Below are 130,259 nucleotides of genomic sequence, written 5' to 3'. Positions count from 1 at the left end.
GTCTTGGAGATAGATTTCTACCAGGGTGCTGGTGTGGGAGTGTGGCTTCAAGTTCCAGGGAACTACACAAAGGAATGCTCAAGCCTGTACATACCCAGCTGCCCCCGAACCATGCTGGGTGCTCTCATGGTTGTGCCTGAGTACCCCTGGCTGTGCCCTACTCTGCACCCCACTCCTCTACCCCCACGGCCCACGCTCTGACTCCAGAACAGTCCCTGGGAAGGGCTGGCTCGGTGGGATTCACATTTGCCACTGGGTTCAGAGCAGCTGGGCGCAGTGGGCCCTGCAGGAGATCAACAGCTTCCAGGCGGGCAGCAGTGGGGTGGCATGTTCTTTCCGCCTGCAAGCATGAGTTTCTTTCCCCCTCCCCTGGCACCCGGCCGTGCAATCACTTGTTCACTTGCTGACCACTCCCTTCACTGTGCCAAGCTGTGCCTGTCTCCCAGCAGCTGCGGGCAGAGCAGTGACCCAGTCTCACGTTCACCTCCTGACCCTTACTTGCTTCATCCCTGCTCCCTGTGGTGTCCTCCCTGCACTTTATTGGTGGATTGGACAAGTTCCAGGAGCTGGCCTGTCCAGCTGAGCCTATGCCTGTTCCCGCCACCCCCATCCCAGCTCTCTTTCAGGAGTGGCCATCACCACGTTGACCAGCCCCTCAACCCACGATTTAATGATTGGAGCTCATGAAGTGCGGTGGGGGGTGTGTGAGGGGGAAGGCTGCCCCTTTATAAGAAAAAGGATCCATGAGGATACTTGGTAAGAGTTCTGCACCCAATTACAATGTGGGTGGGGGTTCCCACACCACCAAGCAATTCTCTGATACCAGCGGGGTGTCCTACAATTCAACTCAATTCTGACACATTCTACCCAGAGGTAGTGTCAGATCCTACAGGTTAAGGGTTCAGTCCCACAAGACTGCCCCCACCCTGCTCCCCACTTCAGATGTCAATCCCAAATCCAGGTTGTTACCTGTGTTTCTGAACAACCGGCTGTAAATCAGAGGTTCCCACGACCCCCTCCTTGGGTTTGATTAATGTGCTACAGTGGCTCACAGAACTCTGGAAACCCACTTACTCACTAGATTACCAGCTTATTATAAAAAGCTATAACTCAGGGACAGCCAGATGGAAGAGCTGCGTAAGGCAATGTATAGGGAAAGGGCTTGGACCTCCCATGCCCTCTCCAGGTGCCATTCTCCCCAAAGTCCACGTGTTCAACAACCTGGGAGCTCCAGAGTCCTGTCCTTTTGAGTTTTTATAAAGGCTTCATTACAGAGGCATGACAGATGAAACCATTGGCCATTAGCAATTGAGCTCAACCTCCAGCCCCTCTACCCTCCCCGGAGGTTGGGGGACCAGTGGGACTGAAAGTTCTAACCCTCTAGTCACTTGGTTGGTTCCCCTGGCAACCAGTCACCATCTTTAGGTGGGGTCCAAAAATCACCTGATTAACAAACAAAAGACACCCTCAGGGCTCTTATCACTTAGGAAATTCCAAGGATTTTAGGAGCTCTGTGCCAGAAATGGGAAGACCAAACAAACATTTCTTATTATAAATCACAGCATCACACTTGGTTTCTCCTGAGAAGGATGCAGCCAGTTTGTGGGGGAGCCAGGATGCCAGGGTCCCTTTGGCATTCACTGGCGGTGTGACCTGGGGCACTTCCCATCCTCTCCGAGCTGCAGACTCCCCAGCTATATTTAAGAGGTGTTGTGGAGTGTGGCTTTTCCAGCTCAGGCCTCATGTGATTCTCACAGAAACCCAGCTCCAGGGTCTGAACCTTCCTCTCTACAGTCCTAGGGGGGACCCCTGTGAGGCTCTGCTCCCAGAAAACGGGCAAGGGCTTGGCAAGAGTCAGATCATCAACCACCCTTCCCCTCCCCACTCCAGAGTCCAGCAGCTGGGGAGAAAGATCAGAAACCTCCTTTGTGCCAGTTCTAGAAACATGTCTTATTGGTATCAGTGGGCGCCCATCTTGGTGTCAGGCAGGGAATCTGACTGCAGCCTTGCCCTTGGGCCTCACAACCCAAGATAGGACAGGGAAACACTTGGTGGGCCAAGTGAGGCACACTTATAGGCAGGGGAAGGGATTACATCCCTCAGAAGCCTTTGGGGAAGTGGCCAAGGAGCTGGTAAATAGCACAAGGAGGAATAGGGGAAGCGAATTCCCAGTGGAAGGAACAGGACAGGCCAAGGTAGAGGAGAGCGGAGCAGAAGATCAGTGATGAATTATGGAGGATTATGGTTTGGCTGGAGAGGAGAGAGAGTGTGTGTGTGTGTGTGTGTGTGTGTGTGTGTGTGTAAGAGGAGGCAGGAGAGACTAGCTGGGACCAGAGGGGCTCAGATGCCAGCTGAGGAGCTGGGGCTTGAATCCTGTAAGCTGGGATAGTTCTTTTGACTCCAGCGTAGTCTGGTATTTCAGTTGCTGGGAAGGGCAGGGTGGTGCTTCATAGGCCTGAGCGAGACAAACTGCTTAGCCAGGAGTTTGTAGGATGTTTCCGTGCAGAATGTTCTGAAGCAGAGTCGGAGCACCGGGGCTGGTGGACTCTGGGAGCGAGACCAGCACCTGCTCTGCAGCGAACTCAGGCCCCAGCTTTCCTCAGCTCCCACTCCTTGCCCCACCGGCGCCAGTTCCTCAGGCCTCACCGGGCTGAGGTCACAGGTGCAGGTCTGTGACAGCCCAGCCACTAGGCTAGAGCAGAACAGTGGCCACCAGAACCCACCTTTCTGGCCTACAGCGCACTTGCAGGGTAACCCCGGTCCCTGATACTCTGGGCTTGTTTGTTGGGAATGTCAAGAAGAGGACATGCAGCTCAGCAGGTCGCCCTGCTCACTTAATGTGTTAATTGCTCTTCCCAAACACATGCTGCATTCCAGGTTCCAGGTGTCACTCTGGCACGCGGTGTGTGTGTGTGTGTGTGTGTGTGTGTGTGTGTGTGTGTGTGCCCCTGTGCGTGCTCACTTCTGCGTTGGTGTGTGAGCACGTGAGGGTGTATTTATAGGGTATTGATACAAGCTCTTCTTCCACCCTGACCTCGGGCTTGAAGGGTTGAACACATGCATTAAAATGATCTTCCCAACCCTGGCTTGTTCCCCTGCAACACCGGACATCGGTCTGTCTGTTTTACTCCCTGAAGTGTCTGTCTTTCCTCCATGTCGGGGCAAGCCTGTGAAGTTGTTTGGTTTAATGCAGCCTCTACAGACAGGGTGGGCAGGAGGCAGCCAGAGGTTGCTGGAGCCAAGCTTTGTCCAACGTAGGGAGCTATGTGAGTATATGTGCTGCTTCTGTGTGGCTATATCAGTTAGGTTTGTAGGGTCGTGTGCAACAGAAACTGACGGACTATCTTAAGAAAACAATTTGCTGGAAACACATTAGGAGTTCACATAATCCAAGGGAAGATTGGAGATTCAGGAGCCACGGCTCCCTGGGCCATCTTACTGGGGGGCTTTCAAGCTCCAGACAAATTTTCCTTCTCTTTTTGCCACCCTACTCAAGATTGAAAGCACTGGGCGAGAGTGTTTGGTTGGATCCTATGCCTGTGTCTGGTTTATAGCTCCGTTAAGACCAGGAAACCAGGGTGCTGTTAGGAAGTAGGGTGGACTCTGAGCATCAAAACAAAACAGCAATGAAAGGAAAAGACAAAAGACAAAAGCAAAGATGGTGTCCATTACAATGATGTCGGGCAGGCCACTGCCCCTCTCAGATGGGGTCTCTCCATGAGAAAGGGAAAAGGCTGGACTCATGTCCTTCAAGGGAGTCTTCATTTCTGATGGTCTGAGTTTCCATGATCAAAGGAAGCTGACGCTTCTGTAATTTAGAAAGTGTTAAAAATATTCAAATGACAGAACAGGAACTTCTGTGTTACTGGGGACTCAGAGCCATCTATTCTGAGCAGGAGAGAGGCAGAGATGAGGCATTCTGAACAAAACCTGTGAGGCAGGCTGGGGCTGTAGGATAGAGGGGCTGCAGCAAATCCCCAGCTTGGCAACAGCAGGAGCAGAGAGGAGGTGCCTTTCCCCCCTCTCGTGGGTGGGGACGTGTGGAGAAGGTAATCAAAGGGTGGAGGCAAATGGCACATGGAAGCTAATGGAGGGTGGAGTCAATCAAGGAGAAAATGCCTTTTCCAAAGGGGCCAGGAAAGGAATCGGGCTGGTTTCTGAGTCACTCAGCAATAGACACGTGATGCAAATCAACACAGACTTCCTGAGCACCTGCTAAATGTCATTTACTCATTCAATCAACAAACATTCTCTGAACACCTCCTCTGTACTGGACTGCAGAGATGAATCAGACAGGGTATTGGTCCTTGAGGCTCACAGTCTGTTGTGAGGTGGGTGTGTGTGGGTTAGACTCATGTACAAACCTAATTAGCACAATGTTTTTGGTATGATGAATGAAGGGATACATAAGTTACTCAAGTAGCCCAAAGGAGGAAATGACAATTGTTTAGGCTGGTCAGGGAGGGCTTCCTGGAGGAAGTCGTGTCTGTGCTGGGTTTCTGAAGGATAAGTGGGAGGGGTGAACTGGGTAGACAGCATAAGCAGGGCATGACTAAAGGGCCTGGGGAGGTGGGTTGCCCATGTGACGCTCTCCGTGGTACTGAATCATCATGGCATTAGTAGGACAAAAGCTTTTGTGTTGAGGGGAGAGCAGGGACTGTACACAAGTGCCCTCAATTCCTGCTCCAGGAAGTATAATAACTGTCAGTGAGTTCAGGGAGCTCCGTTTTCAGTGTGGTGGAACGTAATCTTGAGAGATGGGCAGTAGGATCTGAGGGTGAAGATTCACATGAGTCATGCAGGGTTATGAAGGGTCTTGGAAATCACGTTAAGGAACGTCGATATTTTTGATCCTATAGGCAGTAAGGAGCCATGGAAAGGTTTCGTGCAAGGTAGTGATGGTGTCATATGTGTGATTTAGAAAATAATGGTAAAAAAGTGTGGAGAAAAGACGAAGGGAAAGTTGGGGCCCGTGGTGTTGAATTTTAAAAGGGTCCAAGTGAGAGAAGAGAGTTGTGAACTAGGTCAGTGAGCAATGGGGACATTGGGAGATAGTAACGAGAAAAACTGGACAGCACCTACAAGGTGAGAGTTGAGGGAGAAGAAGGAGTCCCAAATGACTCCCTGGTTTCCTGCTTGGTGACAATGTGGATGATGGTGCTCTTTGTCCAGAAATAAATGATACCAGGGTGGGAGAGGTTTAGGGGAAAGATGATGAGGTCATTTTTGTATGTGCTGAATTCAAGGTGCTGTGGGATATCTACAGGGGAATGTGCGGGAGATTGCATGTGGACCTAGTGCTGGGAGGTGAGGCCACGTCTAGAGATGGAGATCGGGGTGTTACGGGCATGCAGTGATTGCTGAAAGCCCACACCTGGATGAGAGGCTGCTAAGGGAGAGTGTAGCAAGTGAGAGGGAAGAGACTGCGGCCCACGTCCTGGAGACACTCCTGTATGAGGGGATGGGTAAAGGGGAGTGGACTGAGCTCCCAGGTATCAGCCTTGGGGGAGCTGGTCTCCTCTCTCTCTCTCTCTCTCTCTCTCTCTCTCTCTCTCTCTCTCTCTTCCTTTCTTCCTTTCTTCCTTCCTTCCTTTCTTCTCTCTCTCTCTCTCTCTCTCTCTCTCTCTTTTTCTTTTTGTTCTTTATTTTTTAAGTACTGTAAGAGTTTTTTTTTTGGGCCAAACAAGATATACCTCGAAATAAGATCTCAGCAGACAGGAAAATGCCACCGGGAGCTGGTGTTTCTTAGAGTGTGTTCTGCAAAGCTCTAGACCTCTTACAAGATGTTCTGTGGTTTAGTACACGTGGGGACATGACAACCTACACCTGCCCCCTGGGAGACTCACAGGGTAAGAGTCTCATGGACTCTCAGATTAAAGGCTCTGAAAAGTCCCCCGGTAAGGACACCTACGTCTCTGTGTTTACCTACCATTTCCCAAATGTACTTGCCCTTGGAATACTGGCCACTAATGTCCCATTTGTTTTGAAGTTGTGGTCTGGACCTAATGAATGAATATCAGAAAGTCCTTTAGCCGTCATTGAGTTCAGCCTCCCATTATGCCATTGAAGAAATGGTGTCCTAGAAAAGCTAAGAGCAGCATTGTGGGGCAGTAGAGGAAACGCTGGATTAGGGGGTAGACACACCTGGGCTTAGTTGCAGCCCTGCCGTTTACTGGGTATGTGGGCAGATTACTTCTCTTCCCTGGGCCTCAGTTTCATCAGTGGTGAGATGGAGATAAGAACCCTAGAAGTCCTATGGCTAATCGTGCCATGATACCGCCAGATGCTCTCAGAAGGTCACTGCTGTGACTTGCTCAGGGCCACACAGCCAGAAAGGGCTTATTGTTTTCCCTGCTGCTCTGCCCTAAGTGGTCCCTTATTCCACTCAAAGACTTACTCTAGAGAGTGCCTTTGAGATAAATCCCAGAAAAACCCACACAGTGGGAATAGCTGGCTTGCTTGGTGGCAGCTCAGAGGTTCCCCAAATTTCAAAGGCTCAGAACTGCCATCTTCCCCTGCTCTGGGGCCTACTCAGCAGGGGAAAGGGAGAGCCATGGAAAGGGAATGCTCCCCTTTCTGGTCATGGGCTAAAACTGTCTCCCTGGGCATGGCTGTGGCTGAAAGGTTGAGGAATTGAGGGGAGTGGAAAGGGGACCTTGGGGCTGAGTTTAGAGCCACGGTTGTGCCTCCTTCGCAGCTGAACGGTCTCACAGCCAGACACTGCTCTAGCTGGCACCGTCACATGTGATGGTCATTGCTGGGGCTTAGGACCAGCGCCATGGAACTCCTAGGCCTGTTAATCTCCTGTCATCCTAGACCACCTAGAGGGACTTTCCTATCTGGCTTTGCAGGCCTGAGCTCAGCAAGCTGGAAAGAGGCAGCAAGGCAACTTTCAGAATGAAATCTGTTCCTAACCTTTCCGTCACATTCATTCATACCCAACCTCCCGAAGCATATTTTTAGTCACTTTGCAGAATTTAAGATACACCTTGAAGGCAGCAAGAAACACCAGCTTGGGAATTAACTCTGCTCACAGGAGACAGTGGGGCGGGTGTGTGTGTGTGTGTGTGTGGGGGGGGGGGGGTGCCTCGTGCTGTGTCACCCATTTGCTATGTCATGACTCAGTGTGGCTGACACCCTCACGAAATGCACCTACCCATGGATGTCAGGTCCGGGGCAACCTGCTGTGGGAACTGAGCTTCCAGCCCAGGGGGTTGGTATCAGAGCCCTGGGTCAGCCCCCCCCCCCCCCCGCCACCTGCCACTGACCAGCTCGCATGTCCATGATAGGGTCATTTCTGGGCCCTGGGACCTGTCTGTGAAACACGGGGTAATTCTGTGTTCCCAGGCTCGTCTAGTTTTACCATTCTGTCTTCAGCACTTTGCACAGGATTTTAATTTCAATCAAAGCCTCAGACTGATGAATGGGAGAGGGAGAAGGGGGGCATCACAAAACTACAGCACCTCTGAGATGGGTGATAATGGTGATTGTGGCTCTGAACACAGAAGCTACCCAACCACACTCTCCATGGGAGACAGGACTCCCCTCTCCCCTGACCATTTGTAGACTTCCAGACCATCTGGAGTTTATCCTTCTATCTACCCTCAGAGAGAGAAACTGAGACCCAGAGAGAATTAGGGGTATAGTCCAGGATCATGCCACCCTTCCGGGCAGAGGTGGGCTAGGACCCAGCCTCCTGTCTTCCATTCAAGACTTTGCTCCCTACCTAGTGCTCAGCTGGAAGCCTGATGCTTGGGGATGCCACGCCCTCAGGGGAGGAGGCCCCTTCTTTTTTTTTTTTTTTTTTAAATTAAAGTCTATTGGGGTGACAATTGTTAGTAAAGTTACATAGATTTCAGGTGTACAATTCTGTATTACATCATCTATAAATCCCATTGTGTGTTCACCACACAGAGTCAGTTATTCTTCTATCACCATATATTTGGAGGAGGCCCCTTCTTAATGCCCTGATTTTGGTGGGCCCCAATTGGAGTTCTGGCCCTCCCTGCCAGGGGCTGCCTTTCTGTGAGACAGGGGTAGGGTCTTGGTGCGCACACAGGAATGGGGGCAGGGAGGTTGAGGGCTGGATTTGGGTTTTCCTGGGGAGGTGGCCAACATAGACTTCTGTGCCTCGTGGAGGCCTGGGTCCTGGGCCAAACCCCCACCGGTCATGCTTCGTGGTTCTTAACGCAGCTCTCCCTAAACTGATTAAATCAGGGCGGGTGAGGAGCTGCTGGAGCGGCCACAGGCTCTCCTACAGGCGCCCCCGACTTACCCGAGACCCTCTCTCCAGGATGTCCATATGCCTTGAGCTGGAGCCTTCAGCTGTCTCCCAGAGTCTCCGCCAAGAGCCCACTCCTGTGTTAGGGAGTGGGGACGGAGGGCATTGAGTGAGTGCTGGGGAGTCCTGCCCCCTGCACCCTATTGATAGCTCCACAGCTCCCACAAACCCCCTCCCGGTCCTTGCCCGCCTAGTTAGCCGCGAGGCTCCGGCGTGACTGCGCCCTCGTCGGGCGGGAGGGACTCTGCGGCACCCCCCCCACCGCCCCCCGGGGCAGCACGTGCGGGGCGGGGCTTTGCTGGAGCTGGGAGCTGATTGGGCGTGACCTGTGGGCGGGGCTGGACTTCAGCTGTCAGAGGGGCCCGGCTGCGACGGTGCAGCGGGCTGAACCTTGGCCGCGCCACAGCCGGGCCAGAGCGCAGCAGCCGACGGGGTCCGGCCGGGATGGTGCAGCGGCGGTTCCAAGGCGCACACACGCCCTGAGTGGGCCCAAGCTGGGCGGTGCGCCCCCCGCGCCCCCCGCCGCCCCGATCCCGACCGGCATGATGTGCCTGGAATGCGCCTCGGCGGCGGCGGGCGGCGCGGAGGAGGAGGAGGCGGACGCGGAGCGGCGGCGCCGGCGCCGGGGGTCGCAGCTAGGGGCTGGCGGTGGTGTTTGCTGCGGAGCACGGGCAGCGGGTGCCGCTGGAGTCGCGGCCGTGGACGATGAGGTTCAGACGCTGTCAGGCAGCGTGAGGCGAGTCCCGTCCGGACCCCCTAGCACCCCCAGCACCCCCAGCTGCGCAGCTGCTGCCAAGGGCCCCGGCTCGCAGCAGCCCAAACCCGCCAGCTTGGGCCGCGGGCGGGTGGCAGCCGCCGCCATCCTCAGCTTGGGCAACGTGCTCAACTACCTGGACAGGTACACCGTAGCAGGTGAGCTAGTGCCCCACCCAGGCCGAGAACCAGGACCCCCTGTCTCGAGGTACCCCGGGGAGCCTTTGGTCCCAGGCCCTCTATATCCAAACCTTATGTGGGGTCCCTAAAGGCCCTCCACTCAGGCACAACTGGGTAAGTGAGGCCCCGTGATCCACGGGTCCAGTCTAGGGACAGCCCCCCACCCGGGGCCAGAGGTTGGGGGAGTCCCCACCCCTGGAGTAGCCTGCGCGTCCTCGCCAGCCCTTGAGGTCCCATCCGTTGTCCTCTTTTCCGCGAGTCTCCTCTGCGTCTGTGCGTTCTCGCCTCTGCGCCCCCTTCCGCCCCCGCCTCAGGTTCCCCGGCCTCTCCTCCCCTCCCCCCAGCGCAGGCGGTTTGTCGGTCCGTAGCTGTCAGTTCCTTCCTTCCTCCGCCGCCTCCACTCCCCTGCGTGCGTGCGGCGAGTGCGCGCACCCCTTGCTGGTGTGCGCCAGAGGAGACCGAGTGTGTGCGCGCAGGCGGCGCGGATGTGTGTGTGAGCGTGTGAGCGCGTGGCTGACAAAGGCTCCCGGCTGCGGGGTGCGGAGGGAGGGGCGGGGCGGGGCCGTGGCGCCCGGGGACCCAGGATGCGGTTTGCAGCTGGCCCTGGCTAGAGGCCTGAAGATGTCTTCTCCTGCTCTATGGCGCCTGGGGCCTGGGGTACGGCTCAGGCCACTGGCTAGAGAGAGGTTGCCTGATCCTCTGTGAGCATCTCTGAGAACCAGCCTTGGGGATGGGTTGGGGGGGTCCATAGAACAACTGGGTTCTAGTCCCAGACTTCCCTTCCTGTGCTTGGTGTGTGACCTTGGGCCAGTTTCAGCTTGTGTTTAGGTCTGTTTCCCGTTTGTGAAGTGGTTGGTCCCTGGGCCCTTTGGGGATGGACAGGGTCCTGGAATTCTGGTGTGCTCACTTCATCCCTCAGTTCTCAGGGGTCTGCCAGGAGGGACTTTGCCTAGACGGAGCTGCTCCTACATGGGAACGGTGCAGCATTGAGAGAAAAGGACTGTGGCCAGGCTGGCATAGGTGAGGGCTCCCTGCAGAAGGAAAGCAGTGACTGTGTACCTGGCATGCTGTCCCAGAACCTGCCTAACCACAGCTTTGTAAAATGGAACTACAAAAAAGAAAAAGAAAGAGAATGAATTTTGGACAGACGCTACAGAGAACTTTGTGGTGATTGAGAGGAAAGCCCTGGCATAAACCGGATGCCACCTGGGTCCTCTTCTCCTGGCCTCAGTCTCCTCCTCTGTTGATTGGGGTTTTGTGAAGGGAAGAACTCTGATGGGAGTGCAGAGTCTTCCCATTCTCGCTTTCAAAACCCTTGGCTCTATTTCTCTGTTACGGGAAGTTGGAATCGGGTACCAGTGGCACCAGTCTCTGAGGTGGGCTGTCCCCAACAGTCTCTTACTTTGGTCTGGTGAGCAGGAATACCCCATACAGGCCAAGTGCACCATCATGCATGTGCCTGCCTGGGACCAGGGAGCTCAGGTACCACCCTAAGGTGGGGGAGAAGTCAGAGAACATCAGGGACCTGTCGTCAGTACAAAATAGACTTCTGTATACAGATAGGGAAAGCAAGGCGCCTGTACAACCCTTGTCCAAGATGGCCAGGAGAGTGCAGAAGGCTGGCGTTAGATCTACCAGGAAGCCTTGCCTGGGAAGAGGTTTCCCACCCTCTCTCAGCAATGAATGGTGCTGCTTCTGGCACTGTAGCACTTTCCAACTTGTTTTTTCCGGCCCCAGACCACCCCCTCTGATAGTCTCAGGGAAGCGGACTCTGGCAGGGACTGAGGAGGAGAGGGTGGGATCAGGGAGGTCGGGTGCTTTCTGATCCAACCCTGACTTGGGTCCCAGAGTCAGAATGTCAGAATGGGGGAAGGAGATGGGAAATTTCTGGTGAATTGGTAAGTGGGGGGTGGAGAGCTCTGGCTAAGAGGGGCGTGGGGCAGTAGGGAGGAAGGCCCGGAAAGCCCTGTGCAAACACCCTCCTGGGTTGTGCATCCCTCCCTGTCCTGGCTGGAGCTGGAGCTCATGCACTGCCCCGCCCCCAACATACAACATACACAGATTTCCTCTCCGGATAAGCCTGGTTCCCTCTCCCTCTGCCCCTACATGCCCTTGTCCCCAACTTCAGTTTTTAGGAAGATTTGCTGTCTCTATGGCAACTACTATGGCTTGATGGGTCAAGCAGGGGAATGGTTATTCCAGGCCTGAGTCCACCTGTTGCTGGCTGGCCCAGCTAAGAGAGAGCAGGTGACATTCCACTGCATAGTCACCTTTGATGTTCCCACCCACCTGGCCTCTGAGAACCTCCCAATCTGGCCCTGACTCCCCTCTCAAAGAATGAGGGGAGTTCCCACCCTCTTCCTTTAAATCTGTCTTGTGCATTTCTGTCTTCATGAAATGGATCAGCTCTGTCCAAAAGGAATATAACGCAAGCCCCATATATAATTTAAAATTTTCTAGTAGCTACATTAAAAAAGTAAAAAGAAAGAAGTGAAATGAATTCATATATTTTATTCAACTCAATATACCCAACATATTTCAATATAATCAATATAAAAGCTATGAATTAAATATTTTACCTTCTTTTTCATACTAAGTTGTGAAACCCGGTGTGTGTTTGACATTTATAGCACATGTCAGTTTAGATGAGCTGTATTTCAGGTGCTCAGCAGCCACTGTGGCTGGGGCCACTGCAGTGGGTAGATCACGCAGGTCTAGAGCTTTGATGCCAGAGTTTGAGTCCAGGTTTTTCAACTACCAGCTGTGTAACCTTGGTGATGTCGCCTGAGACTTCTGGGGGCTCATTTCCTGCTCTCCACCTTCCAGGTTGTATAGAATAAATGGGAATGTCTCTTAAGCACCTGGGACAAGGCCCGACTCCTAGGAGAGCTTCACAAATGTCAGCTGCCTTCTCTTCCATGCCTCTGTTCAAGCTGTGCCCCAGCCATGGTGCTCTGCCCAATTTTCTCTGTTTTGGGCAGTCTCATTCCGGACACCTTTGCAAACCCCTCCCTTCTCCATCGGGGCTGGTCTCCATCCTGGGAACTCCAGTAGGTTCTGCCTCTGCCCTGGCATTCCCAGAGCCACTGGGTGATCCAGCTAATTATGGCCTCTCCTCCTGCCATGGGAACCCCCTGAGGGCCGCAGACCTCGGGAGCTCTTGCTCTTGCTTTCCTTACTGAGCCTTGCTTCCACTGGATGAAATTGAGGTTGCCCAGAAACCAACGGCCTCTAAACCCTCTTTCCCTCTGCCTCCTTGTGTGGATGGGGGCGCTGACACCTGGAGAATGCAGACACTTATCCAAGGTCCCACGGCAGGGCAGAGCAGGACCAGAACCCCCCAGTTCAGTGTTCTCTTGGTAGAAGCAGGGACATGGCCCCCGCTTCTGGCCTAGAAACCCAGAGACTGCTGGCCAGGATAAGCGTCCCCTGGGCAGATGAATTTTAGCTCAATATAACAAAGGCAGTTTGAGCTCCCTTAGGGCACATGGTTCCCGCTCCTGTGGGCCCTACCACTCTGGCAGCCACCCCCTCTCCATTCTGAGCCCGCTCGTGGCTGCCAGGTCAGGAGAAGGAGGGAGCCCCTCAGGCAAGGGTCCTGGGTCCCCTCTTCCCAGCTCTGCTTCTTGGTGCCAGAGCTGCCTCTGCCCCATCTGTAGAATGGAAGCAGAGCGGAGGGTGTAGGTGGCAGCCTTCTGCTCCTGGAACCAGGCTCAGTAAGAAGGAGGTGGCGCCAGCTCTGTTCATGGTTGGAGAATGACTATTTGAGAGCTGAGATCCTTCCCCAACTTCTCTGGAATACCTGGCCTTTCCTGATACCTGTGCCTTTTCCCTTTGATCCAGCTCGTGGCAGACTGGGTCCTTGAAATTAAGCAAGGCGGGGGCTGGTGAGGAGAGGCAGAGCCCTGCCCTGGGGGAGTCCTTTTCTGCCAAAGAAGCTGAGACCAGTATCCGTGGCAACTGCTCACTAACACAAACCCAGAAGGGCATCTGAGCATAGGGACCCAGCCAAGAACACAGGCCTGGCAGGGACTCGGAGCTTCCCCACACACCTGAGCTGGGTGCCGGAGGGGGCGGCTAGGTTGGGGCTCTTGGCTCTTTTTGTGTCTGCCTGGTTGAATCTGTCCAGAGCTGACAGATGGGGAAATGGAGGCCCAGGGCCTTTTACAGGGTCACTTGGGTGGGTGGAGGACAAGCCAAGCCCCAAGCTCTGTGGCTGTCTTTATGGATAAAGATAGTCAATACCACCTCTGCCCCACCTCCTCAGGTAGTCTTGTCTCTGTGGGTGGCCCTGTCCTAGCCACCACCACACCAAATCTGTAGGATGGAGAGTCCCAGGGCCACATTCCAGAGCGGCTTTCTGGCAGGTCAGCACCCAGGTGAACCACCAGCTGGCCTGGAATGCTGGCATCCTAATGACTAACTGCCAGCTGCCCATTTCCTTCATCCTTCTTCCTCCTCAGGCACCTTCCAATTGGTTCTATCAGCACCTCGGGTGTGCTGTTAACTTGTTAGAGGAAGTACCTTGAAACTCACCGCCTTAGTCTGAGACTCAGGGCCTTTTAATGCCGCAGTCTGTGACTTAGTGTCTCATTTTGTGAATGGGGCAGGAAGGCTGCAGGGTGACAGGTTACAGCTGGATCAGAGCTGCCCAGACAGGAAGTGGCTTTTGTTTCTGCCTGGGTGCAGGGGCCTGAAATCCTGAGGGTAGAAAGGGGGTAAGAATGAGGGAGGCAAAGAGGACACTGACTTGATCCCCAGGCTTCTAGGGCTGGGCTTCCTATTGGGCCCTGTATGTCTTCTGGGCTGAGTTTCTTGCTGCTGGCTTTGCCAGACTTGCTGTGTGACCTGAGGCAGATCCTGACCCTCTCTGAGCCCTGAATCCGCAATAGATGATTTTGCTCCGCTCTTTCCATTGTCAGGCTCTTGCTCCCAAGTGTAGTGTGGGAGTAACTCTTGTTTGCTGGCCCCTGGCTCTGCCTGCACCTCCCTGGCCCAGGACAACCAGGTCTGTTCCCTAGCCGTTGCAGCAGCCAACCTGTTTCCCTGGGTGGGTCTCAGCTGTGCCTCTGTCCTCCTAGGAAGTCTTGCCCTACTCTCTGGGCTGAGCCAGGCACCTAACTCCTGCTTTTCAACTGTACTCTATCCCATATCCATCACAGCATCTACCCCCATTTGGGTGGCCATCTCCCTCTAGCCTCAAGGGGCTGAGCCTGGTCATCTCTTGACCCCAATATGCGAGGGGGGGCTGGCACAGGCTTGGCCCTTGTTGACTAACTGAGTGGCAGAGTTGGGGGAACCCAGATGTCCCTGAGCCCAAAGCCCATCCTTATGGGCTGAAGGGGCCTTGCTAGGTTTGGATGACCGTCGATAAGGACCAGGCCCCTATTGTTGAGGCCAGGGCTTCTGTCACAGTGGCTGGTTCTACCTGTTTGTCCTGACCAGGGCATACAATGAGTTGCGGGGCCTCGCACCCCCAGGAAGGAAATTGGGGAAGTGGTCAGCACAATCCCTGTTTGTCCAGCCCTCAGCCCTGACAGTGGGGCCCCCTCACCCCCACACTGGGCAGAATGGTTTCTGTACATTCAAGAGGGTTCTGTGGTGGCTTTGCCCAGTCTCTTCTGTAGAGAGGGCACTCGAGGAGAAGGGCTGGCCCCAAGTCACACAGTGAGGCTGTCTGCTCTGGGCCTGGCCCTCTCTTGATAGCTGAGAGGTTGGTGAAAGGAGTCCTAGGGGAGATGTGGCCGAGGGCAGAGCAGTTACATTAGAGCAAGAAAGAAGAGGAACAATGCACTCGTCAGAACTTGTGGGCTAGGACTGGGGCCTGGTCTCCTATCTCCTCTCAGTCCTCTGCTGTCATGGAGACCTTGCTAGGGTCTCCCCACAACTGGAAGCTCCATGAGGTCTTTATGGTCCCGTCACTGTCAAGCATGGATTTGCTGAATGGGGACCCGGGAGGCAAGGAACATGATTAGGCTTTGTAAACTGTAAAGCACTGTGCCTAGGGATGGATGGTGTTACTTGGTCACACACTGTTTTTAGCACCCATGTGAGGGCTGTTGGTGTGGATGTGGCGACAGGGCTGGTTGCACCTTCTTTTCTGGGGTGAGGTGGGGGAACACAGGCCAGGTCTGCAGCTTGGAGGCCAGTTCAGCCTCGTTCCTGCCTGGTTCTGCGGCCTTTGTCTCATTTACTTTCTGAATCTCAATTTTCTACCCAAGAAATGGGAGCAGAAGTCGCTGGTCACTGAACAGCACACCAGGAGAAGCTGGGAATTTGTGGGCTTCAGCTGCACCATTCTGGGGTCACTTATCTCTCCCTCAACAACCAACAACCCCGCCCCCAGCCCCGTTTTATCCTATGTCTGTGGTCACACAGGCCATGCCCTCCAAGGGTCATGATAAGGGTGTGGCCACCTTATCTCCTCCCCGGTGGTCTTGGGAGCCCCTGAGGTAGGATAGGGCCTGGGAGGCTCAGCTGGGAAAGGAGTGGCTCTGCAAAGCCCCTAAATTGCTAAGGCTGAGTCTGGTTCCAGGAAAGCTGGCCCCAAATGATAGGCTAGAACCACAGGACAGAGGCCAGGCTGCCTGTCCCCGCCCACTCTGGGCATAGAGACTTGGTGGGAAGAAGGGAGGGCTCTCTGCGCTCTGGGGGTGGTTCCTCTCTAGGGCTGGTGGGGTCTGTGGGCAGAGCTCTTCGGAGGGAGGCGTGTTATGGTCTCCCGCTGGAGTGCTCTTTAGAGGGACAAGTTCAGAGTCTAGGTTCTCTAGGGAGAGGGGAGGGCCTCTTTGAGGGGCTGGGGACTTGCCGAGATGACCACATCCCCGTGGTCCCTGCAGAGATGACTACTAAGCTGTCTGGACATTAATGACCCAGACATGTAGGGCGACCCTAAGGGAAGAGGGTCAGCATATATAGAGCAAATGCAATTGAGATTTCGGATGGACCCAGCAGGGATGTATGGGGATCCTGAATCCCTCTCAGATGGGCAACCTGAGGCGTACAGTAGGGGCCAGAGATCCTGGAGGACACTCAGCTTGTCCCTGGGGGACGGGAAGTTCTGGGGCAGGTAGAAGGGTGTGTACCTGAGAGCCTGGGTCCCCAGCTCGGAAAGCCTTAGCCAGTCCCCTTAGGCTAGGGGCAGGGGGAGGGTTGTCAGCGGGGACAGGCTGTGGTTTCCCAGCCTTAGCCATCCAGAGCCAGGTCAGCAGAGCCAGGCCCTCAGGCCCCTATAATTACTAGAGCGGGACCTGTGGCCTAGCGTTGAAGCAGGAGCAAGACTTCTGGAGTGAGCCAGCTCTGAGGCCTCCACAGGGGGACCAGTATCCTTACTAGAGGGACTGGCCAATGGCAGGCATGGCCCATCCCTTCAGATCCCTATACCCTGTCTTTCCAGCCATCTGCCCCTATTTTGGAGAAAAGGTGATGAGGTGGGAGTTTCCATTGTTCTCTGTCTTGGCCAGGGCTCCTCATGCCTGAGTTAATGATCTATGATAACATTTATTGACTATGTACTATGTGCCAGGCACCTTCTAAGCAGTTTACATGTATTAACCCATTTAAGCCTCACAACAACCATAGGAAGCAGATCTTAAAATTAAGTCACATTATAGGTGAGGAAACTTGCACAGAGAGGTTAAGTAACTTGCCTAGGGTCACACAGCAGGAAGGTAGAAAAGCTAAGATTCGAAATCAGATGGTCTGGCTCTGGAGCCCATGCTCTTTGGAATTCAGCTAAGTTGCTTGCTGCTCTGAGAGGCCAGGTGAACGTAAGGTGATGATGACTGCTTGGGGGACTGAGCTTGAGCGCCAGGTAGCCTTCCCCGGCTGACTAGGCAAGAAGAAACCTCAGGATCATGTTGTTCCAACCTTGCATCTGAGGCTGGTCAAAGTGGGGGCTCCCAAGGTCAGTGTGGGTGTCTTCTTCCATCTTCAGCTCTTTGAGGACTCTGTGATATCAGCAGGTTAGGGTCTGGACCTGTCTCCTCTCGGGGCTTCTGAGGGACCAACAGTGATGAGGGATCACCGTATCTGTGACCAGCCAGCGGGGTGAGTCAGGCCAGAGTCCATCCAGCTCTGGGGTGCCTTCAAGCTTATAGGCACCTCTTCAACAAGAGCCACAGAGGAGGGAGTTGACGACGGAGGAGGGGGCATCCTGGCAGATGTGACCTTGGATCTGAGCTCTGAACGAGATGGATTTTAATAAGTGGAGATGGACACCCCAGGAAGAGGACATGACTGCGGTCAAGGCTTGGAGGCCTGCAGGCAGTGATGGGGGACTCACAGGGGCCTCAGACGAGTCAGGCCAATGGTTTCCGGTTTCCAATTCCCTGGGCTGTGTGTTAATAGATCCCTGGGTCTTACCTTTAGAGAGGCTGATTGTGCAGACGTGGTCATGGAGGCCTCAAATGCTAGGAGAAACCTCGGCTCAATTTGAGTGCCAATGGGGAGCCGCTAAGCACTAACTGGGCAGCCATACCAAAGAGCTAATAAAGGTAACACTCTTAGAACAGTGTCTGGCACTTAGTAAGCACACAGCACATGTTAGTACCCAGAGTATTGTTGTTGTTAGTAGTAATATTACTGACCCAGTGGCCTGGGCCATGGATTTTGAAGAACTTATGGGTGACTTGAGCCTTAGCCAGAGGTGACAACCACTGGGCCATGGATTTAGCTCCTTGAATCTGGACACTGTCTTTGGTCTCTGAAGTCCAGCGCAGGACTTAGTAGTAGGAGATCGGTAAGTGCTTGTGAGCTCAGCTGCAGGAAGGAGGCTGGATGGGCCGGCAGGGTCTGGTGGCAGGGAGCCTGGGGAGGAGGCTGGGTGGTGAAGAAGACAGAGAATTGTTAGGGCCTATTCATGGGGCTGTGGGGGAAGGGAGGGTGCCATGGCCGAGTCCTAAGTGTCTGGCCTGGGTAGTGCAATGGAACCACTCAGGGAATGGGGAGCAGCTGGTGGTGGAGCCATGGACTCGGAGTCCAGGTGGCCGGGACACTGAGGGATGAGAGTCTGTGGGACTGAGCCACCGGGGGTGGTTGATTTCAGGGGAGTGATGGAGTGGGGGAGGGGAGAGAACTCTTCTAAGAACTTCACCTGTGAAGGGGGAGCGAGAAGGAGCGGCTGGCAGAGGGGACGAGTCAGGATTGCTTTCACCACCAGGCTGAGAGATGTGAGCACTTTTGTGGGCTGATGTGCAGGGGACAGAGTGAGGGAGATGCTGAGGGAGAAGCTCAAGCCAAGGGGGGACCCAGGGCACGATCCCTGGGAGGCTGGAGAGACACCGGCCTAGAGCTGGGGACAGTTGCCCTTAGACAAGAGGCAACACCCTTGGGGGGGTGTAGCTGGGGTCAATGCATGAGAAAATTCAGATGCTCTTGTTGTTCCAGAGTGTTTTCTTGGCCCTGGGGTGAGGACCCTATGGGCAGAGGGTGATTCTGGCTGTGGATTTGGGGTGACTGCCTAGAAAGGCCTGGATTGGGAGCTGTGGCCGTGGGATGGCTGGGGGCTGAGTGTGGTGTGGGAGCCCCACCTTGCATGCCTCTGGCCTGTGGGGCTGGTGCAGTGGGCTTGGCTTGAACTATAGGGTGCTGCTCCTGGGCATGAGGCCCATCCTGTGACCCACCAAACCTCAGCCTCCAGGAAAGAGGCTAAAAATAAAGCTGTGGTGAAGAAGGGAGGGGCTGTGTGGGCCCAAGCCAGGCTGGAGCCCAGAGGAAAATCTGAGACGACCGGCTGGGCTTCCGTGACACACGCTTCCCGTGCCAGTGGCCGGCAGGATCTCACCCACTTGTGGCCATAGCCCCTTCCAGGCCTATAAGAGGGCAAACAACCCAGAAAGGCTTAGGCAGGGCCTGACCTAGGGTCTATGGCCTGCACGAGGCCCTGTTCCCTGGAAAGGTTTTCTCTAGCCTTCTACCTGGAGCTCAGGCCTTGGCTCCAAGACTGAGCTCCAGGGTTTGCCAGGGTTTGGGCATCCAAAGCTTCCTGTGTCTTGGGGTCTAGGCTGCCTGGGAGTTCCCAGGGGCCCTGGATGCCCATCTGATGTAGAGAAATATTCCTCCGCCTTACCAGGAGCCCTGTGTTATAGAGAAGGTCAGGGGAGGCTTCCTGGAGGCAGAGGCAAATGCTGGGCCTTGAAATAATGGGATGGGGAGCGTGTCCAGTCAGGTGGCTAGACCGTGCTTTGGGAGGAAACAAGCGTGTTTTGATTTGCTGTGCACACAGGCCATCTTCACGATGACCCTTCTGATATGGCCTCCTTCCCAGGAAGTGAGCCACAACCTCCATCTGGCTGTGGAGAGGGACCCACTGTTTAGGGACCAGAGGAAGTTTTACCCTCCCACCGCCTGCCAGCTCCACCCATCCTAGACAGTCCCTGTCCTGGGTTCTGGAGATGACTTGCTATGTCCCCCGCCCTCAAGGGGCTTATGGCCTAGTGGGGGTGATGTGGACCCTCACCCATCCATCAGTGTGTCCAGTCCACAAGCAGTCACTGTGGGCTGGCTGTGTGCTGGGCCCTGGGCTGGGGGACAAGGGTGAAGCAAGCAGAAGCAGTGTGGTAGAAGAACACGCTTTGGTTTAGGCAATAGACCTGGTTTCAGATCTTACCTCTAATACCTGAAGTGCTGTATGACAATTGATTGCACTTCTGGGAGTCTCGGTTTCCTCATGTGTAAAATGGGGGTGACAGTCATAGATACCAGCATACGTAGCAGGGGTAGACATACCACGTGAAGAGCCTCACATGGTACCTGGCACTTAGCAGGAACCAATAACTGGTGGCTCTTAGCTCCTGGACATAGTGGGTCCAAGGAGCTCATATCCATGTCCCTATGTATTTTCCCTGTAGAACTAAGTCTAGTGTGACACATGCTAAAATAAGGAAGGACAGGGACAACTAACTTATTAAGGGTGGTGGTAGGGGAAGAAATCAGGGAAGACTTCCCAGAAAAGGAGGCACCTGAACTAGTCTTAAAGGAGTGGCAGGAATTAGCAGAGCCAACAAAGTAGGGTAGGAGAGGGTAGCATGTATAGTTGGGGAGCCATGCGTAGTTTGGGGTTGCTAAGGTACGGGGTGGAGGGGTGGTGTCCTAAGACGTGACGCTGGTGAGCGGGGTTGGCAGGGCTGAACCTGCATCCCTGTGGCCTGGTGAAGGGCTTGGGTCCTCCCCCGAGGCACTGGGGAGCCACAGTTGATGATGACTCTGCAAGAGAGGGGTGTAATCAGACCCGCACGTCAGGAGGGGAACAGGATTTGGTTCAGGGGTGGGAATGGACTGTGGAGTGGGAAGTAAGGATGGGTGGTCCTCCCAAGGTCAGGCCCAATCATGCCACCCATAGGCCCCAGTGGAACTCTGAGCGTCTGAGGTCATATTGGGGCACTTTGGAGGTCCCACTTGGTGGCCCTGCCCTCTGCAGGCCCAAGACCGGTCCCTGGCTTCTGCCTTCAAGGCAAAGCCACAGCCTGTCTTGGTTATTAAGTCATTAACTGGGCCTCACACAGCCTCTTCATTACGGGTAATTATGGGAAATCCACTGTGTGCATTAACAAGGCGGAGGCCAGCTTTTCCAGGCTGTCTGGCTGCTAGGACAGCTGCAGGGTCTGACCCACATCCCAGGAAACTGCTCAGCATCCTAGCCCTGGGTCTTAGGAGGAACAGTGACACGCTACTTTCTCCACTTCTCCACCTTCAGCCATCAGACAGGACCCTCAGACAGTGCTTGGAGATCCGACTGTCACCCACTTTCCCGTTGTATGACTAAGCATGTGGCTTACCTCAGTTTCCTCATCTTTCCAGTGGGATAATAGTACCAGCTGCATAGGGTGGTGTGAGGGTTGAACTAGCAAAGCACTTAATGCTCAGCGATTTGAACCATCATCATTTCATCATCATCATCATCATCGTCATCATGAAGAGCTCTGGGAGTCCCCTGAAGGCAGGGACCAGTCCCTTCCTCTGAGGCAGGCCCCGTCTCCTCTTCCTTTCCCCCTGCTCCTTCTCAGTGCACATATGCAGTGGTTGGGGGGGCTCTGGCCTGCGGCCCAGCCTCCTGCTGTCCTCAGACATAAGCCAAGGTGAGGGCCCCTGGGCCCTCGGGGCTGGGGGTTGTGCTTACCCAGGGCCCTGGTTAAGTGCTCTGAAAGGCGCCAGGGGCTCAGGAGTTTGCTGACCCCCACATAGCCATGGCTGTGTCTGTCCACATGTGGGGGTGGTTTCTGGTTGTTCTGGTTGCCCCGCTCCTTGACATGCAAAGCCCTAATGGGAGAGCAGAAGTGGCTGGGGCATGGGAGAAGGGATCCCCTTCCCCCAGGAAAGCAGGCCTGGAGCCCTGCCTGCTTCTCTGTGCACCTCAGCCCCTGCATTGGAAAATTGAGGGTCCTGGTTAAAATCCTGAGGACAGCTGGGTGGAGTGTATGCTGTGTTTGCTTGTGTGTGCACCTGTGCTTGTGTACACGTGCAGCTGAGCAAGTGTGAGCATTACCTGGGAGCACCCTCAGCCCCCTCCCAGCCAGAGGGTTTTCCCTGCAGCTTTTAGTGGCTGCCCACCCACTCTCTGGGCTTCAGACTTGGTGGTCTCCCGTGAGGGCGGAGCCCATGTCTGTTCCTCAGGTGCCAGCACCCAGTCGGAGGCTGGGCCACAGGTGGGCCAGAGGCCCAGGGTAGCAGATAGAAGGCTTGGCTGCCGCACTGAGCCGAGCAACCATGAGGAGCCTGGCCTGTCTGACCTCAGGCCCCTGCAGTGGCCAAGGGAGGGTGTGGGACCCTATCCCCAGGGTGAGCACGGAGGCCCAGTTGGGCAGGATAGAAACTTGGCCTCCGAGGTGCCCAGTGGCCTAACTAAACTGGGCAGGGTGGAGCTGTGTAGATGGGGCCAGGCTGGGCCCTGCGAGGTGGAAAGAGGGCTGGACTGGGAGTGGAGTCCCCTAGGTGGGGTTGGGGAGTTGGGGTACCAGGCGTCGGATGTCGCAGTAAGTACCCTCTGTCTTCCCCTCCAGGAGTCCTTCTGGACATCCAGCAGCACTTCGGGGTCAAGGACCAAGGCGCAGGCTTGCTGCAGTCAGGTGAGGCACACCACCGCTGCCAGGTCCTGGCACTCCCTGCTGGGTCTCTGCCAGGGCCCGACTCACTTTGCATCCAAATCCCACTGTTGCCCCTCACAAATCACCCCTTCTCCAGCCTCTGCTTCTCTTCTTAGAAAACTATAAATCACACCTGCCCTAAGGGGCTGTGAGAGATATGCCAGCCTGGAGGCCAAGGGGTCAGGCACTTGGGGGTGACCCTTCTTTGGGGTCCTGGGGCCTCATCAGGACCCAGGGATCCAGGTTCCGTCTTGAGGCTGGTGAGAGAGCAAGTGCTTATTTCAGTAACTTGGGCAATGTTGACGGAGCCTTATCAATACTGTTTCCATGTTGTCCTCTAGCCCCAGTTCCTTCTACTGCCATCAACCCGGGCATCACCTTCAAAGTCAAAGCACCTGACCAGCCTCAGAGCTGCTCGTGTTCCCAGACTCAGGGCAGGAGCCTGAGGATCTGAGTCCTGGGCTCTTCTGGGGCCTGAGGTCCTCGGCCCTGTCTCCCTTGGGATCCTGGCCTCCTGACTGGCGAGGAGGCTGGAGACCCCTGAGCTAGGGCAACACGGCAGGTCATTACGCAGTTATTCCAGCCTGTCTGGCCCTCCCTCCAGGGTCCATGTCTCCCTCGTCCCTGCCCTGCCCACTACATGGCCCCAGTGGACCTGAGCTCCTGGCGCCCTGGCCCTCCCACTAGCTGTGGCCATGCTGGCCGTGCCCTCAGCAGGCCCCTTAGATCTGGGCAGAGACCCAGAACTAGTGGTGCATGCCAGGGTTGGTCTGCCTTGGCCCAAACCTTGCTCTATGGCTGGGCCTGGTCCCCTTGGCCCTGATTCCCCTGGGCTCTCCTGGGAGGGAGTGGTAGCGATAGCTGGCTCTGTCCAGGAACCTGCCTGACCTGTCTAGGTGGCATTCCACTATGCACAGTGCCAGGCCTCCACGATGAGTCCATAGAGCGCAGCTGCCTGTGTCATTTCCCACATGGGGTCTTTGGGGCTCAGAGAGAGGGATGTGATAGCTCTGGGGCTTAGCCCTAATATGACAGAGTTGATGGACCTAGGACTGGGGCAAGCCTGTGTGGGCCAGCACCTCCTAAGGGTGGCCAGGTTCCTGCCATGCTGTGTGTCATGCTGCACGTCACCTCCATCCAGGACGTGAGCCCAAACCCCTCCCCTGGCCTCTGCACCCTTGCTGGGCCTCCCTGGCTGGGCCAGAGCAAGTCATCCCACCTTGGGGCCTGGGACAGGTCCCTCCAGCCTCCTGGGTTCTGCACTCACAGTGCCCAGCTCTGACCATGGGGAAGAGAGAGTTCGAGCTAGATGGGAGCGTGGGAGGGAGCAGGCTGCTGGGCTGGTGGACGACGGGGAGGAGAGAGCCTAGCCACCGAGCAGCCACCCTCTGTGGCCCCTGAGTTACTGAGAACCGGCTGAGCTTTATCCTCTCCTGGTCCTGGCCGGCTGAGTGACGTAGAGCAAGGCTCTACCTCAGCCTCTTCCATTAAACCCTCCCCGAGTGAGATCAGGGCCAGCACAGCCCCCCAGGGAGAGGGTGGGAGGGTCGTGAGGGTCGTAGCACTGCCACAGTTGTGTCCCAGGCTGCCTTCCGGGCTGAGCAAGGTCATGGCAATCCCTACTGATGCCTGTCCCCTGGGCCGGAGGTGGACAAATACCCCACGGGCATCATCTTGTTTGATTCTTTCTCCTACAAGCTCCCTTTGGTCAGCTTCACTTTCCAGATGAAGGGATAGAGGTCAAGAGAGGGGAAATGACTTGCTTAAGATCTCATGGTAAGAGGCTAGCGGATCTGGTTCTGTGTATGCTGTCCTCTTGCCCTGGGGAAGGGCACCAATGGCCACTGGATTGGTGAGGCTTGTCCCAGGTGTCTGAGAGTCACAGCTCAGTGTTCTCAGCGTGGGTGCCTCTGGGCCATGGTGAGAGTCCCAGCACTTTCAGAGACGCCCCCCTAGTCCTGACTCCCTGGCCCTCACCCTATCACCTACCCCTGGCACAGCTGGGATGGCTCCCCAGAGTGTCCTCACACCTTTGGCCATCTGAGCCAAGAAGCTAGGCAAGCTAGACCAGGATATGATTCAGGGGACACCCAGGCAAATCACCTAATTGGCCTGGGCCGCAGGCACCTGTGTCTTCCCTAAGCCCTGATAAGGTCAGAGCCAGATGGAGGGCGCCAGCCAGGTGTTGGTTCTTGCCTAGATCAAAGGGTCGGGGCTGAGAGCAAAGCTGTCTGCTTATTTCTGGGCACCGGTTCTGCGGGGCCAGGAGACAGGGTCGGGGGTGGCTAAGGGTTAGGCCTGGGCCTGCCCCTGCTGTTCCCCTTGGGACCGGAATTTGAGTGCTGGTTTGGGAAGAGCTTGCTTTCTGTAGCCCCTTTGTAGCTTGCTGCCGCCTCACAGCTGCCCCCAAAGTCTCCTGCAGCAGCCATAGCTCAGCCTCTGTGAAAGCCCACAGCAGAATTATAGCTCTTGGGTCTTGCTGTTTGGGAAATCAGGAGCCCCCATAGCCTACATCTAAAGGGCCAGCTGCGTCTGAACTTGCTGCTCAGCAGGTCCTGTGCTGTGCTCTGCCATAGACTCCGTCCCTGAACTCAGGAAGACTCCCTCTCTGGATGGGAACAGAAAAGGTATCCCGTTCCCACCCAGGCACAGGGGGACTGTGGGAGCCCGGGAGCAAATGGCAGTGAGTGCACACCTACCTCTGCCTGGTGGCAGGTGGAGAAGACTTCCCCAGGAGGGGACATTTGAGTGGGGCTTTGAAGGATGAGTTAGAGTTTATTCAGGGAAAAGGACTTCCAGTCAGTTTGTCAGAATGAGTAGATGTGAGAAGCCCTCCTTCCCCCTCCACGCTGGATAAGATATGCCAAGACACATTTAAACGACATAGCTGAGCTTGAAAGCTAAAGCTAGCAGGGAAATTTCCAGATGCCAGAAGCAAAGATTTGAACTTAAAACCAGGAGTGGGAGCTGGTATTGAAGTCAAGTGATACAGAGTGTTTGGGGACCAGTATATGTCTTAGAAGCTTGTTACAGTATTTTTAATATAAACATTTTTTATGATGAAGAAAAGTTAAATATCCATAAAAAGTAAAGAGAACAATACAGTGACCTCCATATAGCCATCACCCAGATTCATCCAAGTGTCACCAGTCTGGTCCAGTTTCCAGGCTTGGGGATTTCTTTGTTCTGAGGATTGGACAGTGCAGGAGTTGTAGTGTTACGTGGGTGACTCGGTTTCCACTCAGAGCCCAGGGCAAGCTCCCTGATTTCAAGCTGTGGCCCCAGGCCAGTAGGCAGTTTTTCCATCTGTGACAGGACATCTCCTTCCTAGTCCCAGCTTTATGCGGAGAGCCTAGTCCAACCCCTGCTTTGTACAGGTCTGAGACTTCCTTTCCCTTCCCCATGTAGGCCTTATGTTTCCAGAGACCCCAGCAAAAGCAAATCCAGAACTGCTCCTTAGGGAAGCCTGCATGGGACACAGACGACAATTCCCACTGAATACAAACTCAAATTCAAAACGAGTAGAGCACACAAGGAAACCCACCTTTGTGGGAGGGAGTCAGTCAGCCCAGAGAAATGGGAAAACCAACTCCGGAAGAGACTTTACATTAGGTGTACTTATTTTTCAAAGCTCTACAGGGAAGAGTAAAATTTACAAGACAGGTACAGCACCTTATTAAAAAAAGAACAGGGAGATGTTTAAAAGACTTAACTTTCAGTTTTCACTAGTGAAACATAAGTATTAAAATTAAAATGTGATAATTAGGGGAGTTAACAAGTAGACTAGACCCAGTGGAAGAGAAAATAAGCAAGTTAGAGGATGGGTCTGAGGAAATCAGCACAAATATAGCTCAGGGGAGGGGGGGCAAGAGTGAAGGTTGTGATACTGGCTCTGGTGACCTGTAGTTCATCAGCCATGGGCTGAAGTGTGGGGAGAAGGGAGGGAGAGGAGGCTGGACAATAAGCAGGGTCTGACTGTGAAAGGCTTTTGTCTTGGGGCAGCGGGGAGCTGGAGAAAGTTTCAGAGCAGGACAGGTCCCTGTGTCATGTATGCATCAGGACGTTTACTCTGGGGCCCAGTGTGGGAATGGATGACAGAGGAGGCTGGAAGGCAGTTCAGCTCTGGGGTTTGTGGGGTCATGAGGAAGTGCCAGGATGGGGAGTGGGGAACGGGGGATGAGGGGAGGGACAGAGGAAGAGCCAGCTCAGATTGAAACTAGACAGTGCCTCTGCTTTGGGGCTGAGTCTCCTTCTGGCCTTGCTCCCTTCCCTGCTTCCGCCAGCCCAGCGACATCCTCCACTTCGGTTCTGAAGGCAAAGCTGGGCGGTCCCTGTGGCTACTCCTCCGGGGCCTTCCGGCAGCCTGAGAGGCCTACCCAGGGCTTAGATCCCGAGCAGACTATAAAGGAGGAGTGGTTCCTGCAGGAAGTCTGGGCATGGTGGCTTTCAGGCACAGATGGGTTCTCCCCATCATCTTGGCTGGCCTGGGCTGCCATGTTCTACCTCCTGTGGGCAGGGCGGGTACTCAGGCAGAACCTGACCCCTGCCTACCTCATGCCTGCCCAAGTACTCTCCCTGCCCACAGGATGTGGAAAGTGGCAGATCTTTTCCAAATAACAGGTCGCCCAGATCTGGACTATGTAAAAATAGTCCTGGTTCAGCCCAGGCGAGTGGAGGCTGGACATGGACTCACGGCCACAGCGTGGGAGCCCAGGGCGCCCCCAGCTCAGACCTCACCCAGTCCTGCTCCAGGACCACCTTCTGGGGTCAAACAGCACCACATGTGCACTGAGGGTGACACAGCAGCCCCATGGTGAGGGTGGTGGGACTGCCTGCCCAGGTACAGAGTGCTTAGCAGGGGCTATTCTGATCTCCTGGGTGCTGGCCTCTCTGTGAGCCCACCAGGGGAAGGCCTGCAGCCAATACCCTGAGCCCTTGCACTGCCATGGGAGGTGGACAGCCCTTACTGAAGCTGTCTAAGCCCTGTCTTACTGGTGACTCTCGCCAGTCCTGAGGGGAGGGGCATGGCCCGTCTCACAGAGGAGAGCATGACACTCAGCCCAGGTTCTGTTGGTGAGCCCAGGGCCCTGACTTCTCCCACTCTGCCATCCAGGCCCCGCTCCTCCCCCAGCCCTTCCCCCACCCTGGCTCCTTGCCTGCTGCTCCATTGTCCCAGACCTGTGGGCTCAGCACACATGAGCTGAGCGAGGGCTTCCCCACACCCCGGCCACAGGATGTCCTCATGTGGGAGCTGCTGGGAAAGCCACCCCTACCGAGATCAGGGGTGGGGCAGCCAGGCCGTCCAGAAAGCTCTTCTCAAACAAACAAAGACTATGGGGTAGGTGTGAGTGCGGGGGTGGGGTGTCCAGTGAAGCTTCTAGCCCGGCTGGTCTTTATTTTCAGCAGAGCTGCCTGTTGGCCAGATCGGCCCTTGTGCCCTGGTTGGGACAGGTTCACACATCCCAGCCTTTGCCGGTGCTGCTCCTTCTGCCAGCAGATTTTTCCTCCTGTCCCTACCCTGATTGTGTTCAGGCCCCTCCGCTGGCCTGTGACATCCCTGAGGGCCAGGACAGGTCCTCTCTCTTGTCTGTCCCTAGCAGAGCAGAGGGGAGGGCTGCAAAGATGGATCGAGTCCCTCTCCTGACCCTGGACTCCCTTGTCCCCAATGGGACGGCACTGAGGGACAGGGGAGTCCAGGGTCAGGAGGGTCACTGCACCATCTTGGGTAAGCTCCCCCAGCTATCAGTTTCCTCAGCTGTAAAATGGGACAGGCACGGTGCAGCTCAGGGTGCTTGGTGACCTTCAGCAGGCTGGGACTAGGGACGGGGATGGGGTGTGCCTGCTCCAGTCAGGAGTTCACCTACAGGCCAGGATGCCTCTGCCCGCCCAGATGAACCAGGGGTGAAAGACCCAGGAGCTGCCTTCCTGCTCTGCTGCAGGCCGGCAGGTGGGGATGGCCCAGGAGGGCCAAGGTGTGGCCAAAGCCAGGCTTGCCTCCTTCAGCCCCTCTCCACCCACGCAGCGGGGGCTTTTCCAGTGCTCCCCCTCGAAGGAGGAGAACAGAGCAGGCTGTGGTTCTCCACTGCCCTCTAACCAAATGCCAAACGTGCTCCTCCTCGTGTTTAGGGCCCAACTTCCCTCCACCGCCTCGTCTCGCACTGCTTTCCTCATTGCCTTTGCATGCTGCTGTCTGACCTGCTTTCTTGCTGTCCCCAACGCACCCTGAACTTTCTCTGACCTTGGGAACATCAGCTGGGTCCTCCCCCCTTCCCAGCCTGGCAGTCTCTAGTGTGATTTAGAGCAAGGAATCTGGAGTTAGACAAATGGGGGTTTAAATTCTGGCTCCGCCTCACACTCGTTTCAGCCTCTATTGTCCCCTCAGTGAGATGAAGATAATCGTGAGAATCAAATGAGAGTACCTGTGCTGATTATGTCCGGGGCACATCCTTGGGCCTTGCCTATAATACGTATTCCATAAATGATACCTGAGGTTATTATTACCAACAAGCATTGTGCCTCCTTAACCATTACATGGGATTGCTGATAAAATTTGTAATTGATATTTTAGTATATATTTTTGACTTTAGGTATTATCACCGTGGTAAAGTCCGGTGTATCCTTTAATACCCAGCTCTGGCATCACTGTCTTCATGAAGCTTCCCTTCACTGTCCTGGCAGGAGTTGGCCCTCCTGGCTGGTTCCCTGCTGGTTTCGCCCTTTAATCTGGACAACCCATGGATAGGGTCTGCCCCCTGACTAGACAGGGGGCAACTCCCACTCTGATTCTTTTTTCCCATTTCCCACCTGGCACGGGGCGTCGCAGAGGGAACAATTCTTCCTCCTCCCCTGAACTTGTGTAAGTCCTAAAGAGACCAAAATCTCTTTCCTGTTCATAATATCCTGGTCTGATCTCAGGTAGGTCCTGGGAGGCAGGCCCAACAGGAAAAATTCTTTTGCTAGTTATGAGGAAATCATTTCTATCTTGATGAACCTAAACAAGGGCTCAGTGTTGCCTGTGGCTGACCCACTCTTGGCAGGGCGTGGCATTAAGCACCTTACAAGCGTGATTTCATCCAATGCTGAGAGCAACTGGAGAGTTGCTATTTTTGTCTTCATTTTCCAGATGAGGAAGCTTGTACGCCGGAGCTGGCTTAGACCTGCTCGTGAGAGTCTGTTGTTAGGTTTTCAGGAATGGTGTAAGCTGGTTGTTCAACACAACCATTATTAAAAACTAAAGTATGTAAACTTACCATTAAACGACTTATATTAAAAGAAAGGGAATAAGTACAATTCATCCTTTCTGAATTGTTTTACTACGTCTTACTATTATCTATGTTCTTAAGGTCATATACGTCCATTATATCTGGTAGAAATACTGTATATACAATGCTGCGTGCAGTAGAAACATGATTGGAAGCTTGAAATCAGCCATGGAAGGAGTATTTACACCACGAAATGGGCAAACACTATACATCAGGAGAGCCAGTTGTTAGCCATTTATCAGCGCACCACTGATGGAAGCACAGAGAGGCTGTGACCTGGTCAAGGTCACCCAGCAGGGATGGGACAGAGCTGAATTGGAGCCCAGGCAGTGTGTCCCTGGTGCCCAAATCTATGCTGATTCTGCCTGAGGTTCCAGTCACACAGAGTTGGGCTTAACAAGTCCCCCCGACACCTGTGTACACTCACTGCTCTCGCTAGGATACGAGAGAGGCAGCCACACTCCTCCGGCCCAGCCCTCTCTCCCCTGGTCCACCTCCTCCCCACCGTCCTCCCCTCCCTCCTTCTCTCCTCCCAATCCTGCCTCCCCTGGGGACTCAGGTCTGTGAGGGAGCAGCTGAGCCCATGTGCACATTCAGCCTGGCGGTCAGAGGCCGGTCACTGGCCACTTTGCCCACCCCGGCCTTTGTCTGGCCATCTGCCCGTCAGCTGTGGAACTGCCTTCCAGAGGGAGGAGTGGAGGGGCTGCCTCGCCTGTGACCCAGGGCCTATCCAGGCCTGCCGGCCTCTTCATCCCCCTGGGACCTCCAAGGGCCCCCACCCCCATCACTGGCAGTGGCATCCTCACAGAGTCCTCCAAGACTCTGCCATTCTCTTATTCTGAAAGAACAAAACCACGTCATGTCACTCCTCTGCTCAGTGTCTTCCAGTGTTTTCCTTTCTCATCACAGAAGCCACAGGCGTCACAGTGGGCCACAAAGCCCGACCCCATCTGGCCTTTCCCTCTCCGCTCCTCTTCTCCAGCCACTCTGGCCTCTTCGCTGTTCCTCAAAGATGCTAAGCACACTCCTGCCCGGACCTTTGTACTTGCTGTTCTTGCCCCAATATTTGCATGATTTGTTTCCTCACCTCCTCCAGGTCTTTGCTGAAATGTCACCTTCCCTGACCCTTCCATTTAAAATTATAACATCTGCTTTACACATTTCCTATCTCTTGTTTCTGCCTTTTACCCTCCTTAGCACTTGTCACCACTGACACACCATATATATATATATATTTAACTTTTTATTTATTTTAAGTGTGTTTTCCCAGGACCCATCAGCTCCAAGTAGTCATTTCAATCTAGTTGTGGAGGGCACAGCTCACACTGGCTCAGGCGGGGATCAAACCCGCCACCCTGGTGTTACGAGCATCGCACTTGAACCAACTGAGCCAACTGGCTGCCCCTATATTTTTTATTTTATTTTCTGTTTCTGCTCAGTAGAATGAAAGCTCCAAGAGGGCAGAAATTTTTGTCTGTTTTGTTGAATGGATAAATAGATGGATGGATGGATAATGGATGGATGGATGGATGGATGGATGGATGGATGGATGGATGATGGATGGATGGATGGATGGATGGATGGACAAACAAATGAACGACAATGTTTCCAAATGTAAGGAAAGCCTCTGCAGCCTGCCGGGAGTGAGGGTGTCTGTGTGATCTGTCAGGTATGAGACCTGGAGTTCCAGGCCTAGTTCTACCCTGATTTGCTGTGTGACCTTGGGTAGTTCCCTTCTCTCTGAACCTCCTTCCCAAGTATAATGAGGAGAGCAGTGTGGCAAAGTATCGGAAACACTGGCTCTGGAATCAAGGAGACAGGTCACACCGTCACTGGGAAGGATTACTGATGGTGAGGCCTTGGTCCAGTCACTTCTCCCTGAGCTTGTCTCCCCTCTGCGAGGTGGGATGGGTTGGAAGGATAGACACGATGCTTTGTGGTGAGCCCTAGCACAGCTTCTGGCGTGTAATAACTGTTCAGTGAGTAAGTCTTTACTGTTTTAAAAGTGCTGAAACTGGACAAATGTGGGCCTGCACTGAAGAGGATGGTGTCACCCTAACTCAGGGCGCCTTTCCTGTCTCCCGGGGGCCCAGGCCTGGCTGAGGTCACCCTCTCTGGGGCTGCTTTTTCAGTGTCTGGCCCAGGCTGAGTTTTGTCTCCTGGGCACTTGGCCTCAAGTTGGGGTGGTCTGGGCAGGTGGGCTCAGCCCAGGGACCCTGCACGGCCCCTCAGGCTCTCCTCTCCTTGCACAGTGTTTATCTGCAGCTTCATGGTGGCTGCCCCCATCTTTGGTTACCTGGGCGACCGCTTCAACAGGAAAGTGATCCTCAGCTGCGGCATTTTCTTCTGGTCGGCAGTCACGTTCTCCAGCTCCTTCATCCCCCAGCAGGTGAGGCCTGTCCAGACTTCCTGCCCAGTAACCCTGCATATCCCACCTGTTCCTCCAGTGGGCAGCCAGTCTGACCTGTCCTAGTGTAGACTGGGGAGTTTCCAGCCCCTTTGCTCAAACCCCAGACAGTAGCTTCCAAATGCAGTGGGATGAGGGGGTCTTTGGGGTACTTTTGTCCACTGGCTCTGCAAATAGGGACTCGCAGCCCATTGTGGTATCCTGACTCTTTTTGAGCTGTCTCTGATTTGGGGAGGATGCAAGCAACGGGGAACTAGTCTGGCCTAGGAGTCACAACTCTTTGGTTCTAGTCCTGGCTCTGCCATCATCTTACTGTGGGACCCTAGGTGAGTCGCTACCCCTCTCTGGGCCTTCCACAGTTTGCTCTTTGTTCAATGGCCAGCTAACTTGTTGGGTCAAAGTCCTAGGGAGGCAAACATCACCTCAACATAAGGAAGATATTTCTTACTTGGCTCCCACAGTTCTGGGTTTGAATATCCTAACTCTGTTGCCCACTCAGCCTTGTGATCTGGAGAAATTTACTTAACTTCTCTGAGCCTCAGTTTCTTCATCTTTAAAATGGGGATAATACTTCTCAGCTTGAAGATTTATTGTGAGAAATAACTGAGTTAATAGTAACTGGAACATGGCAAGTGTTCAACAAATCATTATTTCTATTATTTCTTCCAAAAAGGAGATATGTTGCTTTGAGAGGTAGTGAGTTTGCCATCACTAGGGATGTTCAAGCAGAGGAAGGACAATCACTGGATGACTACTGTAGAGGGAGATAGAGGAAGAAGGGGAGAAGACCAGGATCTGTCCTCAAGGAGTGTTCAGGCGAGGTGACAAAGGAGATGCTGGCCCTGTCCTGTCCTTGGGAGCACGCAGGACGGGGGTGGGAAGATGTGAAAGGAGCTCCCACATAAAGAGCCTTCAAAATGTGCAAAGTGCTAAGGATCCTTACTGTAGAGAGAACAGTCTCTTAAAATCCATAAGTCAGGGAAGGTAGGTAGCATTTGAGCTGGGCAGGCAGGACAGGGAGATTAGGCCTTTTGGTGAAGACAGCATGGGCAGAGGAAGGAAACCCATCGGTGCAAAGATGGTGGAGTGTGTTGAGAGATTAAGGAGAAGAGTGTTTTGGCCGGAAAGGAAGGCAGGGACCAGGTTGGAGGGCCTGGGCTTCCTCCTGAGGACTGTGCAGGACCCTGGGAGAGTCTGAAGAAGGGTAGTGGTGAGTCCAATTTACGTTGATAGAGAGGAGGTTGGAGGGCAGAAAGAATCAGCAGGTTTCGGGGTAAAACTTTGCTTCATGGAGCAGCTTCAGAGGAGGGTCAGGCTCAGGTAAACTCCAGGCCCAGAGTGTCAGGTAGAGCCTGATGCGATGCCCACAGTCAAAAATGGGGCCTGGACCAGCAGCCTCTAGGTTCCCTCTGGGCTTTGTCCTGTCCCTGGCCAGGCGCCTGCTCTTCTGACCTCTGGGGCTACTTCTGGGGTTGAACGGTGAGTTCAGGCTCCCAATGCCAGTGCTGGGCCCTGTTCCGGGTGTGTAGAAGGGAGTGAGGGTTGGGGAGAGAAGATGAGGAGAGGCAGAGAGAGAAACATCACCCCCAACCTATCCATAAATTCATTGCAATCACAATCCGAGTCCCATAGGAGTTTTTGGTGGACCTTGGCAATGTGATTCTGCAGTTAGTTTGGCAGAGAAAACACCCAGCAACAGCCAAGAACATTGTGAAAAATAGCAGTGAAAGCGGACTTGCCCTATCAGTTACCACAATATGGCTATTCTAACTCCAAGAGCACAGATAGACTAAGAGATCAATGAAACAAGGTCCTCCTTTCTATGGGAATTGAGTGTAGGATGAAAGTTGCATCTCAAATGGTTTTGGAAGAATTCACGACCCATCTGGTTTCTTGAAAAAAATATAGTCTGTATTTCCAAACACACAGCAAAATAAATTCCAGATAGGTGAAAGTAGAGTAAAAAGCAAACTACAAAAATCTAGAACTGTAAATCAACAAGAAAAAGACAAATAACCCAGAGAAAAATGGGCAAAGGATAGTGACAGTCAATTCTGGGAGAAGATACCGCATGGGCAATAAAAGTATTAAGAGAGGGTGCTTGGTTTTGAGTAATCAGGGAAATGCAAATTAAAATAACAATGAGATACCATTTCACACCCATCAGATTGGCACCAATTAAAAAGGCTGACAATACCAAGTGTTACTACAGCTGCTAGTAGGAGTGTAAATTGATAAAGACTCTTTGGAGAGCAAAATGGAAGGATTTTGTAGAATTCTAGCTGTTACGTTCCACGGCCACGCCTTCTACTGCGAGGTGTATGCCCAAGGAGAAACTCCAACTCACAGATACAGAGTGGGCTGTGCAGGCAAGGATGTTTGTTGCAGTCTTGTAATAGAAAAAAAGGGACACGATCTAAATGACCGTGACTGAGGGATCAGATAAAATGGGGTGTCTTCATCCTAGGATGAGACTCTTGACGGCAAAAGTTGAACTAGATCTATATTAACCATCAAAAATGGGTTTCCAAAAGATTAGAATGAGGGGGGAAAAGCAAGTATGGGACAAGAGCAAGGAATGGTCCCTTTTATGTTAATTTTTTCAAAGCACACGGGATACCAAGTGTTCACTGAGACATGGGTGTACCATGGATGTACAGGTAACACACAAAATAGTGGGTGACTGGGGGACGAGTGGGGAGCAACAGGATTCCATCAGAGATGTCTCATCTGCCTGCGCTTGTACCGAGGAGCATGACTGAGGAAATCCCTCCCATTCTCTTTCTCTGTCTCTAAAATATGACAAACAAAACGTTAAAGAGTATTTTAAAAATCATTTTGGGATGGAGTAGGCCTTGCTGAAAAGGACATGAAATCCAGAAGCCATTAAGGGAAAATCAACAGATTGGAAAGCATCAAATTAACACAAAATAAAGCTTCTGTGCGGTGGAATTCCCCATATACATTGTGGAAGGAAAGATGATGGAAAATATTTGTGACATACGTAATAAAGGATCAATGCTCACGATATGTATATATAAAAAGCTAATAGAAATCGAGACAAGAAAGATAAACAATCCAACAGAAAAGTAGGCAAAGGCTGTGCGGGGATGATTCCCCAGAAGAAGAAGCAGTGGCAGGGAGCTAGGAAAAGACTCGGAGACGGAGAGAGTGAACGAGCTACAGAAATGAGAGGCAGAGAGATGGCTGTGCAGGACCAGTGACACAGAGAGAGAGGGCCAGGAAAGAGCTGGGCAGATGGAGAGGGAAGCAGGAAGCCCAGAGGAGGGCTGAATGTGGGCGATGCTGGCTGGATGGGTGGTAGGGTGGGGCCGGGGAAAGATGACCAGGCTGGGTTCTCAGGCGCTGGGCAGCTGGGGGGATGGAAGGGCTGGGTCCACATCAAAGGGGTAGTACCACTGGCAGCTGGCATGGTCCCACCCTTCCCAGCTCAGCGGGGCTCTGCTCTTTGATGTGTGAATGGAGGAGGGGTGCTGGGCCTACTGGGCGGCCCTGCCCACTCCCCACTCACACTGGGTCCTCAGTGCTGCCAAGGTCAGTCCAGCTGCCCTGCTTGGGGGTGGGACACAGACTGGGGGTCACTCGAGGCTCCCAAGGTGGGGCCAGAACCCAGGGAAGAAGTCTCCCAACTTTGGGGGGATACAGACACCAGTTTATGTCCCTCATGCTTATGGGGACAGAGGGGTCTGTCTAGGCCATACCTACAATTCTCAACTTGGGAAAGTCTGGTCCCATCCTAGCACGGGGCCAACTAGGCCCAGTCAGACCCACTATATGGAGTGGGGAACTGAGGCCCAGAGTGGCCTGGGGGTGTAGTTGTTGCTGAGGCAGAGGTTGGGCTCCATCCTCTCCTCTGGCTCCTGCACCCTTCGGGCGGTTGGGATAAAATGGGGACCAAGGATGAGCAGGACAGCCCCCCAGCATTCTCTGCCCCTCTCCCACAGTACTTCTGGCTGCTGGTCCTGTCCCGGGGGCTGGTGGGCATCGGCGAGGCCAGCTACTCCACCATCGCGCCCACCATCATTGGAGACCTTTTCACCAAGAACACGCGCACACTCATGCTGTCTGTCTTCTACTTTGCCATCCCACTGGGCAGGTAAGGATCTGGGCAAGGTCCCTCAGACTTCTGACCACTCCCTCTGCCTGGGGTTCAGCCCTCTGTGACCTACACATGTGGGTGGGCAGCCTTGGAGAAGTGCCTGGACCTGCTCCCCAGCCGGCAGGCTGGGTGGTTGGGGTGGACAGCAAGCATCCCCTTCACCCCTCACCCCTCCAAGGCCTGTCCCTGCCTGACTGTGCCCATCTTCTCTGCAGTGGCCTGGGCTACATCACTGGCTCCAGTGTGAAGCAGGCGGCTGGAGACTGGCATTGGGCCTTGCGGGTAAGGACACCCCCAGACTAGCCTGTGCCCAGGTCACCCAGAGATTCAGGAACAGAGCCTGGCTCAGGACACAAGCCTCAGCCTCCAGGCTTCCCACCTCACTGGCCTGGGCTCCTCTCGATTAATAGGCATCGTGGTGCCAGGGAGCCCAGGGATGAGCAGAGCCTGACTCAGCCCTGCAGCCCTCAGGGGCCCCCAGGCTGAGAGGATGAAGGACTCTCCCACCATGTCAGGAAATTCCAGGTCCACGATGGTGCTTCCTGCTTTGAGCCCTGCCCCTGTGCTAGGGTGAGGCCTAGACAAGACCTCTGTGGGGGGCCCCCGGGGTCTGCAGCCACTTCCTGTCCCCTGGGAGGATTCGGGGCAAGTCTGCCAAGGCCCCTGGACAGTGCAATCAGAGGAAACAGAGATCCCTAGTCTCGAGGAGGAGAGGAAGCTTAAGACAAAGTGTTTTTTCCTCAAAAGCAGGAAGGAAGCAGCCTCCGTGGAATTTCTTGATGGGGGAAGGGGCTAGAAGAGAGGAACTCCCCAGCCCATGGGCTCCCAAGCTTGGTGGGGGTGGGGATAGAGTTCTCTGCTCTCATGAGCTGATGCAGGAGCTGGTATCTTGGAATCCAGGCTACTGAGATGCCCCCTGCCCTCCCCCCTGCCTCCCCACTATTTGGAGAGAGGCCTGGGGCCTTGGACACTGTTCTTCACACTGGGCTGAACACAGGGAAGACCCAAAGGGGCCCCACGCCTCTTCTCCTGGGGCCCATGTGGGCCACTCCCAAATGATAACCTACATGATCCATTTGCTGGAAGTTTCCAGCCAGTCCCCTCCCAGTGCCCTCCAGGGTGAGGAGCTGGCATGGGGAACTTTCCCAGACCCGGGTATCTGGTACTTGGCTCCCTGTCCACAGGAAGGAACACTCTTTCCTCTCCCGCTCATCATTCTATATGTTTAATATCTACCTGTCTTCCTCTATCCATCCATCCATCCATCCATCCATCCATCCATCCATCCATCCTCCAGCCAGCCAGACAGCCATCTTCCTGTTTTTCCATGTGTTGATTTGCCCATCCAGTGATCCATCGATCCATCCATCTTCCTGTCTGTTTTTTCATCAGTCAGTTCATCCATCTATCTTTCCATCCATCTGTCCACCTCTCTGTCCATCTACCCAGCCATCTGCCCTCCCTCCTCCATCCATCTGACCATGCATCCCTCCCTTCTTTCTTCAGCCCCCACTCCCATCCTACCCCTGGTCTGGACACTCCAGTTTGAGCCCCAATCCCTTTTAGCTGACCTCACTCTTAGTGGCTTTGCTCAGCAGCCCAGTCAGCAAGCCCAGGGGAGGAACGTGGAGCCCAGAGAAGGTTCCGCTTGCATGCACCCCTTCTCCTGGTGTAGCAGAGACAAAGCCACCTCGGCCCTGGTGTCCTCACTTGGTGCTCCCTGCCCCATCAGGTGTCCCCCATAGTGGGCATGATCACAGGAACACTCATCCTCGTCCTGGTCCCGGCCACTAAGAGAGGCCATGCCGACCAGCTCGGGGGACAGCTCAAGGCACGGACCTCATGGCTCCGAGACATGAGAGCCCTGATCCACAAGTGAGTACTGCCGGGAGGGGTCTAGTGGGAAGAGGGAGATGTGCTGAGGTGGGAGGACACCCCTGCCAGGCAGCCCACCCAGCACCCTTGGCCAGACTCCCTACTGTCTGTGCTGCCCACAGTGCTGGGAGCGACATGTTGGCCACTAGGGTTTATTATTCCTTCGGCCATAGGCTTCTTGCCTGGAACCCGTAAGGGAAGACATTAGAGGCCTCCCGTCCCTGGGGAAGGAGTGGGGGAGAGAAGGCTGCCTCCTGGGCCAGCTGCAGGGGTCCTGGTCCCCACTCAGTGTCGCTGTCCTGGCCTCTCCCCAGCCGCAGCTACGTCTTCTCCTCCCTGGCCACGTCAGCCGTGTCCTTCGCCACAGGGGCCCTGGGCATGTGGATCCCGCTCTACCTGCACCGCGCCCAAGTCGTGCAGAAGACGGTGGAGACATGCAGCAGCCCGCCCTGTGGGGCCAAGGACAGGTGGGGCCAGGCCGTGGTGATGGGAGGTGTGGTGGTGAGGACGCAGGACACAAGCGTCAGCCCCTCTGCCCCAGCCTTGGCCTTCCTCTCAACCCATCCCCCACTGTCTTCTGTCCCCACAGCCTCATCTTTGGGGCCATCACCTGCTTTACGGGCTTTCTGGGTGTAGTCACGGGGGCAGGAGCCACACGCTGGTGCCGCCTACGGACCCAGCGGGCTGACCCACTGGTGTGTGCTGTGGGCATGCTGGGCTCTGCCATCTTCATCTGCCTCATCTTCGTGGCCGCCAAGAGCAGCATCGTGGGGGCCTATGTGAGTGCAGTGGTGGGTGCAAGGGTGGTGGGGGAAGCGGGCCTGGCAGGAAATGCAGTTCGACTTATGGGGCCCTCCGTCCCCGTGGGGCGGTTCCTGTCTGCCTGCCCCTGCTCTTTCGGGGGCCTGTGCATGGCTCTGGTGCCCTCTAGGGCTGTGGGCATGGCTTGATAAGCCACACGTTCCTCATGAGCCAGACTGCCAGGAGATGCAGGTCCCAGGGAGGGCTGTGAGATTCCCTACCAGAAGCCAGAGGGTGCAGGGAGCAGCCTCAGGCTGCTGGTGGGTCGAGGGCCTCCTGACGGTTGCTCTCCTCTCCTGGGCAGATCTGCATCTTTGTAGGGGAGACACTGCTGTTTTCTAATTGGGCCATCACCGCAGACATCCTCATGGTAAGACCGGCCTCTTGACCTCTTGGGGCAGCTGGGGAGGGTGAAGGAAGGCATACTGGGAAGGTGAGCCTGGAGGCAAGGAAGGGATCGGAGATGTCTGCATGGGGCAGGGCATGAAATCAGAGGGTTGAGCAGGCAGAAGGATTGGCTATGGGGACTGGGTGGGGAGGGGGATGTCTGAAGGCTCAGGTCTGTGGCCAGGAGGCTGGCAGTGCCAGGCTGGCACCGAGGGGGTGCTGCCTGCCAGCACTCCTCCCCCAGTGTCTGAGCTTCCATGGCTCTGTCCTGCCTGAGTGCCCGTGGCTGGGGCCTGCTGGACAGAGGCTGTCTTCACAGGGCCAACAATGGGCTCCAGACCAGCCAGCCAGGGACAAAGGGCTGTCTGAGCATGGCAGGGGCTTGTGTCCCTGGGCGGGGTTGGGCGCAGCCTGGGAGGAACCGGGAGGCAGCTGTGGCCCTGGTAACTAGTAGCGGTCTGAGGGGTGGTGAGGGCTGGGGGGTAGGGTGACCCCTGGCCCTTCTCAGGAATCCTCCAGGTCAGTGTCAGGAGAGGATTGGGAGAGGGGGATGCAGGGGACCAGGAGGGTGGGGAGTGGGGAGAGTGTCTGAGAGCCGCCAGGACAGGCCCTGGGGGCAGGAGGCTGAAGGGCTTCTCATTGGTGGACCTTCAGGGCACTTAGGGTTTGGTGCCACAGTATGAGACAGCTCAGGAGATCAGAGTCTGCCTGGAGGTGGGGCCCCTGCCATCTCCTCTCCTCGGGGAAGGCTGCCTTGCCCCTCCAGAGCGCCCCTGTATATCTGCTTCACCAGGGGCAATCTCTTGCCCACACCAATCCTGGGCTGCGGGAGGTTGGGGGAGGTGTGACTCAGCTCTGTGCCTCAGCGTGAAGTCAGGAGGGCTGGCAGGGGTGGGGCAGGGATAACTGCACAGACCTGGAGTGAGGGGGGAGGAGTCTGTCAGAATGAAGTGCCCTTGGTGCTGGGCAGGACCCCCATCCCTGCCTCGGCCTCCAGAGGCAGCCTCAGCTGCTGACAGGATTTGGGTCCCAAAATGGGAAATCATGTCCCATTTTATTAAGTGTCACAGCCATGTGACTAATTATTGTTGGAAATGGGGTCACACAATTCCATCAGATCCAGGTCTCTCCCCCACCCCCTGTAATTGAGAGCCCAGTGGGCACTGGCTGCTCTCAGACTGTCCAAAGGCTGGCATTCTGACTAGATGAGGCAGCTGGAGCTTGGGGGCAGGAGGCTTCCCGGGGGGGCCCCCACTGAGCTGGCTGCCGCCTGCCCCAGGGCTGCTCTGCTGACCTTGGCCCCCCCAGCTTTGGAGCTATAGGCCCTGTGGTTAGGGCTGCTTGGTCTCACGGGGGCTCCTGGGGCACAGCAGCGCCTGGCAGTGGTGCTGTGGGTACCCATGGGTAGAAGTGGAAGCTCTTCCAGGCAGGGTCCTGCTCCCCACCTACTCTGCAATCCAACTTAGACCTTTCCAGGTCCTCACGGAGGGAGAACCGAGATGGGCCCTTAGCTTGTGGGGAGGTGAGAGCAGGAGGCTGCGTTCAGGGTTCTGGGCCCAGTGCTGCCTGACTCCATGTGTGATTTGTGTCTCTCTGGGCCTCAGTGTCCCATGACCGCTGCGCTTGGCTCCCTACTAACAGTCCAGTGCAGAACCTCAAGCAGCCTGGTCTCCTGAGCTGGAGATGAGCAGAGAGCCTTGCTGGATGCAGGAGAGGGGCTGGGAGGAGGGAAGGGCCCAGGGGAGTGAGGTGTTAAGATACCAGAGCAGAAGCTGTCTGGGGGTGCGGGGTCTTCAGAAGTGTCCTGACTCCAGGAATGAGGCCAGGTGGGTGGGCCTGGCTCCGCTGGCCTCTGACCTGCCACCTCTTCCACAGTATGTGGTCATCCCCACGAGACGGGCCACCGCCGTGGCCCTTCAGAGCTTCACCTCTCACCTGCTGGGGGATGCCGGCAGCCCCTACCTCATCGGCTACGTGAGTCCTCGGGCCCACGGGCAGTGGTGGGTGACGGGCTTCGGGAGGTGGGCCTACCCTGACGTGTCCCCCCTCCTCGCAGATCTCTGACCTGATCCGCCAGAGCACCAAGGACTCCCCGCTCTGGGAGTTCCTGAGTCTGGGCTACGCTCTCATGCTCTGCCCCTTCGTCGTCGTCCTGGGGGGCATGTTCTTCCTGGCCACTGCTCTCTTCTTCCTCAGTGACCGTGCCAAGGCCGAGCAGCAGTGAGTGGGGGTAGGGTGGGCCTGTTGCGTCTGTTGCCACAGCCCTGCCTGGGGTCGTGGGAAGGGGATTCGGGTGGGTCGTCTGGTGCCCCAGGGTTCTGGCCCAGCCCCTAAACCTTCCTGTCCCTGTGACGGTGCCTCCAATGCACAAGCCTCCATCCCACACGCACCATGGGCCTGGGAGCTGTGGGAGCCCATGGTGAACCAGGCTGTTCTCTGGTTCTCGACGGGTTTTTCTCTGGAGTGAACGGTTTGCAGAGCTGGGACCTCTCTCCTTCCTTTTCCTCTCATTTTCTGACTTCTTTCTCCTCTCCTCTTTACTCTTCTTTCTCTCTCCTCTCCCCACCCCTGGGCTCTCCCACCTCCCCCTGGGGCTGACGAGGTCCCTGCCCAGCACCTCCGGGCAGCTGGCCCCCGTGATGCGATGTGCCAGAGCAGTGCCTGGGCCCGGCCCCCGCTGACCGGCCACCTCGACCCCCACCCGTCTCTCCCCCAGGGTGAACGAACTGGTGATGCCACCTGCATCCGTGAAGGTCTGAGGAGGTGAGTGCAGACTGGGGGCCTGAGGGTAGGCTCCTTGTGGGCAGGGAAGCGCGGAGCTTAGGGGAGAGGGAGCCCTCATGGGAGCACTTTGCTCTTCCTGAAATGTTGCCCAAATGGACTGGAGGATCCGTAGGAAGGGGGGCAGTCTCCCCCTTCCAGTAAATCAGCCCACCCTCTTCCTTCCTCAGAAGGGCTGGGGGCAGAGGTCAGGGCTGCACTGGCCAGGACTCCCTGCTCTGTCCTGGATTCGGTCATCCCTAATCTTCCTAGAGGTGCCAGGGCCTGACTCCTACTTTGACCTTCCTCTGAGCCTGGTCTCTGGGGGCTGCACTTCCCAGCATTGCAAGACCCAAGGTCACTACCCCCAAGCCCTGACACCAGGAGACTCACAGCCCTTTCATACCCCCAGAGCCCAGAGCAAGGAGTTTCTCCAAACAGCAAGGAAAATGGAGGGAAGCTGGAGGATGGCCCCTCCCGAAACCTCTCACCTCTAATGACACTCTCTCTAGGTGCCTCGGGGACTACGAAGAAAATCCAGTCCCACCTAATCTGGGTGTCCTACAGCACCTTGGCCCTGCTGTGCTGTCCAGCTTCCCGTGTGACCTTCGGCTGGGCGCCCACCCGCTCTGGTCTGGGACTGCTGAGTGGCCATGGCTCCAAGAGGAGGCCATGTCCTCAACTAACCTGGAAGGCTGTGTGTGCTGGGGCCATGTGGTTGGACAGACCCCCAACCCTGGGTTTGGGCTGCAAGGCCCCTGGGGGCCAGGGAGAAGACAGCCCCCATTGGGTGTGTGGAGAGAGCCTGGCCTGTCACCAGCATATATGATCCTGGGCAATTCCCTGCCTTCTTCAGACCGTGGGGCCAGGAGGCTGGACTGTCCCACGCAGCTTGCTGGACAAGGCACTATCTGTAGCTTTGAAGACCAGACAGCTCCTGGATGGCACAGAGAGGAGGAAGCCCAGGCCTCAGGGTGGCAGTTCAGGCTCTGAAGGGCCTGGAGTGTGGGGACCACAGCCTTTCAGCTGGGCCTCTGACCTCGGTGACATTAGACTCATCCTGGCAGCCGGGCACCTGTCACTGGGCACTTCCCAACCTGGCGGGTCACTCTGGAGGGTACTTGTCTCTACTGCCTTGGGCTGGCTCTCAGCCTGAAGATCTCTCAGGTGGGGACCATCCCAACAGGGAGCTGGCATCACCAGGGGTGAAGGCCCTGGTGACTGCTACACACCATCCGTGCCCCCAGGTCTGAGATATTTGGGGAGCAGCCCCTGGAGACCCTCTGCTGTTCATCTCGTCCTGGACCCCTCCCGCCCCCCCCAAAGCCAGAAGGACTCCTATACCAGGCTGGGTCCTCTCCAGGGGCAGGGCCCAGAGGACTATTCCCAGAATCCACGGGGCAGTAGCCAGGGCTCTGGCTGCCAGCGGCAGCAGCCACCCACTAAGCTTCCTGACCCAGGGAACAACCTGGGGGAGGCCGAGGCCCAGAGACCAACACCCCAGAGCCACCTGTACCCAAAAGGCGGCAGCAGCTGTTGCTCACACGCATTTATTTCCACATAGCCCACTGCTGCCCTCGGCCTCTGACCACCCCTGTAGTCCCGTCTGCATACACCAACCCATCCTCATAGCCACGCAGGGTGTAGCTGCCAGCTCCACACCAGGCCCCTGGCCCCCAGCGTGGAGCTTCTCATACCCTCTGCTCCACACTCCCTCCCTGCACACTTGCTGGAATCAAGGTGGTTATGGTCTGGGGGCCACTTGTGGCCAGTAGGAGCCCCTAAGAGCCAGCTTAGACAATGCCCTTTGCCCTGTAGTTACTGGCTGGTGTGGCTTTAGTGGTGTGTAAGCTAGTGGAATACCCACTCCCCACCAAGCTCTGGGGCACCCTGGGGGGGCCTAAGCAGGGGGTGGGATCCCCCAAAGACCAGCTTGGCCTCTACCCTCAACCCCAACTGGGGCCCCAACAATGTTTTCTTGTTGTACAAGAACCAGGTCCAAGTGTTGCCTCCTCTTCCTTCCGGAAGCCAAACTGCTCCTTTATTTTTTAGAGCTGCTGATTGTGAATCTCAAGAGTCTTAAGAGAGAAGCCAAATATATTCCTCTTGTAAATGAAGAAATAAACCTATTTAAATCATGCCCTGGTGCCTCCCACAGGACAGCAGCCCAGGGGTGGGGGGTACAAGGAGTGGTCACACCTGTGCTCAGGCAGGGTGGTGGCAGCACTGCACTGGTGGCATCTACCTGCGCTGACTCACTGAACGCGAGCCCTGGACCTGGCGCACACTGCTGGGAGCCAAGTGCCCAGCCCTGTACAGGTCAAGTGTGTTCTGGGCTAAGAAACAGGCCCGCCCAGGGCCGGGGTCTCTGCACCTCCCTGGGACCATGTGGAAAAGGACTCGGCTTGCGCTTGCTGCAGCAGGACGTCCCGGCAGGCTGGTGACAGACCCTCTCCCCCCAGTGCCAGAAGTCAGCACCTCACACAGTGGCTTGTTTATTAAAATCATGGTGAAAAACCAGGAGTCTCTGGGGCTGGCGGGGACGGGCTGAGGGGCACAGCCTGAGCTCAGGGTTTGCTCCCCTTCCTCAGCTGTGCTTTCTTTTTCTTGGCCCCGCTCTGGAAGAGGCTGGGGCTCCTGCTGCCCAGGGACAATCTTGCCTTTTTCCGCGGCAGCGCCGACTGCAGCGCCGGCTGTGGCGACTTGCCTGAGACCTCCTTTGTGGGCAGCTCCTCCTGATGCTGCTTTTCAACAGCAGGCTCCGTGGGGGACACGGGAGTGGCTCCATTCACCTGGGACAGCTTCCGGTTTTTCTTGTGTCGCTTTGGGGTCTTGGCAGGGGTGCTGGGGCTAGTGGTGGGGGGCTTTGGGGCTGGACTCTGGGCTGCAGGACTTTTGGCCTCAGGTATCCCATTGACCTGGGCTTCCGCTGCAACCTTAGCCTTCCTCCTTTTCCTCTTCCTCTTGCCTGTGCTGGGGGGCTGGTCCCCACTGGTGGCTGCAGGCGTGGCATCCTCCTTTTGCGTGGTGCCCTCCGACTTGCGTTTCTTGCGCTTCTTGGTCTCTGGCAAGAATCCCTTTTTCTTGCGCTTATTGCTAACGGGGCTCTGCGTGGGGCCTTCCTTGGAATCCTTCTTCTCCAACTTGGGGCGCCTGGGAGGAAGTGAGCAAAATAAGGAAGTGTCCAGCAAGGGCAGGAGTGGCCTTCACGTCTGTGGTCCCATGGGACCCAAGCTGCCCAAAGCTCCCACACTGGGGCACACACATCAGAACGTGGGCAGCGTGAGGCCCTCCCCAAACCTACTGGACTCCGAGGATCCTCATGGCCTGCCAGTAGAGGTCATAGAGGCGGCAGGAGCCGGTCGAGTGCTCCCCCTGCTGCACCCTCTGCTGCAGCTTCTGCTGTTGGCTCTGCAGCACGCCCCGGACACCGCTCAGGTCCACGGTGAGCTTCTGCAGGGGTGGGAAAGCAGTGGCTGCAGTGGGGAGGGGAAGCAGGGCCTCTTCCCAGTATTTGGTCCCCAGTCCTCCCACCCTTGCCCAGTAAGTACCTCTCCAGTAACCCCATGCCCCCTTCTGGACCCCCAGCCACTCCTTCCGCCTGTAAAGCACCAGTTTATCTTGCCTTGGGAGGAAAAACAGAGCCCCAGGTGCCACGTTCGTTCCCTCTTCCCACAGACAGAAGGCCCGATCTCCTCTTCCTCACCTCCTACTCAATCCCCCCCTTGGTGGCTCTGGCCCACCCACCTCTGAGGAGACCATGCAGTGACCTCAGGGTAGCCAAAGCCTTTCTTCCCATCCCGTCCTCCCTGCCACATACTGAATGGGTTGTTTTTGAAATCCACTGGCTTCCAGAACACCCTTCTTTCTGGCTTTGTACTACCACGCAGCATCGCTTCTCTGCCTGCTGTTCTATCAGGCCCGAGCCCAGGCTGTCTCCTCCCTCTAATACCCTCTCAGCAAGCTCGCTCTGCACGTGGGCTTTGACCAGTGTCTATGCTGAGGCCTCCCAGACTTTTCCCTCTGGGCCAGCCTGAGGCAACCAGACGTTCATCCACAGCTGCCTTCTGGCCCCCACTCTGAGGGCCCCCTGCCTCCTCTCTGCAGGCCTGGAAACCTCTCTCCTTCTTACTAGCTGCCCACCAGGAATCTCCTTCACTTCCTCCCATGGTCCCCCGCCCTCCCAGCCTCTTCTCAGCTTTCCTACTGGAACATGACAACAGCACACCCTCTCACCCTGACTGACCCTGGCCAGGCACAGGTATGGCACTCTCCTCTCCCAAGTCAATCACCTGTGTCCACGGCTCTCAAACCACCATAAAAACAGCCCTGATTCCTCCCCTGGCATCCAGAACCTTCCGCCTGCCTGCTGACCTCCCTCCTGAGCCCAAGGGCTCACCTCATGATTAATGATCCGGAAAAGAGTGTTGAGCAGCTCCAAGGAGGACCGCTCCTTCAGGTTCTCTGACTTGGTCTGCGTCTCACCCAGCGCCCGCAGGTTCTACGGAGAAAGCGGCCCCCAAACCATTTCCCACACCAGAGACTAAAGCCCCAAGGGAAGAAACGTCTCCTGGGGCAGCCACAAACCCACCCTGAGGCATAGGATCCCAGGAACCCTTGCTCCTTGGGTCCCAGAGAAGCGCCCCTGATGGGGGTGTGGGAGGAGCTGTGGCATTACCTCAGTGACCTTTGTCAGGATCTGGCCAATCAGCTGCTCCCACTCAGGGTCCTCAAAGCACAGTCTCAGCTCCCGAATGGGCAGGGCCTTCTGGAGCAGCAGGCAGGCCTGCGCCTGGGGTGGGGGAATGGTATCACCAGGAGCCTCGGCATGCTGGGCCAAGGCTCAGGTACCCACAGGGGACCCCATGAGCTCGGGAGTCTGCTGGGCACGCTAAGGCCACAACAACTCTAGGCTGTGTGTAAGGGACTGCCTGCTGCTCTGGGTCCAACCTGCATAGGCTGTCACAACAGCAGCTCTGGGCTCAGTCATCAGCTGCTCCTGTGCCCAATTCTCAAGTAGGTGCGGGGGAAGCAAGGGCTCCCAGCTCAGTAAGAGACGGCAACCGGGATGGACAGTTCCTGACCTTCTTACTGCTCAGTACCATCTTCCTCTAGCTTCCTTGTCCCCCTTCCAGCCCCCCACACCTCACCCCGAGCCTGCCTGTCAGCCCAGCACCTGAGCAGACAGCCAGGGGCTTCTTCTGTGCAGGTCCAAGTGTGAGCGCTAAGGAGCCAAACGGCTTAGGCCACATGGGATGTGGCAGCAGTGGGGACAGCGCTGCCCCCACCCCCACAGCTACTCTGTGCTTACAGTGGGGGAGGGGCAGGGAGGTCAGAGAAGGAGGGGTGGGGTGGGCTCATCCCACCCTCACCCTCACAGGGGCAGCACTCCTAGGCCTCACAAATATTCATTCACAAATGAGTCAAGTGAGTAATTCAGATCTGGGAAGGCGCTTACCTGGTGGCGGGGCCGCGTTTGGCCTGTCACATGCTGGACCACAGTGGGGAGCAGGCTCTTACAGAGCATCTAGGGAGGGAAAGACAGGGCTATGAGATGGGGGACTGGGCTGAGCAGGGGCCCTGAGGTGGGCCAGCCTCTACACTCACCGGGTGCCGGGAGAAGAGGCTGAGGAACATGGGAACGGTGAGCGGGCTGTTGCGCTTGGTCAGGAAGGATATCAGTGCTGATGAGTAGATTGGGGTCACGAGGCTTAAATCCAAGCAGCTGGTAGCCTGGGCCACCTGAGAGAAAGTTGGTGTGATACCAGGGAGAAGACTCTCTGGTTGCCTTCAGAAGGCTGAAAGCTGGGACCTTGGGAAGTCATGGCCTCAACTCCCCATCTGTGAAATGGGCGGATGGTCCCAGCCTGCTGCCTGGGACTTGCTCCTATCTATCAGCACTGGACTTTCTAGGTTGAGCCTTCTTGGGCAAGGGCCTGCTCACCTTGGGGACCTTGGCCTTGGTGCTGGTGTCAGTGCCTGCCTTCTCCTTCTTCGGGGTCTTGCAGATGGACCTTTCAGAAGTGTTCCCCTTCAAGACCCGGAGCAGGTAGAGAGAAGCGTTGAAATAGTAGAGGGAGATGGAGGAGTCGGCCTGGCGGCCAGCCTGCTGCACCAGTCGCTCCACCTGGGTATACAGGGTCTCCACACAGTTGCCCACGTCACGGCAGTAATGCCGGGAGCGGCACAGGTGATGCCTGTTGGGCAGTAAGGGGTAGAGCCTGTTACAACATTCTCTTTCCACTCCTGCTCCCTGCCAAGCAGAACCAACCCCACGAGTAAGGGTCCCAAGTCCCATTTCATGGGGAAACATACACCTAGAGAAGAAAAGGGATTTGACTAAGGCCGCAGAGGGAGGCCCAGGGCCATTTGCAGATTTGCTCTGAGGACAAGCCAAAGGGGAAACCGGCTTCCTAGGCTGAGGCTACACCATTGGCCGAACACCCGACCTGGGTCATGTCTCTTATCTACCCGTCTCTTGTGGGACAGTGGCTTCTGAGACCTTTGTAAAGCAAGACGAGGGTCTGTGTGCTCAGAATCCTATGTGGCCCTGCAGGGCTGGAAACAGAGTAGGGCTGAGGCAGGACACTCAACAAGCCCAACAATGCCCAGGCAGGTGGTGGGGAGAGCTAGCTGAGAAGGGGCAGCGTGGGGCTTGCATGGGAGATGAGTTGGGGGTGCACTGTCTGTCATTCTCTCCCCACCCCCTCTACGCTGTGCACTTGGGATCTCAACTTCCTAGTCTTTCAACTTCTCCAGCATCTCAGTACTCCGGAAAGCAGGTCTGTATTTGCCATCTGCATCATCCCTCTTGCTGGGCTCTCTGCTCTAGTGCAGCCCACACTGCCGCCCATTTCCTAAAAGGCAAAGCACGCCCCCTGCCACGCTCTGAGGACTCTTACGTTCCAGCTCCATCTGACCAGCTCCCCTTTGGACCTTTTCTGCCCTGCCTGCAGCCTACAGGCCGGGTGTACTCTACAGCTCCCAGCACTGTCTTCACCTTCCCAGGGGTCTTCCTTGGCTCCTCCAGACGCGTTAGTGCCCCCACCACTTTGTGCTCCCACTAACTTCTACCTACTCCCAGCCACAGCCCCAGGACAGCACTGCCAGACGACCAGTCTGGGTTCCCAACCGCAGTGACCCTGAGGCCATGGATGGGACTGGGGACCGGCACAGAGCTGGTGCACTAAGTGTTGGAGAAAAGATGGCAGAATCGAGGACTGTGCTAGTGAGTGACTGTGCCCCCGAGGCCGAGCAGTGAGCGGGGAGAGCCAAGTGGGCCGCTGGGGGGGGGGGGGGGCTGGCCCCGCCCCGCGCTCACGTGAAGATGCGCGCCGTCTTGTGAAGCAGGTCCTGCTCCTGCTTGGTGCTGCTCGTGCGCATGCTGCGCCGGATGATGTTCAGCAGCGGCTCGAGCAGCTCCAGGACCAGCGGGTTCGCGGGCTGCTTGGTCACCAGCACCTCGATCAGGTCCAGGACCTGTGGCCGGGACGGGTGGGCTCAGCCAGGCGTAGGGGCGCGTGCAGAGGCGGGGAGGCTGGACCGGGCCTCGGGCTCACCCTGATCTGGAAGTCCCTCCGGAGCGCCTTCTCCTTCTGCAGCTTGTTCTTCTCGTCCCTCCGGGCCTGGATGCGCAACTTCTGCTCAGCAAAGAGGCTGGCGAGGTTCTGGTCCAGCGCCATCATGGCCTCATCCCCCAGCTCCTCGTCGTCGTCGTCGTCGTCCTCTCCACCCTGTGGGACGGGTGCCAGTGAGCAGCCTGGCCTCGCGCAGGCACAGGCAGACAGACAGATAGGTGCAGGAGCCCTCCCCGCTTCCGCTCACCAGCGCCTTCCCTGCCTGCAGCACTGCCATCAGCTGCTCCCGGAAGCAAGGGTCCACGTCCCCGTCCCGGTCCTCCTCGTCGCTTTCCTCCTCGTCACTCTCCTCCTCACTTGCGGAGTTCTTGTTGTCCTCGCTGTCCGAACTCTTGTCCTGCGGGGGGGCCGTGTCACACCTCCCCGTCGCTCACCACGTGACTGCCCGCCCTGCCCTGCCCCCTGCTGGCAAGTACCTCCTCATCCTCCAGCTGCTTTTCGGAATCGTCCATGACCACTACGTTGTCGTCCTCGTCCTGGCTCTGCTCTGGGTTTAGCACCTGCAGGACAGTCCCAGACAGCTGACCCTTTACCCTCCTCAGACCACTGGGCCCTGTTGACTGCCCTTCTCTGACCATGCCTTGTCCAGTCTTGGCCAAAAGGCCAAGGGAGGAAAACGGAGCCCAAGAGGGCAGGCCACATCCTCCAGTGCTCGGTGCCAGCACCCCCGCGATAGACCTGACGACCACTCAGCACGCCCTGGATCAGGCTCGCATGGCAGCCGAGTTTGAGTGAGGCCCCCACCCACTCTGCAGATTACAGCGAGGATGTGGGCTGATACGACAGCCCTGCTTAGACAGCAGCATGCGGGGCTCATTTCCCCAAAGCCCCAACTCACATCCAGGATTAGCTGCAGGGCACGTGGAGTCAGGTGGGAACAGATGTGGGTAAACACACTCCTGGCCACCTGGCGAATCAGGTGGCTGGGCTGGGCCAGGAGGGCCAAGAGGATCTCCACCAGCACCTCTACCCATGGTGGCTCCTGGAGGTCTGCAAGAGGGGAGAGGACTGAGCCTGCGCAGGGCACTGCGGCCCCATTCTGGCTCCCCATTGTGCCCAGGACGTGCCCTGCCTCCCCCACCCCAGGGATAATGACCCACTGGAGGCCTTGGAGCGGGTCTGGCGGGTCTTCTCCCCCAGGCTCTTCTTGATGCAGGTCTGGATGTCACCCAGGAGGTCGCAGCTCTCTGCGGGGGACTGTGGGTAGGGCAGAAATCAGGAGGCAGGCCCCACTCCCAGCCTTTGCTGAGCTTGGGGAGTGGCTGGCATCAGAGGCCGAGAACACTCTAGCCTGCCTTGGCTAGTCACCCTCACCATCCAGAACGGGGGACGCCAGCCCAGGAGGTGGTGACACTTTACATTTAACATGCAGTCATGGGCTCTGAGATCCCTCAGGGAACATGGAGCCCAATATCCCCATGATGCCAAGGGGCAGAGGGGCGGTTGGGTCAGGGTCACAGGAAGCCAGCAGGCCCCAGTCTCGTGGATCAAAATTCTCGATTTTTTCTCCCACACCTGACTCAACATTATTACAGAGGAAACAATGAAAATCACTAATTTTTAACTAATTTAAAGTGATTTAAACCCATTTTGCTGGGGATAAGTCCAGAATCCAGCCACCCACCTTGCTCGACCAGCCTTGGGGGGACCTCTGAAAACAGCCCATGTAATCCGTGGTACCGAAAAGGCAGACTTTCCCCTCGTCATGCAGCGGGGGCTTCAATGTTTGTGCTGGGGTGGCAGAATAAAGGCCAAAATAGGAGCCCAGAATCCTGGCCATCTTTGTCTCCAGCTCTCTGGCTGTGGCTGGGCTCCATTTTTTATCCAGGAATTTGACAAACCCTTGGTTCAAGTCAAGCTCAGAGATCTCAGGATCTGGGGTAGGCTCAAAATGTGTCACCAGGGCCCTGAGACCCAACCAAGCCAAGGAGCAGAAGGGGCATCATGGCCAACCTTTACCCACACAATTTGTCCACGGGCTGGGCCCGGAGTACCCGAGGCCTGGAAGCAAAATCCACAGCCCAGGGGCGAGAAGGGAGCCACATCTGCTCAGACTACTTCAGACCCGAAGCAGTCCCATAAGAGCCTCATGTGATGAGAGAGGAAAACCTCCAGAGAAATGAGGGTTCAGAGTCAAGAAAAAACCATGAGGGTCAAGAGTTGTTGACACTAACTCAGCTCCACTCATGACCAGCTGGACTAGGAAATCCGCCAGGTGCAACACCCCAGAGCCTTTTCTGGCAAAGCCCTCAAGCCTCTCAGGAGGAAGCCTGTCGTGCCCAGATCCCAGGTCCGTAACTCCCTCCCTTCCAGGCCACCATACCTTGAAGAGGTGGATGCCCACCAGGAGCAGCAGGTGCTGAAAAGCAGTGGCCTTGGCCTCTGAGGAGCGAGCCTCTAATTCCTTCAGAGTCTGCAGCATCCTGGGGCAAGATGGGTGTGCTCTTAGGCCCCTGATGCCGGTGTTAGATGCCAGTGTCCCACCCATCCCCTGGAAATCCTGCCCCTTACCGGTCCCAGGCCTGGCGCTGCTTCGTAGTAAAGGGTGTCAGGGGGGCCGCGTTGCGGCTGTGGTTCAACAGCATGTCTGCAAACTGTACCAGCTGGTAGGTCCAGGACTGCCTGCCCTGGGTCTGCTCCGGCTCCTGCCTAAACTGCGTGCTGAGGGTCTGCAGCAGGCTGGGTGAGGGTGGGGGTTGGGGTCAAGGGCTGGGTCGGTGAACATGGCCCCCTCCCTCCCTCCCCACACTGACCCACTGGAACTCACTGGGCCTCTGCAGTTTCTCCCAGCTTAGAATTGGAGGGAGCAGGTGTCCTCCAGGCCACCTCCCACCCTGCTCGCCCACCCGCAGACCTCTCCCAAGCTGCCCATTGCCTACCTGAAGAAAGCACCGCTGACCACCTCTCGGGCCCGGCCATCCATAGGGAAGGAGAACTGCTGCTTAGTTTCTGGGATCTGGGACGTGGCCTTCTTTGTTTCAAAGAACGAGTGGAAGAAACAAAACCTGGGGCGGGTGAGAGAGCAACCTGTGTTGATTTGGTTAGTGCCACCCGTTTTTAGCAGCCCCTCCTTGAAAGGCATCACTGAGGGCCTGGAGGAGGAGAAGGGAGCCACTCTGGTGATGAGGAAGCAGACATTTCTCAGATCTGGACCAGCATCCCTCCCTTGGAACCAAGACAGATGCGAGGCTGTGTGGCCGCAACCAAGTCACACCGCTCCTTGCCCCCCCCCCCCCCCCACTGGAGCTGGGGTTTGAACGTGTCTCACACCTGGCCACCTCCTCGATCAAGGCCTCCTCCTTCTCCATGTGCAGGCTGTCCACGATGCTGACCAGGCGGAGGATGATCCACTTCCGTAGCCGGGACACAGCCCGCTCAGGCCTGGAGAGCAGAAGCCATTTAGAGAGGGCAAAAGTGGTGCTCCTTTGCCCCATTTTGGAGACAGGACACCAAGATCCCTGCCCCCTGATCACCAGCAGGGGAACACACGTGAGGAAACTGAGGCCTCCTTTGGGAGCTAAGGCTCGGATCTTCCCCTTCCCTTCCATGGAACCAAGACACTGGAGGAGGGAGGGTCTCGGTGTTTGGGCTCGGCAGGTCCAGGAAGCCAACTCCTGAGCCCCGGGCCCCTTCCTGGCCCCCTCACCCCGACCCCGGGCCCCTCACCCGTGGAGTGAAGCATCCTGGGCTTTCTTCTGGTTGCTGGTACTGAAATCCACCAAGGAGTCCAGGTCGGGCTGGAGAAACATGTCCCGCAGCCAGGCTACGTAGCCCTTGAGGGCGGGGGCACTCAGGAATCGCACAACCCGCCAGAAGGTCGGCACAACGGGGAGGCCCTGATTGGTGATGGATGTGAAGGCCACCATCACGGCCAACTGCCGTTCGGGGTCATCCCGGCAGCCTTCCAGGAAGGTTCCCACATACTCGTTCATCTCTGGAGCAAACTTGAACTGGTTCGGGAACTGCAAGAGTCAGGTACAATCCCATCAGCCTCTTACCCAACATGGTAAACCAAGGCCCAGGCTCCCCTGCATAGCCAGGCTCAATTGTCTTACGCCCCAATGCTGCTCTCTGGCATCAGGCCTGTCCCCATCTGACCGCTCCAGCCCCCACACCTCCAACCCCAGAAGGCCCCTCCTTCTCACTGGATCAGGGCAGCTGTTTTCTGGGCTTGAGGCAGGGCAGAGCAGTGGTTCAGAGTCCAGACTGGGCCATCAATCTGACTCGGGTTCAAATCCCACTTCTGCCACCTCTTAGCTGTATCACAGTGGGGCTTAAAATCTCTTATGTGCTTATTACTACGTGCTGGGCACCATGCGACATGTTTTGTGTGGCAGCTTGTTTAATCTTTGTAACAAAACCCTCTGCCGTCGGCCTCTTTTGTCATTTTACAGATGAAGAAAATGAGGCACAAAAAAGCTTAGAAGGAACCTCTGAGGGTCACAGGGCTCCAAGCGGGTGCATATGGGATATGGGGCCGCTCAGCCTGGCCTCCAGCCACGCTCTTCATCACAGCTCTCTATTTTCTGACCTGTCCTTCACCCAGAATTCTAATGGGAATGCATCTCCCCGAAGCTGCTTGTAGAGGTGCAAGGAGCTGGTGAGGGGAACAAACCCAGCAGCATATCCTGTGCACTGGGCACTGCTCTGGGTGCCTTGTGGGTATTAACTGGGTATCATCTTCACCATGACTTTTGAGGAAGCACTGCTCCTCTTGTCTCAGAGATAAAGAGAGGCAGGCACAGGGAAGGGAAGCAAACTACACAAGATCACACAGCTAGTGAGCGGTGGAGCCAGGACTGGCACCCAGCGGTCTGGTCCCCCATTCCACATTCTTAACCGCCACTGGACTCGCCCTCAGCTCAGTGTGGGGCGTACACAGTGCTCAGAACAATTTCAGTGATGAGGATGACACTCCTTCTCATAACACTGGGGTGGATGGAGGCCTGGCTATGCCACTGGCTGGACATGCCTCTGCTGAGGGGCCCAAGGGCAGAAGGGCTGACCTTGTCAAAACTCCATTCGCGGGGAAGCAGTAGTGGAGGGCTCAGGTAGCTCACTTTACCCAGAGGCAAGAGACACCCAGGTCCCAGGCCCCTCTCAACAGCAGCTATGCTTGCTTGCCCATCCCAGGCAGAGGCAGAGGCAGGAAGACCCCCTGTTGCAGGAGCAAAGAGCAAGCTTGTTTTCCAGAAGTTGGCTGATCCCTGAGGCAGCCTACCCCCTTCGAGAAGGAGGCAGCTGGGTTGCCCGGCCCTTTCTGGCAGTGCAGGGCTGCAGGGGCGGCACCCACCTTAGCAGTGACCATGTGTTCCCCGTAATGTCGGATCAGGTCCCCTCGCATCACCAGCTGTAGCTGCTCCTTGGACAGCAGAGGCAGGGCCGCACCCAGCAGGCGGAAACACAGGTAGCTAAGGCGGTGCATGACAGAGCCTGGTCAGAGCCCTATTTCCCTGGGTGGCTCTCAGGACTACCGGCCCGTCCCTGCTTAACAGAGAAAAGGGGGTGGAGAGCAGACAAGCACCGCACGCACCTGGCTGGCCAGAACTGCTTCTGTAGTAGCCCTTGTTCCACAACTTCCTTCCAGAACCGTGGGAACTTGTCCTCCTCAAGTGCTAGGCGAAGCAGGTCCAGAGCCACAGCGGGCAGCTTGCGCTCCTTCTTCACAGAGGCAGCGGCCATCTTCAGCACAGCCACCAGTCTTTGGAAGAGGTCAGAGGGGACTCAGGGGGCACCCACTGAACAGGTAAGGGCCAGGGCACCCAGGGAAGCAGGGACACCCCCGAGCCATACCAGAAATCTGTGGATGACCAGATGCAGCCCCTTGGCCCCAGGGAGCCCACCCACCCACCTCCCTCACACCTGGGGATATTCTCATCTGAGAAGAGGTCGACCGATCCCATCAGCTTCTCAAGCTTCGCGGGCACCTTCTGATGGGCCAAGAGGAAGAGCGCCAGGTGCTCAGGGGAGGCAAGGACTGAATTCAAGTCGACTTTAAGGACCTTCGGTAGGATCTCCTGCCACATGGCCTCTGGGACCTGAGGCGGGGACAGGTTGAGGGAGGGTGGCTCTCTCTCAGCAGTTCTTGTCTCTCCCCCTGTTCTACCTGCCAGGCTCCGGTGAGGCCCCTGGCACAATGCCAGTCTGAGGTAGGATGGCCACAACCTACCTTGCCAGGCATCAGAATCATGAGAAGGGTATTTGTTAAAAACCTTAAATCCCCAAAGTCCCAGGAAGCTGGGTTTTTAACAAGCACCCAGTGATGCTAATTGGCCTGGGACTGCCATTTTAGTTCTCCTCTTTTTGGTTTTTTAGGACTAACCCATTTCTTATACAAGGGTCCCCAAGTGGAGAGCTGGGGTTCAAATTCGGGTCTTCCTGGCTCTGCAGCCAGGGCTATGCAAAAAGCTGGGGCCCAGCTGTTGCTGTCCCTGCCTTTCCTCAGTAGTAAAGGGTCCCAGGTACTAGCCTACCTCCATTCCCCAAGTGGGGCAGTGAGGGCCCTTCAGGGGCCAGCTCTACGCAAAACACTGACAGCAAACATGTTAGTACACTTGCCACATGCCAGGCACTGTTCTAGGCCTGCACTGGCAGCCACTGGCCACATGTGGCTACTGAGCACTGGGCATATGCTCATCTAAATGGAGACTGGCTGTAACTGTAAAATACATACCGGCTTTGGGAGACTGAATGTGACAAAAAACAATGTAAAACATTTCTACAACGTTTTATACTGATTGTATGTTGAAAAAATGCTTTCAGTTACATTTTAGATAACTGAAACATAGACATATGAGGTTAACTATGTTACTAAACTGTACTTATTTCTTTTTACCATTTCAACAGTTACTAAAAAAATGTCAAGTTACACACTCGTTTCTGTGCTGCCCTAGAGTGTTTCCATGCGTTAACTCCCGAGAACGTCTCCGTGTTTCTATAACGAGTAGCGCTACCTGAGGTCCCACATCCGGTTAAGAGCATACCTCAGAGAGGATGTCCACCAGGGCCTTCTGGGGCTGCTCTTGCAAGTGGTTGTAGTACTGGGCCAGGGCTTGCAGCAGCTTCACCGCCTTCATCAGGGCCTCTGAGTCCTGGTACCCACAAAGGGGGAGAGGGTATGAGGACATACCACTGTGCCCACCATTCCCAAGCCAGTCCACATCCCCGTGTCCCCAAAGCTCTTACCTTCACCAGTCTGCCTGACTGAAAGAGGGCTAGCACCCCAAACAGGTGTGCGAAGAGAGCGGGTCTCATCATGGCCTAGAAAAGGATTCCAGTGAGAAGGGCCCAAGTCTTCCCCACCCCGGGTCTGCTGACCTCCCTGAGGCCACTAACTCTCACCTTCTTAATTTTCTGTAGGTCATGTTTCTCTTCTATCTGTTTCAGGATGCTGCACAAGGAGATGTCTTCGAAAGACTGTAACAGCTGCCAGCAGTTGTGGCAGGAGGGAAAGAGGGGCACAGGGGAGTGGCACGGCCAACAGACTTCAACATCCTCCCACTTCTCCCTTCAGCTTCTGCTCGGAGGCCTCGGGCCCCTGCTCCCACCCTAAGGATGCCTCTAAAGCTGCTCATCCCCTCTGAGCAGCGCTAATAATAGAACATGCTGCTTGAATGGAGCTGGAGCCTCCCTGCCTCCCTGCCCCATGCCTATCCCGACTGCAAAAGTATCTCCTTTGGCTCCTAGATTGCTCAACTGAGATTCCCAGATACTCTATGCCCACAGCCTGCTCTGGGCACTCCCCAGGCTGATCCTAAAGGACTGCTCTTTACTGCCTTCCCGATTGTCCAAGTTCCTCAGAAGTGGCCTATAATTAGCTAAGTGCCCTTTCCGGGGAGAGAGCCCTGAACCTGGCAGAGGTAAGGAAACCCACTCCAAAGCTTACTACCCTCAGTAAATGTCAATCCAAAAAGAAAACCGCTCAACCTCCTACTCCACCTGCAGGGGCTTCTCCATGGACAGGCCTCCCTCATACACCTCCACGTGGGAACTCCTCCCATCAGCTCAGATGCTACCCGCCACCGCACTTCTTCCTCAGACCACTGACTCCTTCCCTGCAGCTGAGACATCTGCCCTGCTCACTCCCCACCGTTTTGACCAGCGTGGCTGGGCCCCTTCCAGGAGTCACCACCTCACCTGGGCCAGGGCCAGACTGTAGCAGGGCCGGGCGGTTTCTCGTCCAACCCCGAGCCCAGTGATTAGGCGCTTCAGGGCGTACTTCATCTCGGATCCCTGCGGAACCAAGTGCATTCCCGGGTCGACCAGTGGCAAGAATCGCACTGCACCAGCCCACCCCCGACTCTCGGCCCGCGCTCATCTGGGCATCCAGGTTCGCGACCGCATGCCCCCAGTCCCGATTCCTGGGGTCCACCACCACCACCTCAGACGTGGGCCCAGGAATTGGGACTGGGGGCATGTGGTCGCGAACCTGGACACAGCCCCCTGCCCCAGGCCCTGCCACCACACCTCTGGTCTCGTGCGCAGATACTGCAGGAGCTTCTCCGTGGCCTGAAGCCGCGTCTCCTGCTGCGGCTTCGCAATGTCCCAGAAGAAGTCCAAGAACTCGCGGCTGTGCTTCAGCAGGCCATGACGGTCGGCAGGCCGGGCGCCGCTCTTCATCGCCTCTCCCGGAGACATAGGCTCCGCGACGTCCTGAGTCTCCATCTGCGCCATGTTCCTGGAACACGTGGGCTCTGCAGACAGCCTCTTCCGGGTCAGATCGCGGCGCATGTGCGCTGGGTTGGGTCGGCTGGGGGCGGAGCCAGGGCGGGGCGGAGCCGGGAGGGGGGAGGCGCTGGCGGGGGCTGGGCGACCCGGTCCTTCTGCTCTCGCTGACTCCAGGAGTTCAGGAATTAGGACTTTTTTCTGAGTGCGGTGGGGTTATTGGAAGGCTTTATGGATGGGCTAGGCTTGATTCTATTTACATTTTTAAAAGATTATGCTGCAGCTATGTGTGCGGTATGGATTTGTAGGAGTGCAAAGGTAGACGCAGGAAGAACAGTTATGGATAATGGAGGATCGGACTAAGGTGATAGGAGAACAAATAAAATTTCAGCTGATTTGGAGCTGGTAGGAGGTGATGGATGTGGAGGGAGAAAAAAAAGAGAGGGATGCCAGATTTGGAGGTAAACTAAATGGGTAGATTGTGGTGCCATTTACTGAGCTCAGGAAGAATTTTCTTTGCTGGGTGAGAGGTGGAGGTGGTGGGATCAAGAGTTCTATTAAATCAGAGATACCTTTTACAATGTGTGTGTGAGGTACTACCGTGTTTCCTCGAAAATAAGACGGGGTCTTATATTAATTTTTGCTCCAAAAGACGCATTAGGGCTTATGTTCAGGGGATGTCATCCTGAAAAATCATGCTAGGGCTCTTTTCTGGTTAGGTCTTATTTTTGGGGAAACACGGTACTGGTGACCGCTGTTGTTGACTTGAGAAGCTGTCCCTGGACAGTTGTAGTGAGAGAGACCCCAGCCCTTGGGGAGGTGGGGAGGTTAGGGTTGAACCTGGCCTTTAAATTCCATACACCCAGCTCTTGCCTCTTTTGTGCCCCTGGGGCATCTCCTACTCACCCTCTCAACCTCTTCCTTGTTTTGCTGTCTGCTTTAGAAAGTGAGATTAAGAGATTTATCTTGGAGGTGTCGTGCCCTAGGAGGCAGGAGGTGAGTAGAGCAGGGGGAGCTGAAAGACATCAGCCCAGGCTCTGACTCTGGGTGAGTCTCCTGTGCTGCCCACTGGGGAAGCTCTGACACCAGGCACCTCAAAGACTTATGGAAAATTAACCAAGAAGCAGGAATGGCACATGGAGTCTGGGAGACGTGATTTTTATTTTGTTTCCAGCCTCGTTGGAGGAGATCAGAAGAGGGTGGCCTGAAGGGGAGGGCGGAGAGGCCAGCAGTACCCTTGGGGTCCTGAGCCTAGGCAGGGGCTTGGCCTTCTCTTACCTTTCCTTCCCAGAGTTGGATCTGAACTCAGGGCTGACCCCAGGCCCTGGTACTCTTTTCTTGTCCTCAGTTTCCTTAGCTGAGAAGAGCCAGTCCAAGTAGCTGAACAGGCCAGAGTTTGAGTGCCTGAGCCAGCTGTGAGCGCATAATTGGTGCACACTTTTTATGCACTCCATCGCCGCTGGGTCTGCTCTGCTCCTGCCCCCTCAGAACCCCTGGAAAGGGCAGCAGCCATTGGGGACACTGGAGACGTGGGCATGCTCTGCATGGGCTGCCACCTGGAGCACAGTCCCTTGGCCACACATGTTGGGGCTCTCTGTTGGTCCTTGCTGGGCTTGGTGCTGGTGCTGGTCCTGGGCTTGGAGCCCGGCCAGGTGGCTGAGCAGGGTGTGAGTTGTGACTCTGGCCACTTCAGGGGTCCCTGAAGCCACCAGCCCCAACACGTCGGCTTCTGTGTCATCTAGGCTGGCACGAAGGATGAGGGGGCAGGACCAGGTACTAATTGCAGACTTAGCTACCAGGTTGCTGAGTAGAATCCCAGTGCTTGGGGACAGGTGTCGAGAGCCAAAGGAGCTGTTGAGTGAGGAGGTGAGAAGGAGCACAGAGCCGCTGCTGTCCACAGTGGCCAGGACACTGCTCATGGGGGTTACAGTAGCTTTTTGGGGTAGTAGGCAGGGGTCAGGGCGGGCCCCTTTAGACTGTAGGGCTGTCTCCAGCAGTGTCAGCAGTTCTGGGCCAGCTGAGGGGCTGGGGGTGGTGAACAGGATGCCCTGGGCCAAAGGTAGCTGCAGTGCTGGCTCCAAGGTGGGCGTGGGCTCAGCTGAGGACCCATCCAGCCCCAGGTCTCTGGCCAGCGGACTCAATAGGGCATCCTTGGCAAATTCTGGGGTTGGGGCAAGTGCTGCCCTGCGTAGCACATCTGCCAGTTTTGGGTTGGTGGCTCGGGCCCCAAGGCCAAGGGGGCTCCCGTCAGTGTGGCAAAGTAGTGGACAGAGACCCTTTGTGCCCTGGGCTGCCAGAGCCCTGGCCAGGGGCATGTCTACCAGGAAGCCCTCTTGAGCCAGGGTGGTGGGGCCCACCAGCAGGCGTGGCCAGGGCAGGCGGCCGAAGCGTGTGTGCAGCAAGCGCAGGGTAGGCAGAGCCGAGGGCATCCCCAGGCCAGGGGCCAGGGTCTGGACTGGGCCTGATGTCAGGGCAGTTGAATTGCCCGAGGAGCCATTGTGGAAGAGGCCCCAGAACATGGCACCTGGGGGAGACAAAGGGGTCACACATGGGTCAGCGGCACTGACTGGGGTCAGTAGCCCCAGGTAAAGGGCAACTAACTTAGCCTGGGGTCAGAAGTTACTAACTCTGGAGACCCACCTGGGGTCAAGACCACAGAGACCTGGGATCAAGGATCACAGCCTAGAGTTGGGGCTACTGGCCAAGTCCTAGGTCATGCTCACGAAAGAGCCTTGAGGTCACGGCCACTGAATGCCTGGGTTCCAGGTCACCAATGAGACCCAAGGTTGGAGTCGCTGTCTGGGGTTGTGGGTCACTGACCTAGCCCGGTGGCGTGAGGATGCACCACTGCCAGACACAGAGCTGCTCCAATTCCGGCATCCACGACATTGCCCCCAGCAACGAGCAGCTCTTGGCCCAGGTGGGAGCATGTGGCTGCAGCAAGGAAGGGACTGTCATGGGGCGGGGCCTGGGTCCAGTGACCCCGGCCCCTCCCCTCTCCCAGGCTGTTCCCATCACTGACCTGCAGGGCTGATGATGGCACCGTGGTGGTATACGCCGGGGCGGTGGGAGTGCCCACTGGGTCGAGGGGCAACGGGGCCAGAGGTTTCTGTAGAGCTACCCCTGGTGTGGAGTTGCCACGTGGCCAGGGAGAAGCCAACAACCAGCAGCAGCAGGGTGGCGACTAGCTGGGCCCAGGCCCCGGGCCGAACACCACCTTTCCTGCAGAGAGGGGTAGCTTGAGCCAGGCCTGAGGTACGGGGACACCCACGAGCCCCAAGAAAACCCAGGGACTGTTTCCCAAAAGGTTGAACTTGCTTGCAAGAGGACTATAAGTTTGCCAAGGAGAAGGGCCTCTTGGCAGATGGTGTAATGTGGACAGAGACATGACGATTGGGGAAACTGAGGACAGCTAGGGAGGGAGTCTCTGGAGAGAAGGTTGGAGAGGCAGGGTTCAACCCGGCTGGAGGCAGGCCTGACAGGGATTTGGCAGGCTTGAGGAGCAGGGCTCAGCCAGGTGTGGCCAGGCCCCAACCTGCTCAGCAGGTGCCTCCTGAACTAGGGGGTGGGGTCTGGGAACCTTCGACAGAGCAGCTGGAAGGGCTGGCTTGGTACAAATTTTCCTTCAGACACAGACCTTGGGTTGACTGGTTCAGGCCAGACCTGGGGCTGCAGCCCAGGTTCCCCCTATTCAACCAGAAAGTTCCTGGAGCTGAGCCAAGCGCGGGGTTGTGTGACCCCCCCCCCCTTAGGGGCCCCAGAGGGAGGGGCTCACCAGCTGTAGGCCTGAGTTGCCAGGTGCCCAGACCACTCCCTGACTCACCCATAGGAGTCCTGGGACCTCCAGGGGTCAGGGACGAGTGGCTCTGATATCTCTTCCTCTTCCTCCTCAAGCTCCAAGCTCGGCTCCCAGAGCAGCAGCTTTTGGTAGAGCACAGGCTCTGCTGTGACTTCCATGGCCCCACGGTGCCCGCCTCAGCTTGCCTGCCTGCCTGCCAGCCTTCCCAGCTGAGTCTCAGGAGGCCCTGCCCAAGCCAGGGAGGTGGAGGCAGCCTTGGGGAAGGGTGCCGTGGAATCTAGAACAGGTCTAGGCAGGTCATGGGGCCAAGGAGGCTGCGCATAAGTCTGCCCCATTAGGTCACAGGGCCGTAGGGGTCATGGCGCTCTGTCAGTGGACATAGCTCAGTGGACACAGCCCTTGGGCCACAGCCATAGGCCCTGAGACCCAGGATGCCCGCTGGCTCCCTTTCTTAAGGGATGCAGCCCCTGGGTCCCCTGGCCTGTTCAGGACTCTACTCTAGGGACAGTAGAGCTTGAATTGGAACTACAGTTACATTGTGGCTTGAATCAGGGCTCAGCATGTGAGTAGGTTCTGATGTGAGGAGGTGTTTGGTCTCTAGCTGGGGTCAAGGGTCAGCCTGAGGCCCTGCCAAGGATCTGGGTTTATCTGGGGAGCAACTAGTGGTGAAGGCACATCATGCGGCTCTTGTCCAGCAGGTGGCGCCATAGGCCTCTTGGGGACCTGCAGCCTGGAAACCATGTTTCCAAGTTCCTTCACTCTGATTCACATCACGGACCCCAAAGAGTGCTGCAGGACAAGTTATGGACTTCAGTCATATCCATTCTTTAGTCATCTCTCTGCTGACCACCCTACTATGACCACTTCAAACCTTCTCCCTCTTCCCTGCCTCGAACCCCAAACCCTCTGACTTGCACTCTCGGTGAACCATCTTGCCTCCTAGATCACATGGACAAATCAAGATTGATGGAAGGAGCTCCCAATATCCACCCCCACCTACAAACCCACCTTCCACATCGCTCTCTCCTCCCCATCTGGTGCAATGGAAAAGTTACTCTCTGCCTCTGGTTCTGGCCCAACCCTTCCCACCTCTTGCCTCCCGCTTCCCCAGGAACCTCACTCTCTTACTGACTCCTTCTTTCCTGTAGCTTCCCGTCTTCTCTACTGGGTCCTTCTCAACAACTTTTAAACACTCAAGTCCGGAATAGGCTTGGTCAAGATGGCGGAATAGGTAAACGCTATGCTCACCTTCTCTCACGACCACATCAAAATTACAACTAAACTACAGAAAAACCATCATTGAGATTCACCTGAAGTCTAACTGAACTGAAGCCCTACAACTAAGGACATACAGAAGAAGCCACCTTGAGACTGGTAGGAGGGACAGAAACATGGAATGCACTGGTCCCACACCCACATGTGACCATTAATAATCAGGAGGGATTAATATTCCATTGTTAACATCTTTTTATCCAATCAACTATCGAAGGACCCTTTGACTCTGGGTGGTGAGCACACAATAGAAAAATAAAAATCAGGAGGGATATCCCAACTACGGAGGTTTCCACTGAGGAATGAGGGGTCCCAGCCCCACACCAGGCTCCCCAGCCCAGGATTCCATTGCCAGGGAAAGAAGTCCTCATAACTTCTGTCTCTGAAAACCAGTGGAGATTGTGGCTGAGTGAGATGGAGGTCTCCTAGAGTCCCAGGGGATCCTCTTAAAGTGCCACTCACGCACTTACTCCCTGATGGACTCAGTCGCTTTGAGTTCCAGCGCTGGGGAAGCAAATAGAAAGTCGCCAGGGACAGGGAGGAACTGAGTTATCTGGCTTCAGGGCGATGGCTGGAGGGGCAGTTTTCTCTCAGATGGAAGAGCTTGCAGAAGCCATTGTTTCTTTGATGAGCCCTACTCCCTCCCGTATGTGCAGACACAGGCGGCTGCCATATCTGGTCTCTAATAACTTGGCTAACACCCTTTGTTCACCCAGCCTGGTGATTCCTGGAGATCTGCCCCACCCAACTTTTGGGCCTACCCAAGCCTCTTCTAGTGGCTTTTCCATACAAATGGCCTATCTAGGATCATACTGCGGGCTTTCCTAAAACTCTGAAAGGTTCACAAAACCCAAATAAGCAGCCTCTGGCTTCAGCATATCCTGTACCTCTGGCTAAGCAGCCCTAAGCCTGGCACTAGCCATAGCCAGCCTCAGTTTTCGGCTTGGCCTCTTGAGGCACCTGTAAGCCCAGTGTGGGTGGCGGCCATCTGCAGCTACTGCGGCTGAACTTGGCTGGTGATGTTCTGTTTCTTAATCCCATGTTGGTTACATGAGTGCGCTGATTGTGAAAATGCACCATCTGTATGTTTACGATATATGCACTTTTCTGGAGGTGTATTGTATTTCATTAAAAAGCTTTTGGAAAAAAAAAAAAGCTTTTGGGGTGGCTGGTTGGGTGGCCGGACGGCTCAGTTATTTAGAGCGTGAGCTCTCAACAACAAGGTTGCCGGTTCAATTCCCACATGGGATGGTGGTGTGGGGACAGAGCCAGGAGTGCAGTTTCCAGGCTCTCGCCCTCACAGGGAAAGGTGCTCACTTGAGTAGTAAATGGCCATCAACTGTGATTAGATGGCCATCAACTGTGGCTAGTTGGCTGTCAGCTGTAACCAGTGAGCCACTGGCCACTAATATAACTGCCGTGGCTATGCTAGCAGAAAATGGGGGCTAGCAAGAGGATAGTGGCTGAGCTAGCAAGAGCGGATTGCAGTTAGCATGGCGGATTGCAGTTAGCAAGTGGGGTTGGTTGGTTGGCAGAGAAGCGGATGGCAGGTTGCAGATCGTGTGGATCCTGTTTCCTGTGTCTCCTACCCAGCTGCCAGCGAGACTACAGTGGTAAGAACCCCCCATCCACGGCTCCGTTGGTGTTCCTTTTTGGCCTCACCATATCCTGCGTTCTTATTTGGGGAGCGGGACCAGAGACCCTGCATGACACCCTGCATGACAGGGGGCTGCACCCCCTGTAACTAAAGACTGAAAACGGTGACTGGACTTGGAGCTGAGCTGCGCCCTCCACAACTAGATTGAAGGACAACGACTTGGAGCTAATGGGCCCTGGAGAAAAACTGTCCCCCAGTATTCCCCAATAAAACAAACAAAAAAAGCTTTTAAAAATCACTATTTTCAACATTAGAGCAACAACCACAGAAATCATCCTTTAATCCCACTTGGCTCTCCAGCCACTTCCCTTTCTCTTGGTCTGTTCACAAGCAGGTAAAGTGTTCTATGACTTTGGTGTGCATGAGAATCACTCGGGAGCTTGTTAAATCAGGTTGCCGGGCTCCATTCCCAGAGAGTCTGCAGGTTTGGGGTAGGGACCAGAAATTTGTTTTCCTAACTCTCAAGTGATGCTGCTCTCACCAGTCCTGGAAACACACTTCAAGTAGCGCTGATCTACAAAAACGCATCATCTATACCTGCTGTCTCCACTTCCTTGCTTCTCATTTTTTCCCCACAGCCCTCCACAAGCTGGTTTCCATCCCCAACCCCCCAGAGAAACCGTTGGCTTCCAGATTTTCTGATTCCATGGCCCAATTAAAAAAAACCAAACAACCAACAAATGGAGACACCAGCATAGGTTGCCATGTTTTTCTTTTGCCAAGGGTGGGGGGAAAGTCACAATTACCATCTGCTCTCATTTTATAAAAATAATTTGATTTCACTTTCTGTTAACACAATGTAGGAAGGTTATTGTCTCAGAAGGAAGGTCAGACCTTCCTTCCTGGGAAAAGGCAGTTGGGAACCTTATGGGTGTGTGCTGCCCTCATCTCCTGCCCCATCCTCAGTCTGGCTTTGGGGCTCCTTGCATTGGCTCCCTTTGTCCAGACACGATTCTTTGGTCCCTGCCCAGTCAACGTTCCTGCTCTTCGAGTGTGGGGGCGGAGCCCCAGAGAGTAGTTTCCAGGCTCTCGGCCTCACATAGACAGGTGCTGGCTCAGGTAGTAAATGGCCAACTGTGATTGCATGGCCATCAGATGTGGCTAGTTGGCCGTCAGCTGTAACCAGTGAGCCATTGGCCACAATATAACTGCTGTGGCTACGAGGAGGAGAGTGGAGGAGAGTGAAAGAGAGTCGCCGGTGGGTTGCAGACAAAAGGGACAGCAGGTCGCACGTCCAGTGAACCCAGCCTCCAGTGAGACCGTAGTGGTATGACTCCCCTGCCTATGGCTCCGTGGGTGTTCCTTTTTGGCCTCACCATATCCTGCGTTCTTGTATGGGGAGCGGGACCAGAGAGCCCGCAGGCTTCCCTGCATGACACATGGCGCAGCGAGCAGGGTATGGTGCCAGCCAAAGCTCTCCGAAGGACGGTGGAGCAGTTTGTGTGTATGAACACTCAGCCTGAGGAAGACCAGGAGGAGCAGCTGCCGGAGAGCTGGACCCCCGTGGAGGGGTGGGAGGACGTGGACGGTTCTCCCACCAGCACAGGAAAAGCCATGCAGCTGCTGGAGAGATGGAGCCCTGTGGAGAGGTGGAAAGATGTGGACGGTTCCCCAACCAGCACAGGCCAGAGAAAGCGAAGGTCGTTGCGGCCCTGTGGGCCAGGGAAGTTCCTGCTCAGGCAGCCCGGATGCAGGACTTGTAGTCCCAGGAGGTAACGCTTGCTGAGTCCCCTGTGGGAGATGAGGGTGAGGTCAAGGTCGTCCCTCACCCCCAGGACAGCCCTGGTGAATGACTATGGACTATGGGGAATTGCCTTCCATCCTTAAGTTAATGGACCACTTGACTGTTTGTTTGGGAACTGTTGTTAGTGGAACTGGGGGATATTTGCTTTTGTCTCTTGACTGGCCGCCATTGAGAATATGTAAGCACCTTGATTGTGAGTCGCTGTTGTTCCAGCAGGGTACCCTGAGAGGCACAGAGAGAGTGGCAGTGCCCTGAGAGCCCTGGCTGAGTCCAGGAAGTCTGGCTGTGCCCAGGAGTACTGGTGGTGCCCTGAGAAACCCTGGCTGTGTCCGGGAAGACAGGTGGTACCCTAAGAAGTCCAGGAAGTCTGGCAGTGCCCAGGAGTACTGGTGGTGCCCTGAGAAACCCTGGCTGTGTCCGGGAAGACAGGTGGTACCCTAAGAAGTCCAGGAAGTCTGGCAGTGCCTAGGAGTACTGGTGGTGCCCTGAGAAACCCTGGCTGTGTCCGGGAAGACAGGTGGTACCCTAAGAAGTCCAGGAAGTCTGGCCGTGCCCAGAAGCACTGGTGGTGCCCTGAGAAACCCTGGCTGTGCCCAGAGAGCCTGGCTGTGTCCAGGATATTGCATTCACCCCCAGGCTCCTCGCACAGGTCCCCTCGCGGAAGACGCTTGTCGCGTAGATTGTGAGGCGAGAGCCTGTAGGGGTGGAGTGTGGGGGCGGAGCCCCAGAGAGTAGTTTCCAGGCTCTCGGCCTCACATAGACAGGTGCTGGCTCAGGTAGTAAATGGCCAACTGTGATTGCATGGCCATCAGCTGTGGCTAGTTGGCCGTCAGCTGTAACCAGTGAGCCATTGGCCACAATATAACTGCTGTGGCTACGAGGAGGAGAGTGGAGGAGAGTGAAAGAGAGTCGCCGGTGGGTTGCAGACAAAAGGGACAGCAGGTCGCACGTCCAGTGAACCCAGCCTCCAGTGAGACCGTAGTGGTATGACTCCCCTGCCTATGGCTCCGTGGGTGTTCCTTTTTGGCCTCACCATATCCTGCGTTCTTGTATGGGGAGCGGGACCAGAGACCCCGCAGGCTTCCCCGCACGACATCGAGATATGTCCAGAAAGCTCTTTGGGAGCAAGACCTCCACTGATAGGGTCATGTGTTTTTTCTCACTCACAGCTCTGGGCCTGAACATCACTGCCCCTACTTCCCAAGAGATGCCTATTAGTTGAGCTCCAATTAGATGCCAGACAGGCTCTGGGGATGAATGGTGGTCAGGCCAAGGTGGCTCCAGGGGCAGATGGAGCCAGTCATTTTAGGAGGAGTTGGGAATGGCATTGGCTTCAGGACCTGGGTCTGGTCTAGTTTCTGCCACTGACTCACTACGTGACTGCAGGCAAATCGTTTAACCTCTGGGAGTCTTGACTCCAATTCTGTAAAAACGTGTCTAACAATATCTATCCTCCTACATATTATTGAGGATTCAACAAGGAAATACATTTACAGTTTTTAGGCCAGTGCCTGATACTGAGTGGACCTTCCAAGACACGTGAGTTCCTTGCTGTCTGTTCTGTGAACTTCAATATCACAATGCTAAAATGATGTGGATAATCCCCAGCTCTGCAAACACACACACACACACCACACACACGGTGGCTCTAAGTCTGTAGTGTAGGACTACAGATTCATCCATTTCCCCATTTCATTATTGATTTATTCTCTTATCCTAACGTTTCTGCACATTAGAATCACCTGGTAAGCTCAGGCAATACCCAGCCAGACCAATTAAATAATTAAATCAGAATCTTTAGGTTGGAGATTCATCAGTATTTTTTAAAGCTTACTAAGTGTTTTCAATATGCAGCTAAGGCTGAGAACCACTGCCTTATCTAGCCCCTTAGTCCAATGATGTCTGCAGCTGGAATCACTACCAGTGATTTCAAAAACAAACAAAAAAAACACCAAAATGCTGCTCCTCACCCAGTCCCACACCAATGGCGTCAGTATTTCTGGATGTGAGCGAGCCTCAGACATCATGATAATCTCCTCAGGTGATTCCAATGTGTAGCCAGGTTTGAGAATTGCTGCTTATAATAATATGCTCACAGGCGCATTTATCAGGCAGTCACTAAGTACCTCTTCTGAGGCATGTGTGCTGGGCGAGGGCAGCAAGGAGCCTGGGAACAGCCTAAGGTTGGTCGTCCCCAGTCCACAGAGCACGTCCTCCTTCCATCCAGAAGGGCTCCCAGAGGTGAGAAAGGATATGGGCCCAGCAGTTAACTTTTCTCCAGTTCCCTCAAGCAGACTTTCCTGGTTGTCATCTCTCTCTGGCTCGGACCTTCCGTGTGTGTGTGTGTGTGTGTGTGTGTGTGTATCTGATTAACTCCTCAGTTTCCCCTCTCCTCACTGCTCACACACCCTGAGATTCTCTTCCTCATGTACTACGCTGCTCTTTGTGCCCAGAGTTAAAATGGGAGAGAGGGAGGAGGAAGGGGGCAAGAAATGTCTTATTCTGACTAGTACTGTGTGAGCTGCCACACAGTCTCTCTAGGCTTGGTATGTGTATAAAGCTGACTCCTTGTCTACTGGGGCTCTTTGTAAATTCTTTCAAAACCCTTTAACCCACACCATTATCGGGTCTCTCATCTGCAGGTGGGTCCCTCGGTGTTTATTGGTAGCTGACTTCTACGGTAAGCTCACAAGCAGTTCAGGTTTCAGCTTCTTTCTGCTAAGGTCTCAACTTTCCTCCAGGTGGCGCGCTTGGACAGGTTTTAATACAGCTCTGTGCAGGTATTTGCTCTCCCAGGGCTCACATCTGGTCCATTTGGAAAGTCACACGTCCTTTTTTTTTCCTCAATAGATTTTTAGGGGTACCAGTTTCCAATGCTGCAAACTGTCTTAACTTTATTATCAAAACTACTATGGGCCAGCAAGTCTGTCATACATTCTATTTTAAAAATAACATTTAATTATTAAATTATTTAATTACATAGATTATTAAAATGTTATTTAAAAAATAACATTTAATTATTGAGGCATAATTTACATAAAGTAAAATTCACCAATTTTAATGTATACGAGTCACGCATGATTTTTATTATGTCTTTCTTAAATGTTTGGCAGAATTCATCAGTGAAGCCATTTGTGCCTAAAGTTTCTTTTAGGAAGGGTTAGCTATTCTTTTTGAGTGAGCTTTGATAATTTGTGTCTTTCAAGGAATGTACACATTTTATCTAAGTCAAGTTTATTGGCATGAAGTTGTTCATAATATTCCCTTATTATCATTTTGATGTCTGTAAGATTTGTAGTAATGCCCTATTTTTCATTCCTGATAATTTATGTCTTCTCTCTTTTTTATCCTGATCAATCTGTCTACAGCCTCCACTCCCACCCTCACCCTCCACACACACAACACACACACACACACAATTCTATAGATCATTTTAAAGAATCAGCTTTTGGATTAATTTCTGATATAATTGACCTTATTGTTGTTTTGTTTTCCACTTAATTAAATTCTGATCTTATATTTAGTATTTTCTTCTGCTTATTTCTGACTTCACTTGCCCTTTATCTTCCTTTCTTGGGATCAGTTGAGTCCATTTTTATCTCCTCTGTTAATTGGCTATAGCTTTTTGTTTTGTTATTTACTAGTTGGTTTAAGGTTTATAGTATACATCTTTTTATTTTAATTTTTTTTTTATTAGAGAATATTGGGGAACAGTGTGTTTCTCCAGGGCCCATCAGCTCCAAGCAGTTGTTCTTCAATTTAGTTATGGAGGGCGCAGCTCAGCTCCAAGTCCAGTTGCCGTTTTCAATTTTTTGTTGTAGGGATATAGCCCACCATCCCATGCATGAATCAAACCGGCAACCCTGTTGTTGAGGGCTCGCGCTCTAGCCAAATGAGCCATCGGGCCGCCCCTATAGTGTGCATCTTTAACTACTGCAGTCCATCATCACCATTATTATGGTGAGTTATACCATTGCACGTATAGCATAAGAACCTCACAGTAGTATACCCAAAGCAGTAAGCTGGAGCAATTTTAGAGCTTACCTAATTTGTTTTTCATCCTTCAGATAGCACCATTCTTGTTGCCTGATATTAAGTGTCTTAAAAACTGTTATTTCATATGCTGTCTGTTTTTAGATTTTTTTCAGTAAAAGGGTAAATCCAGTCCTGTTATTCTATCTTGGTTAGAAGTGGAATCTTTTTAGTTACTTTTAAGATTTTCTTTTCATCATTGACTTTTAGCAATTTGTTTATGAGGTAACTTGGTGTGTTTTTGTTGTTGTTGTTGTTCATTTGTGTCTTTGCTTAATTGTTGTTTGATTCTTGGATCTATGGGTTTATAGTTTTCACCTAATTTGGAAAAATTCATTTATCCAAATATATTTTTTAGTTCCCCCATTTTCTCCTCTCCTGCTGCGATTCCAATTACACATACGTTAGAGTGCTTAATAGTATCTTACAGCCCACTGTGACTGTTTGTTTATTTTTCAGTAGCTTTTCTTTTAGTGCTTCATCTTGGGTAGCTTATATTGCAATTTCTTCGAGTTCACTGATCTTTTCTTCTGCAGTATCTCATCTGCTCTTAATCCCATGCAGTGTATTTTTAATTTGGGATATTATATATTTAAGCTCTAGAAGTTCCATTTTGGTCTCGTTTGTATAGCTTCCATTTTTCTCCTCGTGATGTCCAAATTTTCCTTGCTAATATTTATAAGATTTAAAATAGCAGTGTTAAAGTCTATATCTGCAAATTCCATCATCTCTACCATTTCTGGGTCTGTTTATATATATACATACACATTTTCTTTGATAATATTTATAAGATTTAAAATAGCAGTGTTAAAGTCTGTATCTGCGAATTCCATCATCTCTACCATTTCTGGGTCTGTTTATATATATACATACACATTTTTTGTTAATCCACTAATCTGTTGATGAACAGATAAGTTGTTTCCGTATCTTAGCTATTGTGCATAAGGTTGCAATGCTTGGTGTATTACGAGGTCTCTCTATTCTGGCTGGTGAAAATAGGGAACGTTCCCACTTCTGTGTGAGTTCCAGAAGTTGTATGGCCTACTGTTTTATGGTAGTTCTTTCCCTTGCCTTGGGTAGTTTCCTCTCACACATGAACATATCAGTTCTTAGTCCAAACCTTCAGGAGACCCCTCTGCAGATGTCTGGTGCTCTATCTCTAGGAAACTCCTTCCTCCTCAGTACTTTGCCCTGAAAATTCTAGTTGCCTTGGCCTCTGAACTCCAGGCTTTGCCTCCTCAACTTAGTGGGACTGCGGGGCTCTGAATAGGGTCCCCCTCCCTGTACTATGGCCAAGACATTGCCTCTAGGCTTTGAGCTAGGGTGTTTACATTGTTTGTTTCTCTTCTCTCAGGGATCACAGTCCTGTGCTAGCTGTATTTCAATGTCTGAAAGTATGTTTTATATATTTTCTCCAGATTGCTAATTGTTTGCGTGAGGAAGGGACAGTTCCAGAGGCAGTAAATCCTTCATGAGCGGAAGTGGAAGTCCTCCTTATTAGATTTTTGAGTCATGAATCAGAGGCCATTCTACTGTATTCTCTAAGTTACTGAGGACACTTTGTCATCCTTGGCTGTATCCCTAGTTCCTGGAACAGTCAACAGCTTCTTGATGCAGATTGAGCTTTTTGAGAGGGCCTATTGAAGCCCCTTTCCCTGGACCTGCAGTGAGGGACAACATCCCCCCACCCCTTTCCCATCACTGGGGAAAGTTAGTGGTGGGAACCACTGTATAGAGCTTTCTAAAGAAATGCCACCTCTATTTTTTAAACCCCTCTTAGCCTTTTCAACTTCTTTTGTGAGCTCAATGGGGGTAGTCAGCTGAGGGTCACATAATGGTTCTCAGCCGCCTCCTTTGCAAGTCCTGCTCTGGTGGTCTGACTCCAGTCTGTAATGTAGGGGTCATTGGCACCTATTGTCCTGGGGTCTCAGTCAATACTGAGACAAGACTAGTCCCTTTCTTATATCCTGTTACACTTGTTTAAACCACTGCAGGCAGTTTTCTGTCACAACTCCTAACTCATAGAAGCGCTGAGAGGAAAAATAACTCCAGGAACAGGAGTTAATGTTGACCTAATTTGGGCTATTGAGTGGGACTTGGGTAAGGGTGTGACAGAAAGATTCTGTTGGATAGGAGGGTGGGGATGATGGGGATGAGGGATGGAGTGCACTTGAGGGGACTGTTGGGGGCTGAGAGAAACTGACAGCATGTAGGGGAACTGGGGATAGTGGGAATGACTAGGAAGGATACGTAGGGGGGCTCAGAGAGGCTGGAGGTCATGGAAGGAATGGGGAAAGGAAGAGGGACGGGGGAACTGGGGAGGATGGAAGGACGAGGAGAATGGGGGGGACTTAGCCAGTGTGGGGCAGGGAAGACATGGGAAGAGAGGTGGGACAAAATAGCAACTAGGGGGAGCTGGACAGGACTGGGTGGGGTTGTGGGAGTGACCAGCAGCTTTCTTGCACAGAGAAAAAAACTTTTGAAATGTCTTTTATTGTGGTACAATATACATAATATTTACCATTTTAAGCATTTGTAATTGTAATTTGAATACATTCACCATGTTGTACAACCATCCCCCCACTCCAATCCATTTCCAGAACTTTCTCATCTTCCCCAACAGAAACCCATTAAATAACTCCCCAGCCCCTGGTAGCACCTGTTTTACTTTCTGTCTCGTACAGAGAACATTTCAAGCCATAATATCCTTGTCCTTAACCTCCTTCCTAGTGGAGGTATGAGAGGCTGGGAGGCAGGGAAAGACGGGGGGAAGTGGGGGTGGAGGAGACCCCAGGAAGCCCTGTGGAGAATTGGAGGTGCTGGGAGGAGGAGTGGGGCTAAGAGGGCCTGGGGGCCTGGGAAGGGACTGGAGGGGCTGAGCGGGGTTTGGAGGAATTGAGTGACAATGGGGTGGGTGGGAAGGTGGGGGGCACAAGGCTGGCTGTCTTGATAAATCATAGTCCCTCCCCAGAGCCCTCTGGTCTCCCCTCCCTGACCACTCGCTGCAGCAGCCCCTGTGCTCTGCCTGATCTGTGCGGTGACCTCTCCTGGCTGGACCGGAAGCTCCCTGGCTGGCAGGAGGGGCTCTGCCTCCACTCTGTGGTCCTTATGCTCTCATGCTGCCTGGAGTGGGAACTGAAAGGAGGCCTGGGTGATCGCGCCTTTCCTCCTCACTGGGTCTGGAGGCGACATTAAACCTCGTTTGTATTTTACTCATAGCTGGTTAACTGATGGTCTCGGTGTAATGGCCCATCTGGGAAGTGGGGAAAGGATCTGCGTCTGGTCCCACATAAAGAACTATAAAATGAGTCTCTAACCAGACTGGCCCTGAGGGACTGGAGCACCATGTGCAGGGCAGGGGGAGGGGAAGGGGGACCTGGATGGGTTGTGGGAAATGGGAGGAAGTTGGCGGGCTTGGGGGTCTGGGGTATGAAAAGACTGAGCACCTGGAAGGGTTAGGAAGGGACTGGGGAGCCAGATGAAAATAGAGCTGGGAATGAATTTGGGATTTAATTTGCTAGAGGGGACTAGGAATGGAAGGAACCTAGAAAGATGGGGGGAGATGAAATTTCAAATGGGATGGATGGAGTAAGAGAGACCAAGCGGATGTTAGTTGGGGATGTAGATGGAAAGAGGTGAATGGGGAGAGACTGGCAGAAGCTGGGAAGTCAGGGAGGTCATTGGAAAGATGTTGGGGTCTGGAGTGGGCCTGGAGGAACTGGCAGGGACACGCAGGGACTGGGAGGAGCTAGAAGGTTCTGGGAAGAAAAGGGAGGTCCTGCGAAGAAGTGGGAGTGAGATGTGGGGAGGGATGTCCCAGAGGGCTTGGGAAAAAGTGGGAACTATAAGGCAACATGGGAGGGGCTCCTTTATCTAGAGGTAAAACCTTGCACTATGATTAACAGATTTCTCAACTTCTCCTTGTAGTTCTACCAGTTCTGGCATTTCCCCGCTGTAGGGATGAGTTATGTACACGCCTGACTGGAATCCCTGCCTCCACTCTGGTCCCATTAAAATCTACCCTCCACATAGCATTAAAGCAAATCATGTCCTCCCCTTGCTAGAAACCCTCCCAAACTCCCATACCCTGCACCATTGCCCTCAAAAACCACCCCTCACCTGGCCCCAACCCCTCACCTGGCCTTGTCTCCCTCTCTGTCCTCACGTCTGTCCCTCTCTGTGCATCCTTCTAATCACACCATGCTCTCTGGTCTTTAACACTCCACCTTGGATCCAGGCTCAGGGTTTTGCTTTTGCTGCTGCTTCTGCTTGGAACGATTGTTACCACACAGGTCGTAGCTACCTACCGTCTTACTCTTCAGGGTTCAACTCACATTTCACCTTCTTTGGACAGGCCTGCTCAGACCACCCTAGATAAAGCAGCCCCTACCAGTGGCCCGTTGCTGTGCCACACAGGCCTGACCTCGTGCTCCTACTGGCACTGACCAGTGCCTGCCGTCACAGGACTGTCATTTGTGTGCATATTGACTTCCCCAATGAGAATATAAGCTACTGAGGGTTGAGTGTTCTCTTGTTCACTGTTGTATTTTCCCTGCACCTGGAGCAGTGCCTAGAAGGATGGTACATATTCAATAAATGACTGTTGATTGTCACATTCATTCACACCCATTCACACACTCGTAGCAGCATTATTCACAATAACCCTGGGGTGGAAACAATCCAAATGTCCATCAACGAATAAATGGATAAACAAAAGTGGTATTGCCATGCAATGGAAGATTATCCATCCTTAAAATGGAAGGAAATTCTGACACATGTTACAACATGACTGAAACTTGAGGACATTATGCTAAATGAAATGAGCCTGTCAGAAAAAGACAAATACTGTAAACCACTTCTATGACATACGTAGAGTGGTCAAATTCAAAGACAGAAAGTAGTGCGGTGGTTGCCAGGGACTTGGGGGGGCAGGACATGGGGAGCTGTTTAATGGGTCCAGAGTTTCAGTTTTGAGAAATGAAAAAGTTCTGGAGGTGATGGTGGTGACACAATGTGAATGAACTTAACACTACTGAACTGTACACTCAGAAATGGTTAAGATGGTCAATTTTAAGTTATGTGTCTTTCACCACAATAAAAAAGGGCATGATTGATACATTCGCGATTGCTGAATCTTATTGGTGGATTGTTCATTTTATTAGTATGAAATATCCATCTTAATCTTAATGCCTTTCGCCCTGAATTCTATTTTGTATGACATCAGTATTGCCACACCAGCTTTCCTTTTCTCTTTGGTTTTGTGCCCCCAAAAAATGTATACACATTTTAAGAAAGGAAAAAACTATTAAAATTACGCTGATGGTAACCATTTTGAGCACCTCTTGTAATTGCAGAAGTCAAAGGTGGCTTGTGTTCATCTTTTGTTATCAGCATATATTGAGTATTACAATTTTAGTACAGTTTTTTTTCTTTCTTAAAATGTGTATACATTTTTGGGGCACATTCTGTATTTTTGTGTATCCTTTACATTTCAATCTCCCTATATTGTAGTTGCTTTTTAGGCATGTCTCTTGTTAGTAGAATACAGTTGTTGGATTTTATCCATTTAGAGAAGTTTAATTTTTTTAATAAGTGAATTTAAGCCATTTAAATGTATTGTGATAGATACATTTGGACTTATTTTGTCATCTCATGCTGTATTTTCTAGAAAAATATCTGTATGTTGTTCTTTCTATTTTCTCTTTCCCACAGGCAATTGCTTTCTTATTTCTTTTTTAGCTGATTAAAAAAAAATACTGCTGTGTTTCTAAATAACATGTTTGTGTCAGTATTTCCTGATTAGTAAACTATTATCTTGCAGCTAAAACCTACCCTTATTTTGCTCTGCCGTACAATGGAATATAATTCAGACATAAAAAGGGCTGAAGGACTGTAATACATGCTGTAGCGTGGACGAAGCTTGGAAACACATGCTGAGTGAAAGAGGCCAGTCACGCAAGACCACACAATATATGACTCCATTTATATGAAATGTCCAGAATAGGCAAGTCCATAGAGACAGAAAGCAAATTAGTGGTAGAATTGGGGTGTGACAGCTAATGCGTACAGACTTTCTGCTTGGAGTGAGGAAAGTGTTCTGGAATTAGGTAGTGGTGATGGTTGCACACCCTCGTGGATGTACTAAAAACCATTCACTTGACATCCATAAAATTCATTTAATGGAGGTAAATAATACCTCAATAAAAACAAACGAGCAAATAATCTGTGTCTCTATGATCTTCTGAAGAAGACAAGAACCTTAGTGTCTTAGTTCAGAGTCCTCTTGAAAGCAAAGCCTGCGCTGAGAGCTTGTGTGTTAGACAGGTGATCTGGGAGGTAATGGCAGGAAGCTGGAGAGAGAGACTGGGAGAGTGAGAGATAGAGAGGAAGCCACTATGGGTGTGTTAGTAGGGTCTCTAATGTGGGCAATTTGGACTCAGTTCCTGTGGGGATTTTCTGAGGAGCCTATAGAAAGAAACCTTCTCAAAATTATCCACGTGAACCGCGGGTGGGAGAATCATTTATCCATCAGCTGTCACCTGCCCCCCTCCTAACGCCCCCACTGAGGGCTGCCTTTCGAGGTGTGAAACACACTTGAGGTGAGAGCCTGTCATCCTGAGCACCCAGGAACAGATGGCTACAGCCTTGGCTGAAATCGGAGGTGAAGCCGAGGGGATGTGATGAGCTCACCAGCAGCATCTGATATGCAGGGCTCTTGACTGCCCTCCATACTCTGTCCGCTCAACTCCCATGTTCTCGTGATCTGAAATTTTAGTACCAGAAACTACAGATGGCTATGTAGATTTGGCAATACATTTAGGTGATTTATTTGCTCATTATTGCTTGTTGCAACCCACAGCGTTTTTCTAGGCTCAGTTTTTCCTTTTAAATGATGTCTGAAAATGTATTTAATTTGCCATTACTCTTAAAGGATAATAGTGCTGTGTCCACAACTCTAGGTGCAAGTTTATTTTCCTTCATCCATTTGAAAATATTAATTTATTGTCTTCTGGCTTCTAGTGTTGCTGATGAGGATGGTGATATCAGATTCTTGTTCCCTGCTTTTAGATTATCTGGCTTTTTTCTGGTACTAGGTTTTTGTTTTTGTTTTTTCCCCTTGATGTTTGATGTTCTGAAGTTTCACTAACATGTGAGACCAGTACAGATTTTTGTTTGTTTATCATGCTTAGCATGTGGTGAAAATTTTTCCCAATGTAAGGATTTATGTTTTTTCGTTTCTGAAAAAATCAGCAACCATCACCTCTTTAGCAATTCCTCTCCATCACTCTTTCTAGCTATCTGTTCTGGATACATCTATTTCTATTCTCTTTGTGCCTAATTTTTTTCTTTCATATTTTTCATCTGCAATTTCTTAGTGATACGTTCTTGGAGATTTCCTCAATTCAGTCTTCTAGTTTATTATGTCTCTCTCCAGCTGCATTCAGTGAAGTATTAAGCTCACCTTTTGAGGTTTTTTTTCCCTGTAATTTTAATTTCCCATATTTCTAGTGGAATCTTTGTCATTTGTCCTACTCTTATCTCATGACTTCCTTTTGTTGTTTCATGGCTGCTATCCCTTTGATTTCTTTGAGAACTTTATAAGATTTTTTTAATTAAAAATTTGATTTGATCCTCTGCTTCATCTAGTCTGCTGGTGATTCCTTCTAGTGCATTCTTCATTTCAGTTATTGTATTCTTCACTTCTGACTGGTTATTTTTTATGGTTTCTATGTCCTCTTTTGTGCTTGCTATCTCTTTGTGAAGTTCTCACTAAGTTCCTTGAGCATCCTTATAACCAGTGTTTTGAACTCTGTCTCTGGTAGGTTGCTTATTTCCATTTTGTTTAGTTCTTTTACTGGAGTTTTCCCCTGTCCCTTCATTTGGGACGTATTTCTTTGTTTTCTTATTTTGGCTATTTCTCTGTTTGTATGTATTAGGTAGATCTGGTCTCTTGTAGTAAGTGCCCTGTGGGGTTGTGACACAGTCTCCCTGGTCACCTGCTCCAGGTGCTCCGGGAGTGTCCCTTGTGTGGGTTGTGTGTGCCCTCCTGTTATACTTGAGCCTTGATTGCTGTTGGCAATCAGTGGGTAGGATTGACCCTCAGGCTGATTGGCTGTGGGATTTGGCCACATCCGCAGCTTATGGGGTACTCTGCAGGGGGCTTATCACACAGAGCAGGATTCACCTCAGTGGGCTCTGGTGCCTGTTGAGACCACCCTTTGGGTGTGCTAACTTGTGGGACTAATTGGACAGTGCTCTGCTGTGGTCTGAAGCCGACCTCAAAGTGTTGATTCTGGGGCCTCTTGAGAGGGGCTCTGGTGCAGGCCCAGGTCACCCACTGCCTGTGACTAGTCAGGGGCTACCTGGTAGGAGCTACAAAGTGATCCACGGTTGGTTGCTGCCTGTGCCAGACCTGGAGGCTGGTGGGAGAGGCCACACAGAACTGAGAATGGCTGCCTGGGGTAGCTCTGCAAAAAGCCAGGATGCATGGAGGCCTGCTGCTGCCTGCTGCTGGTTGCTGTCTCCGGTAAAGTTCAGCTGCTGACAAAGCCTCCTGCTGTAGGGAGTTGGGTGGGGCTGGGTCCCAGTGAGTCAGCAGGGCAGAGCTGCAGAGCTCAACTGACCAGTCAGATTCAGATTTGGCCTTAAGCATAGGGGGCAGGCTCAACACAAGAAAGATGACGCCAGTCTGCCAGCTGCACGGGAAAAGTTCCCCACACAGAGAAAATGCAGACTGTCTTCCAGGCTTCCCTCCAAGTCCACACACCTTAGTCTGTCCCGCCCTCCCCCATATGTCTCCAAAGTCCCCTGAGTCAGTGTCCTTCTGCTGGAGTCCAGGGTGAATACTTGCGAGCGAGTGAATTGTGCATGGGCCCTTTAAGAGGATGGCTGGGTTTCCCGCTGCTTTCCATCCCACCCTGATAGTAGGAATCCCCACTGTTTTTCACAGCCAGATGTTGTGGGGCTCCTCTTCTCAGCACCAATACTCTGGGCTGGGGAGGTTGGTGTGGGGGGCTGGGGTCCCTTGCTCCTCAAGGGGGAACCTCTGTGGCGGACTTATCCCTCCCAGTTTTCATCTGCCACACAGATGTTTGGGGTCAGCCCTTTCCACACCTCTGCCCCTCCTACCAGTTTTGATGTGGCTTCTTCTTTATGTCCTTAGTTATACATCTTCTGTTCACTGTCTCTGGGTGGTGAACACACAACGTGATATATAGATGATGTATTACAGAATTGTACCCCTGAAATCTATGTAACTTTACTAACAACTGTCACCCCAATAAATCTTAATTACAAATTGGTAGTTAAAAAAACAAAAATTTCTGTTCAGCTAGACTTCAGATGGTTCTCCAGGTTGTTTTATAGTTTAGTTATAATTTTGATGTGTTCAGGGGATTAGGCAAGCACAGCATTTATCTACTCTGCCATCTTAATCATTCTCTAGATAATTCTGATTTCTTTGAGGAATTTAACGATACCTACTTTAAATTGCGTTAAAACTTGATTTTTTCAGCTATCAGTTCTTCCGTTTGCAGGGTTTGTTTGTATCCTCAGTGCTCTGTAATTTTTGGTTGTGAGGTTACCTGGAGAGTCTTTAAAACACAAGATCATCTGCTAGTGACCTCAGCTTGGTCTGTACCTGGCTGGCTCCAGACCAGGGTTTTCTGAGAGACGTCCACTGTGGGCTCCACTTCGTGGAAGTGGTGCATTTCTGCGACAGTCCCTTTGAGTTTGGTGGCTCTGCTGAGGGCCCAACTATAGCCCTGTGGCTTTGGTTTTTTTTGCCATGATCTTACAGGGTAGCTGTAGCTGCTCTGCTTTACGTTCATAGCCTGGCAGCACAAGTCCTGACACCGATCAGGCTGAGGCACCAGCCTGGCTTAGCATTTGCACTGTCGCCCACACCTTACACATCGGTCCGCTCACTTCCCAGTCCCCAGGGACTGCCTTTCTTTCGAAGGAGAAGTCTCCGTTTCTTGTCTACAAACATGTCCCTCTTATGTTATTGATTGCATTTGTGTTAGGATCAAATTTTAAAAAAATCTCACGTCTGTGTGTTTAGAGCAGGAGATGGTTTCAACCATTTTTAACCAGAGCAATGTGACTTCTCCACAGGGGATGCAGCTGCTGTTAACTAGACATTGTTTCACAAGCAGATCTGTAGAAATGCACACACCCAGAACTGTATGTTATTCCTCGACTTGAATTACAGCTACTCACATCAGGCCTGTTTGGACCTGTTGGTGACCAGGATGTGGCTCAGCCTCAGGCAACAGGATAAAAGTGAAACAACCTGCAGTGTTTGAGAGTCAAGTTCGAAGCATGTATGTATAATATATATATATATATCACTATCTGCCAGATATAATGGCCTTTGTAAGGACCTTAGAAACATGAACTAATTGAATACAATAATCCTAGGAAACAGATACTATTATTATAATCCCCATTTTACAGATAAGACAACTGAGGTACAAGTAGTGGTAAGCCACGACTGAGATTCGGAGCCTTGTGCTCCATCACGCCCCTATACTGTGCGTGTGTGTGTGTGTGTGTGTGTGTGTGTGTGCGTGCTTCCACGCTAGTTTGTACATGGGGATGGGGGCGTGAAGTCAAACACTGGCTGTGACATGACTTTCCATACTTGCAGTGGAATACGGAAGGACAGAGGAGTGGCAGACTCGGACCTGGCCCACTGACGTGAGCCTCCTGCCCCAGATCAGCTCTGCCCACTTCCTCCCTGCCTGCTCGCGTGGCTGTGGGGCTGACCTAGGTCTGGCTCAGACTTAGCAGCCTGAGTGTGCCAAGGGGGCCTGGCTGCAACAGGGGCAATGGGTTCTGTCGTCTCCCATTTTCTCCCACTCCTGTCCCACCACCGGGAAAAGCTTCTCACTGCAGACTGTAGGGACCAGGGGCTGGAGAGTGGGAAGGAAGGTGAAACAGCTCCTCCTGAGAAGAAAGGGCTGACTCACCAGTCCATCGTTATTCTTCATATCTAGGGGGATAGAGAGAGATGGAAAGAGACCGGGATACAAGGACCAAGGGGATCAAAAAATGCAGAGAAATGTGGAGAGCTGAGACAGAAAGGTGCAAAGACAGAAAAACAGACACAATGACTGGGAGAGAGAGAAAGATGGACCCGGAGGGTGTCTGAGATGGAAGCCGGGGAGAGATGGGGCAGAGGGTGATTCAAAACTGACATGGAAGGTGAAATGCAAGGAGCTGAACTCCGGGGGCCCTGGGGGCCTTGGAGTCCTTGGGGAGTCTGGAACAGAAGGGCCTGGAGCTAGGAACCCTACCTACCTGTGTGTCCCTGTATCTGAGGGAAGGGCTGGGTTTGAGGCTGGAGTAAGTGTGTGTATGTGTGTCCAGCCCCCTCCCTGGGCTGCTGGCCTGCTGTCCCTGGAGCTGGGGACAGGTGCCTTGCCTCTGTGTGCCCTCCTCCTGAACGGGGCCAGCTGGCCCAACATCCACACCTCCCCACCAGTGTCAGGTTCCTGGCTGTTCCCTGGGGGAACTTTGATCTGGAAAGAATGAGAGTGACCGATCTGGCTGCTTCCCAGGGCTGAGCCATGTCACCGAGCCCTGGCCTGGGCTGCCCCGCTGCCTTTCCGCCCACTGGGACACCAGGCAGTTACTCTGGGGTTCAGGAGACACAGAAGGGGTCTTTTCTACTTTCCTTCCCTGCCTTGTTCTCTCCACCTCCATTCACTATCCAATCACTAGTCCAGCACTCCTTCACTCAGCTCTCCTTCCCCTTCATTCACTCATTCAATAAACATCGGCTGACGGAACTGGGGAGAGGGCGGTGGGGCAGAGGGATGAGTAAGATAGGCTTCTGCCCTTTCTGGAGCCCCTAGCCTGAGGGTGATGGGAAGCTTCCCAGACACCCCTGAACCGAGATCGCTGCTCAAGAGAGGCACAAGCCCCGCATTGGAGGAGGCAGATCGGGAAGGACAGGAGGAATATACATATTCTAACGGGAGAGGTGGGGCAGGGAGTGGAGGCGAGGGGTGGTGACAGCTTCAGAGGAGGCAGCATTAACACTGGGCTCTGAAGAGCTGAAGAATGAGCAGGAACTTGCCAGACAGGATGGCAAGTGCAAGGGACGCTTCAGGCCGAGGTGCCAGTGCAGGCAAAATTGCAGAAGTGTGAGTCTTGTGCATTTTGCTGGAAGGACCTTGAATGCACCCTCATTCACCTGTTGGTGGAGGCGATCCATGGAGCAGAGGGACCATTTTGTTGAGAAAGGTGATTCTGGGGGCTTGCAGAGGAGGTGGCAGCCTGGTGAGCCCGGATGCTGGTCTCTGCCCTCCAGGCCTTCCCAGGGAGGGGCTGGTGCCCCCAAGACCTCCTGTACAAGCCCCCAGCCCCAGTGCTTTTGAGGAAGCCCGGCTTGTCTATGGACTTCCTGGTCCCGGGACCAGGCCTCAGCCCAACCCCCACCTCAGCCTGGCCTCCGCACCCCCACTGCTCACTCTGAGTGACCAGACCTTTTGCTAGGCTGAAAGTGGACACTGCCCAGCCTGTGGGGGCCCCTGGGGAAGGCCCGGTGAGCCGTAGCCCTGGAGCTCTGGCTCCTCTTGTCCTGGAGGCCACTGAGCCAGGCCCTATAAATAGCCCAGGAACGGGGAGGGGAGGTAGGCCAGGCAGGGCTGGAGGGGCCAGGCCTTTGGGTGGGCAGTTGTGGAGGAGATGGGGAAAGGGAGAAGGAGCCCAGTCCTGCCCCCCGATGACTGCTTGCCTCCCTGGGTCTGAGTTCTCTGTGCTGAGGCAGCCAGGCTGGGCAGGGCAGAGGAGCTTCCATGCAGGGACTGTTGTTATAAGAGGAGGGGCCTGTCCTCCTTCCTCCCATCTCTGGGCGGGTTTCCGGAGGCCCAAAGGTCAGGATATAAGCTGTAAGGGCCTCAGGCTGGGCCTGTCCTACCCCAGAGACCACTTTCCCAGTCTCCAGTGGCTTTGGCAGAGTGCACGCTCTTCCCGGACTTCAGCTTCCCCTCTTGGCTCTGCAGATCCCAGGGTGGGGGGGGGGGGTGAGTCAGTGGAGACCTCTCGAGGCCATAGGGCCAGGGCTTAGGGGCTGGGATCTGAGGCGGAGGATCCTGGAAATGGAAAATGTGAGCCCAACAGTCTTATCTGGGCTGGAAGCAGCTGTCTCCACTCCACACCCTCTGGAGCCCCCAGCTCTGGGGGGAGGACCACAGGCTCGTCCATGCAGGGATGCATGTTGTTTGCTCTCCGGGTAGCCTCAGCAGAGGCCTGTGCGAAATTGCTCCTTCACTGGGACCAACGGGGCCCGATGTTGGTCCAGGAGGGAGGGAAGCTCTGTTTGCTATACTATCTCCCCAGATTAGGGCCACCCTTAGAATTTTATATGCAAGAGTCTCTGCAGAATACCTTTTAGAAACAGACTTCTAGGTTGGGTTAAAGAGTCAGCAAGAAATGGGGCATGTGACACACGTTGTCAGGCTCACACGCATACTCATGCTCACACAATGATACCCACACAGACATCTGCCATATGTGAGCACATGTAGACACATGACATACATGTACAGGCATGTGTACAGTATCAGTGGCACAGGACACATCCTGATGTCTATGTTGACATGTGTACTGCCAGCATGTGTAACATATGTGTGTTCATAAACACATTCACCACCTATGAGCAAATGCATAAAAATCCTTTCCAGAAACATGGGTACTTGCAAATGTGCACACACCCCACATGCCACATATGCGTGCAGGTCTTAGAGACTCTGTAACTCCCACATCTTTCTTCTTCACAGACACACCCACACATGTGTGTGCAAGCATGATACATGCACAGACATGCCCTCAGATACGTGGGGAAAAGATGAACATTACAAGTTTACACGTGTGTCCGTCACAGTGTCACTGAAATGGAGGGATGGAGTTTAAAGAAGGGCTTGGTAGAGGGGAGTGGGAGGGACCCAGGGGCAGGAGTCTCTTCCCGACCTTCCAGGGGCCTCAGGGTCCCAGGATCAGCCTCAGTGACTCTGCTTCAGGCAGGCAGAGCTGTGAGGCAGAGGGCAGAGCCCCAGGTGCCCCTCACCTGGGTGGAGATGAGGCCTGGGACGCCAGCACTTGCCCACCCCAGGGCTTCTGCTTCTGCACAACCTTCACCATGGCTCCTGCCTCCCTGCTTCGCACTCCTCTTGGCTCCTGAACCCAGCAACCTGGCAGGAAAAGATAAACACAAGCCCTGTGTCCCCACCCCTATGGATCTCATAACAAGGCAACGGTTTCTAGGGCAGAGGCTGGGTTTCAGGATTTGGGAGGAGGAGTGGGGGATGGTGTGTTTGCCAGGGGGGTCTAGTGTTGGAGTGGACTTCTCCGTGGGGTCCTTGTTGGCTTGTTCCCTTTGAGTGCCTGACCGTGAGAAGCGGCGTATGGCTGTTTTCATGCACCTTCCCAGTTATGAAGCCTGACTGCCAGGCCCCTTAGTAGCCCCGTCAAGCTGAGGGCTGCATGGACAGTGTGGCAGGCCCAATGAGGGCCTGACAGATAATTGGTCTGGCCTGGCCCATGACACTCCAACCTGGGCCCTTCCTGGCAGAGCGGTGTGAAGGGGTGAGGTGACCAGTGAGGTGAGCAGCTGCCTTTGATCCAGCACAAAGGCTGATGTGACCTTGGAGACAAGCTCTGTGTAGCATCTATGAGCTCCCCATGGCTCACTATGCCGTCTACTGTACCCTCTCTGTGACCTGTCTTAGTGAGAGGTACCCCTACACCCCACGCCAGCATTCGGGAGACACCCTTGCCTCTCTCCCCCATCTCTCCCCGTTTGCCATCCAGCCAGTAGTCCTGTTGGCTCCACTGGCTCTCCAATGATCCCCTTTTCCCCGGCATTCACCCAGAATTTATTGAGTACTTTCTAAAGATTCTGTTGGGATAGATGAGCGGTTGAGACAGACAGCCCCTGATCTCCAAGGATGGAGTCTGACACGTGCCTACAAATGTGTGTATACACTGCACCCATGCATACGGACTCAGTGTGGAGGGCGGAGGGCGGTAACAGCAGGTGGTGGTAACAGACAGGTGGGCTGCAGAGAACTGAACCATCTCACTCCCCATGTCCCTGTAATTCCTATATGTGTCCTCAGGAGTCCGGGGAGTGGGTGGGACCTTCAGGACAGAGCAGCGGAGGCGGGTGGGTATGGGGAGACAGGCTGGCCTAGAGGTGGCGAAGTGGGAGTCATCAGCCTGGATGTGGGGGTGGGTGACACTCCCCCAGAAAGGGCCTGCAGGTGAAAGGGGACAGGCCTAGCTTAGCGCTCTGGGAACTACAAGGGATGAGTGAAAGAAGAGTCACTCAGGAAGTTCCCTGGGGAGAAAAAAGCAAGACGGGAAGGGAGTCTGGAGACAGAAGAAGAGGGAGTGGTCCTCAGGGGTTACTGCCAGAGGGCCATGGGTAGGGCTTCTGGAGACCTGAGGAGCAATTCTAGGGGAGAGGAGCCTCCAACCAACCTGGGAACAGTGAGGAGCTGCCCAGACTTGGCTGAATTTGATTGTTGCCCCGGGAGGTGCGCTGGGACCAGCACACAAGAGGAGTCTCCAACCTGGGGCTGGGACCCGGGGTTCCAGGCCTTTCTTTGTATGCCTTGCTGTGCGGTCTAGGGCCCGTCCCTGTCCCTCTCAGGGCCTCAGTTTCCCCATCTCAGGTCCATGACTTCACGGTTTTGGCCTGGCAGGGATTGGATCTCATGAGGGGGACTGACAGGGGGACTCAGGAAGGCTTGTCTCACATCCTGCTTCCAACCTAGAAGCAGAGCAAATCAGCAACCAGCAGGCAGCGGAGGGGTCAGAGCCAGGTGAAGGGGAGGCTGGGAGGGCAGGCGCCAGAGACCCCAGGACTCTGTGGGAGGTCAGCTCACCGGCTCACTGACATCAGGGCTGGTGAATGTGGAGGGAGCTCAGCCAGGTTCATCAGCGCTCACCTCCCTCACAGCCTGGTACTGGGCAGGAGCTGAGCTGGAGGAGGGTGAGAGGAGGGGGCCTGCGGCCGAGGCAGCCTCCCTCCAAATGGCCATGGAGCCAGCTTTTGGGAGGCACTGGTCTTCCAGCCTACCCCACCCCAGAATCACCCCCATCCCCTTCCTTCCTTCTACCCCTGCCTCTCTGCTCCTCTTCCTCATGTTCCTGGTTCATCTCTCCTTCCCTCCTAGGCTCATCTCCAGCTTCTGACTCAGTGGTCTGACTGCTGAGGGAGAGGAGCCAAGAGGGATGGTTTGATTCTTGTACTGTCTGCCTTCCTAGAACCCACAGACAGCCCCATCTCTGCCCTTGACAGAGTCCCTATTTCAGCTGCAGATGGAGCCCTACCCTGCCCTGCCCCCAAACAGCCCCTCCCAGATATTCTCCTGGTGGATCCAAACAGACCAGATAACCTACATGAGATAGGAGAGTGTGGATGGGTCCTGGGCAGCCCGTCTCTACAGTCTCTCATTTCTTCCTCACTCTTAGGATTCCCACCCCCAGAGAGAGACCCGGCCAGCCTTCTTTCCCCTGGAGGATGGGAGAGAAGGCTGGACCCCTGCCTATGCTGCTGGTCCAGGCACATGCCCAGGTGCACATTGGCTGTGGGGCCCGGGGTCAAGCTGTCCAGTCCCTTCTAAGACATCCCTCTATGGTCCTTCCTTGGGTCCTGCAAAGAAAGGGACTGGGTTTTTCTGGCTGTGATCACGGTCCCTGGACTCCAGGCTCCCATGCTCAGACCTGTAGGGGCTACAAGCGCCATCTGGGGTGGAAGCTGCAGCAGCAGTGTCTCTCACGGTCTCTATCAAAGATTTTACCCAAAGAAAGAATGTAGGGAGCGGTTTGGCTCACCCTGTCCAGACAGCTACTTGGAACATACACACGCACACACACATGCAACATGCACGCCTTTTGGCACTTGACTTTCTCATGAAATAATTGCTGGAAGGCTGCTTGGATTAGGTAACCCAGCATTCCTTCCTGTCCCCGCGGTGGAGGGGGAAGGGGATCAGCATTCAGCATCTGTTATACTGATCTCGCTCCTTTGGGGCAGTGCAGGCCAGTCCAGGAGGTCTGTGGCTCCAAACATCTTTGGAAGCCTCAGATGACAGGAACAAGCCTTTCAGATCTCTCATTCCTGCAGTCATCTGGCTGTGCCTGCCCAGCCACGGGGCCCCCTTCAGGTGGGCCAGGCCTGGGAAGGAAAAGGCTAATCAGGAAAATTTGTTTTGCACGGAGAAGGACGGGGTGTGCCCATTTTTAAGTCAGTTTTACAATACAGTATACATGGAAACTTACAGTATCTTTGCCCGTCATCCTATCATCCTGAAGGAACAACTGTTTCCACTCCTCCCATTCTTGTGATGGTTCAGGGCAGGTGTTAGAAAGGAGGAATATGTGGGCTCAGGCATAAAAAAAAAGTGTTGAGAGGGAATAGAGGTGAGAGCCTCGCCTGTGGACAGGGGCTAGTGACAGAGACTGATGGAGGGAGTGGGTGATTAGTCCCAAAGTCACCCATCCCAGGATGTGGAGATTACACCCTTTCCTCTCTGACCTCAGCCTCTCCTGATCTAACAGGACTCCCTGGATGAGCCTGAAGCCTCTATTGAATTGGCTGGAGGGCACAAAGATAGAGCTACACAGAATGGGGCTGGGAGGCAAAAGTGCATAATTGCAGAGACAGGGAGGGAACCTCACTATCTGCCTCCTCGCTTAGATCTTATAACAGGTGCAAGAAAATCCAGGCAAAGGTCCCACAGGTGAGTATGTGCTCGTGAGAGCCGTGCCCACGGTGTAGAAAGGACAGTGCCCAGCACAGGGTGAGGGTCACAGGGCAATTCTAGGGACTGGTGCTGCTATTCTCGGGTCTCCCTGAGTAGTGGGTACGTCCCCATCTCCAGGAGGACAACGGCCCTGAGGGTGAGAGCGCCTAGAGAATGCGTAACCCGTGTCTGTGGTCTCCAAAGTAAAGTCCACTTAGGAGTCAAGGCCTTCTTCCGGTGGGCCTGCAGCCCCTACCCCGGGCCACACGTCGCTCCTCATAGGTCAAGGGGGCTCGGACTCAGCGCTGACCCGGTAGCTAGCAACGCCAAAGGTGGGGCAAGCTCTTCTTCTGCGCCTCTGAGGGGCCCCCACCCCGCACCTTCCCGCGGGTCTCCAGGGGGCGGGGTGTCCCCAAGCCGGCCCCGCCTCCGAGGTCCCGCCCCCGCGTGGCGCCCAGTCCCCGGGCTCGAGGGTCCGCCCCGCCCTCCGCCCGCCTCTCCCACCGCCCCTCCGGCGAGCCCAGCTGGGGAAGGCCAGTCGAGGCCCGGAGCTGCGGAGCTTGGCTTCTCTCGCTGCCAGGTCCGGTCTTAGTCCACTGCAACCCGCTCCGCCATGGAGCCGGCCCCCGACGCCGCGGAAGCATGCACAGTGCGCGAGGCTCTGGGCCGTTACGAGGCGGCGCTGGAGGGCGCGGTGCGCGCGCTGCACGAGGACATGCAGGGGCTGCAGCGCGGTGTGGAGCGGCGCGTGGCCGAGGCGCTGCGCCTGGCCGGCCCGCTGGCGCGCACGGTGGCCGAGCTGCAGCGCGACAACCAGAGGCTGCAGGCGCAGCTCGAGCGCTTGACGCGCCAGGTGGAGGCACTGGGCTTGGCGACCGGGCTGTCCCCTGCGCCCGGTACACCAGGCACGCCCAGCCCTCCGCCTGCGCCCGGTGTTCGGGACCGAGCTCCCCGCCTGGGCACCGCACGCTTCGCCAGCCATGCCACCTTCTCGCTGTCCGGCCGCAGCCAGGTAAGCCTGGGAGAGCGCGTGCGCGTGCGCTGGGGGAATGGGGTTCTGCAGGTGCCGCCCTGCCATCCCGACTGCGTATGTCTGCTGGGCGGGTGTGGGGGTGTGGGTTTGTGTGTGTGTGTGTGTGTGTGTGTGTGTGTGTGTGGGCTCTGCCTCCACCCGCCACTAGGATTCGGTGGTGGGAGTCCCGCCGCTACTCTGGAGTTGAAGAAGGCCAAGACGCACTGTCTTAGTCCGCCCGCTGCACCTGTCTCGGGCCCCCTCCCTTCTTTGGAGACGGGCCCTGTTTGCTCCGATTTCTGTCTTCCTCTCCCCGCTGTCCCATGACACTAAGGGCTTGGGCTCTGAGGTCCGGCCCCTGACCATTCTACACCACCCGGGGCCTCCCTGGGGTGTTGGAATGGTCAGCACCCGCTACTCCCCCACCTCTCTTTACGCCCCCTCCCCCCATGTTGCCGCTTCACTGAGGCCTGACGGTTCCGGTTATCAATTAACCCAGATTGTGAACTCAAGCCCCTGTGTGTGGGGAGGACACCATCTGGTCGGGTGCAGCGGCCTTTGGGAACTCGCATTGCAGGGGGCAAATCCCTTACCGTGAAGGTAGAGACAGGGAAACGAGACCTGAGCAGTCTGTAGATTCCTGGGCTCAGTGACTGGAGGTGGGGCGGAGGCCGGTGTGGACCGGTCAGTACCCTGAGCACGGGGCCTCTTGGAGTGGCTGGTTAGAATGTTTTCATGGTGTGTGCAGTGGCCCTTGGGTGGGATTTTCCACCCTGCTCAGGCATGTGCCCTGGGGTTGGGTTTCCAGGGTCTGGTCTGAGTAGTCTGCACCTGGGGCCCCTCCTTGGTTCAATCCATCAGGCACTCAGGTCTCCTGTGTGCACTTCAGGGGGCGGGGGGGGGGGGGGATCAGATTAGCTCATGGAGGTCCCAGTCTGGGTGGAAGGTGGCCCTAGATGGAGCAGAATCAATAGTGCAGGCAGTCAGAGCAGATGTTCTGCTGCAAACGCCATCATCCGTCCCCAGTGGGTGTCCCAGGAAGGCTTTGTGCTGAAGGCTCAGGGCTTGCTGCTGCTGGTGTAGATATGCCGGGGTGCTATGGGGGGCTGTGCATGCAGCCTCAGGAAGACTAAAAGGACTCCCTGGCCAGAGGGGAGCCGGGTGAGTATGAGAGTGGAGGGGCAAGTTGTGAAGGTCCCTTGGATGCTGGGCAAGGGAGCTGGGCTTTGCTCAGGATGCGAGAGGTACTTCAACATGTGCTGGTGGCAGAGCCCCTGGGTGACCCAGTGCTCCGTGTGAAGTGGAGTGTAATTCTGCCCTATGAGCATGATACACTATATGTCCGTGGTATAAAGTCACCACTGTGGGCTCACACATGCCCAATAAACCGTGTCATCGGCTGTTTCTGAGGTTTTATTTTAACACGCATTTGTTTGCTGCTTGTCTGCTCATGGAAGCAGCTGCCCAAGTCTTAACAAAAATACTCCCAGTCATATGTGTATGAATATGTGTGCATGCATACATGTGCACATATGAGAGGATTCTCTTCAGTCATCTAACCTTTTCAGTGGGAGTTGGCCATGATCACCTGAGGTGAGCTGTCCTCTTGCTTATGGGGGTGGTCTCTGGGGGCTCTGGACACGGGAGGGGCAGGGTCCTCCTTGTATCTGGCAAGCTCCCTCCAGGATGGGTGGTGAGTTGGAGGGTGGCTGGAGACAGGCTAAGTTGGTTGTGATGGTCCAAGGAGAGAGGATGGTCATAGCTGGGGCAGCAGTGGGTGAAGGAGAGCTGGGCTGCCTTGGAGATGGGTCTCAGAGGGGGAATCAGCAGGGTGAGATAGTCTTTGGATGTGAGCAGGGAGGCAGAGAGAGGAGCCCTACCTGGGGGCCTGCTGGGTCACAGACCTGGTGGAGATCCTGGGTTTCATTTGGGTTGGGTTGAGTGTGAGGGGCTGTGGAACATCCAGGGTGAAGCTGTCGCAGAACAGGTGGAGTCATGGATCCACTGCCCAGAGCGGTCAAAGCCGCAGCTTAGGGAGACAACAGGGCAGAGCTGGTCATTGAAGTCCTAGAGTGGGCGAGGTCGTCAGGGCAGTTGTGCAGCAGGAGAGGGTGGGCAGAAGTCCTGTGCAGAGGCAGAGGAGCTGCCAGGGAGCTAGAAGGCCCTGGAGAGCCCACTCTTAGGAATGGAGAGGAGAGCCTCCTGGAAGAAGAGGTTGGAGGTCAGCAGGGAGGCTGCAGTGGGTGGGGGGAGAGGATGGAGACACAGTTGGGGAGTAGGTTGCAGACTTCAGAAAGGCCTGGTGTGAGGTGGAATAGCAGGCATCGCTGAGGACTGTGGATGGAGGATGGTCAGGGTCTCCAGTGGGGTCAGACGCTCACTTCCTGGGTTGGACGTAGCTTCCCCCACCTGACTAGAAGCATAGTCAGGTCCCCATGTCTCTTGCAGCCCACCTCTCAGGAGTATGACACAGGCTCCCAGATGGTTTCTGGCAGTGAGGGGGGCTGTGTGGAACCATCCATCCAACATGTTCCTGCTTATGTGCTGTGACCGGAATCGTGTGATCAGCGGCTTGGTCATGAACAGGGAATCAGGGCTCGAGGGCAAGACGGGACAGGGTCACGGCTGGGTGCCAGGGCTGCTGCTTCTCTGGCCTCTCATACCCCCTTATCTATGTTGTGGGGGAGGGGAGTGGTCTGGGTGTGAGGGTCTCATGCCTACACGCCAGCCTGTGGTGGCTGTGGTCAGGCATTGTGGAGGCTGGTGTTACATCACCCCTCTGTAGTGAGCAGTGAGACTGGGAAACACTTTTGCATCCTGCTCTTTCAAAGTGGGGACTGTAGGAGTTGGAGGGGCGGGGGTCATACTCAGCATATAAATGTGCCCTGAACTCAGTGTGGAAAGGGTTGATCAAGTAATCTACTGTGAGTACACAAACCTGACCTTGCTAAGGACCTTGCTCATCTGGCTAAGACACGTCCGATGGGAGCCAGGTAGTGAGGAAACAGGAGTAGCCAGGGAGGCCCCTGGAGGAGGAATAGGGCAGGAGGGCAGGGCAGTGGGATGGGAGAAATCAGGGAGGACTCCCTGTACGAGGCCCCGGAGCAGACAGGAGCTGGTTTAGGCACTTTTGCTGTGAGGCCTTGGGGGCACCTCCTTCCCGCTGGACCTCAGTTTCCTTGTATCTAAACCAAGGGTGCTTGGCACAGTCCAGTTGGGCCTGTCACACGGAGCTGGGTAGTTACAACAGTAACATCAGCCCAATCCGTTTATAAAAGTGTCCATAGAGCCACGGCTCTATAGCTGGGGGCCGGCAGTGGATGGCGGCAGCCTGAGGCCAGGCCAGGCCCTGGAGCCTGGGCCACAGTTGTTCCCTGGAAAAGTCCTCAGCTGAGCTGGAGCCACTGGGTCCACATGGCCAAGGCAGTGGAGTCCCTCAGGAACTACTGCCAGGAGCGCGGTGTCAGGCCCGGCCATGAAAGAAACCAGACTCGCCTTATCTGCCTTCCTTTCCCAGGCACAACTGTGTGATAAGGGAGTTAAATGCTTTAGGGAGAAGTTTGAATTGAGTCTTTAAAACCATGGTGTGAGTGAGGAGGAGGGTGGGGCATCCGTGTGTTAACCAGCTTAAGATGGGGGTTCTGGCCATGTGGGCTGGGCACATGCGTGGGCTCCCGTGTCCACACATGAGCCCGTATGGGATCAGGCAGCACTGAGAGTGTCAATATTATTCCTGCTCTCACAAAAGTATTTAAACACTTTCCTAGTGAGAGGGTCCCTGACATCAGATTTATCGCAGCCCCTGCCTTTCCCCTAACATTTCCCAGGGCCGGGCTCTCTCATGGGAGCCTCCCCTTCTTAAAACAAAGCCCAGACAGGGATCTTGGAGATGCTAGAGCAGGACCAGCTCTTGTCCCCAGGGCTGTCCAGTGATTTCTGCCCAGCACACAGAGGTCCCTCCCTGTTTCCCTTCCCTGTGGCCGAGGCAGGCTGCCCTCCACTGGGGGAAGGAAGTCCACTGGGAGAGTATGCCCGAGGCCTCCATGGATGGGCTTGGGATCCGGAGAAGTGCTCGCTCCAGCCCAGCCTGGCTTCTTGGTTTCAGGGCTCAGGTGCTGTTGGGGTGGCTACCCCACTCACACCCAGCTTCTTCCCCCTTGAGGGGCGCACCAAGGCTTACCCTGCCCCAGGTCCTGGGAGACATATGTGTCTTGAATTGTCCTCTCTGCCCTCTGGAAGGCCAGGGTACTTTGTGGGCAGAGCCCTGGGTTGGGGTAGGAAACTTGAGTCCCGTATCTTGGCTCTGCTAATGCCTTTAGTCTAGATGTCAGGTTTGGGGTGACCCTTCTCACACTGGGCTTGCGTGATGATGGGTAGGAGGGTGGTCTCCGAATAGCCCCTTGGCCGAGATGTGGGCAGAGCCTTTTTCCTGGGTGAGGAGTGGCTCCAGTCTCCGGATGGGGCAGTGACTGCAGGGTAACCTGGAAGTTAGGGCTGCAGTCCAGGCTCCCAGCACGAGTTCTCCCTATCCCCTTCCCCTCTGCTTTGCCAAGACCCTTTGGCAGGAATCTTCCTGGTAGCGTCTGGTCCCTTGGGGCATTATGGGAGGTGTGGGCCTGCAACGTGCAGGGGCAAGTGTGTCTGTGGGGCCCCCCCATAGAGACCCACATTCCTGGGAAAATGGTTTTGCCATCAGCCTGTCCCTCCAGGCCCCTGTCTGGAGGACCTGTGGAACCTGTTGGACCAGAGCAGGGTGGGTGGGGGGACATGGAGACCCCAGAGCTGGGTGGAACCTGGTGATAGGTGGGGTCTGGGGTTCAGGAGGGACTGGCTGTTTCTCCACCCCCTGCTGAGTTGACTTCAAGTTAGCAATGCCCTCCCCACTCTGTGTGCCAGGAGATGCCCCCCACCCTTCTCCATTGTTCCTATGAGTAGGCCTGGCTGCTCCCCCTCTGTCTTCCTGAATCTGAAGTTGAGAGGTCACCTCCTGTCCAAGGCCAGGCTCTGAGTCCTGTCGTCTCTCACTTCCCCGGAGACCCCACCTCTAGAGCGTCCCTTCACCTTGCTGGAGCCTTTCTCTCAGCCTATAAATGTCCTACTCCTTCCATCTGGAAGAATCCCTCAAACCCCTTTTCCCCTCTCCCCCCATGGCTAAAGTTACTGTGTGGTCTCCATTTCTCTCTGGCTTCTCCCCCAGGCCATCTCCTGTCCCCTCCCCTCGCCTCTGATTCAGTTCCTAAACCGTCGCCAGTGACCTCCTTTTTTGCTAAACCCAATGGATGCATTTTAGATCTCATCCTGACCTTCTTTTCCTTGACCTGACGCCACCTTTGGACGCTGCTGACGTGCCTGGCTTCCTGATACACTTCTGCCTGTCTTTCTCAGCATTCTTCTGGTTTCCGTCCCACCTACCTGGCTGCTCCTTCTCATTCTCATCTGCAGATGCCTCTTCTGCCCCTGAAATGTGGTGCCTCATCCCCGGCCCTGTCAGCCCAGAGTCGGCTCTTCCTCTGCTGTGCTCTGGATGGAAGACTCCTGTTTCTCCATCGTTTGTCTGTCTTTCCTTTCTCCTAAACTTCACACTCAAATACCCAGCTGCTTCCTGGCCTCAATTCCCTGATGCCCCAGGGCACCTTCCCCTAGTCCTGTCCCAAACTGAAGTACTTGTTTCCTCGCCAACGCCCCCTCCCTTCCTGGCCACCTCACTCAGGCCTGAAGCCCATGCGTGGAAGAGGCGTGGTGTCCTCCTCTCCCTCCACAGCCACTCACTCTCCCCAAAGCTCTGCGTCCTTCTTGCCGCCATTCACCTTCCCTCTGCCCCATCTTTCTTTCTCACATCCCCCTCCGGGACTAGTGAGGTGGCTGGCCATCTGGTTTCCCCAGTCCATGCCACTCTCTCACTGGCTTCTGCAGGATGTTCCTAAAACACAGAGCTGATGACCCTCAACTCCTTTTTGTCCAAGGAGTCAAGGCCAAGTTCTCGGCACTGGCACGTTGGGCTGCACGGTGCTGCTGCAGCCACCGGATCAGTATGTTGTGCCCTGATGTCTGTCAGCTTTTGCAGACACTAGTCTCTCTGCTGGGAATGGCCTTCCCTCCTTGTCCCCCTGGCTTGCTCTAGATTTGGCTCAAGCACTCCTGCCTCTGGGAAGCCCTCGCTGACCCACTGGGCTGGATGACGTCTGTCTTAGGCACACCCTCAGGCTGCCTTGGTGCCATCTGGTCGAGGTCCTTGTTCCCCCATCAGACTAAGTCCTCCATGGCAGGGTGACCACCTCTTGCACTGGTTGCAGAAGTAGCTGAGCTGTCTGGGGCTGGGGCTTGGCTTTTGTTACCTGGGAACCTTATAGACAAGGGGGCCAGCCTGGAGGCATCTAGGGAGAGGTGTAGCCAACCTCTCGGGCCATCCATTGTGAGTTCTTAGTAGAACCCCTGGTAGGGTTCTGCCTCGATCCCTCTCTTGCCAGCAGACCCCAGCAGACTGCGAGCCCTTCACACCTCCCTCATTGTGTGAAGGGCAGGACTGTGGTTGAGGAGAATGTCCCTTCTGGCCACAGGTCTTGGCTGTTTCTCACTGTGTAACCTTGGACTGTGCAAACCCTCTCTCTGAGCCCTCAAATCCCCTCTGTAAAATGGGGCTTGTAGCACCTACCTGGGAGGATAGAAGCAAGTTGGTATACATGACATGCCCAGAAAAAGGGCCTGACACTTGGTAGGTGCTCAAAATGGTACTTGCGTAGCCTGCTCCCAGATCTGAAACAAAAAAACTGAGACTCAGAGGGGGCATGACCTGTCCCAGGTCACCTGGTGGTTGGCAGCACAGGATGCCAGGCTCCCCCGCTGGTTCTTGGTCTTGGCTCTCTACACCCCTTCCCCACTGCTGCATCCTAGGGTGGAGGGAGGGGCCACCTGGAGCCAATCAAGCCCCTGTGCTTTGGACATCCGGGCAAATCTTGGGACCCTGCATCCAATGAGAAGCCCTCAGCATGAGGGCCCCCATCGTTCGCTCAGAAGAACCTCATGTATGTCTCTGGGTTTCAGCTGTTCCCACACAGGCAGCCACACCAGCCTGCCACCTGGAATGAGCCTGAGCCAGGCTCTCCTGACCCCTTCGTCTGGTCCAGCCAGGGGGAGGGGAGGGACCACCTTGAACGCTCCTTTCGAACCCTCTGTTTTGGCCTTTGTCCCTAGCATTTTTGGGCTCTGGATGAGTCTAGAGGAGGTATTTGCCTTACAGGGTCCCAGGGACTGAGCAGCTGGGGCTGGGTCCTCCCAGCTTGCTGTGTTTCCTTGGCTCATCACTGTATGTCCTGGGGGCTGTCTCTCTCACACATGAGTGTTGTTTGCCCTGCCGGAACCACGTGGGGCTTGGGGAGTGATTTTGGGGGTAGGCTGCCTGCTCTGGCTGACAGGGCCCCACGGTGTTTGTGTCTCTAGAGTGTGGAGCATCGTGATGAAGCCAGCGAGTCAGAGATGAGAAGGACCTCCAACCCATGCATTATTGAGAATGGACACCAACCAGGGACAGGTAGGGGCCACCTGCAGAGGCTGGCTGGCTGGCTTTGGGGGTCAGGGTCTTAGTGGCCAGGCATCTGTGCCAGGGCATCCCTTGGCTGGGAGGGAACACTTGAGCTTGAACCCCAACGTATGGACAGGTTGCCAGGAGAACAGCTTGATTCGGTGTGAAGTAGACTTTTTCAACACAGAGGGAAATGGGAGATCTCGGAAAGTGGCAAGGCTTCCTGTTTCTGGAGGAATGCAAGCAGGGGCTGAGGAATCGTCCATACACTGAGCCGGGTCGAGAGGGGACTGACACGCCCACTAGTGTTCATTGACCTGGCTGTGAGGGGAAGTTGGAGCGGAGGTCAGCTCTGGTTGGAGCAGCGAGAGTCCCCAGTAGGGAGAGGTCACGGAGACGGGAGCGGTCAGGGCGACCGTGGAGGTAGCGGGTAGCCAGAAGAGGGTTCAGGGAGGCTGGAGCTCGCCTGGGGGTCTGAGGCCCCTGTGGATGCCATGACTGACACCTACCGCTCTCCCTCTGGTCACATGTTCCAGGTCCAGGTGATGGACCCCCTGAAGCCGCCCAGACCTTCCCAGCACCAGAGCCGCCCAAGCCTCGCCCTGCGAGCCTCCCCTTGCGGCTGCCCCACCAGCCAGTCACGGCCATCACGCGGGTCTCCGAGAGGTTTTCTGGGGAGACCTCGACCACAGGTCTCTCGCCCACGTCTGCCACTGTCCTGGGGGGCCTCAGCTCGAGCCCCAGTGAGGCCACCACACCCTGGACTCCCAGTTCCAGTGGTAGGAGCAGGGGAGCAGGGGCTTAGGGCTTGACCCCACCTCTGGTTCGGGAGGGTGGGCAGGCGCTGGGGGATTAGCAAGAGACTCAGAAAACTTGGGGCAAAGCCCTAGTGCCCCCTCTGCCTGTCACTGTGACCCCTTCTCTACGCTGTCTGTGCCATCCAGTGGGGCCCAACCTTGCCTAACTCCTCTCCCAGAGATGCCGTGCAGTAGTGTCATCCTCCTTGGGTGACAACCCTGGCTCTTATTACTGGTTGAGGTTGTGGTTAGAAGGTGGCCTCTTAGCCTGTACCTTTTGGCATAATCCCCCCCACCCCGCCCGTGGCAGGTGTCAGTGGTAGACCTGAGGCGGGGCTCTATGGGCTTCCAAAATGAAGGTTCGGAAACAAAATGTTTGCTGGATACATAGCACAGGAGGCCCTGGGCCCTGTGTTCTCAGAAGCAGGTGGGGACACTTTAAAAGACCTCTTTTATGTCATTGCTCTATGATCCCAGCCTCCTTTCTCCTCAACTGTTGTTGGCCAAGGTGCGGCCAGCTTAGCCCAGGGGTCCTGCCTGTCTGTGCAGTGATGCTGAGTAAATGCACAGGGCTGGGGCACAGGAGGGAGGCAGAAGGGTCGCACTGCCCCTCCCTGCGACCAGGGTTTGTTCTTTCTCTCCTTCCCTTTGTTCTGCAGAGAAGAATTCTTCTCTCCCACTGTCTTTGTTGGGCTCTGGCTATGGGGCAGTGACAGCAGGCAGAAACAATGACAGGTGAGTCAGGGCTCATGTTCCCACGTTCCTGGTGGGTGGGGCCATCGCTCCCCAGGTGTCATCTGGGCTTTGCCTTGGACCCAGGATGCCCAGGCCACCTGCAGGGAGCTCCCTGTGCTGGTCACAGGAGGAGGTACACTCCTTGGGTTGGTGCCTCCAGAGAACTAAGGCAGCAGGGTTGCTGGGTAGGATTGGAGCAGGGGAAATGAGGCAGCGGGGTTTGGCTGGAGAGTTTTGTTGGGAGAAATATGGCTGCAGGCTGGTTTCTCTATGGACCCTTCAAAGCAAGTCTGTCAAAAGATAGGAAGAGTGTCTCAGTCCCCCTGGAGGAAGGAGGGTAAGAGCATGTCTCCCACTGTCCTCTTCATCCATCCACCCTGGCTGGGGTCCCTCGAGCCGGGGTGCTTCCTGCCTGTGGACTGTGGAGGTACCTGAAGAGGCCGTAGGCTGAGGCAAGCCTGTAGGGGCTTGTGGTACAGGCCTCCTGGCCTGTAGGTGTCCCCGCATTGCCCCAGGCCAGCTGGGCTGTGGGGTTGGTGGGGAGGTAGGGTTGGAGGACTGGCTTGGCTTTCTTTTTTCTCTTAATAATAAAAGAGTTGTGACTTTCTGGCAAACGGTTCCAGTGGGGGAAAACAAAGGGGGGTCTTATCTATTGGTGGTGGAGGAGGGGAGTCTGGTCCTGGTGGGACTGGTTCTGGGTACACCTCCCGCCTAAGAGGATGCTCCCTGCCTGCCCCAGGCACTGACACCCTCACCCATGAGGGGGCCCAGTCTCCCTCCCTGAGTTGGGCGTGCTGGCCAGGCTGCCTGCTTCAGACAGCAGCTCAGTTCAGAAAACCTGCCTAACTGGTCAGAGACTAGAGCAAGTGGTACTTTCTTTCCGCCTGCCACAGTAGCCCCCATTTCTGCCTCATTCCTCACTCAGTGGGGAGGAGGAGCCTGGGGCCTGTGTGAGCTGGTGATGGCTGGACCTGTATTCCTGACTCGGTGGTTCTCTCCTCAGCCCAGCTCTAGTAACGCCTCCCCAGTCGCCCCCGTCCCCACAGCCGCCAGCCACCGCTCAGGCCCATCGCCAGGGGGAGCGCCGCCGGGAGCTGGTGAGGTCACAGACGCTGCCTCGCACCTCCAGTGCTCAGGCTCGGAAGGCCTTGTTTGAGAAGTGGGAGCAGGATACAGCGGGCAAGTACGGACACTAGTGCCCAGACCAGGGGGCCCCCAGAGTAGGTCCAGATCCAGACTAGGGTCAGGAGGGCACAGCACAGCAAAACTGGCGCTGTCCTACGTCCAATGGGTCCTTCCCTAAGATGTGACCTCACGGGCAAGACACAGGTCCGAACTGGGCCCCAGGGTGGGCCGGGGGCAGGGAGCGCCGGGGGCAGGGAGCCAGGCAAGGCCTCATGAGAGCCCTCCTCTGTTCCCCATTCTCAGAGGGGTCCCTGGGATGCCCTCACACCCACGTTCTTTGTGGGTGGTAGCCCCTTTGGTTTCTGGGTATGACTGGAAGACCAGAAGGTCCATCGATTGGGATTCCCAGTAGGAGCCGGGAAGTGACACACAGGACCCGAGTGCTGACGGGTCCACTGTCATGCCTCGAGCCTCCCCATTGGAGATGGGACCCAGGCTTGCCCATTTATCTGGCCCTCCTGTCAGTGCACGGTAGTGGTGCCTGTTGCTTACAGGGTGCAGCCCAGGCCTGAGATGGTGAAAGGACCCAGGGATGGCTCCTGAGGCTCCAACCCTAGTGAGGGACAGAGACCCAGGGAGTGTCCCCACTGGCCCAAACCACCTCATCTCAGTTGTTGGAGAGTGTCCTTGGGGCCCAGAGGAGGAAACCATCCTTCTAGGCTGGGAAAGAGCCATCAGGGTGGGCGGCCTCAGAGGGAGGCTCATAAGGAGACTTTGGATAAGGGGAAGGCGTTTCAGCAGGGGCAGGGCATGAGCACAGGGCCGTGCAGGCTCAGATCCTCTGAACCAAGGTTGCCAAGTGACTGCTGATTCCAAGTGTGGGAAATAATCAGGGCACCTGGAGGCTGGAAGGGGGGATGGTCCTGCTGACACTATCAAGGACAGCTATGTAGCTGGTGTGCAGGGCTCATGCCTGGATATAGACATGGGACGTGAGGGACACTTTGTGCTGACAGAGCGTCCCCTGGGTGAACAGAGCAGCTGGGGCCATCTTCCCAGTGGTGTGGGAATGGCTGGGGACTTCCCTGCCTCTCAGAGGAGATGGCAGCTGAGGGGCGACCCCCACGGCAGGCCTGCGTTCTCTCCACAGGGGGAAAGGCGAGGCCCGGGCCAAGCTGAAGCGGTCCCAGAGCTTCGGGGTAGCCAGCGCTAGCAGCATCAAGCAGATCTTGCTCGAATGGTGCCGCAGCAAGACTCTTGGTTACCAGGTGAGCCCAGGATCCCGCCACGGGCCCTGGGAACCCCGACCAGAAGCTTGGCTGAGCATCTTCCTAACTCATTTCCCTGACCAGGGCAAGAGCCCCAGGATGGGGCAGAGAGTAGGAGCTAGAGCAGTTATGCTTTTCCAGTGGGTCCCTAGCTGCCTGCAGCATGTGATTAGAAATCCCACGAGTCCTGTATCTGGACCCGAGCAGACTGGTCTAGGGCACCTTACAGGGTGAAGTTGTGACTCCAGCTTGTGGCTGAGCTGGGTGGATGGTGGACCTTGGGAAAGGGCTGGGAGAATCTGCTTGTGGGATTGAACTGGGTGAGGCAGCCGAGGTGGGTGGGGGCTGTACCCTCACCTTCCTGTGTGGACCTCGCCTCGCTCGTAGCACGTGGACCTGCAGAACTTCTCCTCCAGCTGGAGTGATGGGATGGCCTTCTGTGCCCTGGTGCACTCCTTCTTCCCTGATGCCTTCGACTACAGCACCCTGAGCCCCACGCAGCGGCAGAAGAACTTCGAGCTGGCCTTCACCATGGCTGAGTGAGTATGGTGGTCCCGCTGGCGACCAGCCAGGTTCTCTTCTCAGTGCACCTGCCCCCTTTCTTGGGTGCCCAGCCTCTGGTAGATGGCCTGGGAAACCAGCCACAGACAGGGCGTGACGGGCAGTGGGATAGTGTCCTCCCTGGGCTGGTGGAGAGATGCAGTTGCCTGGGTGAGAGACAGCCACCAATCAATAGGAAATGGAATGTATCTGCCTGGGAGACATTAAAAGAACTTCTCCCGTAAGTGGATTTTGCTTCCCTAAACATGTTCTAGCATTCACATGAAATTGCCTACCTCTGAAGACCTGCTCATCAGGAGAAGATTGGGTGGGGGCAATTGTGGGATCCCCCGGGGAAGCCAGTGGGGATTTGGTTATTGTCTGAGGTTAAGCTCCAGAGCATGAGGAGCATTGTGAGGCGGGATGTATCTGCCAGCGCTGTGGCGGGGGTGCATTCATCCTGAGTCCGAGAGGGACTCCTTACAAAGGGGTAGGCAGGAGTGAGGGAGCCGAGCCAGGCACAGTACAGTAGCCGCAGGGTACTCAGCTTGCAGTTAGCGAACTGGGCAGCGTAGCTGTGTGTGCAGAGGGCTGGCGGATAGGACCTGTGCTTTTGGGCAGTGGATGCGACCAGCTCACAGATACATACTCTGCCCTCACCCTCCTTCTGCCCTCACACCAGGGCCTCCTGCTGGCTGAACGAACACAAGCAGAAAGCAGAAGGCGGGGAAGCCATTACTGTGGTCCATCGAGGCCCCAAGGCAGCGTGGGGCACAGATGAGGGTGTTCAGGGCTGCCTGATGCTAAGCCTCGGGGGGCTAAGGCGAGGAAGGTCAGAGGAAAGGAAAGGCTCCTCAGAGCGAGTTTCCTGGAGGGAACATTTCTCATTCTTTCTTGCCTGCCCACCCGCCTTCGTGCCTGTGACATAAGCGTCTGCTAGCGACCTGCGTCCGATCCCCTTTGTTTCTTGTCTGCGTCCCCAGTGCCCACGTCCGGGAGGTGCTCTCCGGTGCTTGTTGAGTTGGCCTTGCCTGCCCTCCTCACTCCATTCCCTGCCCAACCTCCCAGCCTCACTCACCCCAGCCCCCCACACCCAGCCGAGCCTGGCCAGGAAAGGAGTCAGAGCCAGCAGGTGACAAGACCCATCCTTGGTATCGTAGGTCTCACCTTGAGCCCAGGCAGCCGTCCCGCTCTGAGCAGCAGCTTTCGCTCTGGGGGCAGAATGGAGACCTGGCTCCGAGCTCCTTGGCCCAAGTTGTTGGAACATGAGTATTGCCCCTGTTGTGTTGTCTCGGATGACGTGCTTGCACTCGCGGCCCCCTCGGGGTCATAAGAACTCCTTGTATACTTTAAAAGCCTTCTCTTTCCTGGCGGCTTGGGATTAGCTGTCATCCTAATTGCAGAAACAGCTTTGGACGGAGTGTGTTATGCAACTGGATCCAGACGATGGTGAAGCAGAGCCAAGTGCATGATGTTGGGGAGGGGTGCCTCCCCAGGACGAGGCCCAGCTGCCTGAAGCCCAGAAATGGGGGGACTGTCAACAATAAGACTGTCAGTCTGCAGGGCTGGGGCCATGACATGGGCACCCCAAGACCCATCCCAGCTGGGTGAGGCCACACTCAAGTTACAGAGTTCTTTTCCATCAAGTCTAGTGGGCCAGGTGGTGGTGCCAACTCATGCCTTGGTTGCTTTGGTCACTCTCAGCCCTGGACCAGGCTGGGCTGTGGTAGGGAGAGGGAGGCCTTGGGCCACGGGGTGGCGGCCCTGCACCCCAGCTCCCAGGGAACACAGCTTCCCTTGGCAGCTAGAGCCAGAGCAATTCGTGGGTCTGTGTTCCCAGCATAATCTTTGAGCTCACGGAGCCTCCAGACTCCAAACAGATGTTTCTTCTGTTCCCAGCCTGGGAGAGCAGTGGTGGAGGCTCCAGGGTTAGGCTCCCTCCTCCCCAGAGCAAACAGCAGGGGTGAAAAAAACTTGGCCCTGCCTCCCTGTGGCCTGAGCCTGCTCCTGGCTGGGGAGGGGAGGTTGGTCTGCCAGACCCCTGAGATGAATTCTAGCTTTTCTGCTGACTCGAGGGGGTGGGGAGGGGCGCCCACAGCAGGCCTGTATGGGGAGCTTGCTCAGAGTCTGGGAAGGTGCCTCCTCTCATGAGTCAGCTGGGACATTACCTCGCAGGTACTCAGGGGAGACGGCTGGGAAGGGCCTGCCTGTCCTAGGCCTCTTGGGAGGACAGCAGCTTGGATCACCCAGTTATTTGGAAAATAGGCTGGTTAGAGAAGCTGGAAAGAAAGCACAGGGACACCTGCTTGAGGATACTGGCTACCACTTTCTTAATATACAGTATATTCCTTAGGTTTGCCAGCCAAAGCCAGGCAAACATGTGGGACTGTTAGAAGCCACCAAGAGCCACGTAGGCAGCAGGAATGCGCTAAGAAGGATAGTGTGGGAGCAGAGGAGCCTGGGCTCTGATGAAGGCACAACCTTTGGAAGGGAAAGGAGGACCCGGATGGGGCCTCCACACGTTGAGTCCACCTTGTATCAGGAAAGAAAAGTTTCCCGACCCTTCCTTCCATGAGCAACTGCCTTAAAAGCACAGAGATGTGTCAGGAACCTGTGGAGTAAAAGTGGCTTGAGCTGTCCCTTCCCCCAATAATTCACAGTCCCAAAGATTCCCCGTGGCCTAATCTGTGTGAGCAATGTGGTGTTGATAGCAAAACGAGCTCCCCTTGCGGAACAGGTGTTCAGGGCCTGGAAAGCGGGAGGACCAGCCCCTTTTATGGGTGCTTTACCCTCTGCACCCTTCTCCCCTCATCTCCCACGGAGCCAGACATTCCGCCCGAGGCTCCCAATTGCCCTGTGGGGAATGTGCCCTGCTCTCCGGTTACCCCAAGCAGAAGGGGCTTCCAGGCTATTTGTAGTGTCCATGTGTCTCTGCCTAAAACCAAATAGGACGCTGCAGCCCAAGCCCTGGCATTTTGGTCTCAGAGAAGGCTTAAACAAATAAAAATAACCCCTCAAACCCCTCCTTCCTCTCCCTTCCAAGCCAGCCCTGTGGTGGCTGAAGATCACAATAGAGTGGGGTAGGAGAAAACCCTCTAAACCCTTTTGAACCCCACACAAGGTGGGGCTAAGTAGATTCATCTGCTAATAGGCAGATGTTGACTCTGGTTCTTGCTGTGCGGTGACATTGGAAGTGATTTGTATTTTCTGCTTTGGACTGTTCCATGTTGTTTGAATTATTTAAAACAAGCTTGTATCATTTTTACAAAAGCAGTTTTATGTTTTTAAATTGAAAAGGCAGTTGGGGCCTCTAATATTTGAGACTGAAATATTTTTTTATAAAAGTCAAGGCTGGTCATCATTTTTCTTGTCTCATATCCTGTCTCATGAGCTGTGTCTGCAGCTTCTGGCAATCTTGTCATTAATGTTGTGGTGGGTGGGGTGTGGTGGGGACATGTGGCCCTGTCCCCTGGTTGTTTGCTGGGGAAGCCAGCACCTTGCTCACGGCTTCCTGTCTGGTAGTGGAGGGTGATGCCAGGGTGAGGCCTGAGCAGTCCTTACTGCCACCTTGATCTTGAGGACACTCTGCCTGGGCAGGGATGTCATTCCTAGGAAGGTAAATGCAACCTCTAGGATGAAGAAGGGGGTCAGCTCGCTCTCCCTGCACCTCTCCCAGGTAGGACAACGCTTGGGACATGCCAGTAGTTCTGCGTGCCTTCTGTGAAGAGGGCGAGAAAGAAATTAGAACCAGCTTGGCAGACAGGGTCCCAGGTACCCTTTAGGGAAAGGAAGGAAACAGAGATAGTTAGTTTCAGGAAAAGACATGCATATAAAGATTCTCTTCCAACACGTGGAAGGCTCTTCTGTAGGGGGAAAAATAATCAGCCTTGTGAGACCCATCGATGTGAAGTACCAAGAGGGAAAAGAGCATGAGGAACCAAGGGTAAACTTTGTCATGGCCAGTGCCACCTGCAGAGGGATTCGAATTGTCCTTGGAGGAAATGAGGGCCCCTTCCTTGGACCTGGAGGTGAGCAAGCCAGAGCAGGGCCTTCATACAGATGGCTGGTGCTTCTGATGGAGGAGTTTGGAGAATGATATTTCAGTGCTCTTCCAAGTCTGAGGTTCAGGGGTCTACTGCTGCCCTCATTTCATAGGGGGGCTGCTGAGGCCACAGCTGTCAGTGGGGATACCGTGCGCACATGTGCAGAGTCTGCTCACACACGCCTGAGCTCCTCTGACAGCAGCCTTGGGAGGGAGGAAGGGAGGGAGAGAGAGGGAGGGAAGGCAGGTGCTCTTGCTGTGCTGCAGGTGAGGAGGAGGGCACCAGATGCTAAGTGATAGCTCAGGAAGGTGAAGTCAGGTCCCTGGAGGACTCTCAAAGAACTCAGATTTTCAATCCTTGACCATTGACAAAGCACCTTGGCATGACTCCCCTTGTCAGAGTACTGACTTCCCTGACACCGAGCCCTGCCCTGGCCTGTCCTGGGGAGCAAGAGTGCCCGCTCATTGGGCCAAAGCACTCGCCACCCCACAAAGCTGTTGGATTCCCTTACCGGCTGCCCGCTCCAAACTGAGGGGGAGGCAGCGATGGGATCTGGGACAGATGTCTCCATTTCACCTTGACATTTGGTTTCTGATAGGAGGCCTGGCGCCAGGCCAGTGCCACAAAGCAGGGCCCCGTGCGAATGTCATGGTCCTTGTCTTGGGAGCATACAAGCCCAGGAGGCGATAGGGATGGACGGTGGGAAGCGCCGCATGAACCCTGTGCACTGGTTCACAGGTTCTGGGGTCCAAGGCACATGAAGACACGCAACGTCCCAAAATGGAGCAGAGGCGGAGCCCACGGGGAGGGGGAGCAGGGGCAGGAGGAGCAGGGGCAGGAGTCGGTTTTTCTGACGAGGAAAGGCGAAGCAACTGCTAGAGCGAGGAGCTGAACCCGGCAATCTAGATTTCAAATGTTGGCCTCTTTTCCCCAGTGATCCCCTCTCCTTCATAAAGTGAGGCACGGTAATAAAAACAGCAACAACAATAATCTCTAATGTTTACTGAGCTCTTTCTGTGTGCCAGGCACTGTTCTACTGTGTTTCCCCCCAAAATAAGACCTAGCCAGACAATCAGCTCTAATGCATCTTTTGGAGCAAAAATTAATACAAGACCCGGTCTTATTTTACTATAATATAACACCTGGTCTTATAATATAATATAATATAACATAACATAACATAACATAACATAACATAACATAACATAACATAACATAATATATAATATAATACTGGGTCTTATTTTACTATAAGACTGGGTCTTATGTAATAATATAATATAATATAAATACTGGGTCTTATATTAATTTTTGCTCCAAAAGATGCATTAGAGCTGATTGTCTGGCTACGTCTTATTTTCGGGGAAACACAGTATCTTGTTTGCATGGAATTGTCCACACCACCCTGTGAAGTGGTTATTATTCCAGATGGGGAAACTGAGGCCCAGAGTCTCTTGCTCAAAGTCACATAGCTAGTAAGGATGGAACTGGGATGGAAACCCTAGTAGTCATGCACTTATTGACATGGGGAAGAAAAAGACTGGGGACCCCGGGAACTACCAAAGCGCACACAGCTGTTGAAGGAAAGAAACTGATGATTGGACAAGTGGAATCATTTTGTGCTTTCCGTTCTGCCTGGTAACGTCAGGACAGCCACATCTGGCACCCAGGGGAAGCATTGCTCAGCATTCCAGAGGACATCGGCTGTTATTTCAACACTCAGTGCCGAGATACTCAGTGCAATCAATGTACCTTAACTGGATACCCATCTTTCCGCTTCCACGAGACCTTGAAGCGGGGGCCCTCAGCCCGCTCCCAGCTGGGATGGCAGAGGGATCAGCTTTCTTTCCAGCCCAGTGAAAGGCCCAAGTTTCCACACGTGTCTACACTAGAGGCAGAGGGCCTGGGGTGGGGGTAGGGGGTGCGGGTAGGTGACAAGATGATTTTAGGCAATTTTTCAAACATCCATAGACAATAAATTTAGTGGCTCATGACCAGCATTAAGAAAAGATAAAAGAGGTGAGGAGATAAATAAAGATGAAATATTATAAATATTGGTAGAAGAAAGGATCAGTAGTTTTGTGAAACTTTATTTCCACATATGTGTATGTGTTTGCTGAATCATGATGAAAAATCTCTTTCTATAGGTCATGGTAAAAAAAAAGTTTTAAAACACTGTTTTAGGAGGCAGATGGGTGAATTTACTTTATTCTTTTTACGACAGGTCCTTGAGTAACATTGTTTTGTAACAATGATGAGATGCCATAGGAATGTAACTCTTGACTCTTGGTTATATTAATTAGCCTATGGTAAAATTGATTTTGTCACACGTCATTTCATTTAAGTCACAGAACCTATCCGCGATGGTAAATAAGGACTTACCGTAGTTCATGCTGACTTTCCATATACTGCTGATATCATTGAATTTTTTAGTGAAATTTAAGTGTTACATTTTATTAATAAAAATTAGACTAAATTAAAAAATATACTTTTTAAGTAGAACTTAATCTAGGGAAATTTCATTTCACTGAAAATTGACATTAACTCAAATCAAAATAGAAGTTGCATAGGTGGTTCCTGAATGTGGGAATTTGGGAAACACTGCATTAGACTAAGTGACTCTAAAGGTTCTCCTGGGGTAAGAACCTTTAGAGTTGGGGGCCACTTGGTAGCCTCCAGCTCCAGGCTGAGTTCGTTCTCGGGGTGATGACGGCCATGGGGCTGGCTGATTGTGGGGACCTTCGTTCTGACGGGGCATCTGTGTTTCAGGAACCTGGCTAACTGCGAACGCCTCATCGAAGTGGATGACATGATGCTGATGGGCCGCAAGCCAGACCCCATGTGTGTCTTCACTTACGTCCAGTCGCTGTACAACCACCTGCGTCGCTTTGAGTGACGCCCTTTGGGCCTGGAGCGCCACCATTGCAACCCCAGGAGGAGACTGTGGGGCCCCTTGTGTTCCCCAAGTCAGGATGGCCCGAGAAGAGTTGCGTTTTGGTGTGAGCGCTGTTTGTTCTGTGGCGTGTGACGACGCTGCCGTCCTGCCCGGCTGTGTTTACTGATTAAAGCACGGCTGCGCTGCGCTCCAACTGTGTTGATCACAGCCAGGGCTCGAAGGAAAAGGAAAAATTACCAGAGAGAGAGAGAAATTGGTGCTAAGTAATTATCTTCCTTAAAAAAATGCTTGTCTGTAGATCCTGGAATGCTAAATCACAATTTTCCCTCTGGTGAATCTGATACATTGGTTTCACAGGGTTACACTGATTACCAAAATTTTTTTTTTTTTTTTAAATCAAACTACCCAGAGTTTTTTACTTCCTCACACTATTGTAGGTTCCTTTCCTCCCTCCCTCTGGGCCACTGCCAGGAAACAGAAAGACCGCTTGCTTAATCAGCAGCTTGACAAAGAAGACCGAAGTCTTGGGAAGAAAGTGTTTAATCACTCCCAGGTCCTAGGCAACAGATGACCTTCAAGTCACCTCGGCTCTCTGGGGAGATGGGAAAGCTCTCGACTGTCCCAAAGTGCTCCTGTCCTTCCCGGGAGGCCCCACAAGTGTTAGGCTAAGAATAGGCTCTTGTAGAGTTAACACTTTTGGGGCCGGACAGGCCCTTTGTGTAGAGAGGTAGTGTTTATTCACAGCTTTTCTAGGGAATATGCTGCCGATATTTATAAAAAGTAACTCCATCTGTACCATTGACCATTTGTACATAAAAAGATGTGTCGCACTTCGCTTGGGGTTTGTTATTTCTGTTTGGGGGATATGGGGACTGTGACTAAGAGATTTTGCACACATTCCAAATGAAAGTCTACTTAAATGCTCCCTTATGTGTTTCTGCACCTAAATCACATGCCCAGAAAGTTGAAAATCACATTTGCTCATCTCCGTTTGTCGAAGGAGCGTGAACAGAGAGTGCCCCCTTGCAGATCTGTCCCTGGATGGAGACTGGCCTATCTGTGATACACAGGGGTCTGCCGTGGCAGGTTCTGGGGTGGTCCTGCACGTGGAGGAAGACCATCCAGGAGCGCTGGTTTAATTCACAGCTGTTTGGTGGTAGGCTTTACCACATCTTTGGATCCTATAAAGCCACAGCCATTAGCTTATTCTAATTCAAGAACCGTTTTCGAATTGTGTTGGATTTCAGCCCTGAACTTCGAGAACTTCCCTTTAAGGAGCTAATATGTGTCTTCCGCTCATGCCATGGGCTCTAAATGCCAGTGCCCATGTGCCTTCTCAGAGTCACATGCCTGTCTACTGTGTTGTAGGTCGTGGGGACAGAGCTCTTTCGGGGTGATAGGAGGAACATGGCAGAGCTCTTTGGGGGTGGTGGTGATAGGAGGAACGTGGCAGAGCTTGCCAGGTGAGGAAGCAGTGGTCTTAGCAGATTTGTTTGTTCAGGCTGCAGTCTTCTTCAATCCTTTGGATGCTCCCACAGTGGGAATCACTCCCTTTCCGGCTCTCATCTCTGTGAGGCTCAGGAAGGTGAGCCCTATTATTAGCAAAGACCCAGCGCCTGTTCCTTTTTCATACTGAAGCTTAGGGTTTCAAACCTAAAGCCAATTTGGGAGCACAGGGGCTCTATAAAAAGCATATAAGCCTATATGTTCCTGAGTACTCGCACATGTTAAATGGAGCTCTCCCTGAATTGCAGACATGGCCTTGCCCCTCCGCATATAAAATAGAGCAGATCCTGCTGGAATAAGGGACAGTTCCTCTTAAACTTGAATACTAGTGTCCCTCATGTCTCACAATGAGAATAATACAGGCTAGATATTTTTAAAGTACGTTCTGTGTTGTTGTTGTTTATGGTCTTTGGGGAGAGCTCCTAGATTGGATGGGTTTTAAACTTGATTACCTCTCGGACAAAGTCTGAGGATTCCAAGTCACGGTGTGTGTGTGTGTGTGTGTGTGTGTGTGTGTGTGTGTGTGTGTGTGTGTCTGTGTGTGTCTGTGTGTGTCTGTGTGTGTGGTGGTGGTGGTGGTGGTGGAGGAATGCAAGAAGGCCGCACAATCTCAAGACACTTGGAAACCACCATACGAGATCAGGGTTATGCAAAAGTTCCCATTTGTGAAATTTGATTTCAAGTTGCCTTCTACCGTGGTATAAATACTTTCACTTTTTTTTTTTCGTTTCCTGAGATGCTTGTAAGATTCTTCTGCTTTTCCAGATAGATTTCTTCACCTGGATTTTGTTAAAACTTATTTAGTCTGACCAAATTGGCTTGTGTGTTTCCCTGAAGTGAACGTTTCACCAGAGCCAAGATGGGTTTTAGCTTTTCTGACAGCTGATGGATATTTGTCAAGGCAAGTGAGAGCTCATAAGCACTTTCTGAATATGATATAGCACATGCTGGTTAGAGGAGAATGCACAGGCCAGGTGTTTGGGGAACAGTTTGTTAAAGCCAATGGATTTTGCAAATGTGTTCGATGATGAAAAGTTCTCAGCTTTCCCAGTTGCAGTGGTCAGAACTCTGTAACCGGAGGAGACAAGCATGAGAGAATATTTTATTCTCTGCCGTACCAGGTCTATATGACTCCAGGCAATTGGATGTCAGATTAAAAATGTTGATGAAGTTGGTCAGTTTTGGGGGGGGACATCTTACCAACCCAGCAGAAGCAACGTCTGGATTGGATTTCTCAAACTGGTGACAGGTGGCCAGCTCATTCTGATGAATTGATTATGCCTGGAGAGCTGACCAACTAGTTTCGTCTTTTTTCCCTCTCCTAGCTATGCTCTCACATCTACATGATCATTGATCGTCGGCTTCTGCTGAATGATAAATGTACTCAGCGTGATTTACTATCCCTCATCTCTCTCGCTTTTAAGATTTGGTTTGGGCTTGCTTTTAGAGACTTTGATCTCTTATCTTTTACTTCTTGGACTTGCTTTGACGTCAAATAGTCCTCTATGTCCTTTGAAAGAGCACATTAAAAATGCCTGGGCCTGTCTTCTCCCTAGAAAGCACCAGACAAACAAAAAACACCCAGGAAGGATGGGGCCACGAATGCTGCACTCTCCAGGGTATCCAAGCAACCTCTGCAGGAGGGAGACGGTCCGACCCGGTGCAATACAGAGCTGATAGGGGCTCTGAATCAGTAGGGCAGGTGATATGGTTGGTACTGGAGAGATGCCAAGCAACATTTGGGTGTGTCTAGGCTCTTTACCCTCATCACTCGAGTTGATCCAGTTCTGTCATGTAGGCAGGGGTAAAAATCTGTACTTTTTACAAACCCAATTTTTAATCACAGTTATGTGTCCTTAGTGTGTTTGATGTCTCAGTGGCATTTGCACTGTTGTATCCCACTTCCTGGCCTCTGTGACCCCACCCACACTCTCCAGGGCCCTCCCAACTCTCTGGCTGTTTCTTTCCAGTCTCCATCGTGGCCTCCTTTTCCTCTGTCCGTCGCTCTTCTGTGCTATCTGTGTCTTACGCTCTGTGCTCCATCTTCTACATCAGGGGTTAGTAACCCAGGGCTGGCGTGGGCTTTGGGACTCTGTGGATGTCTGAATTGAATGTGTTACTCCATTTCCCCTCTAAAACTGGCCCCTTCTCCATTGTTTCCTACCTCAGCAAGTGGCAGCATGGTCATTACTTGTCCATGCTAGAGAACTGGACGTCACCTTACACCTGGGCACCTTAGACCTACTGCCAAAGCAATTCACTTGCTTCCTTTCATTCATTGTGAACTAGGCATTCGCAAAAACCCTTGCCAGCGGAAGCTCAAGATTTCTCTTCTATTGAGTATCCTGAAGCATCAGAGCTATTAGTTTTCCCCAAGGTTTTATTTTGAGAATTCTCAAATTCACTGAAAAGTTGAAAGAAGAATTCAATGGACACGTGTATCCCTTTGCTTTGTTAACATTCTGCCATGTTTGTGTTCTCTCTCCATTTTTCTGAGCCATTTGGAAGTAAAGTACAGATGTCATGACACTCACCCCGAAATACTTCAGCAGATATCGCTCAAGAAAAACAACATTCTCCGATGTAAGCATGATGTATGTTAGCATAACTAAGAAATCGAACATTTATTCATCTAATGTATAGTCTATATTCAAATTTCCCTAATTGTTCCCACATGCCATTTATGACTGTTCAAAATTTTAAGTCCAGGATCCAAAGTTCACCCATTGTGTTTGGTTGTTCTGTCTCTTTAATCTCTCTTAATCTAGAACAGTCCCCCCACTTTTTGTGTACTGTCTATTTTCCACTGGACTCTTTCGAAGAGCCCAGGCTGGCTGCCTCGGAGACTGTACCCCACTCTGCTTCTGTTGGTTTCTTCCCAATTAGATTCCGGTGAAACGTGTTTGGCCTGAGTTCAGCCCAGGTGATGGATATTTCCATGGCATTGCAGCAGGAGCACATACTGCGGGTTGGCCCACTGTTGGCTGTGGGAGGCTTGGTTGCATGATTAAGGGGTGTCCACCGTGCCTCTCTAGGGCACTCTTTTCCCCTGTAATTTGTTAGAAGTCTGTGGGTAAAGAAGTCTTCAGACCAGGTGAGTATCCTGTTCCCCGACACCTTCGGATTCCCAATTGATTTCTGCCTGGATCTGTAATTATACTGGGAGTTGAAAACGGTGACTTTTTTTTCCCAAACTTTTGAATTTATTTTTTAAGTGTATTTTTCCAGGACCCATCAGCTCCAAGTCAAGTAGTTGTTTCAATCTAGCTGTGGAGGGCGCAGCTCACAGTGGCCCATGTGGGGAACGAACCAGCAACCTTGTTAAGAGCATTGCACTCTAACCAACTGAGCCAACTGGCTCTCCCGAAAATGGTCTTTTAAATTCCATCATTTCTTCTATATTTATTAGCTGGAATTCCTCTGTAAAGAAGGTCTTTCCTTCTTCCTGCCTCATTTTATGAGTATTAGTATGGACTCGTAGATTTCTTTTTCTTCTTAATTCAGTGTGTTATAATCCCTTACTGTCATTCCTTTTATTTTTTATTTTTTTTATTGGGGAATATTGGGGAACAGTGTGTTTCTCCAGGGCCCATCAACTCCAAGTTGTTGTCTTTCGATCTAGTTGTGGAGGGCGCAGCTCAGCTCCAAGTCCAGTTGCTGTTTTCAATCTTTTTGCAGGGGCAATTCCCAGGGGCCATCCCATATGGGAATTGAACCAACCCTGTGTTCAGAGCTCGTGCTCTAACCAACTGAGCCATCCAGCCACCCCTGTCATTTTTTTTTTTTTTAAGATTTTATTGGGGAAGGGGAACAGTTCTTTTATTGGGGAACAGTGTGTACTTCCAGGACTTTTTTTCCAAGTCAAGTTGTTGTCAGTCTTAGTTGTGGAGGGCGCAGCTCAGTTACAGGTCAGGTTGCCGTTGCTAGTTGCACCATCCCTTGCGGGAGTCAAACTGGCAACCTTGTGGTTGAGAGCCCACTGGCCCATGTGGGAATCGAACTGGCAGCCTTCGGAGTTAGGAGCATGGAGCTCTAACCGCCTGAGCCACTGGGCCAGCAGCCCCTGTCATTCTTTTTGATGCTCATATTATCCAACATTTGTCCAGTGGGAGAAGACAGCTCTTGTGTCCTTTTGACAAGTGTCCATCTGCCTTTGAGCACTTGCTTGCTTTCTGGCATAAGACATTCCAGGCTGACCTTTTACTTTCTTTGCCCTAACCCTGGAATCAGCCATTTCCTCAAGAAATCCTGGTCTCTTTTAGTGGGGAATTGTATTTGTCAATCAAGATCTGGGAACTACGTGTGTTCCTTGTTACTGAGTGTCATGCTACTAGGCCCTTTCATTGAACAGAACTAAGAAATTTTATATATAGATGCCTCCAAGCATATCAATACTACTAATATAAATCTAAGACCACAGAATTCATCTGTGCTTTCCTGTTAGTCCATATTTATGTTCATTTCTCCGACAGTCCTGATTTCCAACAGTTTCAATATATTTACAAGTGTCTTCTATTTTACAATATGTAGACAACAGTTTCATAATTTAAAAATGAATGTCACCGCCAATAACAAACACACTAAATAAAGTTCAGGATTTCTTTGTAGCCCTCTTTCCTCCTAGAACACAGCCTCTTAGGGTGCACAGAATACTGGTTTCAAAAGTTACTTGCATTATTTTTTTCTATTTGAAGTCATGAAATGAATTTGATATACGGTTTATTTGTTTCTGTTTCTGTTCAATTGAGGGAGTTGTTTCCATTATTTTCTTTTACTTTTTAAATATGTAAATTCTTTACTTAATTTGAAAGTCAGAACTATATGAAAAGATATACTTCCATTCATAGTCCTCCCTCCATTCCTGCTCACTCCTTTAGACTCTGGTTCATTCTCTCTCTCTCTCTCTCTCTCTCTCTCTCTCTCTTTCCCCCTCCTCTTCTCTCTCCCTTCTTTTCTTCCACAACATTAAGCAAATACATACCCTATATTTTCATTTTCCTTTCTTTCTTACACAAAAGAGAGCACAGCACATACTCTCTATGTACTTTGCTTTTTATTTTCATTAAGAAGTAAAATCACTTAGAAATCCTCCTCATCTTTAAAACATGGCTGCATGGTCCTGCACTGTGTGGATACTTCATAGTTTTGTTTTTCAATGAGTCTCCTATGTAAGGGTATCTCGGTTGTTGGCAGTATTTTGCTATTCCAAACAGGGCTGCAGTGGACAGCTTGGTGCATGTGCTGTTTCACATTTGTGGGGATGTGTTTTCAGGGTCAAATCCCAGAAATGAGATTGCTAGGTCAAGCAAAGGGTAAACACCTATTTTGTTAGATACTGTCAAATTCCCCTCCAGGCGGGCTGTAATCATTTTGTATTCCTACCAGTGACGCAGGAGAATGTGTTTTTTTCCCCCAACTCACTTTTTCCCTGAGTGCTGTCGGACTTTTGAACCTTTGTCAGTCTCAGGTGACAGATGGAATCGGTGTAGTTGCAGTTTGTATTTTCCTTATGAGTGAAGATGAGCGTGTTTTCATATTTATGGGCCATTTGTATATCTTTTTCTGTTAACTCGGTTCATGTCTTTTGCCCATTTTTCTATCTTCTATTCCCCTTGGTTTTTAAGAGCTCTTTATATATGAGGAAGATTCCCGTATCTCTTGATCCCAGTTTTCTGCATCCGCTCTGCCCTGTAACCTTGTCGAGCGAGTATCACGTCTCTCTTGGATTAGAACAATTACCTCCTAAAACTGGTTTCCAGGCCTTCAGTCTTGGCCTTCTCGAATCCATTCTTTACACTGCCACAGGAATAACCTTCTTAAAATGTAGACCTCATCACACCGCCATTAAATGGATTCCCATTGTCCTCAGGATAAGCAATTCCTTAACAGGACATTGGAGACCACCTAACCTAGCTATGGGTCTCCAGCCCCAACTCTCACCTTTACCCTTCCTCTCCCCTATCTATTCCCTCTGCCCGTTCGCCCGAATCTCTGCAATTTGTGCTCAGAGCTCAGTCTAAACATCACTTCCTCGGGGTTTCATTGACAGCCCTCTGCTGTCTCTGTTGCCAGGGCACCATGAGACTTCCTTTGTCCTGTCACTCGCCACTCTTGTTTTATCACTAGACCATAAGCTCCATAAGTGCAGAGAGGGGGCCTGGTTCTCCAGGGCCCCTGCTGGGTCTCCAGGGCCTACCATGTGCCTGACACATAGTAGGTTCTCCGTGAGCAGTTTTTGAATGGATGGCCAGTATAGCCAAGTCACCAGTGCCAGGTGAACACAGGAAGAACTGGCTGAATGAACCAGTTCTGGGCCCCATGGACCTGGCCCAAGTTTCTGAAGGTTAAGTGCTTACTTTTAGAATTAATCAGGTGTCATTGCGTTTCTTTCCCAGGGGACATTCTTATTCACGATTGCTTCAATTTCAATCGCCAGACAGGCTTGAGCAGCAGTGGGAGGAGGCTCCGGCTTGAGTTATGCTCCAGTAGGCATTTGTTTGTTCAGTGGATGTTGATAAATGAAGTCAAAGGTAACGAGCTGTAAGTTAGCTTCTCCAGGCTTGAGTGGAGCCACCATTGGTTAAAAGGTTCAGTTTCCAGCCCCCCGAGTGCAGTTTCACTGCCCAGGAGGAAAGGTAGTAGTTAGTGTCATGGGAAGACTACTGGTCTCCTTGTCTTCAGTCATTATCATGAGATTGGGAAAAAAAGAAAATCAAAATTCAGTGAGAACAGAGAAGTGCTGAGACCCCAGCCAGAGACCCTGCGGGGAACTGCATGTACTGGGAAAACAGATCTACTGGCTCTGGGACCCACAGAATGATCAAGAGGGCAGCCCTTTCCAGTGACTAGAACTCTGAAGCAGAGTAATAATCCGATCCTGTCCTACATAGTTAAGCAAATGGGATTAATCACACCCACACACAGAGTTCTGCCTGCTAAGAAAAGTGAAGCCTTCCTGAGCCACTCAGAATTTGTCCACTGTGAGCCACCTGGGGACAGAGATGGGGCTTTGGTCACGTCTGTTCCCACTGCCATCCCAGGCTTTAGACAAAGTGTGCACACAGTAGGAGCGCAGCAGTTTCTGCTGACCTGACCATCGCAGGGTCGTCTGCCTACCTGTTGACACTGTTCCACCATCATGGTGACCATTGCATTGCAAGTTGGCAAATTTGGGGGACACCATTTGCCAGGCCCCTTTATCACTTTAATAAGGGCTTTGACATACCAGAGCAGGATTCTTTGCGTAACTACAAATCAGCGCGTTAAGTAGCTCCGGTGAAGGTTTATGGTTTGGAGGGAGTTAACTGATTTACAATGATCTTGCCTCCTACTGCTTGGTTTCCCTGCCCTCCCCACAGAGGGTTGGGCTCTAGGCATACCAAGGCTACCCCTGATAGGGGCTCATTCTGAAGAGAAAAACCCCCACAGTTCTGCCCAGCTCTGTGCCCCCTGCCCCCTTGCTGCAGTTTTCCTCTGAGCCAAAGGATTTCATTCCAAAGGAGACCTGTTTGTTTCTTTCTGTTACTCTATCCAGCAGGCTTACACTGACCTGAGGAGGGTGACTAAGGGAAAATGGAGTGTTTTCAGCCAGGGGCCACCACAGTTGCTGTATCAAGTATCTTTTGGGACAGTGGAGTTCATAACAGGTGTATTTTTATTCAGGAAATATAATGCACTTAATTTAGAGGGATGGCCGTCCCTTCCAAGAACATTCTCTTTCTCTCTCCCTTAGCCCCATCCCACCCTCTCAGTATAACCTACAGTGATGGCAGCCACCAGGCTTAGCGTGGAGAGACCATTAAACCATAAACCAGGATTCTCCACTCTCTTTTAATGAATATGTGAACGCACCGAGCCATAGTTTTCTCCTCAAATGGCATCAGCCCTGCCCTACCTACCTTGAAGGACTGGGGAGGGGTTTAGTGAGAGGATCTGAGACTTGGAAACCTACAGGGGTCATGGCTACCACCCCATGTGAATGGTGCCCCTGCAGGTGTCAGCACACTTTTGGGCCAGAGACGTGAAGGAGAAGGCAGAGTAGAAAGGGGACCGGGTCGGGTATTTTCTAAAACTGCCCTCGCCATATGGATTGGGTATTTTTTTTCTATACATTAAAAGTAACAATTTTACTGAAAAACAGTTTACATCCTTTTAAAACTAGCTCTTTTACCAAAGTAATACATATAAAACACTGAATGGTGCTGGAAGACATAGCGAAAACACTAGCCCCTTCTCACTCTCACACACTCACTCCGTCTTGCCCCGTAGAGGGAACCATCCTTACAGTGTCTCCTATGTATTTCCCTTTCTTTTATCCTCACCTTTCTAATTGACATTGCTTCTTCTTTCTTGATTTTCCCTGTTTATATCCATTGATTTCCCACAATGGGGACTGAGAACTTGGGCCTCCCACACTGTGACCCCATCACTTCCTTCCCCTCAGTTCCCCACAATGTGGTCACACCACAACTTTTGGTTAAAGTAATGGTCAGTGTTTACTATGATTAGGCAAAACAGAGTTCAACTCAAAATGTTCCCGCAAATGAATTTATATCTTCTTCCCAAAACCTTCTGTGGTGGTTTTAAATCATGTTCACCAATTCTTTGAATCTCCTTTTGTCTAGAAGGGGAATCTGATCCCCTTTCTACTTGAACTTGGTGACTCAATTCTAAGGAATAGATTGAAGCTGTGTTGCGTCTGATGTTGGGTCGTAAAAGGTGATAGGGCTTCCCTCTCTGTCTTGGGACACACCGTGTTGAGCCCTGGGCCGCCATGTAAGAGTCTGGCTATTCTGAAGCCACCATGCTGGAGAGATCATGTGAAGATTGTTCACAGTGTGGTCTCCCAATCTCATTTGACGGCAACTTCATCCTTCCAGTTGCTCAGACCAGAAATCTTGGAGCTATTTTTGATTCTTCTCTTTCTTTCAAACCCCACATCCAATACGTCAAGAAATATTTTGGTTCTGCCTTTAAAGTCTAACCAGAATCCAATCACTTCTCACCACCTCTAATGCTAGCACCCCGGTCCAAGTCACCGGCTTTCTCTTGGGCCATCGTCATTGTCTTTCACCTGGACCACTGCAGTGGCCTTCTACGAGGTTGGACAATTAAGTCTGTGAACTCATCCTAGAAGAAGTGCTACATACCTCATTGCTGAATATCACTATGGTCACCTTTGAAGTACTCCCCTTGGGAAGCTGTGCACGGACGCCAGTGCCTAGTCCACCTTCAAAGCAATTTTGGAACTCTTTCTGGAATGGCTATTAGAGCTGTCATCGTATTACCCTTGATGTCCTGAATGTCATCCAAATGCCTTCCTTTCAATATTTCCTTTATCTTCAGGTAAAGAAAGAAATAAGGTGAGTAGGGAGGGTGTTCCAATACAATTATTTGTTTACTGGCTAAAATCTCTTTCACAGACAGTGCTGTGTGAGCTGGTGCATTGTTGTGATGCAAAAACCATGAATTGTTGGCAAAAAGTTCAGGTCGTTTTCATCTAAGTTTTTCATGCAGCCTTTTCAGCACTTCCAAATAGTACACGTGGTTAACTGTTTGTTCAGTTGGTACAAATTCATGATGAATAATCCTTCTGTTATAAAACAAAAAAAAGGTTAGCAACATCATTGCAACCAACAAGTTTGCAACTTAATGGTCAGACCTGGTAATTGCAATAGCATCTTGATTCTACCTTCCCCCTCTCTATGGTTTATTCTCAACGCAACAGGCAGAATTATCCTGCTAACATGTGAGTGAGATCACACCACTCCTTAGCACAAAGCCCTACTGCAGCTCCCATATGACTCAGCGCAAAAGCCAGTCTCCACAATGGTCCGCAGGCCCTTCACATCCCAGCCCCTCTTCTCTCTCTGACATCATCCCCTAGTCTTCTCCCCTCCCCACTTCTGTTCTAGCCCCACTCTCCTTTCTAGTCCTTGAATATATTAGGCTCACTTCTACCTCAGGCCCTTTGCCTGAGTTTATTTCCTGGAACTAATAATTACTTTTTGTAATTATTATTACAAAAACAAAATTTTTCTTCAGTTATTTCCTGCACTAATAATTGCTTTTTTTGTTTTTTATTTGCTTAGTATTCTATATACCAATTGCTACTTCCCCCTCCTCCCCCCAAATGCTTCAATGTTCTGGATACTACTATTTTCTCCATCCTCAAACATATCATGTTTCTTTTATTCCCTGGGTGCTTCCCATCGGGAGCCTGCCATCCTCCTGCTTCCCTCTGGACTGGTTGCTCTCTCTCAGCTGTCATCCTAGCATTTCCTTTCACTGCCTTCCTGTATTAAATCCCATGACTCCTAGTTCCACACCTTCTTTCTCAGTTTACTTCCTCATTTGGTTGGTGCACATCCTGTAGTAGCTATTTAAGAGAAGAGATACATGTGAGGTAAACTTTGAGCCCTTGCCTGTTGAAAATGTTTTATTCCACTTTGGTAGTTCATTGATTATCTTGTTACAAATATCCTAGGCTGAAAATCATTCCCACACATAAATTTGAAGGCGTTGCTCCATCATTTTTGAACTTCCGTGTGGCTATTTAGAAGTCTAATGCTGTTCTGATCTTTTGTACTGTTTTTTCTCTCTGGAAGCTTTGAAAATCTTTTCTTTATGCAGGGCATCCTGAAATTTGTGATGATACATTTTGGTGTGAGTCTTTGTCTACTGTGTCAGACACTTAGTGGGGCCTTTTGATCTGGAGACTCATGTCCTTCAGTTCTGGAAAATGGTATTGTTTTTGCTAGACTTTCCTTCCTTCCATTTCTCCTTTTCCCTGTGTTCTCTTTATAGAATTCCTATTAGTTGGAAATTGGACTTCCTGGACTGCTCCTCATTCTCATCTTTCCTCAATTATTATTATTTTTAAATCTCTCTGTCTTCCCATTCTACTTTATCTTCCACACTTTCTTTTAAGTATTTTATTCTTACTCTCCTTTTAACATATTTGCAAAATCTCATACTTCTTTTCTCATTAATCCCTTTAAAAATAACATCCAACTCTTGTTTAATGGGCATAATATCTTATTTTACTTCTGTGAAGGAATTATTTAAAGGATTTTTCTTTCACATTTCCCTCCCTGCTCCCAGCACCATCTCTGTTGCCTTTGGATTCTGCTTTCCTGGTTGTTTGGGTCTCTATCTTTCAAGTTGGAGGCTTTCCTTTAATATTTGATGATCCTGGGCTGCCATTTTTGTCTCAGCCTGATTCACGAAAAAGATAAATGGAAGCTGTGAGGGAGTGAGTGGGGCTTGCCAATGGGAAGGACGTACTATAAGGTGATTAGGCAGCAAACTGGCTTTTTAATTGGGGCGGGACTCCAAAAGGTTAGACTTTAGGAGCGTTCTTTGGAGTCATTCAGTTACCCAGAGACAACTCAAATCTGCTGGCAGTGGGGGAGGGAGGGCCGTGAGGTGTGTGTGGAGAGAATGGGGTGGCTGCCTGCTATGCCTGCTCACTCTCATAAAGAAGAGGGACCAACTACCCCCACCCACACACCCGACTTTAATGCCCTGCCTGTTCCCACCTTCTGTAGATCTTGAGCCTCTAAGTCCTGAGAACTTAAGAGTTCCACAAGGCCAATCCCCATCTGCTTGTTGGGTCTCCCTGTCTGCAGGCAGTGATTCCTAGTTCCAAACGTTTCTGGATATATATATATATATATATATATATATATATATATATATATATATATATATATATATATCTCCACTCTCTCTCTACATATGTATTCCTTACCTGCCATTTGAGTGGGGTTTTGGACGAGGGAAGTAAGAATCTGCCATGCTCCCTCCCAAGTGGGTTACATTTTAAGAATGGAATTGCCTGTACTGCTCAAAGATAAGGGAAGGTGGTTAAAATGCCCAACTTTTGTGCAGGATGTACACTCTCACGCATAAGCCACCCATGCTTTACATGAGGGCCAGCATGTCAAATTCCCAGATGGGGGACATGGTATTCACCCCACGGAGCAGTTAGAAAGAGTCTGGGAGCTGAGACAAGTAAAATGCTCCGCACGGTGCCTGGCGTTTGAGTGCTCAAGTGGGAGCAATTATAATTATAATTTTGGAATGTACTTGACTAAGGGATCTGGGGATTTAGGTGAACTTCTAACTACCCTATTCTGTGCCCTGAAGCAAGAAGCAGTCTTCTGGGAGCTTCTCCTGGGCAGCCCACTGGTCCATGGGTCTCAGGACTCTGGATTTTGAGGAGGCTGGGGAAGTGCCTCTGGTCTTGGCTGCTCTGTGAATAATTGGCACATATGGGACATCCCAGCTCAGCCTGGAATGTTCTTGTTTCTTGATATGAGCATATCTCTTTGCAAACATAGTCGTTTCATGTCTTTCCCCTTCACCCTCTTCTAAGGTTTTCGTCTACCCATTCCTGCCCATATACAACTTTTTCAACATTGAAGTCCCTCTTTGTTTGTAACAAAGAGACCTGGATACTGGTTCTCCAACTTAGGGTCTAGATTCGATCGGCCTGGGTTTGAGTCCCAACTCTGCCATCGATTAGCCATGTCCCCTGGGCAAGCATGAAATCCTTTATGGGCCTCAGTTTCCTCATCTGTCTGATGAAGATAATAATAAATAATAGTACCTAATTCAGAGGGCTGCCGTGGGGAGTAAAGCGATCATATACTGTGAAGCACCCAACCTGGAACTCAGAATTCAAAAAAAAGCCAGCTCTAACTGTTAGTATCTTTTCGAGTTGAAACCTTCACACAAACTTTTCGCTCCGGGCACAACTGCAGATGAGGACTCTCAGGGGTACGAAGCTTTTCAAATGGCTGAGGCAGAGGAAATGTGATCGCCTTGATTTTGTTTGTAGCCTCTACTAGACCACATAGCAACAGAACAACATAGCAACTAACTGAAAGCCATTCTGTCTTGTTCAACTCAGTCAACCTGCATTAAAAAAAAAAAAAAGTCATTCCGACTTAAAACAACAACAATAAAATTGCCTGAGTAGTTGTGTTATAAACCATTATGGTAAGAGTGGTATTTGATTTTTGTTTCTGCTCAAAGCAGTTCTCATCACAAAGTTATAAACAAATCAAAACTCCCTCGGTTCTTGCTAGTCTATTATTTTATAAACTAGTTACTAGATTATTACCAGAGTGCCCTCTAGTGGAGCATGATTTCCTTCAGTGTGGGTTCTGGGCTTAGCTTGGGTCCTTTTAAATAGCAGGACCGCATTTGTCATTTATTGTTCATAGTATTAGGTTCATTTGAAGATATAGAATATTTCACAAAACTCTTTTAAAAATTACTTATTGTTTCATTTCAATCTATTGAACGATGAAGGTTGTTTTTCACCATTTAAGAGTCTATCTTCCAGCAGAGCTGTGGGCACATCAGTCCTGCTCCTAGAGCCCCTCCGGGGTCAAAGGCCTGCTTGCAAATTCGTCCACTGCAATTCTGGTACAGTGCGGAGAACAGCCTCACCAGGGCCCAGGGTGATTGTATACTGCACAGGGGTTGCAGCTAGAGCTCAAAGAAACTGCCTGAACTCATCCTTTTGTGCCCGCCCCTGTTCAGCTTCTCCCCAGCTGGATGTACTGATGGTTCTAAAGGGGATTAGGATATTCCACCCCAAAATATGCCACTTTGACATAAGGATTCTTTTGAGCTGAAGATAACTGAGAAACAGCAGGTGTAGGAAAAGCTCTCTACCCTCCCCTCATTTGCCTGAAAGCAGGGCACACATTTTCCTTTGAGGAAGGTACCCTTCTGTACCAGGAAGAGGAGACTGACTCTTATCACTAGAGATTGAGGGGTGGCGGTCACACCAATATGAGTCTGCATAAACAGACCTTACTAAAATAACTCTCATCTTCCGTTAGTTTCCCCATGTGCTTCTTAGTCACTTTCCCACAATTTATAACCCCTATAAGCCCAAATCCCCTTTCCTTTGTCTCTTCACTTCCCCACAATTTATTGCCCTTTATTAAAGTGATATATAAGCCCCTAAGTCTAGCTGCTTCTTTGAGTTTTCGCTTCTTTCTTATGAAGCTCCTGTGCATGTAAAAAAGTAACATCAAGAAAATTGTATGTCCTTTCTCCTGCTAATCTGTTTTTGTCAGTTTAATTTGCAGGTCCCCACGTACTGAACATAAAAGGATAGAGAATACATTTTTCCCTCTTCTTCAATCCCTGTTATAATCGTGAGAGGATGAGGAGCTTTTGCTCCACCCTTCAGGGGAGTAGCTTGCAGCTGGTTCCACTCTTGAATGTTACTACCTCATCCAATTCAGCAGCCTCAGCTGCTGTGCCTGACAAATGGCCAAAGACAAAAAGCCAACCACACAGAGAGCCCAGTGCACACTTCGCTCTGCCTCATCTTGACTTTCAAGAGGCTTTATGTGCTCTATGAAATGTTAATACTCCAGGGTGAAATCCAAGCTGGTTTATCCTCAGAGCTACCAGGGCCAGTAGTGATGGTGAGCAAGGAGGTACTACATTTCTTCTGCTAAAATACAAGGGGTCTATTCAACCAACTCACCGTCGCAGTACAAAAAGCTATTCTTGTGTCAGATCAACAAAGGGAACTGGTCCAAGTGCAAAGACAATTTGAGATTTATGTTCTGTTTCCTGTGGAAAAGTGAAACCCAGGGGAAGACCACTAGTAGGACAGAGCAGGCACCCCTGAAGGTGCAGTGTTTCTTAAACTGAACTTGGGATTCAGCAGGTTTGTGATGGGGCCCGGGAACCCATACTTTAACAAGCACCCCCTGGGGGTTCTGATGCAGATTATTGGAGGGCCGCCCGCATTCTGAGAAACGCCCGATGGCGTCTGCCAAGATTCAATAGCAGACACCATTAAAACTGTCAGGAGCACAAGGCCATGACAATATAGTAAAAAGAGAATAAGTATATTTATATTTTCCAGGGTTTGGCCCAATCAGCCTTTGCTTGGCCCAGATAGGTATTTAGAAACTGTAAACGTATGTTTAGCATCTTAAACTGTGTTTTAAACTAGATCATTAGGAGTTGTTATTTATGCAATTAGCAAGTTCTCAATATTTGACACAACTAATGATTAGTAATTAACACATAATTTTGAGTTTTCACTTCTTTTTTGTAAAGCTCCTGCGCATGTAAAAAATTAGCATAAGTATTATGCAATACTAATTAACTAAATCTCCCATAACTCACGGATCAGGAAGTTGTTCAAACTTCCGCAGAAGCCCGACTTGTACCTACAGCCGTGATTGTCTCCTTTTCTTGGAAACTGGATCTTCAGATTTTGTTGATGTGTTTGATCATTTCATCACGAAAAACAAAGACAACTGCTATATCTGGACATATTCTGCCATAGTGTGAAATGGTTCTTTCTATAAAATCTGTTCAATACAAAGTTTATATGAGAAAAAATACCCTTCAAGAAAAAAAAAAGCCCTGGAACTTCACTTTTCTTGGAAGTTTCTGTTATGTTTATTAGGAAATACAATCCAGTTTAATCACATTTATAAATATTTTTTGGCATTCATTCATTAAAAAAACAAAGGTTACTGAATGGTTATTTGTTTCAGTTGTTCTTCTCAGTATTGGCCTAACTTCATCTTTAAGGCAATGTTCAGTGAATATAATATACTAATTGTATGTTATGCACTTTCTGACAACTACTGTAAGATGGAATAGTGACCATTTAAATAAATTATTTTCTTGGGCATCATTTTAGCAGAAGTTCTGCTTCTTTTTCCCTCTTGCAGCAGAAATGTGTTTTCCCTAATTCAGTGAGTGGCCAGCAGAGAATTGCTTTCTCTTACCTAAGGGACTCAAGGGCAGACATTATTCTAGCAACCACAGGACAGGTGACAAAAGTGTTCTCGTGTCCTAGTTGCTGCCACTGAAAGTTCAGGAGTTCCCCTGAGATCAGACCCTGCACGTTCTACATCTTACACAGTGAGGCAATGGGGAGAGAATGAAAATATTTCCAATTAAAAAATATGCAAAAAGCAGTGTGTTTTGATGTATTCTTACTCAAATCACTTAGCAGAACATATGTTGTTTTTATTTACATTAGATGTAGATACAGTTCAAATGAAACATTCATTTTTTTAGTAAAGACACATTCAAAATTGCTTACAAGGTGAATAAAAGGATTTTAAGAGTGCATAACAATCTTTTTTTCTGTGAAAATCACTGTGTCTAATTCTTTATTCTCTAGATAAACAGGGAATCCGTCTGAGAATTAAACACAAGTAGAACAGTTTTTTGTCATTAAGGGAAAACATATCACAGGATAAGAACTAGTTATAAAGGAAAATTGCTCAGAATGAATGAAAAATAGGAAATGTCATCAGAGAAACAGAAATTATTAAAAAATAACCAAATGGTTGAATTCCAGAATTAAAAAAAATACAGTATTAGAACTATAAAATCGCTGAATGGGCTTACAGTAGAATGGAAATGACAGAAAAAAAGTCAATGAACTAGACAATAGAATAGAAATTATACAATTTGAAGAACACAGAGAAAAAATATTGGAAATAAATAAGGCATATGTTTGGAAAAAATGAATACCCCATGGGAGAGGAACACATGCTGGAGGAATGGGAGTGGGAGGTTTACTTCTCTTTGCACACCCTTTTATCCTATCTATGCTTTTTTTTTTTTTAAAGATTTTATTGGGGAAGGGGAACAGGACTTTATTGGGGAACTGTGTGCACTTCCAGGACTTTTCTCCAAGTCAAGTTGTTGTCCTTTCAGTCTTAGTTGTGGAGGGTTCTGTTCAGCTTCAAGTTGTTGTTCTTTCAGTCTTAGTTGTGGAGGGCGCAGCTCAGCTCCAGGTCCAGTTGCCGTTTTTTTTTTTTTTTTTTTTTTCTAGTTGCAGGCGGGGCACTGCCCACCATCCCTTGTGGGAGTCGAACCAGCAACCTTGTGGTTGACAGGACACGCTCCAACCAACAACTGAGCCATCCGGGAGGCAGCTCAGCTCAAGGTGCCGTGTTCAATCTTAGTTGCAGGGGGCGCTGCCCACCATCCCTTGCGGGAGTCGAGGAGTTGAACTGGCAACCTTGTGGTTGAGAGCCCACTGGCCCATGTGGGAATCGAACCGGCAGCCTTCGGAGTTAGGAGCATGGTGCTCTAACCGCCTGAGCCACCAGGCTGGCCCCCCATCTATGCTTTTAATCATTAGCATGTATTACCCATTTAAATAGAAAATAAGTACATACTATATTTATATGCCTCAGCTCTACCCTGGTGACTGACTGAGTAGGTCTAAGAAATTTTTTAAAAAGGTTTTCAGTTGGTGTTCATACGAACTGCTTGTTAGGAACTACTGTCGTATGGTATATGTTGTTTTGTATCACTTATTTTTTTATTTTTTAAAGATTTTATTATTGGGGAAGGGGAACAGGACTTTATTGGAGAACAGTGTGTACTTCCAGGCCTTTTTTTTTTTTTGCCAAGTCAAGTTGTTGTCCTTTTAGTCTTAGTTGTGGAGGGCGCAGCTCAGCTCCAGGTCCAGTTGCTGTTGCTAGTTGCAGGGGGCACAACCCACCATCCTTTGCGGGAGTCGAACTGGCAACCCTGTGGTTGAGAGGATGCGCTCCAACCAACTGAGCCATCTGGGAGCTCAGCTCAAGGTGCCATGTTCAATTTTAGTTGCAGGGGGCAACTCCCTTGTCGGAGTCGAGGAATCGAACTGGCAACCTTGTGGTTGAGAGCCCACTGGCCCATGTGGGAATTGAACCGGCAGCCTTCGGAGTTAGGAGCACGGAGCTCTAACCGCCTCAGCCACCGGGCCGGCCCAGCATCACTTATTTGATATTATGCATATACTGCCTTGTAAATGAATGTTCCTGTAACATTCTCAAGACACCAAGCACCTAAAAGCAAAAGGAATAAAATATTTACTGAGCATCTGTCATGTGACCACACTTTGCAGCAATTATTTCATGTATCCGTATACTAGTACCCTAGGAAGCAGACTTGGAGATGAGGGGCTGCTTATCACTGAGTCAAACTGCCAAAGCAACTGTCAGGATTCTGTTGTGATCTAGGAGTCCATACTTCCGATAGCAGGACAGCCTGGAAGCAGGGCTCCCGCCCAGGATGTTGTTGGCTGGGTGAAGCAACTTACAGGGGAGCCCCCAGAGGTAGATGAGGAGCATTCACCAGATCACCCACATAGCCCACTTTTCCTGGTAGAGAATGTGGTGAAGGACATAATGTGGCCATAATATGGCCTGTGCTACAGACTTCAGAAGGTAAATGTGGGCAAGATGTCTTCCCAGATTCAGAGAAGGTCTCAGTCAAGCCTCTGCTATTATGCATTGACAAGGTCACTTTGGACTAGCTTGAAAATGACCAGCCTGTCTCTTGTGAGCACATGAGTGAGTGCAGTGCTCAGAAAATGGGCGCAGTGGTTAGATTACAGACGCTAGAGTCAGGTCCTTAAAATCCTACCTCCGATAAGTGGCTAATATCCAAAATACAAAGAACTCATACAACTCAACAACAACAACAACAACAACAACAACAAATTCAATTAAAAAATGGGCAGAGGACCTAAACAGACACTTCTCCAAAGAAGACATACAAACGGCCAACAGATATATAAAAAAATGCTCAACTTCACTAGCTATTAGGAAAAAGCAAATAAAAAACACAATGAAATACCTCCTCATACCTGTCAGAATGGCTGTTATCAACAAGACAAGTAATAAAAAGTGTTGGAGAGGTTGTGGAGAAAAAGGAACCTTCATACATTGCTGGTGGGAATGTAAACTGGTACAGTCACTAAGGTGGTTCCTCCAAAATTAAAAATAGAATTACCATACAACCCAGCAATCCCTCTTCTGGATATCTACCCCCAAAATCTGAAAACATTTATCCATAAAGGTATATTCGTATACACAATGGAATACTACTCGGCCACAAGAAAAGATGAAATACTGCCATTTGCAACAACATGGATGGATCTTGACATTATCATACTAAGTAAAATAAGTCAGAAAAAGTCGAGAACCATATGACTTCACTCATATGTGTGATATAAAACTGAAAGAGACAAACAAACAAACAAACAAACAAAACTCATAGACACAGACCAGTTTAGTGGTTACCAGAGGGTGAGGTGGAGGGGGTGTGGTAGACGAGGGTAAAAGGGGTCAAATATATGGTGATGGAAGGAAAATTGACTCTTGGGCATGAACACACAATGCAATATATAAATAATTATTATAGAATTGTACACCTGAAACCTATATAATTTTACTAACCAATGTTACCCCAATACATTTAATAAAAATTGAAAAAACAATAAAAAGAAATCCCATTTTTGTGCCCAAGATGACTCAACAAATTAGAGACGGAGCTGAGATTCCACTTACTTTACTGTATCAGTTTCAGTATCTAATACTCCCCCTTATTTAAGAAATTTAGCTGCATAATAATGAGAAAATCCTGTAGATAAGTAGTAACAAATGATATTATTTTCCAGACTTGCAAATTCAGTGTATTTTCTAATCAAAAGCTGACTCTAAAGCTTATAAGAATTAGTGGGAAATTTTGGTTTCAAAGTAGACATACTCACAATATCTCTCATTCCTTGTCATAATTATAAATGTCAGGCAAATAATATCCTAAACTCAATGAGCACTGAAGCTAGTACTGGCTCACTTTTGATTGTACACCTCACTATTGCATTATGACAAGAGAATGCATCCCAACAGGTGGCCTGAGCCTTGACTTGCAATGCTGAGAGGTGGCATATATGTCCTCGCTATGACAATTTTATATGAATAGACACACACAGGCCTGGATTTAAAAAAAGCTCTACTGAATAAACCCTTCCTAGCCAAAGACACTTTTAGATGTAGTTGAAAAATATAAAAATATGACAATGCGGTTTTAGTCTGAGGTCTACAAAATGTTGGTTGGCTCCAATGTGCTAAATGGGCATATAACATTTTTAATATATGAGACATTCGACTGTACATATTTTTATTACAGCTTTAAAAATAACGCGTTTAAAATAAATTCAAACATTTGTGAAACCACTGAGACATCTCTGCAGAACCCTGGGATTCTGGGGTTACACAGTGCCCTCTTTCTCATTTTACAAAGGAGGAAATGAAGTCCCAGAGTGGGGAAGGGACTTGCTCGTGGGGTCAGTGGCAGAACGGGCGTAGCCCTGCCTCTACGCTGCTGCCCCAGGGCTCCTGCCACGCTCTGCTAGGCAGTTCATTTCAGGCTCTGCAAAGGGCCACAGTTAAATCAATTGTGCTGCTACAACCAAAAGCTCTTGTTCTGGGTTTTTTGATGCAAAAAGTCATCCTATAAAATCTACTCCATTAAAATAATTACCCTTTTGCT

At 52.6% G+C, this 130,259-nt stretch overlaps 4 protein-coding genes across 7 annotated transcripts; 2 read left to right on the top strand and 2 right to left on the bottom strand.

Annotated features, from left to right (window-relative positions):
- The first annotated feature begins 8,622 nt into the window (after positions 1-8,622).
- SPNS2 (SPNS lysolipid transporter 2, sphingosine-1-phosphate) lies at positions 8,623-44,048 on the top strand. Of its 2 annotated transcripts, none has more exons than XM_074320408.2 (13): positions 8,623-9,193; positions 22,213-22,278; positions 31,811-31,947; positions 35,931-36,082; positions 36,301-36,367; positions 37,818-37,960; positions 38,275-38,427; positions 38,550-38,739; positions 39,066-39,131; positions 41,024-41,122; positions 41,205-41,369; positions 41,721-41,911; positions 42,421-44,048. In XM_074320408.2, exons 1-13 carry the CDS (start codon positions 8,824-8,826, stop codon positions 42,899-42,901), a joined length of 2,280 nt encoding a protein of 759 aa, XP_074176509.2. In that variant the 5' UTR covers positions 8,623-8,823; the 3' UTR covers positions 42,902-44,048. The 2 variants fall into 2 exon arrangements, with proteins under 2 accessions (XP_074176509.2, XP_019599382.3); XM_019743823.3 differs by having other exon boundaries at positions 8,646-9,193; positions 41,205-41,368; positions 41,865-41,911.
- A 339-nt stretch (positions 44,049-44,387) lies between these two features.
- Positions 44,388-58,275, bottom strand: MYBBP1A (MYB binding protein 1a). The gene is made up of 26 exons (XM_019743819.3): positions 58,012-58,275; positions 57,682-57,777; positions 56,887-56,970; positions 56,731-56,805; positions 56,529-56,636; positions 55,408-55,583; positions 55,079-55,246; positions 54,839-54,956; positions 53,212-53,507; positions 52,816-52,926; positions 52,425-52,550; positions 52,057-52,224; positions 51,869-51,968; positions 50,646-50,742; positions 50,384-50,535; positions 49,962-50,045; positions 49,733-49,882; positions 49,468-49,641; positions 49,230-49,387; positions 47,853-48,105; positions 47,516-47,650; positions 47,367-47,435; positions 46,587-46,700; positions 46,308-46,409; positions 45,213-45,361; positions 44,388-45,061 (listed from the first exon to the last, which is right to left on the bottom strand). Exons 1-26 carry the CDS (start codon positions 58,273-58,275, stop codon positions 44,476-44,478), a joined length of 4,113 nt encoding a protein of 1,370 aa, XP_019599378.3. The 3' UTR covers positions 44,388-44,475.
- Positions 58,276-58,363: 88 nt separating this feature from the next.
- On the bottom strand, positions 58,364-62,841 carry GGT6 (gamma-glutamyltransferase 6). Its single transcript, XM_074320088.2, has 4 exons — positions 62,033-62,841; positions 61,232-61,431; positions 61,030-61,143; positions 58,364-60,733 (listed from the first exon to the last, which is right to left on the bottom strand). Exons 1-4 carry the CDS (start codon positions 62,164-62,166, stop codon positions 59,694-59,696), a joined length of 1,488 nt encoding a protein of 495 aa, XP_074176189.2. The 5' UTR covers positions 62,167-62,841; the 3' UTR covers positions 58,364-59,693.
- A 26,141-nt stretch (positions 62,842-88,982) lies between these two features.
- On the top strand, positions 88,983-109,244 carry SMTNL2 (smoothelin like 2). 3 transcript variants are annotated; one of them, XM_019743855.3, is made up of 8 exons: positions 88,983-89,487; positions 96,925-97,015; positions 97,543-97,698; positions 98,463-98,538; positions 99,542-99,721; positions 100,814-100,931; positions 101,319-101,470; positions 108,284-109,244. In XM_019743855.3, the coding sequence occupies exons 1-8, from the start codon at positions 89,089-89,091 to the stop codon at positions 108,408-108,410; spliced, it is 1,299 nt and encodes a 432-aa protein (XP_019599414.3). In that variant the 5' UTR covers positions 88,983-89,088; the 3' UTR covers positions 108,411-109,244. The 3 variants fall into 3 exon arrangements, with proteins under 3 accessions (XP_019599414.3, XP_019599413.3, XP_019599415.3); XM_019743854.3 differs by having other exon boundaries at positions 88,984-89,487; positions 97,543-97,785; XM_019743856.3 differs by lacking the exon at positions 88,983-89,487 and adding an exon at positions 90,494-90,648 and having other exon boundaries at positions 97,543-97,785.
- The last annotated feature ends 21,015 nt before the right edge of the window (positions 109,245-130,259 follow it).

Source organism: Rhinolophus sinicus, chromosome 12 (assembly GCF_057876585.1).
Source record: "Rhinolophus sinicus isolate RSI-liver-muscle chromosome 12, RSI-T2T, whole genome shotgun sequence".
In the NCBI taxonomy this organism is placed as follows: domain Eukaryota; kingdom Metazoa; phylum Chordata; class Mammalia; order Chiroptera; family Rhinolophidae; genus Rhinolophus; species Rhinolophus sinicus.
This window is presented reverse-complemented; position numbering and strand designations above follow the sequence as displayed.

Coding starts and splice junctions, on each gene's coding strand:
- SPNS2 (XM_074320408.2), top strand. CDS start 8,824: ATGATGTGCCTGGAATGCGCCTCGGCGGCGGCGGGCGGCGCGGAGGAG. Junction 36,368..37,817: donor ACTGGCATTGGGCCTTGCGG/GTAAGGACACCC, acceptor CTGCCCCATCAG/GTGTCCCCCATAGTGGGCAT. Junction 41,370..41,720: donor GTGCCAAGGCCGAGCAGCAG/TGAGTGGGGGTA, acceptor CCCCACCCCTGG/GCTCTCCCACCTCCCCCTGG.
- MYBBP1A (XM_019743819.3), bottom strand. CDS start 58,275: ATGCGCCGCGATCTGACCCGGAAGAGGCTGTCTGCAGAGCCCACGTGT. Junction 56,806..56,886: donor ACCTACAGAAAATTAAGAAG/GTGAGAGTTAGT, acceptor ATCCTTTTCTAG/GCCATGATGAGACCCGCTCT. Junction 56,637..56,730: donor AGTCAGGCAGACTGGTGAAG/GTAAGAGCTTTG, acceptor TGTGGGTACCAG/GACTCAGAGGCCCTGATGAA.
- GGT6 (XM_074320088.2), bottom strand. CDS start 62,166: ATGGAAGTCACAGCAGAGCCTGTGCTCTACCAAAAGCTGCTGCTCTGG. Junction 61,144..61,231: donor TGCCATCATCAGCCCTGCAG/GTCAGTGATGGG, acceptor TCCTTGCTGCAG/CCACATGCTCCCACCTGGGC. Junction 60,734..61,029: donor TCCTCACGCCACCGGGCTAG/GTCAGTGACCCA, acceptor TGTCTCCCCCAG/GTGCCATGTTCTGGGGCCTC.
- SMTNL2 (XM_019743854.3), top strand. CDS start 89,089: ATGGAGCCGGCCCCCGACGCCGCGGAAGCATGCACAGTGCGCGAGGCT. Junction 100,932..101,318: donor GCAAGACTCTTGGTTACCAG/GTGAGCCCAGGA, acceptor CCTCGCTCGTAG/CACGTGGACCTGCAGAACTT. Junction 101,471..108,283: donor CTGGCCTTCACCATGGCTGA/GTGAGTATGGTG, acceptor TCTGTGTTTCAG/GAACCTGGCTAACTGCGAAC.